We start from the raw sequence: 144,179 nt of genomic DNA, 5'->3' as shown, positions 1-144,179 counted from the left end.
CGTTAGAATCTAGTGTAGTATATAGCAGCCACGCGATATCTAACACCGCCCACGCAGTATACAGCAGTGTGGGCACCATATCCCTGTTAAAAAAATAATTAAAATAAAAAATAGTTATATACTCACCCCCTGGGATCCACCGAAGCTCTGGCGATGCGGCTGCTGCCATCTTCCGTTCCCAGGATGCATTGCGAAATTACCCAGATGACTTGGCGGTCTCACGGAAGATGGCGGGCGGCTCGGCGGACAACGGAGGGTGAGTATAGCAGGTTTTTTGTTTTTTTATTAATTTTTACATTACATTTTTTTTACTATTGATGCCGGATAGGCAGCGTCAATAGTAAAAAGTTGGGGTCACACAGGGTTAATAGCGGTGGTAACGGAGTGAGTTACCCGCGGCATAACGTGGTCCGTTACCGCTGGCATTAACCCTGTGTGAGCGGTGACCGGAGGGGAGTATGCGGGCGCCGGGCAGTGACTGCGGGGAGTAAGGAGCGGCCATTTTCTTCCGGAGTGTGCCCGTCGCTGATTGGTCGTGGCTGTTTTGTGGCGACCAATCAGCGACTTGGATTTCCATGATAGACAGAGGCCGCGACCAATGAATATCCGTGACAGACAGAAGTGACCCTTAGACAATTATATAGTAAATTTGTGCACTGTCGCCTTGTCTGTGCTGCTGCGCTCCGTCTGTGGAGATAAGGACATCTGACGCTTTCCTCCTCCGTCCTGCAGATCCCTCGTTCCTGTCACATATGCTAGCGGCACAATGACCACCCTGGACGACAAGCTGTTGGGGGAGAAGTGTCAGTACTACTACAGCAGCAGCGAGGACGAGGACAGCGAGCAGGAGCGGAAGATACGGCAGAGCGCGGGCGGGGAGTGTGATGGAGGGAAGGAAGGCAGCGCCATCAACACAGGTAACACGGAGGGGCCGGGGGACTACAAGGAATCACCAGTGGGGTCTCCGTGTACAATTCTTCATAGATGATTTCAAAGAAATCTCTAGGAGCTGAAGCCCCCGTACATGATAGGTAGCGGACCGCTCAGTCTGGTGAAACTACCTCATCCCGCTCGTCCGCAGTATCTGCCGTCAGGGCGGCTCCTGCACACATGTGCACCGCACGCTGTCAGGATTCTCCAGTAATGGTGGCGAGACCGGGCGGTCATGGCAGTTTGTGTACTTCAGCCATGTTCCGGCCTCGCTCAGCTCTCGTGATCGTGGTCCTTAGATGATGGGGCACGGTCCCTGCGCCTCACTATTGATGTGAGTGTAATCCACGGGGGACATTTATTAAGACGGCCTTTGTACACGGGAGTACGGAGCATTAATGAATGACTTGGGGGGAGTCGGGGTGTTTCTGGCTGTTGATGCGCCAGGAAATAAAACCTACACTGCTGATGAGCTGGTAAAGATCTCCGTTACTGTAAAGGTACGTCACACATAACGATTTCTTTAACGATATCGTTGCTTTTTGTGACGTAGCAACGATTTAGTTAACGAAATCGTTGTGTGACAGCGACCAATGATCAGGCCCCTGCTGGGAGATCGTTGGTCGCTGGGAATGATCAGGACCTTTTTTTTTTGGTCGCTGGATCACCCGCTGTCATCGCTGGATCGGCGTGTGTGACGCCGATCCAGCGATGTGTTCACTGGTAACCAGGGTAAATATCGGGTTACTAAGTGCAGGGCCGCGCTTAGTAACCCGATATTTACCCTGGTTACCATTGTAAAAGTTAAAAAAAAAAAACAGTACATACTCACATTCCGTTGTCTGTCACGTCCCCCGGCGTCGGCTTCCCGCACTGACTGTCAGCGCCGGCTGGCCGTAAAGCAGACGTCACCGCTGTGCTGTGCTTTACGGCCGGCGCTCACAGTCAGTGCGGGAAGCTCAGTCAGTGCGGCCCTGCGCTTAGTAACCCGATGTTTACCCTGGTTACCCGGGGACTTTGGCATCGTTGGTCGCTGGAGAGAGTTGTCTGTGTGACAGCTCTCCAGCGACCACACAACGACTTACCAACGATCACGGCCAGGTCGTATCACTGGTCGTGATCGTTGGTAAATCGCTAAGTGTAACAGTACCTTTATGAGTCTAATCGTCCAATGATAGGACCCGCATTGATTGGCAGAACAGGGAACTTTTACCCGCGATAGAATGGAGGGGACTGCACATGCTCGACCACCGCTTCATTCATTCCCTATGGAGGTGCCGAGCTCTGCACTCGGGAGAATGATTGGAGCAGCACTGCACATGCTCGACCATCACTTCATTCATTCCCTCTGTAGAATGATTGGAGCAGCAATCAGTCATCCAACTTGATTCTTTATATTGAAACTGGAATAAAAGTGCTCCATTCTGCCAGTCGGTGCAGCCCCCGGCAGTCGGACCACCACTGATCAGCAAGGTTATCACTAGCCAACTTCTTTAATAATATGTACCCAAGCCAACATCCGTATGGAGAGAATATTCACCTTTCATACTCTGTGCTGTACAAATATCTGTGATGGAGTTGTTGCAGGCTCAGGCGCTGAGTCCGTTGCTCACTGCAGGTGGCAGCTGCGTTATGGACGATTCTAGAATGTCGCTGTTCTATCGATTATCACCCAGAATTTTGTGTTCCCGTCTCACGAAACTGAATTTGCTCAGGTCCAAAAGGCGTGATCAACGACTGGAGGCGCTACAAGCAGCTGGAGACGGAGCAAAGCGAGGAGCAGAAGAGGGAGCTGGAGCAGCTGGTCAAGAGGTTGTCCATGACCTGCAAATCTCACCTGGACGAGGAGAAGGAGAAACAGAAACAAAAAGAACTTGACGAAAAGTTACACGGGAAGGTAAAACCGCCGTATGGATTTTTCTTTACATAGAATGAAGGAAAGACTCCAGACATTTCCTCCATTCCCCAAACCCATGCCCCCTGCCTGACTGATGTCTAGGCTGATCTAATGGCAAATTATGATCACACAAGTCATGAAATAACTTTGTAGGTTGTTGTTGGTAAATCTGTCTCCGGGGACCTGCACCCAAAGCTTTCAACCCCTGAACAACCTGGGCGGAACCTTGTTGTCAAAGATCACATGTGGGTGCATGGAGCGGACTCTGCAGGCGATGCTGGCTGTGTTACACAGCTGACATTTTGCTGGAGCTGAGCTCCGATCGCTGCTGCTGAGCCATTTTGATAATATGGTCGTGTGAATGAGGCCTTGCAGCAATGATTTACTCTTCTTCCTCCATGTATAAAGGAGGCACCACGTCCTCTGTCCAGGTGTGTGATGCAGTGAGGTAATGCAGTGGTTGCAGAGGCTTCCTTTACTACGGCCAGATTCAGCCCGGTAATAATTTACAGACTAAGAATGATGGTTAATGCGATGTTCCCATACAACACCATGTAGTCGGCACGGTGATGTGCTGCTGATGACCATGATCCTTGTGTCGGCATAAACCATCCAATTTCCTGACAAATGCAGATGTTGCTCAGGTGACCGCTGTCTTCACGGGCTGGGAATGATCATTCTTAAGAATTAATGGACTTTGCACATTGAGGCCGGGATCAGACGGCTGTATGTCATGAGACCCCGACCGCAGTGCGCGGACTGCCCGTAAGGCTGCTGATTCCAACTATGTCGGGAGACCAGCGGCCAGTCTGTGAAGTACGACAGTCTGATCCCTCGCCCTAGTCAGGACTCTCATCAAGTAAATGGAGCAGGAATCTGCAACAAAGGGTCTCTCTCCTCATTTTTTTTCTTCACTCCCCTTTTTCTTCCCTTCCCGCCCCCCCTTCTATCTTCTTTATCTCCTTTTCCTCCTCCCTCTTCTTCCATGCCCGATCTTTCCGCCCCCTGCCATCTGTTGAAGTGTCAGGTGGCCCCCCATATACATCAGACAGTTGGCCGATCTACTCAGTCTGATGGATCCTCCTTCTTTCCTCTTGCTTTCCTCCTGTTTCTTCTTTCCTCCTCCTTTCCTCATCTATCCTCCTCCTCCTTTCCTCCTGCTTCTATCTGTCCTCCTCCTTCTATCTGTCCTTCTATCTATCCTCCTTCTATCTGTCCTCCTATCTATCCTATCTATCCTCCTCCAGCTATCCTCCTCCTTTCCTCCTCCATCTAACCTCCTTCTCTCCTCCGTCTATCCTCCCTCTATCCTTCCATCAGTTGGGAAGTGTCGGGAGGCCCCGTACCCATTAGACCAGCGGTCCCCAACCTTTTTGACCTTGAGAGCCACATTTAGCACTGAGAGAGGGTCGCGAGCCACATTCAGCTCCTGAGAGGTGGTCACGAGCAACATTCTTCTTCTGTTCCCCTCAAAGCTGTGTCAACCAAAGCCACCATTATGGGTATAATGATAACCGAAGCTTTTCCACAGAAATCACTCCAAAGCAGTACACTGAGATCCAGGGGTTCCCACAATGCCCCAATTCAGTATTATCCCATCAAGGACTTCCAACACACTGTTGCATCCAGCTTTAAGAACCTCCTCTAATAGGTAGTATCATCCTCTAGCATACCATACCTAAAACATCTCTAAACCCCTAAGACCAGTATATGTGCATCTAGATCTGATCTTCTGTGCTGGGCTACTCAAAAATTCACAATTTTGAGATGTGCTCTTCATACCTGTTTGCTAGACCTGGAGCTAATGCACCAAGCTGACAGACAGTCGCGAGCCACAATTCCTGGGACCGCGAGCCACATGTGGCTCCCAAGCTACAGGTTGTGGATCCCTGGATTAGACGGTGGGCCGATCTACTCCAAGTCTGATGGATCCGCCTTCTGCTTTCCTCCTTTCCCCCTTCTTTCCTCCGCCTTCAATCCTTTCCTCCCCCTTCTATCCTCCTTTCTGCCTTCTATCCCCCTTTCTGCCTTCTATCCTCCTCCTTCCTCGATCCTTCCATCAGTTGGGAAGTGTCGGGAGGCCCCCATACCCATTAGACGGTGGGCCGATCTACTCCAAGTCTGATGGATCCGCCTTCTGCTTTCCTCCTTTCCCCCTACTTTCCTCCCCCTTCTATCCTCCTTTCTGCCTTCTATCCCCCTTTCTGCCTTCTATCCTCCTCCTTCCTCGATCCTTCCATCAGTTGGGAAGTGTCGGGAGGCCCCCATACCCATTAGACGGTGGGCCGATCTACTCCAAGTCTGATGGATCTGCTTTCCTCCTTTCCCCCTACTTTCCTCCCCCTTCTATCCCCCTTTCCGCCTTCTATCCCCCTCCTTTCCTTCTATCCTCCTCCTTCCTCGATCCTTCCATCAGTTGGGGGTGTCGGGAGGCCCCCATACCCATCAGACGGTGGGCCGCTCTACTCTTGGTCTGATGGATGTTCCTTCTTTTGCAGATGACGATGCAGGAGTACAACCAGCTGAACAAGGAGGATGATGAAGACTTCTTGGAGCAATACAGAAAGCAGAGAATCGAGGAAATGAAGCAGCAGCTCTGCCACTCGCAGGTCTACCAGAAGGTGTTTGACATCCGCAGCGGGGAGGAGTTCCTGGACACTGTAGATAAAGAGCACAAGAGCACCGTGGTGGTCATACTCATCTATGAAGACGAGGTGGCGGGCGGGGAAGCTGCCAGTGGTAGCATCATCTGCCTGGCAGCGGAGTACCCAGGGGTGAAGTTCTGCAGAGTGAAAAGTTCCCTTCTAGGCACCAGCAGTAAATTCAGCGAGAACGCTCTGCCCGCGCTGCTGGTCTACAAGGCCGGGGAGCTGGTGGGGAATTTTGTCCGGATAACTGATCAGCTCGGGGAAGATTTCTTTGCCGTCGATCTGGAAGCGTTTTTGCACGAGTGCAGCTTGTTACCAGAGAAAGATCTGCTGCGCACGGCGATCTGTAATCCGTCCGTCCAGTGCTATAGTGACGACAGCGACCTGGACATAGACTGAGCCACGAATCCCGCCATCCCCTGTATATAGAAACGGCAACCTTTATATGTTCATTTATATTAGTTTATACGATAGTGGGCAAAAAAAAGCATTTCATGTTTTAGCAAAATAGTCTTAATTTTTTCTTGTTCAAATACATCATTACATTCTCGACATTTTCAGGATTGTCGAATAAAAAAAAGTGAAGAGTAGTGGAAGACATACTCCAGATTTAGGATGTCTGCCGCAGAACTTCCAGACCTAACTGCTGCTTTCCCACTCAGTACTTCCTGCAGGAGCCATGATGGCTCAATATAGCCAGCGATTGGCTGCAGTGGTCACATCATTGCTGCAGCAAACGGGTAACTATAGGACAGGGCTTCAGTGAGGTGAGGATTGCTGCTTTAACTTTATTTTTTTTCCCGATTCTGGGCTAAAAAGACTTGTCTGACAACTTTTAAGGCTTGGAGCCTTCATGGTGACACTTGGCTGCCTGCTTGTCGAGAGGGGGCTTGTGTGGGTTTTTTTATTATTATTATTTTTTTTTTTTTAGAAAAGCTTGTAAAAATGTGCATTTTATGAAAAAAAGTTGGAAAAATGCATGAAAATCCGGCATGTTTGTTTTTTTTTTCTTTTTTTACAAGCAAGAATTCTAGGAAGCCTAAAAGACACACTTTAAGCTTTTCGGAACACAGACAAGGTGAAGAGGAGCTGCGTGATCATTGCGCCGACTGTTCCAGCAATCATTGTGACCTCTCAGGAATATAATTTTCCATTACTGGATGCAAACTATTTTCTGACTGTGGAACATTATGCGACCTGCGCTGATCATTATGACTGAGGAAGATGCATTGATGGCACATAGTAAGTCTCCACGGCCTTAGTTAGGTAATGAATCACTTGAGACTCGTTTCCTAAGATTCCTAAGGCTGAGAAGTTATGGTCTTGTTACTTTACTATATTAAAGTCTCTTATTTTTTTCAGACCAGATAAAATGATCGGTTCAGAATCTCGCACTGATTTTCATGGCGCTATTTAAATAAGTGACTATTAATATGGTTCAGGAAGGGTCCGGTCTTTACCGTGAGTTTCCACTTTGCCTTATAGATGGGGTCTTGAGCAAGCGTTACAGATCACTTCCCCAGGACAGCCTATGGTTTGGTTCCTGCATGTTATGAACGGGTAATTCAGAACCACAATGGACATTGAAGTTCAGAGCACACAAAGTGACCTGACAATTATCAAAAACAAAGGACGAGCTCTGAGACGTGGGAACTCTGCTGACCGCAATCCCTAATCCTAACACACCACACTAGAGGTAGCCGTGGATTGCGCCTAACGCTCCCTATGCAACTCGGCACAGCCTGAGAAACTAACTAGCCCTGAAGATAGAAAAATAAGCCTACCTTGCCTCAGAGAAATTCCCCAAAGGAAAAGGCAGCCCCCACATATAATGACTGTGAGTAAGATGAAAATACAAACACAGAGATGAAATAGATTTAGCAAAGTGAGGCCCGACTTACTGAATAGACCGAGGATAGGAAAGATAGCTTTGCGGTCAACACAAAAACCTACAAACAACCACGCAGAGGGGCAAAAAGACCCTCCGCACCGACTAACGGTACGGAGGTGCTCCCTCTGCGTCTCAGAGCTTCCAGCAAGCAAGAAAAACCAATATAGCAAGCTGGACAGAAAAAATAGCAAACAAAAATAACACAAGCAAAACTTAGCTTATGCAGGATAGACAGGCCACAGGAACGATCCAGGAGGAAGCAAGACCAATACTAGAACATTGACTGGAGGCCAGGATCAAAGCACCAGGTGGAGTTAAATAGAGCAGCACCTAACGACTTAACCTCATCACCTGAGGAAGGAAACTCAGAAGCCGCAGTACCACTCTCATCCACCAAAGGAAGCTCATAGACAGAACCAGCCGAAGTACCACTCTCGACCACAGGAGGGAGCTTGGCCACAGAATTCACAACACCTGCAGCCTTACAGAATGTATATACTGATAGATGCCACTTTTACTGACTAATCCAGTCTAAGAAATACTCACACACTTCATGACAAGCGGCTTTAGTACTTATTAGAGCAACTCCGGCTGTTATGACCTGCTGCAGCCAATGCATAGCCAGACAGCAGCTTGTGCCATTGTTCTTGAGGAATTTTAGCCCAGTCCTCATGGCCATGGACTTGGGCCTCCAGTTCATTAATATTCTTGGATTGGTGTGCTGCACCCCACCAAAGATTTTTCCTAGGGTTCAAGTCGGCTACTATGACATTCACTGCAAAATCTACAGGACCTGGATGTGGCAGTAAAAGGAAGTGATCACCAGCCGACAACAGATTCCTGAGGAGGCAGGTAGAGAAAAATGCTTTCTTTGGTGACTGTGTATAGGAGGGGGTGCCAAAATGATATTTCCATCTCCAAAAAGCTTGTCGGCAGAAGGAAGCATGAAGTGCTGTAAAATTTCCTGGTAGACGGCTGCGCATAAAACAAGCCCTTCTACAGCAAAGGGGAAGGAAAATGTAAAAAAAAAGTTATGACCCTTGAAAGCAGGGGCGGGAACTTCGCTTTTTTTCTCCTCCTGGACGGATCATTTATTCTCAATTCACAGGTAATATTCGTCTTCAGTGAATACAGACTTTCCCATTGCTGAGATAGGAGATGACACTTGGTGCTCATGAAGTTCTATGGAGAACTGTAACTGTCGTTTCAGGAGAACTTATCGCAGAATGGCTTTTACTGCAGCCAGTTATGGAGGAGTTAAAAAACAAAAAGGTCTGCACACATATGTCTTTCCATGCTAACTAGCGCTCAGCTCTCGCCCTAAGCTTTGTTCCTTCCATATCCTTTATTCTGACTGTGAAAAAAAGACATAAATCATCTTGTCCTGAATGCAAATGAGTGTGACAGCACCTTGTACCCTCTGCTTAGGCAGAGTTGCGCCAAACAGTTATTGGCTGTGGCTCAGACTCAACCCTGGACCCAGGGAGGGTGAGTAAAGCACAGCTTGTTTTTAAAACTGCAGCTGCGGTACAGGGGTTTTCCAGAACCAGAAAACCCCTTTATTTAGTTTATTTTAAAAGGATATTCCGGTCTAACAAAAAATAAAAATCACTGAATGGGTGATAATTAGGGATGAGCAAACGTGTTCGGTGATGCTGTGTTATTATTCGAACTTGTTACCTGACGAGTAATGGGCAGTGCTCTATGTAAAAGTCGAATCCCCGCCCCGCATCTTTGGCGCCTGTTACACAGCCAATAAGCAGGCGGTTATTCCCTGTGCGTCACTGTAATGCCGTAGCCATCTTGGTTGTGGCATTACTGTGATTGGCTGGCCGTGTGACATCATCAGGGGTTATAAAAGAACAGGTGCCGCTCGGCACACTAACGCCATTGCACAGCTCTGTGACACTTTGTATTGGATGGGCAGTGTCCTTGTCCAGGTCTGTGTGTGCACAGTATAACGAATCAGAGGTCTGTAGTGTAGATACTGGTGCAGAAGCTGAGCCGTCATACTAAAGGTACCGTCACACATAACGATATCGTTAACGATATCGTTGCTTTTTGTGACGTAGCAACGATATCGTTAAGGAAATCGTTATGTGTGACAGCGACCAACGATCAGGCCCCTGCTGGGAGATCTTTGGTCGCTGAGGAAAGTCCAGAACTTTATTTCGTTGCTGGATCTCCCGCTGACATCGCTGGATCGGCGTGTGTGACGCCGATCCAGCGATGTCTTCACTGGTAACCAGGGTAAACATTGGGTTATTTAGCCTAGGGAGGGAGAGTTGCAGGAGCAGGGAGAGTGACAGAATCCAGTCTGTAGACAGAGATTAGGGCTGTGCAGTCCATTGGCAATATATAGCTACAGCTTCTATTGGGGGACGCTTAGAAAATTGAACATATTTTGATCCATCAAGTATAACAATTTCTGTTATACAACACAAAAAGTAACACTCCACAGAATCAGTACAAAATTTCCCTGGGTTAAATACATTCTTCTGTATTTTTAGAGAGAGATAGATAGAGATCTGACTAAAGCATTTTAAAATTTTTCAGGGTTAAATATCTCAGCCATACAGTTTCACATGTTCTGTGATATTGAACACTCCAAAGAAGCGTTAAAAAATTAACTGGACTACAGTTATCATACACTATTCTGTGGTTTTAGGTACATTTCTTGTGATCGATAAAACAAAAAAAAGCGCTAAAAGAAATGTGTTACATTATGGTGGTATTAAACTCACCAAAAAACGCTTTGACTGCTGCAGGAGACCAATTTTTTTTTTTTTTTTTAAGTAAAAATAAACTTGGTTTCAAGAGACGTAGCAATTACAAAATGCCTAAGCTGTGCGTTAAGGGACGGAGAAGTGGAAATGCTCATGACGCACGCAGATGTCGAGGATGTTCAAAACAGCTGACACGTCGCGGCTTTGATTGTGCGCTCACCACTGGAGCCCACATCACAGCAGGGGATTCAACCTTGGACATACTATTCCATCCGAGTTCAGAAAGGGGTTAAAGATCCCAAAATCTTGTGACGTTTTGGTCTTTAACATAGACCTTACTCATAGTGGGATGAGAACAAAACAATATACAAAAGTAAAACCCAATTAGTTTTAACATTACAAATACAAAGAAGATTACAAAAGGTTCAGAAGCAGCAGCAATGTTAGTTAAAGAAACCATATGGATAAAACGTATGATAAAGCAATATATTTCGATAAATATGTTTATAGTCACAGCGATTGAAGAAAATGTAGTAGTATCACTTCATGCCAATATAAAAAGCAAAGGGGTATTTTAAAAATTGGTATAGAATGACAAAGCATCTAGAGGTATAGAAATATGTTCACATCAAGTAAATATTCCATATAGAATGTTATATATAGAGAATAAGAATTAAAAAAAAATGATAATAATAATTAACGATGGAAAATAATGAAGTTAAAAAAATAAAGATTAAAATAGGTAAGAGTCAAAATAAGGAACTGGTTTAATGCTTACCATATGATGTAAGTTATAATGAGATCAACCATATGAAGGGAAGTATCCCTGTGAAAATGCCCAATGGTAAAAGTGAGTGCCGTGTTGGTGGCAAAGGACAGGTATTGGTTTAAGCAGACGGTACACTTACCAATAAGAAGTCCAAAAAGTCACGCAGAGAAAAGGGTGTATGGCCTCAAGGAAAGCGCCATGTGGAGCATAAGGAGCGCGCTTATATATGATTTGTGCTGCGGTGCCGGAAATCCAGTACTGGAAGTGACGCAGCCGTGGAACGCAAGCCAGTGTATAGAGAGCGTGGTGCTGGAAATAAAAGACCAGAAGGGACGTGACCCTTGGAGCACACTAGTGGAACGCAAATCAAAAAGAAACACCGGAAATGGCATGATTGTGAGCCTGTGTGTAGAATATATGAAGAAATGAAAGAATAAAGCTGTCCCTAAGGGTATGTGTCCACGTTCAGGATTTGGTCAGGATTTTATGCAGGTAAAATCCTGATCAAATCTGCACCTGAGGTCACTGGCAGGTCACCTGCGCTGTCCTTGCGTTGTTTCTGCAATGTAAGGACATGCTGCGTTCTTAAAAGACGCGCTGCATGTGCATTTCGCGGGTCTGCCGCATGCGTCTTTTAATGCATAGTGGAGACGGGATTTCATGAAATCCCCTCCACTATGCTGTAACATCTGGATGCTGTGTGTTTGACGCTGCGGCTCAATGCAGCGTAAAAAACAGCGTTTCCTGAACGTGGAAACATACCATAATAGTGATGAGCGAACGTGCTTGGATAACGTCATCTCCGAGGATCTGGGTGTGCTCATATATTATGTTCGAGTCCCCGCGGCTGCATGATTTGCGGCTGTTCGGCAGTCCCCCAGATGTGATGAAGCAGTCTAACACGCAAATCATGCAGTTACAGGGACTCGAACATAATATACGAGCACTCCCAGATGCTCAGACACCCGAGCATGGTCAGATGAGATGTTATCCGAGCACATTCACTCATCACTAGTCCCTACTTCAAGCCTTGGAACGAGAGAAAACGTTTGTAACCAACCACCCACAGACAAACCCAAAGGCTAAACGAACACATTTCCAGGCTACTTGCCATGGAAATGTTGCCATTTCAACCTGCTGACAAGGAGGATTTCTGCCGACTCATGGGGGCAGCCATCACTCGGTACTCTGTCCTCACCCACCACTTTTGCTTCGGTGTGACATCCCCACCTAGTACTAGCACGTGTCCAAGAACATCACCCGTGCCCTTACCAATATACTTACTGGGATTGTCCACTTAATGACCAACACGTGGACAAGCGCTTGTGGCCAGGGATACTACTTTTTCCTCATGGCACACTGGGTGAATATTGTGGAGGCTGGGGCCAAGTCACACCCTGGCATGGTACATGTGCTCCCAGTGCCAATGATTGCTGGTCCGATTTCGATCAGGGTTTCCTCCACCTCCTACAACAGTTCATGCACCCCCTCCTCATTCTCTGTCTCCTATGTGCGCTCTCAGAGCACGTTGTCCATATCAGCTGGAAGCTCTGCAGCACGGCCTCAGTGAAGCAGCAACAGGGTCTGCTGAAGCTACTTTGTCTAGCAGACAAACCACCCACTGCGGCAGTTACTTAAAGGAATAACAGACCAGACCTATGATTTGTGCTGCTGCACCTCCAACCGGGCACGGTCGTGTGTGTGATAATGACCATAACCTGGTGGCAGCTGTGAAGCTTGGCAAACTCACACATGTACCATGCTTGGCACACGTGCTCAACTTGGTAGTTCAGTGGCTTCTTAAAAACATACCCAGATTTGCCAGAGTCTCTGGTCAAGGTCATCAGTCTCCATTTTTGCAAGCGGTCTACAGCTGCCGCCATTCTGGCAGTGCTGCAGCAGCAAATGCAAGTGCCAGCTCACCGACTGTTGTGCAACATCACCACACACAAACTCCACCTTGCACATGCTGGCAAGGCTTTGTGAGCAGCAGAGGCCAGTGGTTGAGTCCCAGCTCCAACACGCCCATCTGTATTTTGGTCAGCCTCCGCACATAGCTGAAGAATGGGCATGGATGTCTGACATTTGTTTGGTTCTCTAAGACTTTGAGAACTCCACAAAGATGGTGAGAAGCGATGACACCATAGTCAGAGCAACTATACCGCTTTGCATGCGGACCAGGTGGGAATGGAGGAAGACAAAACACAGAGATTGTAGCCAGCACAGCCTCATCTCATCTGGTCAGCGCGGATTGGGTAACAATGTGGAGGAGGTGGATGCTGAGGAAGAGGAAGAACAGGGATTGAAGTCTAGTAGCCACACAACCTTCATCCCTCCTCATTCCCATTCATGTAGAAGAGATGGAAGCGAGGGAGATGGAGAGTCATCATCATGATGGAAACAGGAAAGTGTTGGCTGTAGGGAGCTTTGCACATATGGCTGACTTTATGTACCGCTGCCTTTCCTGTGACACTCGCGTTACATTTATCTTGTCCCCCCAAAAAAAAGAGAACTAGTTCACCTTGCTAGACCCAAGACCCACGCTGCAAGAACTTTTGCATCTCTTCTTCCTGAGGTGGAGAGGTCTTCTAAAATGGTGCTATACCAGGCGGACCATTGAGGGGAATTTTTTCATCATATTTTCCTCAGACAAGGCTAGCAGTAGGGGGCAAGCTTCCTTGCCCAACCAAGTAGAAGAGGCCAGGGAGAAACAACTGAGGCAAGGGTACACTGTGAAAGGCGTGGGACAATTTCATAACACCATCCCTGCATCCAGGAACTGATGACTGGATATTTTTGACAAGGAGGGAAAAGTTTGTAAAGATGGTCAAGCAATACCTGGCCGACCAAATCAACATACTCCCTACCTCCTCTGTGACTTTCAACTATTTGGTCTCAAAGCTGGAAATCTGACATGAGCTGTCCGTGCATGCCTTGGAGGTGTTGTGCTGCCCTGCTGCTAGTGACTTGTTTGAGTGGGTTTTTAGTGCCACTGGGTGTGGGGGGGGGACATAACTGACAGATGCTTTTGCCTGTCAACTGAGAATGCCGACAGACTCGCTCTCATAAAATTGAACAACGCCTGAACTAGCCCACACTTTTCCACACCACCAGATGACAGCAGCACATGAAGCTTTTAATATTCAATATTTGAATGAGGCCCACTAGTTGTTGCCTTTCAGGGGTCTATGAATAACCCTCCTTATAATTTTTGCCTGGCTTTGCACTTTCTGCAAAGCCTTTATGATTGTATAAGTACATCATCTACACTTTCAAAATATTCTACATTTTTTTATGGATGCAATAAGTCATCCATACAGTTCAACACTTATTATTGCATTACGGTAGTATGTAAAACTCACAAAATGCATTGAAAAATATTATTTTTAGATTAGATTATTGATCCATACATAATTACGTATATACTCGAGTATAAACCGACCCGAGTATAAGCCGACCCCCCTAATTTTGCCACAAAAAACTGGGAAAACTTATTGACTCGAGTATAAGCCTAGGGTGGAAATGCAGCATTTACCGGTGAATTTCAAAAATAAAAATAGATCATTATTTCCCCCTAGCTGTGCCATATAGTGCTCTGCACCGTTCATATTTCCCCATAGCTGTGCCATATAGTGCTCTGCACCGTTCATATTTCCCCATAGCTGTGCCCCATATAGTGCTCTGCACCGTTCATTGTGCCCCATATACAGTGCTCTGCACCGTTCATTGTGCCCCATAGCTGTGCCCCATATAGTGCTCTGCACCGTTCATTGTGCCCCATAGCTGTGCCCATATACGGTGCTCTGCACCGTTCATTGTGCCCCATAGCTGTGCCCATATACGGTGCTCTGCACCGTTCATTGTGCCCATATACGGTGCTCTGCACCGTTCATTGTGCCCCATAGATGCTCCACATAAATCTCTGCCGCCGCTGCTGCTGCTGCAATAAAAAAATAAAAAAACACATACTCACCTCCCTTGATTGCAGCTCCCAGCGTCTCGTTCCGGCGCCTCCATCTTCCCGGCGTCTCTGCTCTGACTGATCAGGCAGAGGGCGCCGCGCACACTATATGCGTCATCGCGCCCTCTGACCTGAACAGTCAGAGCGCAGACGCCGGGAAGATGGAGGCGCCGGCCGGGAAGATGGAGCGACGCCCGGCAGCTGGAACGCGGACAGGTGAATATGCTATACTTACCTAGTCCTGGCGATCCTCGCGCTGTCCCTCTGCCTGGTCTTCGGTGCCGCAGCTTCTTTCTCTATCAGCGGTCACCGGCACCGCTGATTAGAGGAATGAATAGGCGGCTCCGCCCCTATGGGAGGTGGAGCCGCCTATTCATTTTTTTAATGAGCGGTCCCACGTGACCGCTGAAGAGGGGAAGACACTGCAGCACAGAAGCCCGTGGGACGGCAGGGACAGCGCGAGGATCGCTGGGGCTAGGTAAGTATACCTCAGCGCCCTCACCCGCCGACCCTGCCACCCACCTTGACTCGAGTATAAGCCGAGAGGGGCACTTTCAGCCCAAAAATTTGGGCTGAAAATCTCGGCTTATACTCGAGTATATACGGTATGTGCTTTCTGTCATACAGCCAAAATGTAACAGTCCAAAAAAAAACTTTTAAAATATTTTGATGGGTTACATTTCTTATTCATACACTTTTCTGTGGTTTGAGGTACATTTTTGTCATAAATAACACTGGGGAAAAAAAAAAAACTTTTGTGATGTTAAATTTCACAGACATAGAGAATTACATGGTCTTGGGTACATTTCTAATGATTTATGAACACTCCCAAAAAGTGTTAAAATGTTTTGCAGTGTTAAATTTCTCACCAAAACACTATGTGAAAATTTGAACAGACTGTATGAGGCCGCCTTTATGTTTGATACAGGGTGTATCTGAGTCCCTAATTTTTGACAGTTCTCGTTTCTTTCATAAATGAAAGTCAAATTTCCTTTTTTTTTTAATTAAAACATTTTTAGATTACTTATTTTTTTCGAAATCCTCCAAGGTGTAATTTCTCGTCGGTTTGGAATGTTTTATTGCCAGTCCTTAATGTGGAGTAAAAGTGTCACCCCATTGTTCTCAGCAGGGATCTGGGAGTCAGAGATGCTTCCAGGGGTCTTCCCCATACTGTTCTTCTGCCATTCAGCACTTTTCCATCCATTTGAACATTTTCACTGCCCCCCAGGCCTTTTTGTAGGGTCTGCCGGAAAAAATGCTCGGCTTTCCCACTGACTCCCTTTATACTCGTTACTCGAAACAAGCAGGATAGTAGTAGGAATTGCTCTGTTCGCGTAACGAGCATTTGAGCATATTAGTGCTCGCTCATTTCTAGAGATAGTTTTTTGCCTCTATATAAAGGCATATGTTAGAGGTATAGTCAGCTGGAAAACCCAAGAATTAATGTGAACGGAGCATGAAAAGGAACCTAGAAGCCTCATCCTTAGGACAGGTCAATGGGGAGAGCAGGCTTCATCCTAGGTCTTCTCTGCACCTAATAAACATGAAGTTTTGGGTTTGCTGGAAGGACCGAGGGTGGCAGGGAATGAGGCCCATTCTGTGACGTCACCATTGTAAAGAGATGAAGAATGCTAAACATTTAATAAGATATATTCTATGGATGTCTCTTCTTGGAGTCGTCATATTCATGTAATCTACAAAGTATCTTCGGAACTCTAAAAACAACTTCAGGAAACATTATCTTGGTTATTGTGTAACATTTGCATAATCGTTTCCAGCTTATTAAAGAACCATGAAAAGAGCCATTATAATTATCCCTGGAAAAGGGAAGTGGAGGTCTTTTGTAAGGACGCAAAGCGTTATTGATAGCTGGCAAGCGTCACAGGCTGGCAGAATATATAACACAACTGTCCAGACTTTCTACTGCGCACCCCGCCCTAAAGGGATTGTCCAAGCATTAATATCGATGACCCATCTGTAGGATCTAATGAGGTGGTCCGACACTTCACAGGAGCCAGATGTGAATAGGTCCAGTGGCCACTACCAAAAATTGTACATCTGATCTCATTTAGGAGAGCAAATAGCTGATCCATAGGGAATATCAGTTATCAGACCTTCACCGACATGCTATTGACTAGATAGTGGCCTGATTCTAACGCATCGAGTATTCTAGAATATGCATGTCCACGTAGTATATTGCCCAGCCACGTAGTATATTGCCCAACCACTTAGTATATTGCCCAGTCACGTAGTATATTGCCCAGCCACGTAGTATATTGCCCAGCCACGTAGTATATTGCCCAGCGACGTAATATATTGCACAGTGACATAGTATATTGCCAAGCCACCTTGTATATTGCCCAGCCACGTAGTATATTGCACAGTGACGTAGTATATTGCACAGCCACGTTGTATATTGCACAGCCACGTAGTATATTGCCCAACCACGCAGTATATTGCCCAACCACGTAGTATATTGCCCAGCCACGTAGTATATTGCCCAGCCACGTTGTATATTGCCCAGCCACGTTGTATATTGCCCAGCCACGTTGTATATTGCCCAGCCACGTAGTATATTGCCCAACCATGCAGTATATTGCCCAGCCACGTAGTATATTGCCCAGTCACGTAGTATATTCCCCAGCCACGTAGTATATTGCACAGCGACAGAGTATACAGCACAGAGCCATGTAGTATACAGACAAAATAAAAAATAACCATATACTCACCCTCCGTTGAAGTCCTGGCGCCTGTGTGTGGTGCACGCGGAAGCTTCCGGTCCCAGGGTTGGTATGGGTGCAGGACCTGTGATGATGTTGCGGTCACATGACCGTGACGTCATGGCAGGTCCTTGTCGCATACCATGCTTGCTACCGGAACCTGCCGCTTGGATGGAGCAGTCACCGCAGCGTCGCGAGCAGCGGGAAAGGCGCCGGAATGTGAGTATATAATGATTTTCTATTTTTTTATTATTTTTAACATTAGATCTTGTTACTATTGAGGCTGCATAGGCAGCCTCAATAGTAAAAAAGTTGGTCACACAGGGTTAATAGCAGCGTTAATGGAGTGCGTTACACCGCGGCATAACGCGGTCTGTTAGCACTGCCATTAGCCCTGTGTGAGCGCTGACTGGAGGGGAGTACGGAGCGGGCACTGACTGCGAGAAGGCAGGAGCGGCCATGTTGCCGCCGGACTGCGCTCATCGCTGATTGGTCGTGGCAATGGTCGTGGGCGTTTTGCCACGACCAATGAATATCTGTGACAGACAGAAAGACAGACAGACAAAGACGGAAGTGACCCTTAGACAATTATATAGTAGATGTCCTATCCTTCTGATACGTCATGAATAGTGGATCCCCCGAAAACCCCATTTAATATGGATACACAGATACATGGTTTGTGAAATATTGGATATTATACCCAAGACTGATTAACGCGTTCCTCAGTGGGCATCTGGAAGACCAAACCAGTCCTTAGTGGAGTGGGTGTAATGGTATCCAAAGCAGATTTTACATTTGCAGAAGTTTACAGAGTTCTAAAAAATTAAGTTCCCATATATCTATCAGTTGGGTCCTGACAGTATTTTACGCAGGAGCCGGATGACAAAGTTGTACACTTTGCACTAGACCAATGCATAGGGAATAATTTCTAAATGTGAGAATATCCCTTCAAAATAATCTTGTGTTTGACTTGATGAATATTTACATAGCTCATCTGTCAGTAAGTCTTACGCTATATCACCCAAGAAACATTGGATGTAGATTACTTTTATTATAAATGGGTAAAATAAGTATCATTTTATAACAATTGGGCATTTATTTGTGGTCTCAGATCAACCTAATGTAAAAATTGTCTTTCGTTTTTTACAGGTGTCCACTGGCATAACTAGAGGCCCAAGGGCCCCCACCAACATGTCGGTCAGACGTACAGGCCCTTGTAATAGTGTCCTCCAGTCTGGCCTCTTTCCTATAATATCCTCCTTCCTAGGCCACAATTCTGTATTAATGACCCCAGTCCTGGTGGTCTTCTCCAATACATTAAATAAAATAAAATGGGTGGGGAAGAAGTTGCACACCAAACATCAGAAACCGATCCTTAAATTGTTTGGTGGCATATGTGAGCTATCGCAGTGCAGGGAGCCAGCGGCAACTGATCTAGTCAGGTGCTCCCCCACCAGCGGCCATTGTGTGGACAGGAGAACCGTGCCATCTGTGAGGAAAGCTGCAGTAACAAGAGCAGAAGGAAAACATGTCATACCTGTATCAGTAGCATAGATACCGGGGGGGCAGAGGGTGCGGGCGCCCCGGGCCCGATGCTGAGGGGGCCCACCCGGAGCTACGCTACTGTAACTGTATCGGCGCGCGCAGAGCGCCAAAACAGTTACATTCTGCTGCAGAGCAGGGAGAATCGATCTCTCTGCTCTGCCGCCGGCCGCTATGGGGCCCCTGAGCAGGCTGGGGGGCCCGGTGCCAGCAGTGGCCACCCCACCATCATCGGAAGATCAGCTGTACCAACATTTAGCTGATCGCAATGATGGGAGAAGGAGCGCTGCACTCCTCCCATCATCCCCCTGTCAGTGTCAGCGTCTGAGGTCGCCGACACTGACAGCGGGCGCGATTACGTCACTGCTCGGCGCCCGCTGTCAGGAGATCTGCGGGAGCAGCGCAGGAACCAGGATGAAGAGGTGAGTAATTATTTATTTTTTAAATGGGTGCTTCTGCCTTATTACAGGGTCTGCCTATGGGGGGGCCGCCTTATTACAGGGTCTGACTATGGGGGTGCTGCCTTATTACAGTGTCTGCCTATGAGGGCTGCCTTATGCTATAGCGTCTGCCTATGGGGAGTGCATTATACTATATTGTGGACTATTTGGTGCATTATGCTACTGTATATGGAGGCTTTCTAGAGGGCCATCATACAGTATGGAGATTACAGTGTGGGGGTCATTATACAGTGTTGTAGCCATCAAACAGTTTGGGGGCTACTAAGGAGTCAGTATACTGTGTATAAGAGAGCATCATACTGTGTATAGGGGAGCTGTACAGGGGGAGACTCGGGACTTTATAAAATGTAAAGTGGTCACTTATTGTTATAGGGGAACTCAGGTTACTGTGTCTATCAAAGGGGCACACAGGGCATTATTACTTTATAGGGGCAAAATATGGGCACTGTTTTCTAGGGCACTTGCACCCGGCATTACTATATTATAGAGGGGTGCTTTAGAATTTAGAGGGCACAGAGAACCACACAGCAGGGGCTGTAATATGGACACATACGGCAGCAGCGGCTCAGTATTGGGGTATCAGGTGCAGTAATAGGGACACATACGGCAGCAGCGGCTCAGTATTGAGGTATCAGGTGCAGTAATAGGGACACATACCCCAATACTGAGCCGCTGCTGCTGTATCAGGTGCAGTAATAGGAACACACACGGCAGCAGCAGCTCAGTATTGGGGTATCAGGGGCAGTAATAGGGACACATACGGCAGCAGCAGCAGCTCAGTATTGGGATATCAGGTGCAGTAATAGGAACACACACGGCAGCAGCGGCTCAGAATTGGGGTATCTGGGGCAGTAATAGGGACACATACGGCAGCAGCGGCTCAGTATTGGGGGATCAGGTGCAGTAATAGGAACACACGGCAGCAGCGGCTCAGAATTAGGGTATCTGGGGCAGTAATAGGGACACATATGGCAGCAGCGGCTCAGAATTGGGGTATCTGGGGCAGTAATAGGGACACATACGGCAGCAGCGGCTCAGTATTGGGGTATCAGGGGCAGTAATAGGGACACACGGCAGCAGCGGCTCAGAATTAGGGTATCTGGGGCAGTAATAGGGACACATATGGCAGCAGCGGCTCAGTATTGGGGTATCTGGGGCAGTAATAGGGACACATACGGCAGCAGCGGCTCAGTATTGGGGGATCAGGTGCAGTATTAGGGACACGGCAGCAGCAGCTCAGTATTGGGGTATCAGGGGCAGTAATAGGGACACATACGGCAGCAGCGGCTCAGTATTGGGGTATCAGGTGCAGTAATAAGGACACATACGGCAGCAGCGGCTCAGTATTTGTTTAGCCACATAGGAAAAACCCAATGTGGCTAAACAAAGAAGTAAGACAGGCAATTAACAGTAAAAAGAAAGCATTTGCACTACTAAAGCAGGATGGCACCATTGAAGCTCTAAAAAACTATAGGGAGAAAAATACTTTATCTAAAAAACTAATTAAAGCTGCCAAAAAGGAAACAGAGAAGCACATTGCTAAGGAGAGTAAAACTAATCCCAAACTGTTCTTCAACTATATCAATAGTAAAAGAATAAAAACTGAAAATGTAGGCCCCTTAAAAAATAGTGAGGAAAGAATGGTTGTAGATGACGAGGAAAAAGCTAACATATTAAACACCTTCTTCTCCACGGTATTCACGGTGGAAAATGAAATGCTAGGTGAAATCCCAAGAAACAATGAAAACCCTATATTAAGGGTCACCAATCTAACCCAAGAAGAGGTGCGAAACCGGCTAAATAAGATTAAAATAGATAAATCTCCGGGTCCGGATGGCATACACCCACGAGTACTAAGAGAACTAAGTAATGTAATAGATAAACCATTATTTCTTATTTTTAGGGACTCTATAGCGACGGGGTCTGTTCCGCAGGACTGGCGCATAGCAAATGTGGTGCCAATATTCAAAAAGGGCTCTAAAAGTGAACCTGGAAATTATAGGCCAGTAAGTCTAACCTCTATTGTTGGTAAAATATTTGAAGGGTTTCTGAAGGATGTTATTCTGGATTATCTCAATGAGAATAACTGTTTAACTCCATATCAGCATGGGTTTATGAGAAATCGCTCCTGTCAAACCAATCTAATCAGTTTTTATGACGAGGTAAGCTATAGGCTGGACCACAGTGAGTCATTGGACGTGGTATATCTCGATTTTTCCAAAGCGTTTGATACCGTGCCGCACAAGAGGTTGGTACACAAAATGAGAATGCTTGGTCTGGGGGAAAATGTGTGTAAATGGGTTAGTAACTGGCTTAGTGATAGAAAGCAGAGGGTGGTTATAAATGGTATAGTCTCTAACTGGGTCGCTGTGACCAGTGGGGTACCGCAAGGGTCGGTATTGGGACCTGTTCTCTTCAACATATTCATTAATGATCTGGTAGAAGGTTTACACAGTAAAATATCGATATTTGCAGATGATACAAAACTATGTAAAGCAGTTAATACAAGAGAAGATAGTATTCTGCTACAGATGGATCTGGATAGGTTGGAAACTTGGTCTGAAAGGTGGCAGATGAGGTTTAACAATGATAAATGTAAGGTTATACACATGGGAAGAAGGAATCAATATCACCATTACACACTGAACGGGAAACCACTGAGTAAATCTGACAGGGAGAAGGACTTGGGGATCCTAGTTAATGATAAACTTACCTGGAGCAGCCAGTGCCAGGCAGCAGCTGCCAAGGCAAACAGGATCATGGGGTGCATTAAAAGAGGTCTGGATACACATGATGAGAGCATTATACTGCCTCTGTACAAATCCCTAGTTAGACCGCAGATGGAGTACTGTGTCCAGTTTTGGGCACCGGTGCTCAGGAAGGATATAATGGAACTAGAGAGAGTACAAAGGAGGGCAACAAAATTAATAAAGGGGATGGGAGAACTACAATACCCAGATAGATTAGCGAAATTAGGATTATTTAGTCTAGAAAAAAGACGACTGAGGGGCGATCTAATAACCATGTATAAGTATATAAGGGGACAATACAAATATCTCGCTGGGGATCTGTTTATACCAAGGAAGGTGACGGGCACAAGGGGGCATTCTTTGCGTCTGGAGGAGAGAAGGTTTTTCCACCAACATAGAAGAGGATTCTTTACTGTTAGGGCAGTGAGAATCTGGAATTGCTTGCCTGAGGAGGTGGTGATGGCGAACTCAGTCGAGGGGTTCAAGAGAGGCCTGGATGTCTTCCTGGAGCAGAACAATATTGTATCATACAATTATTAGGTTCTGTAGAAGGAAGTAGATCTGAGGATTTATTATGATGGAATATAGGCTGAACTGGATGGACAAATGTCTTTTTTCGGCCTTACTAACTATGTTACTATGTTACTATTGGGGTATCAGGTGCAGTAATAGGGACACATACGGCAGCAGCGGCTCAGGATTGGGGTATCAGGGGCAGTAATAGGGACACATACGACAGCAGCGGCTCAGTATTGGGGTATCAGGTGCAGTAATAGGGACACATACGGTAGCAGAGGCTCAGTATTGGGGTATCAGGTGCAGTAATAGGGACACATACGGCAGCAGCGGCTCAGTATTGGGGTATCAGGGGCAGTAATAGGGACACATACGGCAGCAGCGGCTCAGTATTGGGGTATCAGGTGCAGTAATAGGGACACATACGGTAGCAGAGGCTCAGTATTGGGGTATCAGGTGCAGTAATAGGGCCACATACCCCAATACTGATTCGCTGCTGCCGTATGTGTCCCTATTACTGCACCTGATACCCCAATACTGATCCGCTGCTGCCGTATCAGGTGCAGTAATAGGGACACATACAGTAGCAGAGGCTCAGTATTGGGGTATCAGGTGCAGTAATAGGGCCACATACCCCAATACTGATTCGCTGCTGCCGTATGTGTCCCTATTACTGCACCTGATACCCCAATACTGATCCGCTGCTGCCGTATCAGGTGCAGTAATAGGGACACACACGGCAGCAGCGGATCAGTCTTGGGGTATCAGGGGCAGTAATAGGGTCACATACGGCAGAGGTTCAGTATTGGGGTATAAGCAGGATGAGGAGTTTGTGCAGGTTGGGAACAGATGGTGATGGGGCTGGAATATGAGAAATTAAATATGTCTGTTGTATTCTCTGCAGGTGAGTCGTTGCTGGAAGCAGTTGTCATGTCGTTCTGGGCCAGATGGAAAAGACAGGAAAAATGAACGATTCCATCAGAAAGGACGTCAGCGGTAAGACATTATCTGTAACTGTGCTGTGATCTCTTATATGTTCTGTAGGACTGGTATCTACCACTGACCATATGGCGGTAATATCCATGTTGGTCATTATACACTGTGTGCAGAATTATTAGGCAAGTTGTATTTTGATCACATAATACTTTTTATACATGTTGTCCTACAAGCTGTTCAGGCTTGAGAGCCAACTACCAATTAAGTAAATCAGGTGATGTGCATCTCTGTAATGAGGAGGGGTGTTGTCTAATGACATCAAAACCCTATATAAGGTGTGCTTAATAATTAGGCAACTTCCTTTCCTTTGGCAAAATGGGTCAGAAGAGAGATTTGACGGGCTCTGAAAAGTCCAAAATTGTGAGATGTCTTGCAGAGGGATGCAGCAGTCTTGAAATTGCCAAATTTTTCAAGCATGATCGCCGAACAATCAAGCATTTCAAGGCAAATAGCCAAAAGGGTCGAAAAAAGCGTGTTGGGCAAAAAAGGCGCAAAATAACTGCCCATGAATTGAGGAAAATCAAGCGTGAAGCTGCCAAGATGCCATTTGCCACCAGTTTTGCCATATTTCAAAGCTGCAACGTTACTGGAGTAACAACAAGCACAAGGTGTGCGATACTCAGGGACATGGCCAAGGTAAGGAAGGCTGAAAAACGATCACCTTTGCACAAGAAACATAAGATAAGATATTTCTTGGCCCAGTCTTAATGTTTTAAGACTGACTTTTCAAAGGTTTCATGGACTGATTAAATGAGAGTGACTCTTGATGGGCCAGATGGATGGGCCAGAGACTGGATCAGTAAAGGGCAGAGAGCTCCACTCCGACTCAGACGCCAGCAAGGTGGAGGTGGGGTACTGGTATGGGCTGGTATCATCAAAGATGAACTTGTGGGACCTTTTCGGGTTGAGGATGGAGTGAAGCTCAACTCCCAGACCTACTGCTAGTTTCTGGAAGACAACTTCTTCAAGCAGTGGTACAGGAAGCAGTCGGTATCATTCAAGAAAAACATGATTTTCATGCAGGACAATGCTCCATCACATGCCTCCAACTACTCCACAGCGTGGCTGGCCAGTAAAGATCTCAAAGAAGAAAAAATAATGACATGGCCCCCTTGTTCACCTGATCTGAACCCCATAGAGAACCTGTGGTCCCTCATAAAATGTGAGATCTACAGGGAGGGAAAACAGTCCACCTCTCAGAACAGTGTCTGGAGGCTGTGGTGGCCGCTGCATGCAATGTTGGTCGTAAAAAGATTAAGCAACTGACAGAATCTATGGATGGAGGCTGGTGCGTGTCATCATAAAGAAAGGTGGCTATATTGGTCACTCAGTTTTGGGGGTTTGTTTTTGCATGTCAGGAAGGTTTATTTCTAAATTTTGTGCAGTTATATTGGTTTATCTGGTGAAAATAAACAAGTGAGATGGGCATATATTTTGGTTTTTATTAAGTTGCCTAATAATTCTGCACAGTAATAGTTACCTGCACACACAGATATCCTCCTAAGATAGCCAAATCTAAAAAAAAAAACACTCCAACTACCAAACATATTAAGCTCTGATATTTATGAGTCTTTTGGATTGATTGAGAACATAGTTGTTGATCAATAATAAAAATAATCCTCTAAAATACAACTTTCCTAATAATTCTGCACACAGTGTATAGAGATTATCTTCAGTAACAGCGCGGTCATCTGCTGAGGTTCTCCTCCACTATTAGGTTAGGGCGCATCACCGAGTTGTAATCAAGGTTACCTGGTTAGGGACCACGCAGAAGCTTCGCCCCCCCTGGACCAAAACCCTAGCTACGCCTCTGACCTGTACAATATGTAGTGACACAAAGCATGTCACCATTTGATAAAGATAATGTGATGGACCCTGCAGAATGAGGTAACAGCGGCTAAAGGAGGTAAACCGCAAAGTTGGAATGAAACCCAATTGCAAACATGTTTTTTTGTTTTATCCCCAATTGCATACATTTACACAAGTGCCCAAACCCAGTGAAGTTCATCCCAGCATTTGCCCCTTGTCTGCTCCATCACATTTCTAGATTTTTGCTCCATCCCTGTAGCTGGATCTATAGACAGATTTGAGCATGAGCAATCAATGGAGGAAAGATGTGATGATGCCAAGTAGGGAAAGGCAATTTTGTCCCTTTAATAAGATATTTATAAAGGTTTGTGGGTAGTGGATGGAGAGCAGGGGAAGACACTCCTGTCCTACAAGAAAGCTTGATGTTGAATAGGTACACCATAACATTTATGTGGAAAAAAAAATTCTACCCAGTTATGCATGCATGCCCACCCAAAGAGCAAGATGGGGAAAAAAATAAAATAAATCATTTTAAGAGGAAGAAGCTTTGTCACAATACAGGAGACTCCATCTGTTCCTTGGAAAGACATACACACCAAGATGATTGTTCATATTCTTCCAGGACCTGGGCTCAAGTCCAAGATATCAATGTGCATTTGAATCCAGTCCTCCAGCAGGGACTAGAGTCCCTTCACTGGTTACATGACTCATCCACATCTGGTATTGACCTGGTCTGGTATTACAGTACTTACCGGTAATGTGTTTTTTCGTAACCCATGATGGCACCACGAGAGAAGGGATCCGCCCTTCAAGGACAGGAAACCTTCAAGATAAAAAGGGCGGCTCCTCTCTCCACAGTAGTTGGTTTACAGAGCACGAGAGAAGACTCCTAGGTTAGTGTACACCAGTGGTCCCCAACTCCAGGCCTCGAGGGCCGCCAACAGTGCAGGTTTTCAGGATTTCCTTAGTATTGCACAGGGGTTAGAATCATCACCTGTGCAGATGATCACATTACCACCGATGCAATACTAAGGAAATCCTGAAAACCTGCACTGTTGGCGGCCCTCGAGGCCTGGAGTTGGGGACCACTGGTGTACACACTTAAATCATACATCTGCTATTCATCCTTAACATCCACCAACACCAAAAAAGGTTATATGAATAAAACATAGATCCACCGATCAAAAAGAGTGATTGAACAGGTAAGGAATATAAGGGTGTTGCCATGGGTTACAGAAGAAAAAAAAAAAAAAACATTACCGCTAAGTAATATCCATGTTTCAGTCACCCAAAGAGAGTTACATATAAATACCATATTTTCCAGCGTATAAGACGACTTTTTAACCCCTGAAAATCATCTCAAAAGTCGGGGTCGTCTTATATGCCGGGTACAGCGTGTGCATGGAGCGATCCTGGATGGTTCCCAGGGTCTGGAGGAGAGGAGACTCTCCTTCAGGCCCTTGGATCCATATTCATGTAAAAAAAGAATAAAATTTAAAAAATATGGGATACTTACCCTCCGACGGCCCACGGCTCTCAGCGGTGCAAGCGGCGGCCTCCGTTCCCAAGGATGCATTGAGCGAAGGACCTTTGATGATGTCGCATGACCGTGAAGTCATCGAAGGTCGTTCGCTCAATGCATCCTTAGGAACGGAGGCCGCCGCTTGCACCGCACCGCTGAGAGCCGCGGGCCATCGGAGGGTAAGTATCCCATATTTTTTATTTTTACATAAATATGGATCCCAAGGCCTGAAGGAGAGTCTCATCTCCTCCAGACCCTGGGAACCATCTGCACCGCACACGCCGTATAAGATGACTGGGCTTATAAGATGACCCCCGTCTTATACGGCGAGTATATCCCAAACTCCATATTTTATATGGAAAAGTTGGGGGTCGTCTTATACACCAGAAAATACGGTAATTCTATATTAGGGAGTGACCACATCTTGTAAAACCCTTCTCCCAAACGGGAGGTCAGAGGAAGCAGACAGATCCAATCTATAGTGTTTATAGAAGGTGGACGGAGAGGACCATGTGGCCGCTTTACAAAATGGGTATATGGAGACATCTGCCCAGGATGCCGCCACGGCTCTTGTGGAATGTGCCTTCAGACCTTCTGGGACGGACCTACCTGCATTGACATAAGCTAGCTAATTGTTATGACCTGGTGGTTAGGAGCACCCGACCGGATAGTTAAACTCATACAGGACGAGCTCTGGGATGTGGGAGCTCTGCTGACCGCAAGCCCTAATCCTATCGCACACACTATGGTATGATGGACTCCTCGCCAGAGACGGACTACACCTCAACAAACCTGGGAAACACACATTCGCCAGAAGACTCGCTACACTCATCAGGAGGGCGTTAAACTAGAAGAAGAGGGGACGGGAAGAAAAACATTAGACTCGAACAAAGACGACCCAGGAAAACATACTCAGAAGGGAGGTAAGAACATTTCTAAAACAATCCACAGTGAGGAGATTGGAACAAAACAAAATCCTCTAAACTGCATGCTCGCAAACGCCAGAAGCCTGACAAACAAGATGGAAGAACTAGAAGCAGAAATATCTACAGGTAACTTTGACATAGTGGGAATAACCGAGACATGGTTAGATGAAAGCTATGACTGGGCAGTTAACTTACAGGGTTACAGTCTGTTTAGAAAGGATCGTAAAAATCGGAGAGGAGGAGGGGTTTGTCTCTATGTAAAGTCTTGTCTAAAGTCCACTTTAAGGGAGGATATTAGCGAAGGAAATGAGGATGTCGAGTCCATATGGGTTGAAATTCATGGAGGGAAAAATGGTAACAAAATTCTCATTGGGGTCTGTTACAAACCCCCAAATATAACAGAAAGCATGGAAAGTCTACTTCTAAAGCAGATAGATGAAGCTGCAACCCATAATGAGGTCCTGGTTATGGGGGACTTTAACTACCCGGATATTAACTGGGAAACAGAAACCTGTGAAACCCATAAAGGCAACAGGTTTCTGCTAATAACCAAGAAAAATTATCTTTCACAATTGGTGCAGAATCCAACCAGAGGAGCAGCACTTTTAGACCTAATACTATCTAATAGACCTGACAGAATAACAAATCTGCAGGTGGTTGGGCATTTAGGAAATAGCGACCACAATATTGTGCAGTTTCACCTGTCTTTCACTAGGGGGACTTGTCAGGGAGTCACAAAAACATTGAACTTTAGGAAGGCAAAGTTTGAACAGCTTAGAGATGCCCTTAATCTGGTAGACTGGGACAATATCCTCAGAAATGAGAATACAGATAATAAATGGGAAATGTTTAAGAACATCCTAAATAGGCACTGTAAGCGGTTTATACCTTGTGGGAATAAAAGGACTAGAAATAGGAAAAACCCAATGTGGCTAAACAAAGAAGTAAGACAGGCAATTAACAGTAAAAAGAAAGCATTTGCACTACTAAAGCAGGATGGCACCATTGAAGCTCTAAAAAACTATAGGGAGAAAAATACTTTATCTAAAAAACTAATTAAAGCTGCCAAAAAGGAAACAGAGAAGCACATTGCTAAGGAGAGTAAAACTAATCCCAAACTGTTCTTCAACTATATCAATAGTAAAAGAATAAAAACTGAAAATGTAGGCCCCTTAAAAAATAGTGAGGAAAGAATGGTTGTAGATGACGAGGAAAAAGCTAACATATTAAACACCTTCTTCTCCACGGTATTCACGGTGGAAAATGAAATGCTAGGTGAAATCCCAAGAAACAATGAAAACCCTATATTAAGGGTCACCAATCTAACCCAAGAAGAGGTGCGAAACCGGCTAAATAAGATTAAAATAGATAAATCTCCGGGTCCGGATGGCATACACCCACGAGTACTAAGAGAACTAAGTAATGTAATAGATAAACCATTATTTCTTATTTTTAGGGACTCTATAGCGACAGGGTCTGTTCCGCAGGATTGGCGCATAGCAAATGTGGTGCCAATATTCAAAAAGGGCTCTAAAAGTGAACCTGGAAATTATAGGCCAGTAAGTCTAACCTCTATTGTTGGTAAAATATTTGAAGGGTTTCTGAGGGATGTTATTCTGGATTATCTCAATGAGAATAACTGTTTAACTCCATATCAGCATGGGTTTATGAGAAATCGCTCCTGTCAAACCAATCTAATCAGTTTTTATGAAGAGGTAAGCTATAGACTGGACCACGGTGAGTCATTGGACGTGGTATATCTCGATTTTTCCAAAGCGTTTGATACCGTGCCGCACAAGAGGTTGGTACACAAAATGAGAATGCTTGGTCTGGGGGAAAATGTGTGTAAATGGGTTAGTAACTGGCTTAGTGATAGAAAGCAGAGGGTGGTTATAAATGGTATAGTCTCTAACTGGGTCGCTGTGACCAGTGGGGTACCGCAGGGGTCGGTATTGGGACCTGTTCTCTTCAACATATTCATTAATGATCTGGTAGAAGGTTTACACAGTAAAATATCGATATTTGCAGATGATACAAAACTATGTAAAGCAGTTAATACAAGAGAAGATAGTATTCTGCTACAGATGGATCTGGATAAGTTGGAAACTTGGGCTGAAAGGTGGCAGATGAGGTTTAACAATGATAAATGTAAGGTTATACACATGGGAAGAGGGAATCAATATCACCATTACACACTGAACGGGAAACCACTGGGTAAATCTGACAGGGAGAAGGACTTGGGGATCCTAGTTAATGATAAACTTACCTGGAGCAGCCAGTGCCAGGCAGCAGCTGCCAAGGCAAACAGGATCATGGGGTGCATTAAAAGAGGTCTGGATACACATGATGAGAGCATTATACTGCCTCTGTACAAATCCCTAGTTAGACCGCACATGGAGTACTGTGTCCAGTTTTGGGCACCGGTGCTCAGGAAGGATATAATGGAACTAGAGAGAGTACAAAGGAGGGCAACAAAATTAATAAAGGGGATGGGAGAACTACAATACCCAGATAGATTAGCGAAATTAGGATTATTTAGTCTAGAAAAAAGACGACTGAGGGGCGATCTAATAACCATGTATAAGTATATAAGGGGACAATACAAATATCTCGCTGAGGATCTGTTTATACCAAGGAAGGTGACGGGCACAAGGGGGCATTCTTTGCGTCTGGAGGAGAGAAGGTTTTTCCACCAACATAGAAGAGGATTCTTTACTGTTAGGGCAGTGAGAATCTGGAATTGCTTGCCTGAGGAGGTGGTGATGGCGAACTCAGTCGAGGGGTTCAAGAGAGGCCTGGATGTCTTCCTGGAGCAGAACAATATTGTATCATACAATTATTAGGTTCTGTAGAAGGACGTAGATCTGGGTATTTATTATGATGGAATATAGGCTGAACTGGATGGACAAATGTCTTTTTTCAGCCTTACTAACTATGTTACTATGTTACTATGTTACACTAAAAATAGCCGTGGAGCGCTCCTGACGCTCCCTAGGCGCCTTGTCACAGCCTCAGAGCTAGCTAGCCCTAGAGAAGAAAATAAAGCCTACCTTGCCTCAGAGAAATTCCCCAAAGGAATAAGGCAGCCCCCCACATATAATGACTGAGTAAAGATGAAAGTCACAAACGCAGAAATGAAATAGGTTTCAGCAAAGGGAGGCCTGACTAACTAAATAGACAGAGGATAGGAAAAGAATCTTTGCGGTCAGCACAAAAACCTACAAAAGACCACGCAGAGTGTGCAAAAGGGTCCTCCGCACCGACTCACGGTGCGGGGGGTGCCACTCTGCATCCCAGAGCTTCCAGCTAGCAAGACAAAATCAGGATAACCAGCTGGACAAAGAAACAATGAGCAAAAATAACAATAAGGAACTTAGCTTCTGCAGGAGAAGACAGGTCACCAGGCAGATCCAGGAGCGAACTGAACCAATGCTAAAACATTGACAGCTGGCATGGAGTAACGATCTGAGTGGAGTTAAATAGAGAAGCCAACCAAAGGATAAACCACGTCACCTGTGTAAGGAACCTCAGAAGCAGCAGCTTCACTAATAGCCACCAGAGGGAGCCCATAGATAGAACTCGCCGAAGTACCATTCACGACCACAGGAGGGAGTTCGACAACAGAATTCACAACAGTACCCCCCCTTGAGGAGGGGTCACCGAACCCTCACCAGAGCCCCCAGGCCGATCAGGATGAGCCAAATGAAAGGCACGAACAAGATCGGCAGCATGAACATCAGAGGCAAAAACCCAGGAATTATCTTCTTGACCATAACCCTTCCACTTGACCAGGTACTGGAGTTTCCTTTTCGAAACACGAGAATCCAAAATCTTCTCCACCACATACTCCAACTCCCCCTCGACCAACACCGGGGCAGGAGGATCAACGGAGGGAACCATAGGCGCCACGTATCTCCGCAACAACGACCTATGTAACACATTATGGATGGCAAAAGAAGCTGGAAGGTCCAAACGAAATGACACAGGATTAAGAACCTCAGAAATCTTATATGGTCCAATGAAACGAGGCTTAAACTTAGGAGAGGAAACCTTCATAGGAACAAGACGAGATGACAACCAAACCAAATCCCCAACACAAAGTCGGGGACCAACACAACGCCGGCGGTTAGCGAAACGTTGAGCCTTCTACTGGGACAATGTCAAATTGTCCACCACATGAGTCCAAATCTGCTGCAACCTGTCCACCACCGCATCCACACCAGGACAGTCCGAAGGCTCAACCTGCCCTGAAGAGAAACGAAGATGGAAACCAGAATTGCAGAAAAAAAAGGAGAAACTAGCTGAGCTGAGTAGCTGAGCTGGCCCGATTATTAAGGGCGAACTCAGCCAAAGGCAAGAAGGACACCCAAATATCCTGATCAGCAGAAACAAAGCATCTCAGATATGTCTTCAAATTCTGATTAGTTCGTTCGGTTTGGCCGTTAGTCTGAGGATGGAAAGCCGAAGAAAAAGACAAATCAATGCCCATCTTAGCGCAAAAGGACCGCCAAAACCTCGACACAAACTGGGAACCTCTGTCCGAGACGATGTTCTCCGGAATGCCATGCAAACGAACCACATGCTGGAAAAATAATGGCACCAAATCAGAGGAGGAAGGCAGTTTAGATAAGGGTACCAAACCGACCATCTTAGAGAAGCGATCACAAACCACCCAAATGACCGACATCCTTTGAGAAACAGGGAGATCAGAAATAAAATCCATGGAAATATGCGTCCAGGGCCTCTTCGGAAGAGGCAAGGGCAAAAGCAACCCACTGGCACGAGAACAGCAGGGCTTAGCCCGAGCACAAATCCCACAGGACTGCACAAAAGAACGCACATCCCATGACAAAGAAGGCCACCAAAAAGATCTAGCCACCAAATCTCTAGTACCAAAGATTCCAGGATGACCAGCCAATACTGAACAATGAATCTCCGAGATAACTCTACCAGTCCATCTATCAGGGACAAACAGTTTCTCCGTAGGACAACGGTCAGGTCTATCAGCCTGAAACTTTTGCAGCACACGCCGCAAATCAGGGGAAATGGCAGACAAAATTACCCCTTCTTTAAGAATACCCGCCGGCTCCGGAACACCCGGAGAGTCAGGCACAAAACTCCTTGACAGGGCATCAGCCTTCACATTCTTAGATCCCGGAAGGTATGAAACCACAAAATCAAAACGGGAGAAAAAGAGCGACCATCGAGCCTGTCTAGGATTCAACCGTTTGGCAGACTCGAGATAAGTCAAATTCTTGTGATCCGTCAAGACCACCACGCGATGTTTAGCTCCTTCAAGCCAATGTCGCCACTCCTCGAATGCCCACTTCATGGCTAACGACTCCCGATTGCCCACATCATAATTGCACTCAGCAGGCGAGAATTTTCTAGAAAAGAAGGCACAGGGTTTCATCACCGAGCCATCAGAACTTCTTTGCGACAAAACAGCCCCTGCTCCAATTTCAGAAGCATCAACCTCCACCTGAAAAGGGAGCGAAACATCTGGCTGGCACAACACAAGGGCAGAAGCAAAACGACGCTTCAACTCTTGAAAAGCCGCTACAGCCGCAGAGGACCAATTGACCACATCAGCACCTTTCTTGGTCAAATCAGTCAACGGTTTAGCAATACTGGAAAAGTTAGCGATGAAGCGACGATAAAAATTAGCAAAGCCCAGGAACTTCTGCAAGCTCTTCACAGATGTCGGCTGCGTCCAATCGTAAATGGCCTGAACTTTAACAGGGTCCATCTCGATAGTAGAAGGGGAAAAAATGAAACCCAAAAATGAAACCTTCTGAACTCCAAAGAGACACTTTGACCCCTTCACAAACAAGGAATTCGCACGAAGGACCTGGAACACCATTCTGACCTGCTTCACATGAGACTCCCAATCATCCGAAAAGACCAAAATGTCATCCAAATATACAATCATAAATCTATCCAGGTACTCTCGGAAGATGTCATGCATAAAGGACTGAAACACAGATGGAGCATTAGAAAGCCCGAATGGCATAACCAGGTACTCAAAATGGCCCTCAGGCATATTAAATGCTGTTTTCCATTCATGACCCTGTTTAATTCGCACAAGATTATACGCCCCTCGAAGATCTATCTTGGTGAACCAACTAGCCCCCTTAATCCGAGCAAACAAATCAGACAGCAGCGGCAAAGGATACTGAAATTTGACTGTGATCTTATTAAGATGGCGGTAATCAATACAAGGTCTCAAAGAACCATCCTTCTTGGCCACAAAAAAGAACCCTGCTCCCAATGGTGACGACGACGGACGAATATGACCCTTCTCCAAGGATTCCTTTATATAACTCCGCATAGCGGCGTGCTCTGGCACAGATAAATTAAACAGACGGCCCTTAGGAAACTTACTACCAGGAATCAAATTAATAGCACAGTCGCAATCCCTATGAGGAGGTAGGGCACCAGATTTGGGCTCTTCAAATACATCCCGGTAATCTGATAAAAACTCAGGGACTTCAGAAGGAGTAGAAGGCGAAATTGACAGCAATGGAACATCACCATGTACCCCCTGACAACCCCAGCTGGACACAGACATAGATTTCCAATCCAACACTGGATTATGGACCTGTAGCCATGGCAACCCCAAAACGACCACATCATGCAGATTATGCAACACCAAAAAGCGAATATCCTCCTGATGTGCAGGAGCCATGCACATGGTCAATTGAGTCCAGTACTGAGGCTTATTCTTGGCCAAAGGCGTAGCATCAATTCCTCTCAATGGAATAGGATACTGCAAGGGCTCCAAGAAAAAAACCACAGCGCCTGGCAAACTCCAAGTCCATCAAATTCAGGGCAGCGCCTGAATCCACAAATGCCATTACAGAATAGGATGACAGAGCAAATCAGAGTAACGGACAAAAGAAATTTAGACTGTACCGTACCAATGGTGGCAGACCTAGCGAACCGCTTAGTGCGCTTAGGACAATCGGAGATAGCATGAGGATTCACCACAGTAAAAACACAGCCCATTCCGACGTCTGTGTTCTTGCCGGTCAGCTCTGGTCAAAGTTCTATCACACTGCATAGGCTCAGGCCTATGCTCAGAGAATACCGCCATATGGTGCACAGCTTTGCGCTCACGCATGCGCCGATCGATCTGAATGGCCAAAGACAGACTCATTCAGACCAGCAGGTGTGGGAAATCCCACCAGGACATCCTTAAGGGCTTCAGAAAGACCCTTTCTGAAAATTGCCGCCAGGGCACATTCATTCCGCTGAGTAAGCACAGAACACTTTCTAAACTTCTGACAGTACACCTCCGCTTCATCCTGACCCTGACACAAAGCCAGCAAGATTTTCTCTGCCTGATCCACTGAATTTGGTTCATCATAAAGCAATCCAAGCGCCAGAAAAAACGCATCAACATCACGCAATGCAGGATCTCCTGGCGCAAGGGAAAATGCCCAGTCTTGAGGGTCACCACGCAACAAAGAAATAATGATTTTTACCTGTTGAACGGGGTCACCAGAGGAGCGGGGTTTCAAAGCTAGAAAGTTTACAATTATTTTTGAAATTCAAGAATCTAGATCTATCCCCAGAAAATAAGTCAGGAATAGGAATTCTAGGCTCTAACATAGGATTCTGAACCACAAAATCTTGAATGTTTTGTACCCTTGCAGTGAGATGATCCACACAAGAGGATAGACCCTGAATGTCCATCTCTACACCTGTGTCCTAAACCACCCAAAGGTCTAGGGGAAAAGAAAGACAAAACACAGTGCAAAGAAAAAAAAATGGTCTCAGAAGTCCTCTTATCCCTCTATTGAGATGCATTAATACTTTGGGCCAGCTGTACTGTTATGACCTGGTGGTTAGGAGCACCCGACCTGATAGTTAAACTCATACAGGATGAGCTCTGGGATGTGGGAGCTCTGCTGACCGCAAGCCCTAATCCTATCGCACACACTAAAAATAGCCGTGGAGCGCTCCTGACGCTCCCTAGGCGCCTCGTCACAGCCTCAGAGCTAGCTAGCCCTAGAGAAGAAAATAAAGCCTACCTTGCCTCAGAGAAATTCCCCAAAGGAATAGGCAGTCCCCCACATATAATGACTGAGTAAAGATGAAAGTCACAAATGCAGAAATGAAACAGGTTTCAGCAAAGGGAGGCCAGACTAACTAAATAGACAGAGGATAGGAAAAGAATCTTTGCAGTCAGCACAAAAACCTACAAAAGACCACGCAGAGTGTGCAAAAGGGTCCTCTGCACCGACTCACGGTGCGGGGGGTGCCACTCTGCATCCCAGAGCTTCCAGCTAGCAAGACAAAATCAGGATAACCAGCTGGACAAAGAAACAATGAGCAAAAATAACAATAAGGAACTTAGCTTCTGCAGGAGAAGACAGGTCACCAGGCAGATCCAGGAGCGAACTGTTGTGAATTCTGTGGTCAAGCTCCCTCCTGTGGTCATGAGTGGTACTTCGGCTGGTTCTGTCCATAAGCTTCCTCTGGTGGATGTGAGTGGGGCTGCGGCTTCTGAGTTTCCTTCCTCAGGTGACGAGGTTAAGTCGTTAGGTGCTGCTCTATTTAACTCCACCTAGTTCTTTGTTCCTGGCCTCCAGTCAATGTTCCAGTATTGGTCTTGCTCTCTCCTGGATCGTCCTTGTGGCCTGCATAAGCTAAGTTCTGCTTGTGTTTCTTGGTTTGCTATTTTTTCTGTCCAGCTTGCTATTTTGGTTTGTCTTGCTTGCTGGAAGCTCTGGGACGCAGAGGAAGCACCTCCGTACCGTTAGTCGGTGCGGAGGGTCTTTTTGCGCCCTCTGCGTGGTTGTTTGTAGGTTTTTGTGCTGACTGCAAAGCTATCTTTCCTACCCTCGGTCTATTCAGTAAGTCGGGCCTCACTTTGCTAAAATCTATTTCATCCCTGTGTTTGTATTTTCATCTTTACTCACAGTCATTATATGTGGGGGGCTGCCTTTTCCTTTGGGGAATTTCTGAGGCAAGGTAGGCTTATTTTTCTATCTTCAGGGCTAGCTAGTTTCTCAGGCTGTGCCCGAGGCGCCTAGGTCTGGTCAGGAGTGCTCCACGGCTACCTCTAGTGTGGTGTGATAGGATTAGGGATTGCGGTCAGCAGAGTTCCCACGTCTCAGAGCTCGTCCTATGTTATTAGTAACCATCAGGTCACTTTGTGTGCTCTTAACCACCAGGTCCATTGTGGTTCTGAATCACCAGTTCATAACAGCGAACTGAACCAATGCTAAAACATTGACAAAAAAGTGGAAAATAAAACAACTTTTAATACACTAAAGTCATTAAAACCACGTCACCCAAGCGAATATAAAAAACATAAGGGCCAAGTCTCAACCATATATAATGGATTTAAGATGCAGATGAGCCCAAAATAGGATTAATAAAATTCCGACCGTAATTACGGAACTACTATTACTGAGACAGGGTTCAAAAGAGGCTGTACCCAAATAAATAAAAGACAGCAACAATCCCTATATCCTCAGGCGCATATATAGACAAACAATTGCTTAGCATGTACTGTAAGAGATGCTTATTGTAACTTTTAAACAGACAAAGGAACAGTCTCACCAATTCCATCAGGCAGGTATAGGAGCACCAAATGTTCCCCCCCCCCCAAAAAAAAAGGGCACGTAAGAACATATCACACTTCCTATAGGGCGCTTATAACACATGGCAGCTGTGGATGATTGAGATGCGGTAAGAGCTGGTATCGGCGCTCATCCTGCGCGCTGTATACTACATAATACATGCATATCTAGCATAGACAAAACATGGAAATGCCGGATAGCAGAGAAACGCACGGGTTGAATGATGTCACACGCCGGGTTCCATGTGGAGTAAACACCTCCATGAATAATGAAGGAACTTCCTGTCATGCGTCCCATGAAAACAGGAAGTTACCGCTACCTGGCAACCTAGGCAGAACGCCGCTCACTGTGATGAGCATACAGGTTACTAAAAACGGCACGGTAAATCCCGGGGAGGGAGGAGGAAAAGGAAGAGCGTCCTTTATGCAAAATAATATAACATAGGTTCGCCGTGTAATAAAGGGGAATTAATGCGGCATCAAACCCCTAACCGGAAGTAACGGTAACTAGGCAACGTTAGAGTAACAATACACAGAGCAGAGCGGTAAGCCCTGCAGAGCCACATACACAACAAGAAAAGGGGCCCTGTGCGAGTGGATATGGGTAAGGTAATACGCGGTATGGAACGGTAAATCACTGCAGGGCAAAAATATATATATATCTACTAGGTTTAATATACATAGAATCGCTGACCAGAAGTGCAAGTAACCCGGTAACCAAGCGGAACAAAAAACCACGCAGCACCATCTGAAAAAAATATATGAAAGTAAACTGAGATGGCAAGCTAACAGTAGCCAGGAAGCCAAGGTGAAGCTATATATGATGAGGAGAAATAAATACTACAGCACCAGATAATATTATATGGTGGGTGCCGAAAAGAAGGAACAAGTCCAAGCGTATAGCTTCACACATATGAAATAGAACCCCCTTGGAGGAAGAGGTTCGCATAGGCCAGGGCGCAGGGGCTGCCCATAGCCGTCCCCCTCAGCTGGTGGTAGATCCTGCGGTTGAACGCAAAGGAGTTGTGTGTAAGACAAAACCGGAGAAGTTTCAAAACAAAATGTTTATGTTCCCGGAATTGGCAACCTCTAATGACTCCTTTGTGTTCAACTGCAGGATCTACCACCAGCTGAGGGGGACGGCCATGGGCAGCCCCTGCGCCCCGGCCTATGCGAACCACTTCCTCGGCTGGTGGGAAGAGACTGTGGTCTGGAGAGAGGAACCTCAAGATGGGGATTTCTCTATGTACCGTGTCTCAAAAATTTGGACACGGTACATAGATGTTTTTATGATTTGGTCTGGCTCAATAAGTGATTTCGAGAGCTTTGTGGACAAACTCAACCATAATAACATTGGCCTGTTTTTTACATCACTAATCGATTTTTCCGCCCTGCCATTCCTAGATATACTAATAACGAAGGGAGCCAATGGCAATTTGGTCACTTCTAATTATAAAAAGCCTACAGCTACAAATGCCCTCCTTCACTGGAGTAGCCACCACCCGGAACATTTAAAGAGGGGGATTCCTAAGGGTTAGTACCTTAGGATCCGCAGGAATTGCTCGGAGGACGCAACTTTTGAACTCCAGGCCAAGGAATTGAGGAAAAATTTTCAGGACAGGGGATATCCCTCCAAAATTCTTAAAAAAGCCCATCAGGAGGCTAAGAGCAGAGACAGAACCAATTTATTGAATCCCACCGTTAAGACACAAGACCAAGATACGGTGCGTTTCATCACCACTTTTGACAACGGCGCTAATCATGTAAAGCGGATCATTCAAAAACATTGGTCTGTCTTACAGATGGACCGTGACATTTCACAGTACCTCAGTGACACTCCTGCAATTACTTACAAAAAAGCTCGCTCCCTTAATGACAGACTTGTTCACAGCCATTTTTCTAACCCTGTAAGGGAGACCTGACTTAGAAGCAACGTGACAGGATGTTATAAATGCGGGCACTGTACAGTCTGCCAGTATATCGAGACGGGGAACACCTACATAAGTAATGTCACAGGAAAAAGCTACACCAAACAATTTATTAATTGTAGTACCAAGGGGGTGGTCTATAAGGCCTCCTGTTCCTGTAGCATCGAATATATTGGAAAGACTATCAGGGAATTCAAGCATCGTGTTGGAGAACACATCGGGGATGTAGAGCACGGGAGAGATACCCCCATCTCTCGGCATGTTAACCATCTGCATAATGGCCAACCTAGTCACCTTAAATTTATGGCCATCGAGAAAGTGACCAAACCTATACGTGGGGGGGGGGGGGATTGGGACAGATTGCTGTTACAGCAGGAGGCGAAGTGGACCTTTTATTTAAACACTGAGTCCATATGGCCTTAATGACCAAATCAATTATAGTTGCTTTGTCTGATTAGTCTTCTGGTGCCTCTTATTTTAGTCAACTTTAGTTATCACACAGTCATCAGTTATTTCATTATGCCTAAATCCTTATAATGGTCACCCAATATTTGTTATGGGATTCGCTATATTAACAACTAGCTGAAGAGCCCGGCGTTGCCTGGGCATAGTAAATATCTGTGGTTAGTTATAGCACCTCACTTCTCTTATTTTCCCATCACGCCTCTCATTTTCCCAATCACATCTTTCATTTTCCCCCTCACATCTCTCATTTTCTCCCTCACACCTCTCATTTTCTCCCTCACTCCTCTCATTCCCCCCTAACACTTGTCATTTCAACCTCACATCTGTCATTTTCTGATCACTCCACTATTTTTCCTCACTCCTCTCATTTTGCACTCACACCTTTTCATTTTCACCTCACACCCCTCATTTTCACCTCAGTATATACATGTTTGTCATCTCCCTTATATATATAGTATACATCTGTATGTCATCTCCTGTATATAGTATATACCTGTATGTCATCTCCCCTGTATATAGTATATACCTGCTGTGTGTCATCTCCCCTATATATAGTATATACCTGAATGTCATCTCCTTCTATATATAGTATATACACCTGTATGTCATCTCCTCCTGTATATAGTATATACCTGTGTGTCATCTCCCCTGTATATAGTATATATCTGAGTGTCATCTCCTCCTGCATATAGTATATACCTGTATGTCATCTCCTCTTGTATATATATGTACCTATATGTCATCTCCTCCTCTATATAGTATATACCTGTGTGTCATCTCTCCTGTATATAGTATATATCTGTGTGTCATCTCCCCTGTATATAGTATATACCTGTGTGTCATCTCCTCCTGTATTAGACCTCGTTCACACGTTATTTGCTCAGTATTTTTACCTCAGTATTTGTAAGCTAAATTGGCAGCCTGATAAATCCCCAGCCAACAGGTATATACTCTTTGGTGCCATCGCTCTCATTCTTTAAGTCCCCCTTGTTCACATCTGGCAGCTGTCAATTTGCCTCCAACACTTTTCCTTTCACTTTTTTCCCCATTATGTAGATAGGGGCAAAATGGTTTGGTGAATTGGAACGCGCGGGGTTAAAATTTCGCCTCACAATATAGCCTATGACGCTCTCGGGGTCCAGACGTGTGACTGTGCAAAATTTTGTGGCTGTAGCTGCGACGGTGCAGATGCCAATCCCGGACATACACACACACATACACACATTCAGCTTTATATAGTAGATATAATATGTTACTCACCATGGCATTTATTGCTTTAGGGCTCCTCTCTATACCATGGCTATTCTACTACATGTGGTGTTTTGGTTATACTACTTTTTTTTGCATATACGGTCCTTTGTTACCTAGGACCATTAACCCTTTAACCCCTTCACGACATGCGCCGTACTAGTACTGCGCATGCCGTGAATCCCCCTTTGATGTGGGCTCCGGCGGTGAGCCCACATCAAAGTCACAACATGTCAGCTGTTTTGTAGAGCTGACATGTGCGCGCAATAGCGGCGGGTGAAATTGCTATTCACCCGCCGCTATTAACCTGTTAAATGCCGCTGTCAAACACAGACAGCGGCATTTAACTACCTCATCTGGCCGGGCGGCCGGATATGACGTCATCGCCGACCCCCGTCACATGATCGGGGGTCGGCGATGCATCAGGAAGGTAACCATAGAGGTCCTTGAGACCTCTATGGTTACTGATGCAGGCCTGCTGTGAGCGCCCCCCTGTGGTCGGCGCTCACAGCACACCTGCATTTCAGCTACATAGCAGCGATCTGATGATCGCTGCTATGTAGCAGAGCCGATCAGGCTATGCCAGCTTCTAGCCTCCCATGGAGGCTATTGAAGCATGGCACAAGTAAAAAAAAAAAATGTTTTTAAAAATATGAAAAAAATATAAAAAATATAAAAGTTTAAATCACCCCCCTTTCGCCCCATCCTAAATAAAACAATAAAAAAGAAAAAATCAAACATACACATATTTGGTATCGCCGTGTTCAGAATCGCCCGATCTATCAATTAAACAAAAGCATTAACCTGATCGCTAAACGGCATAGCGAGAAAAAAATCCGAAACGCCAGAATTACTTTTTTTGGTCGCCACGACATTGCATTAAAATGCAATAACGGGCGATCAAAAGAACGCATCTGCGCAAAAATGGTATCATTAAAAACAACAGCTCGGCACGCAAAAAATAAGCCCTCACCCGACCCCAGATCACGAAAAATGGAGACACTACGGGTATCGGAAAATGGCACTTTTTTTTTTTTTTAGCAAAGTTTGGAATTTTTTATCACCACTTAGATAAAAAATAACCTAGCCATGTTAGGTGTCTATGAACTCGTAATGACCTAGAGAATCATAATGGCAGGTTAGTTTTAGCATTTAGTGAACCTAGCAAAAAAGCCAAACAAAAAACAAGTGTGGGATTGCACTTTTTTTGCAATTTCACCGCACTTGGAATTTTTTTCCCGTTTTCTAGTAAAAAACATGGCAAAACCAATGGTGTCGTTCAAAAGTACAACTTGTCCCGCAAAAAATAAGCCCTCACATGGCCAAATTGACGGAAAAATAAAAAAGTTATGGCTCAGGGAAGGAGGGAAGTGAAAAACGAAAACGCAAAAATGAAAAAGGGCCGCGACTTGAAGGGGTTAATAGTACTCACGGTTTGCTGTTTATTTTTATTATCGCCTTTTGGTTGTTCTGGTATGGGGTACCATTTTTTTGATGGAGTATTACAGCAATATAGATTTGTCCTTATATAGTATTTCAGTATCCAGGTTACGCCATGTTAGCATTACTTTTGTTTTGTGCAGTGGACGACAGCGTCTTTTTTGGGCTTCTGGTTATGGTTGGGTTCGGTTATTGTGTCACCTTCTGTTTTTACTCCAAGGGGGTTCTATTGCTTATGTGTGAAGCTATACGCTTGGACTTGTTCCCTCTTTTCGGCACCCACCATATAATATTATCTGGTGCTGTAGTATTTATTTCTCCTCATCGTATATAATAATAATAATAATTTTATCGTATATAGCTTCACCTTGGCTTCCTGACTACTGTTAGCTTGCCATCTCAGTTTACTTTCATATATTTTTTTCAGATGGTGCTGCGTGGTTTTTTTGTTCCGCTTGGTTACCGGGTTACTTGCACTTCTGGTCAGCGATTCTATGTATATTAAACCTAGTAGATATATATATATATATATTTTTTTGCCCTGCAGTGATTTACCGTTCCATACCGCGTATTACCTTACCCATATCCACTCGCACAGGGCCCCTTTTTTTGTTGTGTATGTGGCTCTGCAGGGCTTACCGCTCTGCTCTGTGTATTGTTTCTCTAACGTTGCCTAGTTACCGTTACTTCCGGTTAGGGGTTTGATGCCGCATTAATTCCCCTTATTACACGGCGAACCTATGTTATATTATTTTGCATAAAGGACGCTCTTCCTTTTCCTCCTCCCTCCAGTTTTTAGTAACCTGTGTGCTCATCACAGTGAGCGGCGTTCTGCCTAGGTTGCCAGGTAGCGGTAACTTCCTATTTTCATGGGACGCATGACAGGAAGTTCCTTCATTATTCACGGAGGTGTTTACTCCACATGGAACCCGGCGTGTGACATCATTCAACCCGTGAGTTTCTCTGCTATCCGGCATTTCCATGTTTTGTCTATGCTAGATATGCATGTATTATGTAGTATACAGCGCGCAGGATGAGCGCCGATACCAGCTCTCTTACCGCATCTCAATCATCCACAGCTGCCATGTGTTATAAGCGCCCTATAGGAAGTGTGATATGTTCTTACGTGCCCCTTTTTTCACACTTTGGCCCTGGCCGCAACTACTCCCTGCAGGACAGCATAGAGGGTGGCAGGACTTTTTGTCCCTCCTTTACCAGCACTTAGCAACATCTCCTTATACAAGCAAGTTCCCTGATGACTTGAGCTTGGAAGAAACGCGTTGGGACGACAAGAAAGGGAGAGTGCAGGGAATGTGCATACAGGAGTAGCTGTGGACTGCCCTTGTAAGGGCAGGAGCTTTGGGGATAGCCGTTAGCCTCATAGGGATTGACATCTTTGCTTTACCCGGTTGTTCATCAGGCGTGGGAACATCTGGTGCTCCTATACCTGCCTGATGGAATTGGTGAGACCGTTCCTTTTAGTCTGTTTAAAAGTTACAATAAGCATCTCTTACAGTACATGCTAAACAATTGTTTATTGTCTATGTATGCGCCTGAGGATATAGGGATTGTTGCTGTCTTTTATTTATTTGGGTACAGCCTCTTTTGAACCCTGTCTCAGTAATAGTAGTTCCGTAATTACGGTCGAAATTTTATTAATCCTATTTTGGGCTCATCTGGATCTTAAATCCATTATATATGGTTGAGACTTGGCCCTTATGTTTTTTTATATTCACTTGGGTGACGTGGTTTTAATGACTTTAGTGTATTAAAAGTTGTGTTTTATTTTCCACCTTTTTGCTTTGTTATGATTAATTAGTGGGATCATCTGTATGACTCACACTCTATATACAGATTTTTTGCTTTGTTACAATCCATTGATTACCCACCATGTCACAACTATATAGCGCTCCTAGGGCTGGGACCTGCACCTTACGGGTGCTTACTGAATGACCGAGCCCTAGCCCCTTCTGAAGGAACAAGGATAGATGTTAAAAGGGATCTCCCTCAACTCCCCACCGAATCCACTTTCACTGCCAATTTAATGAGGGTTCCCCATCAAGGACAGGAAACCAACTGATGCGGAAAGAGGAGCCATCTTTTATGTTTCTTGTCCTTGAAGGGCGGATCCTCTGTCTCATGGTGCCATCATTGGCGGCTTAAAAAAAAAAAAAAAAAAAAAAAAAACTTAAAAAAAAAACTTAAAAAAAAGTTTTAAACTTTCCCAATCCTCAGGATGGGGGAGAGTGGGATTAAGTTATAAGAGATTCTTTAAATGGAGGTGGAGAATAGGGTAAAAAGACAAATTGCAGTTAAAATATCTTGTTTTAATCCCAGAGCTCTGATTTTGCTTTTGTTCCATTTCACTTTTTTTTTCAAGCACAATATGGTTGTAGGCCAACTTTTATTTGGCATTCTCTGGGGGTCATGCACCTTCACTCCTCCCTGATACTACAGAACCAATCAATCTCAGATGCTGCAGTGATTGACAGTGTCTGGTAGAGAAGGGTGAAACACCCACACTCCCCAGGAAAAACAGATTGTTGACCACCAGGACATTTTGTATAGAAAAGGTCTTACATACTGTGCTCCAAAAAGGCAGCAACTGAATATCGCTGCATTGATGTAACCGTGCAGTACTGAAAAGAGCAGCATAATCAGGAGCTCATGGATTTTTATAAGGTTTTTAAACGCCATTGTTTGAATAGGTGACAGGTCTCCTTTATTTAAAAAAAAAAAAAAAAAAAAAAAAAAAAAACACAGACCGATAACCTCTAAATACACCCAGTGTAAATTGTACAACTGGAGAATTGACCGATTTAGTGTTTGACAAAAGAGGCAGAATTATTCCATATGGTCTCATTTTTAAAAGACATACTGTATTTCTCACAAAGTCACTGACAAGTTTGTATGAAAATATAGATTTCTATCCTTTTTACAATATAACATTGACTAAAGCTCATCGCTGGTCTTTGCTGAAGATATAGGGCTTCCTTCTCCATCCTGTAATACATGAAAGGCGACCAGAGGACATTTCTTGACATTGAGACACACCAGCTTCTCAATTGAAGCTGTCTTCACGATATTGAATCCCTCTTCTCCGCCAAATGTGCTGGGTTTCCAGTATTCTGGAGAACATATAGGATTCCCCATAAGTCCTTTGAGTGAGAACGGTGCTCCAATTTCTATCATACTTTCCCCAAAAATAGAATTTGGATGAGTTTTTTCCAACATGAGGCCGGGGTAAAACTCCACTGCATCTATATCACCGTACAAGGATTCAAGTTGTGATGCAATTTCTGTTTCTCCTGTGTTAAAAAAAAAAAATAGAGAGTGTTTTAGACCCAAATAAGACCATTACGGATTTTCACATGGTCATGGATTCTCCAAATTGCTAAAATGCCCCATCCACAATATCTTGTCCCAAAGTCAAGTTCTCATTTAGACTCCCCAGCTTTAGGAAAACAGTCAAGAGATCGGTCTCTGGTGGTCCCATTAAGAATGAATGGCGCGGAGGTGCACATGACCACGCAATGATCAAGAGTGACTGCAGAATCCAAGCAATAAGAGGTAGCTCAACCCATCACCATCCCTAGAAGTCATCCCCCAGATCTGCCATGTTCGGCTGACTGTTGGATCTGCCGCTACATTCATTCTTCATCTGGATGTAAAGGGTGTACATGGCTCTCCATTAGACATTGACGCACGCAAACAAGTTTGCTTGATTTTTAGAAACATCATTAAGAAGGCCCAAACGAGCATGATCACCAACTTAATTTTTTTGCTGGAAATGCAACATTAACCCCTAATCCCTTGTGTCCAATTAGTGTAGGGGCATTAAAATACTTGCTGGAACCTTGGGGGAAGATGGGACCAAGTGACTTTGCCGGCTCATGTAGGGATCGCTGTGCTACTTCCATGCATAAAAGCCTGCGGAGCCTCAGAATGAGGCCTTATAGACTAACATTGTGATGGCAGCTTCCAGTGCACATAAATCAGTGTCATCCGACTAGTCTGATAAGAGGTTAAGCGATCCAGAAGAGGAAAGTAGCAATGCTGAGAAATGGGCAAGATTGCGATTAGGAGTTTGATGCAGATAGACTATTTAGGCATAAGGGATTTGGGACTAAGACCTTTGCTGGGAGTGCTTCTTTAAGAGATGGGGGGGGGGGTTAAGGCTAAAATAAGCCATCATTCACTGTAGAATTTGAACTGCCATTTGTGATCACCTGCCAACTAGACTCTCCGGGATTCTTTCAATTGAAGAGCACTGCAGTCTAGTTGGTATGTGACTGCAAGTATAAATTACATCACCACCAACCCGCACGGGGAAAGTGCTGAATTCAGGTTATGTCAGATGTGCACAGTCTGTAGTCACAAAGAACAGCTGCTTTTTATTTCAGTGTAGACAAACACTTTAAAAACATTTTTTATTTACATTTATATAGATCACATTGATAATGTGTCCTTTGACAATGATTTATCCTAAACATCTTTTTAGTGTTTTTTTTTTGTTTGTTTTTTAATGGATTTTGCATTATGTGATTCTTTATCTTCCCAAACTATTCCATACCAATGTGCCCATTTATACTGGCAGACTGAAGGCCAAAATGGCATTAATTTGGGCTCAGTCTGGAAATACAGAGCCAATACCGGAGGGGTAAAATAATATCAGCTTTAGGGATTAGGAATGGGTTGTTTGCATAGCAACTCGGCCTTTAATCACATCATGATCTGTCTCAAAGTAAAACTTATAACAGTTTCCTTTCTCCTTAATCACATTATTTTGAACTCTTAAGTTGGTGTCCTAAAGATATTTTCACACACCAAATTCACCATAATTTCTGCCACCAAGGTGACGAATTCTGGCAAATGACTGGCAAACATTTCTTTTGCAGGATGATACAAGCCGAAAGGTGTGCTACATTCCTCAGAAGGCACATGCCCTTTAGTGTGGTGCATTTTACACCAGTGCACACTTAAGTCTTGATGAATCAGGGTTAAAATTATTAGAAAATAGACACTTATTAAAAGGGATTTTACCACTGAACAGAACCCATCCAGATCCCCGTCCCTCTGCAATGCACCACTGCGGCAAGTGGCCGTGGTTGAGCATTGGTACAGTAGAGTCCCCAAGAGTCATGATGTACAGAGACACCAGATCTTTTCTAATCCTTGTACCTGTTAAATCCTGGAAAGAGTTGTACGCTTTCAAGCCAAATCTTTTACGATATTCATTGAAAGGTTGTAGTCTAAGTTTTCGGGATTCGTCAATAATTCCAATAGCGATGTGCAAGAGACGAGGGTGCAAGTTCTTTCCGCCACCAATCTGTTCAAGAAAAAAAAATAATAATTTACTATCCATCCATCTTATCCATTTCAAATCATAGTATGTGCATAAGATTGCACAAGTTTGCATGTTTGGTGTTTCTGTAATCACACTGACCTGGGCAACCATGTTTCCAGTTCATTTTTACTACATAAAAGCTAAACATCATGTTCCTTTTAAATCTCAGACTCTGTACACCATTGTTACTCCCTTATGAAATCATAGTAAGTCGGATCCAAATTAAACTTACGATTACATTACGGCATTGAAAATCTTTACCGCCCATGTAATATATATCCAGATGTCGCAAGATCTGCATCCGCGGGCGACACATCTCATACTGGGGTTGGATGATGAAATAAGTCTCCACCCGAGCAGCGTACAAACTATAAATAGCATGGCACGTGTATGTACTCGCTGCTGAGAAAAGCCCACAGGGAATAAAAAAGCAGCTCGGAGCATAGAAGACTAATCCTTAATGTACTGGACAGGGAAGGGGGAGAGCAAGAACGATCCACGTCAGGGTAGGTTTTAAAGGGTTTTCCCCGTAAATACAAGAATGTTCTAGCCACATGACCAGTGGACATCCCAATCTGGTCAGATCCTCTAGTCTGGAGAACGGTGTCCCCCCTGTGAATAGAGCCATGATGAGTATGCTCAACAACTGGGACTTGCTTACATTCACCTCTTTGCTCTTGGTATGACATGTTCAAGCATCCGCACCACCATTCACACAGTGGACTCTTGTTTTCTCGACATCAAACCCTCAGTGATCATACATCCCTGTGGATAGCTGGAAAACCTCTTTAAAAAGGTGAATGATGTTGAAAAGGCAATGCCGAGTGGGAGAATTAGTAATTTAAATTTCTCTGCCCTAGAGGAACACTAATTTCTATAGTGTAGGATCACTGGTGATGGCAAATTTGTCCACTAGTTACAAGTTGGTGAAGAGAAGGTCGTAGACCTTGGCCAAGAGTCGTTAATTTCTACCACCCATTACACATGCATGCTCAGCTTAGTTGAGCACATTCATGTTCTTAATAAGGCCGGACCCCTCAGTCAGTAGGACAGTCTGATGAAACGCCATTCCTAACTGGGCAAATTACCCATCCAGAACCTCAATCGATCCCAGTTACAGGGCTGTGAAGTACCCCATGACAAGAAGCCAAGACATATGCACCCTACCGCTACATTAACTGAAAGAATTAAAGATATTTTTTTAGTTCCATAGGTCAACCCCCCCCCCAGCAATCAGCAAGGTATGAGTCAACTTGTAGTTGGAAATGACCATTGTGTATCTGCCGATTGGTGCAGTCATCGGATAAGTAGTGTAGTCACAGTTTACCTTTCCTGCTATCTGCTTTGTGAAGGACTCCACCAGAGCTTCCACCCCGTAATCTGTGAGCATTGTTGTGTTATAGATGAAGCTGCTATAGCTGTAATCCTGTCCGGAAATGTTAAAGCTGTCCGGCATGAGGGGATGCCAATGGTACAACTGGTTAAACTCCACAGCAATTCTGTTGCGGTACTGGAACTGGACGCCAAAGAGCAATTCTGGATCAAATTTCAGCTTTAAGTAATACCCGCTGAGGTGTTGAACATAGTCTTCTATTACTATCTTAATGGTCTCTCCTACAAAAGAAAAAACAAAAAGTTTAGTCCTACAGACCCCAAAATTGTTTAAGGTCTTTCTAGTCTAGTTTAGCAGTTGTGATACACTTTGTGTTCTAGACTGGACATTCCCTTTTATCTAGATGGGTCCAAATTGTTGAGATTTCCTTCTTAATTATACTTCCCCCCCCCCCCCTGCATGGCTCTTCCCAGTTAATCTCCTCAGTCATTTGGCTTCCCTTGAACCAGTTTTGAGAGTTTTCTGGCGCGTTGGCACTATAACTGGTAAACACATTAAAAACCATTTACCAAGACAGAGCTCCAAAATGCCCTGCCTTGAGGGATTACCCACCTTAAGTCATCATTTCTGATGTGTTATCACATACTCTTGCAAAGTTTTTTACAGCATTAAAAAAAAAAAAAAAAACCTTATCCATTGCAGTCTTAATCTGTTAGAAAAATAAATTTCTGTCTGTGGAAGTGTGTGCAGTCTGCAAAGTGGAATGATGTCCCCAGATGAAGCTGACCTAGGCGAACAAAGTGGAATTAAGGGAACCAAACACTTAATATTGAAAAAAGGAGAGTGGCTATCCCAACTGGTAAGATCCAGAGTAAATGTTGCAGTACATAAATCCTTCATTGTTGCTATAGGACATGTTATACAGTAAGCATATATACATACACGATGTATCAGCACACTGCAACTAATACATGAACTCCAATATTGCTGTAAACATTTAAAAATGTAAGGTACATGGATTAAGAAAAAAAAATTATATCTAAGAGTGCAAAAGCCTTCAACCATGTCAAGGTGTACCTAAATATGGATGGTCCCCAACCACTGTATGTCATCTCTTCATGTATTCATTAGCTGGAGTGTGTATGCATGCATGCATGCATGCATATTGGCCACCTAGTACTTAATGTACAGGTGCACAAACCCTAAATGTGTGTGAGCCCCATTTTTGCTGTTTTCCCCCCTCAGTACATCTGGATGGGGTGGGGGGGGGGTGGCCCCCTATAGTGCTCAGCACTCTTACCTACCCATCTTTCCCATACAAACTTTTAATTAATTGTGAGCTACGTCTGGCTTACATTTCCCTCCCCATTCAGGGGGCACATGGGGAGGTTGGACTTAATGGTTTGATACCGTCCTTATTAAAAAGGTACACCTTGACGTGGTTGCACTTTATCTAAAAAAAAAAAAAAAAAAAAACATTTTTCATCCTAAATAACCACTTTAGATGTGCATGATGCTGATGCGTGGCGACAATTTAGACTATTGACAGGATGGTTTTCTTGCTTACCTATTAGGATAAGTCTTGCAGTCTGAAACAACTGTTCATCACCCCACACGGGATGCTCCTTTTTTAGGACCTCACACACCCGATTGTGCTCACGAAGCCAAATGGTTGCGTACATCATTAGTCCGGGGAGAAGACCAAAGACCTCCTGTCCCATAGCCAACCTCTTCTCATTGGGAATAGTGTCCGGGTAGATCATGTGAACCGGAGCATCAACCACTGTTGGTGGATACATATCTCCATTTATTATCTGAAGTACAAAGACCCATGAAGAAAAAGGGTTTTTTTTAGCTCAAATGTTACAAGTAAATGTTCAAACCATTTTCCTCTAGTTTTTTTTTTGTGTGCAAACACCGCAATACGTATGCATAAAAACAAGCGCCATCATGACGGCACTTAGCCCAGGGCTTGTAAGTCTATTGCATTAAGGGGGGAGAACTTTTCAATCTGACTTGAAAAGATTAGTGTGTAACAGTTTTTTTGAAGCATGGGGGAATTTATAATTAAACTGGACACCTTAAAATATAAAATTCTTTTAATTCTGAAATTCATGTACCTTGTATATACCAAGTTCACCCAACTCCCAAGTTCACCCAACTCCCACCACCACCACCAAGTTCACCAAACTCCCACCACCACCAAGTTCACCAAACTCCCCCATTGTGTACATTCTACATAAAGCACACATTACTTGAGATCAGTTTTAAAACTAGAAGTGTTAGACAGAACCTGGGATAAAATCTATTATATAATTGTCTAAGGGTCACTTCCGTCTGTCCTGTCTGTCTGTCATGGATATTCATTGGTCGCGGCCTCTGTGTCATGGAAACCAAGTCGCTGATTGGGCGTTTTGCCACAACCAATCAGCGACGGCCACAGCCCGGCGGCAATATGGCTGCTCTTTCCTCCCCGCAGTCAGTGCCCGCTCCATACTCCCCTCCAGTCATCCAGTCAGTCCTCACATAGGGTTAATGCCAGCGTTACCGGAGCGCGGTGTAACGCACCCCAGTTACTCAGCTATTAACCCTGTGTGACCAACTTTTTACTATTGATGCTGCATATGCAGTATCAATAGTAAAAAGATCTAATGTTACAAATAATTAAAAAAAAACAAACAAAAAAAAAAGAACAAAAACAAAACTTTATTCTCCCCCTTCGACGTGGCGCTGTCTTCAGCAGTGCAAGTGGTAGGTTCCGGTGCTAAGGATGCTATGCGAGAAGGACCTGCCATGACGTCACGGCGACATCACAGGTCCTGTGCTCATACTAACCCTGGGACCGGAAGCAGCCGCATGCACCGCACACAGGCGCCAGGACTACAAGGGGCCCCTCGGAAGGTGAGTATAGGTTTCTTTTTTATTTTTTAACCTGTTACATATGTGGCTGGGCAATATACTACGTGGCTGGGCAATATACTACGTGGGCATGCATATTCTAGAATATCCGATGCGTTACAATCGGGCCACCATCTAGTAAATAAATAAATAAAATGTGCAGAAACCCCGCAGTAAGTAAATTTAAAGGGATAATTAGTTGACCCTATTTTGATAGGAGGAATAATAAAAAAAATAAAATAAATTTAAGTATAAAAGCCATCTCACTGCAACCAGGTGTACCCTACTCTAGTATTTCACCTTACCATGTGCCTGCAGGCCTCACTAGATTGGGGCAGAGCAGGACCCAGGCCTGACTTTGCATCTAGTCTTTCCATGGGAAGCTATATCCACGTATTGAGAGGTGGGTCGGGGTGGAACATGCCTCGATATGCATTTAGAACAAGGAACTAAGGCAAAACAAAACCCCTCAATTCTTTTAGATATACTTGTAGTTTGTGAAGGCACTCTGCCTCTTTCTTTGAGATGTTTTGAACCTTCTCTATACAGAACAAGATCTGCGATTGGTCCTCCAAACGCATCTAGAGGAATCGGTGCAGTATTGCATAAAGAGAGGTCAAATCAAAACATTAATGACATGCAGTTAAGTGGCCAACAGATCAACTGATAAAAGCCAACACTCCTATTTTTAAAACTGTACTTTGCAGCATTTTTTCCCACACTTTAATATTGTCAGGTACTGTAAACCTGTACATTAGGTCATAAATCCAGAATCCCCTCCAGTAACCAGCAGAGAGTTATTATACGGACCTGATACTTTAATTTGCCGTCTTTGAAGAGTCGCAGAGTATGTTGCCGATCCAAAGTATCTCCATATACGTGGCTGAGGTCAACCTAGAAGAGATGAGCAAGCGATTCATCATACTGATGCCACCAATTAGGAGAAGCACCATATTATGCTCCATCAGATTGTGAAACTGCAGTGTTAACAGGAGGATAAAATGGCCAGATAAAGCAAGCTAATAGATCTGTGTCAAAGCAGACCGCCTACACAGAAGAGTGATCACAAATACCAGATGAACTTTCAGCATCACCGACTATGAAACATTTATCCATAAAAAAAAAAAAAAAAAAAAAAAAAAAGTGTGTGTGGTCCCGATAACTGTTGGAATAATGCTTATTTGAAATATTGCAAAAACTATTTACTACGGTTTAGTAGTGCATGAGTTTTTGCCTCCAACAATAGTGTTCTGTTGCTTGTAAAGAGCAAAAAAAAAAGGAAAATGCACATCTCCCTCAGATAGATGAACATATTTTGCCGTTTCACATTTAAATAAGGGCCAAGATATGCAGGATTCCATAAATACTCTAGAAATTGTGGAGAGCCTTAGGGACCTTGGGGAATAGCTAAAGGATTTCTATGTTGCTGTACTACCAAGTCTATCAGAACGCTATGACACTTATAATCTAGGCGTGCATTTAGTGTAGTTACGAGTTACATTGGAGTATGTCGAAGGAAAGCTGAGATGAGTATAAGCAGCAGTGGGAAGAAAGAAGAAAGAAGAAAGAAGAAGATTAAAAGTATTTTGAAGGAAATACGTGAGCATTTTGTCTGCAATCAGGGCACCTAGAGACTGCCTGCAGAGTCTGGAAAGCTATAATGAACCAAATGAAGAAGCAAAATCAAAGGGGTAAAAGTGCCATTACTGAATAATATGACACTTCAAGTACTGAAGCTGCGTGTACTGTTAACACAAGTACATCAGAGCATGCATGATGTATAGACTCTGAGGCAACTAGTCATATGACTAATGACAGAAACTTCTCTAACCTTGAGCAAAGTAACTCAGAAAAAGTGATATTGGCCATTTGTCAGTATATGAATTCAGAAGGAAAAAGAAAAAAAAAATCAAAGAGGAGTTGTACCAGCTAAAATTCAAGGAAAGTGTATACACTGCCAAGCATGAACACCACAAGAATTGTATCCATGTATGACACATGCATGGTGCACAGAGACCCAGAAGCGATACGATAGTTTGTTGAAAAATAACTTGCTGATGGTATTAGTTGATTTGTGTTATCAGACAATGAAATGTACTACAACTAGTGCTTCTCACTAAATTAGAATATCAAAAAGTTAATTTCAATTCTTCAATACAAAAAGTGTATTATCTCATTATCTCAGTAAATTAGAATACTTTATAATAAGAGCTTGAAAAATTACTTTAAAAATGTTGGCCTACTGAAATGTATGTTCAGTAAATGTACTCAAAACTTGGTTGGGGTTCCTTTGGAATCAATTTCTGCATCAATACAGTGTGGCATGGAGGAGATCAGCCTGTGGCACTGCTGAGATGTTATGGAAGTCCAGGTTGCTTTGATAGCTACCTTCAACCCGTCTGCATTGTTGGGTCTGGTGTCATCTTCTTGACAATATCCATAGATTCTCTGAGGTAAGGTCAGGCGAGTTTGCTGGCCAATCAAGCACAGTGATACTGTTGTTTTTAAACCAAGTATTGCCACCTGTCCACACTGCCAAAAGTACCAAGTCCTGCTGGAGAATGAAATTTACATCTCCAAAAAGCTTGTCGGCAGAGGGAAGCATGAAGTGCTCTAAAATTTCCTGGCTGACTTTGGACTTGATAAAAAACACAATGGACCTACAGCAGCAGATGACATGGCTCCCCAAACCATCACCGATTGTGGAGACTTCACACTAGAACTCAAGCAGCTTGGATTGTGGCCTCTCCACTCTTCCTCCAGACTGGGGCCTTGATTTCCAAACGAAACGCAAAATTTACTTTGATCTGAAAACACCACCTTTGACCACTGAGCAACAGTAATTCTTTTTCTCCTTGGCCCAGGCAAGATGCTTCTGGCATGGTTTATTGGTCATGAGTGGCTTGACACAAGGAATGTGACACTTGTAGCCCATGTCCGGGATACCTCTGTGTGTGGTGGCTCTAGAAGCAGTGACTCCAGCAGCAGAGTCCACTCCTCGTGAATCTCCCAAATTTTTGAATGGCCTTTTCTGAACAATCCTGCCAAGGCTGCAGTTATACCAGTTGCTTGTGCAACTTTTTCTGCCACACTTTTTCCTTCCACTCAACTTCCCATTAATATGCTTGGATACAGCACTCTGAACAGCCAGCTGCTTTAGCAATGACCTTTTGTGGCTTCCCCTCCTTGTGGAGTGGGTCAGTGACTGCCTCTTGGACATCTGTAAAGTCAGTATCTTCCCCATGATTGTGGAGCTACTGAAACAGACTAAGGGACCTTTTAAAATGATTCGGAAGCCTTTGTACGTGTTTTTTGATCATTCTAATTGACTGAGATAATGACTTTTGGATTTTCATTGGCTGTAAGCCATAATCATGAACATTATCAGAAATAAACACTTGAAATAGATCACTCTGTAATGACTATATAATGTAGGAGTTTCACTTTTTGTATTGAAGAACTGAAATAAATTAACGTTTTGATGATATTCTAATTTTGTGAGAAGCACTTGAAGTGGTCTTAAAGGGAACCTGTCACCCCGTTTTTTCAGATTGAGCTATAAATACTGTTAAATAGGGCCTGCGCTGTGCGTTACTATAGTGTATGTAGTGTACCCCGAATCCCCACCTATGCTGAGAAATACATTACCAAAGTCGCCGTTTTCGCCTGTCAATCAGGCTGGTCAGGTCGGGTGGGCGTGTTCACAGCGCGCTTTTCTTCCCCAGCTTTCCATTGGTGGCGTAGTGGTGTGCGCATGTCCAAGTTCCGAATTCCCTGCGCGCACGTGAAGACACAGCGCGCGATCTGCGCTGTCATCCCTTTCATCGGTGGGGGCGGCCATCTTCCTGGGGCCGCGCATGCGCAGATAGAGTGCTCTGCTGCACGGGGCTTCAGGAAAATGGCCGCGGGATGCCGCGCGTGCGCAGAAGAGATCGCGGCGGCCATTTTCCCAAAGCCGAGATGCAAACTTGGCTTTGGGAAAATGGCCGCCGCGATCTCTTGTGCGCACGCGCGGCATCCCGCGGCCATTTTCCTGAAGCCCCGTGCAGCAGAGCACCATCTGCGCACGCGCAGCCCCAGGAAGATGGCCGCCCCCACCGATGAAAGGGATGACAGCGCAGATCGCGCGCTGTGTCTTCACGTGCGCGCAGGGAATTCGGAACTTGGACATGCGCACACCACTACGCCACCAACGGAAAGCTGGGGAAGAAAAGAGCGCTGTGAACACGCCCACCCGACCTGACCAGCCTGATTGACAGGCGAAAATGGCGACTTTGGTAATGTATTTCTCAGCATAGGTGGGGAATCAGGGTACACTACATACACTATAGTAACGCACAGCGCAGGCCCTATTTAACAGTATTTATAGCTCAATCTGAAAAAACGGGGTGACAGGTTCCCTTTAAATGGAAAAAAATGTCAAGAAAATCCTTAAACTAAGAATAGTACTACAATATCAGGACAAGTTCTGGACTTAATACACGTTTGTGGTCCAAGGAGTACTCAAACTCCTGGAAAGAAGGTATATTGTCTCACATTTAGAAATTATGCAATATATATACAGTTGTCGGCTTCACAGAATAAATTAAAGATATCTCACTGGAGTATATAACAAATTTGGGAGAATGCCAAAAATTCTGCAGATAAAGGAGCTGAACATACAAGCAATGAGACAAAGCATTAAGGAAAAAAAAATTTAATAGTGTTTCAGACCACTGTATCATACAACCAGGAACAAAATGGTGTAGTGAAAAGGACAGACACTTCCTTAAAGTATGAAAAATGAAGAAAAGATAACACGGCACCACTGCTGTTTGAAAACCCAAAATCTCCACAGCTACTTGCCGCTGCTGTGCCGTATATGCCTGGTATAAGGACACTCGGGTGCACTGTTTCAGTAATGTATTATTTATTTATATAGCACCATTAATTCCATGGTGCTGTACATGAGAAAAGGGTTACATACAGAATTATAGATCTTGTTTACAGTAAACAGGTTTACAGTGACAGACTGGTACAGAGGGGAGAGGAACCTGTCCTTGCGGACTTACATTCTATGGGATAGTGGGGAAGAGACAAGGTAGGGGAGAGGCGGCGGCTCTGGCGATGGCGAGGCGGCTCAGTTATTGCAGGCTGTAGGCTCTCTTGAAGAGACGAATTTTCAGGTTCCGTCTGAAGGATCCGAGGGTGGTGGATAATCGGACGTGTTGAGGCGTGGAATTCCAGAGGATGGGGGATATTCGGGAGAAATCTTGGAGGCGGTTGTGTGAGGAACGAATATGTGTGGAGGAGAGTAGGAGGTCTTAGGAGGATCGGAGATTACAAGAGGGAAGCTATTGGAAGATTAGTTCAGAGATATAGGGGAGGGGACAGGTTGTGGATGGCTTTGTAGATCATGGATTCGTTGGGGAATTGGGAGCCAGTGGAGGGATTTGCAGAGGGGAGAAGCAGGGGAGTAGCGAGGAGAGAGGTGGGCTAGCCGGGCAGCAGAGTTGAGGACAGACTGGAGTGGTGCAAGAGAGTTAGCAGGGAGGCCACAGAAGAGGGTGTCGCAGTAATCGAGGTGGGAGATGAGGGCATGCACAAGAGTTTTGGTATATTGTGGGCTGAGGAAGGAACGGATTCTGGCAATATTTTTGAGTTTGAGGCGACAGGAGGTGGCAAGAGTTTGGATGTGCGGTTTGAAGGACAGGGCAGAGTTCATAGTTACCCCGAGGCAGCGAACTTCAGGTATGGGAGAGAGCGTGATTCAGTTTACCATAATAGATAGGTCGGGTAGGGGGGATACGTGAGATGGGGGAAAGATGAGGAGTTCGGTTTTGTCTACACTGAGTTTTAGGAAGCGAGAGGTGAAGGAGGATATGGCTGACAGACACTTCAGGATTCTGGACAGCAGAGAGGTGACATCTGGGCCAGAGAGTAGATCTGAGTGTCTTTCGCATACAGGTGGTACTGGAAGCCGTGGGACTTTATGAGTTGTCCTAGGCCAAGGGTATAGATGGAAAAAAGTAGGGGCCCTAGGACAGAGCCTTGAGGAACTCCAACAGAGAGAGGGCGGGATGAGGAGGTAGTGTGGGAGTGGGAAACGCTAAATGTGCGGTCGGAAAGGTATGAGTCAATCCAGGACAGGGCAAGGTCTTTGATGCCAAGAAAAGAAAGAATCTGTAGCAGTAGGCAGTGATCGACTGTCGAAAGCAGAGGACAGGTCAAGAAGGAGGAGGATGGAGAACTGTCTGTTAGCTTTGGCTGTGCGTAAGTCATTAGTAATTTTTGAACCCTGAGGAAGGAATCCGTAGTAATTCCGAAATGCGTTGGTTAAAGATTATTGGCTCCCACCACGATCCGTACGCTCCAAGAGCAGCACCACGTGATCCAAAAGGTCCTTCTCTACCTCCAGCACAGATCTTCTACTAGGCGCACGCCCGTCACCGGCCGGGACGGCGTGCGCAGAAGATTCCACCACACAGCTACCAGGATCATAACAGAAATTGGATAGCTAAGTAGCCTTTCTTTACAAACTATATTATTATATTCCACCGTGACTTGTGACTCCTGGACTCTGCTTTAATTGATTCAGCCGCAATATATAGCTGTATAAGCAGCTCATCATATTGGGGAATCCATGTATATGTTTGTCTCTTAAAACAGGTAAAAAGCAGCCGATAGCCTAGTCACCCGCAGGGGCTTTTGTAACTAGTAACCACTATTTTATGCGCACATATATTTATTAAATATACATAGATCCCTTATCTTTTCAGGTATATACCCAGACTACTTATCTCCACGCCAAAGACATCTTGGAACAGTCTATTCAGCCTTTCATCATATGACAACACTATTAATGTGTGTACAGTAAAAAAAAATAAAATATAAATATAAATTATATATATATATATATATATATATATATATATATATATATATATATATATATATATATATATATATATATACATATATACATATACACACACACGTTCTCCCTGTTGTCACCTGCACATGTTCTAAATAAAGGATTGGTGTTTTTCAGGACCGGTGAGTGCACTTCTGTTTTTTTCTTCATTTTGGACTTCCTTAAAGTATGCCATTTGACTCAGTTTTTCCAACATATTGGGGCAAAGCAATCATGACAGTGTGCCATCTTCAAAAGCTGACTACCAGGTAAAGCTACTGAGAAAACGCCATATGAGCAATGTAACAGTGCAAGGAGGTCAACGAGATCATGGGTACCTGTGTGCCGGGTCCAGAACTAAAAGGGCTGCATCCTCTGTTTACGGGGGGAGGGGGGGGGGAGCTTGAAAGAGCCGCACCTTCCCCTGCAGTCTGGGGGAAGCCTTAGTGAGAGACAGAGCTTCCTGCTGTCCCAGGGGGGCGGGGAGAACCTGAAAAGGGCGCACAGCGTCAGAAGCATAATAAGAGAAAGTGCGTGAAGCAGGGGAGTCTGGTGCTGGCGGAGTGCAGTGCAGAGAGTAGAGTGGTGAGCGGCATGCACTGCTTCCCCCACCAGAGGGTACCGATGTGGTGACAGGCCATATAGAAGGAGCCCCGGTCACAAGCAGAGAGCCGTGCCACTGGAGCAGAGCCATGCCAGAAGAGAGTCGTGCCAGCAGAGAGTCGTGCCGAACAGTAGAGTCGAGCTGGGAGTTTTGCATCCAAAGAGAGAAGTGCTCCGTCCCGGGAGTACCAGCGGCACGCAGACCAACCTCCGCCATCAACATCTGGGACCAGAGAGAGCGGGACGTGCAGCATGTGTCCAGTGATGACCAGGGAACCCGGTGACGTATACGCGCTGCCCAGGAAGGACCGCATATGAGACCGACACTTTCACCCTGACGTTGCCAGCTGTTAGTTGCCCTGACCCTTTTGAACTGATTGCACCAGCTAAGATAATTAAGGAGCCACGTTGGGCTCGTACAGGACTGTTGCCCTCACCGTTGTTTGGCCACTATAGTATATGGACTAGGGGCAGTGGAAGGTACCGGAGACTGACCACTGTCCACGGAAGATGGACCAACGACTACAGTACCATCCTGGAGAAAGCGCTGCACCCGCCATTGCTGGTGCTATTGAGTTCACAGCAGGATCTGCAGAGTTAGGACTTCCTGACACACTTGCTACCAAACTGTCATTTTGCCATTTATATGGCAACTTCATTTTGCCATTTATACTGTTTGACCCTTTTCCTCTCTGCGTGGAGTATTCCTCTGTAAATAAACCTGTTAATGCTTGCTCTGCCTCTTCTGCATCACTGCATCCCACATTCCTGCAATTTCTACAACAGCAAGAAGCCTGAACTACAACACATCAGAATACTCAGAAGTAAAGTATTTGTACATTTTCTTTAAGAAAAAAACATACCAAGTGAAAAACTCATGCAAAAGCTTTCCTGGTGGGCTTCATTGAAACCCAGAAATGGACAAGGTCAGAATAAGCAGAGATGTAATGATTGATGAGAACTTTGTGTAGCTCAAGTTTGACATCATACGATTAGTCTAGCTGAAGTAATCGCAGTCTCAAAATAGGAAAAAATATGTAAATGTTTGGTAAGCTGAAGTCAGATCGTGAAGATCAAACAAGGGTATACCAGCTGGGTGTCTACCCTACTTTCTCAAAACACCACCTGACCCAGAGATGCAGTCATGCGATGAGATTCAACAACTACCTGACCATGAAATACTGAAGTGGATTAATGCTGCTAATGATGAAATGTTAAGTCCCTACAACTTTAACCCCTTTCAGACATCGGGTGTAAATGTACGCCGATGTCGGACTCCCTCCCTCTGATGTGGGCTCTAGCACTGAGCCCACATCTTTCCCAGAATACATCAGCTGTTTTAAACAGCTAACATGTGACTAACAGCCGCGGGTGGAATCAAGATCCATCTGCGGCTGTTAACCTGTTAAATGCTGCCGCCAAACTATGACAGCGACAAACTCGCACTTCCGGCAAGTGTTCCAGAAATCCCGCCCATCGGTCACATGATGACAGGTTAACAATGGGTTGGCATGACAAGCAGAGGTCTCCAGCAGACTTGCATGGTTGTCACTGCCGGATAGCTATGAGCACCGCCCGGTGGTTGGCACTCATAGCAAGTGAGCAATTCTGCTACATACAAGCGATCTGATCAACGCCTGCATGTAGCAGAGCCGATTGGATTATGGCAGCTTCTAGTCTCCCATGGAGACTATTGCAGGATGCCAAAAGTAAAAAAAATAAATAAAAATGCCGTATTTTTTTTTTTTTTTTTACGTTCACCCCCGTTTTGCCCCATTCAAAATAAAAACCCAGACATACATATGTTTGGTATTGCCGAGTTCAGATTCGTCTGATCAATATAAAAAAAATAAATAAAAAAAATAAACAGATCACTAAATGGCGTAATGAGAAAAGAAAATTGTTTTTTTGGTCACCGCAACATTGCATTAAAATGTAATAATGGGCGATCATAAGATCATATCTGCACCAAAACGGTATAATTAAGAAGGCCAGCTCGGCACACACAAAAAAAAAAAATTTATATATATATATAAATGTATATAAATGTATATATATATATATATATACATACATATATATATATATATATATATACATATATACATATATACATATATACATATATACATATATACATATATACATATATACATATATACATATATACATATATACATATATACATATATACATATATATATATATATATATATATATATATATATATATATATATACATACACACACACTAGCTATTGAACCCGCATTTATATTGGTATATTGTCTCCATCATGGTATGTGCTGCTCCATCCTGCGTCCCCATCCTGTCATGCGCTGCTCCATCCTGCGTCCCTATCCTGTGATGCGCTGCTTCCATCCTGTGATGCGCTGCTCCCATCCTGCGTCCCCATCCTGTCATGCGCTGCTCCATCCTGCGTCCCCATCCTATCATGCGCTGCTCCATCATGCGTCCCCATCCTTATGTGCTGCTGCATCCTGCGTCCCCATCCTTATGTTCATGCTGCATCCTGCGTCCCCATCCTTATGTTCATGCTGCATCCTGCGTCCCCATCCTTATGTTCATGCTGCATCCTGCGTCCCCATCCTTATGTTCATGCTGCATCCTGCGTCCCCATCCTTATGTTCATGCTGCATCCTGCGTCCCCATCCTTATGTGCTGCTCCATCCTGCGTCCCCATCCTATCATGCGCTGCTCCATCATGCGTCCCCATCCTTATGTGCTGCTGCATCCTGCGTCCCCATCCTTATGTTCATGCTGCATCCTGCGTCCCCATCCTTATGTTCATGCTGCATCCTGCGTCCCCATCCTTATGTTCATGCTGCATCCTGCGTCCCCATCCTTATGTTCATGCTGCATCCTGCGTCCCCATCCTTATGTGCTGCTCCATCCTGCGTCCCCATACTGTTATGTGCTGCTCCATCCTGCGTCCCCATCCTTATGTGCTGCTGCATCCTGCGTCCCCATACTGTTATGTGCTGCTCCATCCTGCGTCCCCATCCTTATGTGCTGCTGCATCCTGCGTCCCCATACTGTTATGTGCTGCTCCATCCTGCGTCCCCATACTGTTATGTGCTGCTCCATCCTGCGTCCCCATACTGCCTCTGACCCGCTCGGCGCCGAGTGCTGGGGGGGCCTGAGCAGGCGGGGACACCGGCGCGCTGTGGGGGTCAGGTGCCGGTATCACCGCCAGCTCAGGCCCCCCCAGCACTTACTATACTCACCTGTCCGGCGTTCCATCGCTGAGCGCCGCCATCTTCCCGGTCTCCTGGCTGTGACTGTTCAGTCAGAGGGCGGCGCCGGCGCGCATTAAGCGCGTCATCGTGCCCTCTGAACTGAAGGCCACAGACCGAAGACCGGGAAGATGGCGCCACTCAGCAATGGAACGGGGACAGGTGAATATAGGCCGATACTCACCCTCCTGGCGGTCCCTGCTTCTGCGGTGGAGATCGCGGTGTGCGTTCAGTGTGACACCCCCTGACGAAGGATCGTGCGTCCGAAACGCGCGTCGGGGTGCCCTGGACAGTGACTGGTAGTCCTTGGAATTGGAGTTATACACCATTAGTAAGTGTCCCCTTATATTTCATATTGGCTCATTCACTTTATTGTGTGTCGCCGCTAAAGCGGTATCATCTTGTTGCACATGTATGCACTGTTTGCACATTTATATTGAGTGATATTTACACTCCCATTTTTTTGCAGATTTCTGCTTTTACTTGACACATTTGTTTTTTAGTAGTTGCGATTTTTACCCCCTAATTTTGTTTTTATGGGCCATATGGTATGATATGACTGACACAAGATTTACATAAATGACACCAGTTTAACTACAGGCACTATTATATATACTAATATACATTATATACATTTTTTATATATATGCATTGTTTTGCTATTGTATGGTATAGTCTAAATTTTAATTAATAAAGCAATTTTTTATAACTATATCCTTGCTTTGATTGGTTTTATGGGATTTCTTTTTATGCTGAGTGCTTGATTTTTTCCTCTTCAGTATATGTAGTGTATCACTACATGACCGCGTATGGCCAATAAAGGATCCTTTCCGTAAAGCATCCCCCACCCCCAACTACCTTGCCCCTCTTAACCCCTCCATCTATTACCCAGGAAAACACACCACCACGTTAATTTCTTTTTGGATAATTTGGCCACAGCGGCCATTTTATTAACAAACAAATACATAAATAACAACATGTAAACAGTAAATATATAAAACCTCGAGGGGGGGGCTCTTGGAGCTAAAAAATCTGGCTCATAATAGGCAGAGAGCCTACCCAAAATTTTTACAAAAAACACGTATTTACCCTCAGCCGTAACCACCAGCTCGAGGGCACCATGTAACCCATTTCGGGCATACCAACCACAAAGCTCCCGAGGTAAACACCCCGTCCAGAGCCCGTACCAAAAGCCAGATCAACCCTATCAGCATCATCACCAACTCCAAGAACCCCACCCCCCGCCAACGCCACTGTGACAATAATACAGAATGCTTGCCTTCAATAAATCAACAGAAAAGAAATATAATTCAAAAGACCCCTTTTTTTTTTTTTTTTTTTTTACCTTAAGAATTGACGAACTCGCCGATCTTGCCTAAAGCTACGTTGCCTCATAGAACCGCTAAAACAGGGAGGGTGGGAGGGACTCACTTCGCCCGTCTAAGGTAACTGATCTCCCCTTTTCCCGCACTTTCCCAAGCCCCCACCTCCCTTTTTGCATAAATCCCCACCCCAAATCCTACTCTTCCAATCCCCGGGCTCCTTTACTCAATAACACCTTTATTTTTTAAAAGAAAACCTACTGCACTGCTCCCATGGCAACGCAGTCATGTGGGGGCCTCCTTTTAGCTGCGCCCCATACAGCCCCCCCTCTTGACCGCGTATGGCCAATAAAGGATCCTTTCCGTAAAGCATCCCCCACCCCCAACTACCTTGCCCCTCTTAACCCCTCCATCTATTACCCAGGAAAACACACCACCACGTTAATTTCTTTTTGGATAATTTGGCCACAGCGGCCATTTTATTAACAAACAAATACATAAATAACAACATGTAAACAGTAAATATATAAAACCTCGAGGGGGGGGCTCTTGGAGCTAAAAAATCTGGCTCATAATAGGCAGAGAGCCTACCCAAAATTTTTACAAAAAACACGTATTTACCTTCAGCCGTAACCACCAGCTCGAGGGCACCATGTAACCCATTTCGGGCAAACCAACCACAAAGCTCCCGAGGTAAACACCCCATCCAGAGCCCGTACCAAAAGCCAGATCAACCCTATCAGCATCATCACCAACTCCAAGAACCCCACCCCCCGCCACACACGAACAGCCCTGACCACCTCAGGCTCGTGAGTGCCCCACCACCGCCAAAGCGCTTTCAACTCCTTCCTGTAGACCGAGCGCCCATAAATCCATCCCGATCTCGTTAAGATGCACTCCATCATCCCTCCAAAAATTACCGACCCCGGCCTCCAGCTCGAAATGCCTCACGGCAATACCCCCATTCCGGGACACAAAACTCGCCACCATCCTGTTCAATTTTACCCTGGCTCTGTTAATCCCTTTATGGGAACGGGCCTCCCGCCACGTCTTCCGCGGCACAATGTCTGACCACACAGTCAGCATACCGGGAAAAGATACCCACAGCCTCAACAAGTCATAACGGATATCCCGAATGAGTTCCCTCACGGGTTTTGCCCCCAAATCATTACCCCCCAAGTGAACCACTAAAATATCCGGAGGGCGATCCAGACGGGCGGCGCGGGAGAATTCCGGCAAAAAACTACGCCACGACATACCACGAGTCCCCATCCAACGGATGATCACTGCCTCTCGGCCGAAACCCATTTGCCTACCATTCGCGCATCGGCCCGGAGGGCGCCCCAATAAACGAAAGAGTGTCCGACAATCCACGCCAAAAGAGGGGTATGACCTGAAAAACACAACCATAATTAACAATCCGCAAAGACGTCCCTCTTCACCCCGCATTGTTGATTTAATGCCGCACATAAGACAGGTAACGATTAGAACTCCATCTGCCTATTTTCTTGATCACCTCCGGCCCAAGGCCCAAACCATCGGCCTCAGATGCGGCCCCAATCCTAAAAGAATGCGAGCCGAAATTTTCCGGGTTAACACCCAGCAAACCCAAGCCCTTCTTCAAAATGGCTACAAACTGGAAACGTGACAAGAAATCCCCCTCTTGGTGTTGCAACAGAGGGCCTGACCTGACTGATGACAAATTCCAATATGCCTCTAAGCAGCGTTGCGGACACATCCCGCTACCCGCCACCCTTCCTAGCACTACTTTCTTTCCCCTACCTAGCTGATCCGTCTTTGAACGCCTTATCCAAAAGGCAACTCCCCCTTCCCAAAAAACCACATCTTCCGCCAAAAGACCACCTGACCTGTCCTTGCTCGGGGAAACCAATTCACCCAGACGCAAAGCACCAAAAAACGCTAGAGAAAAGGCCAATTGAAACAGTACCACCTCAAACTGAGATGAACAAATTACGCCCAAGGCCTCCCCTAACCGCTGCAACAACCCAAAAGAAATGGGCCTGCGCTTATCAAAAGTCGAATTACCCTTACGAAAACCTTTCAACGCCTGCCGTATAACAAAGTCCTTTGTGACGTCCCTCAATCCTTGCAACTGAAAACCAAAAGCCAAACCTGCTATAAACTTGTTTAACCTAGACACGGACCAACCCCACTCCACGACCTTACCTACCAGTGCCAATAACGCCATTGCCCTGTCGCTATCTGACTCAGCCGAGCCGCATTGAAACAACCAACTTTCCCACATGGCCCATGACGCCGCATAATCTGACCATGTCCTGTTTGACACCGAGGCTTGGATCAATCGGCCTCCCCTTCCGTAACCACCTGCCACAGATGCAAAGGACATGCTGCTCCTGCCGCCTCCGAATCTGGAGCCAAATCCCGGAATCGGTCCCACTGCAAACGAGACAAAGCATCAGCTATATTGTTCTGAACTCCTGGCACGTGCACCGCCGTAATCCATGCATTCAACTCCAAGCATCTCAGTACCAACTCCCTGACCAACCTAATTACTGGAGGGGAAGAAGAAGATAAGCTGTTAATCACGGCCACCACGCTCGAGTTATCGCAATGGAAACGTACTCGCCGATCACGAAAGCTGTCACCCCAAACAAACACTGACACCACAATCGGGAACAACTCCAACAATGCCAAATTCTTGGTGAGCCCCTTCTTTCGCCAATCCTCTGGCCACACCCCGACGCTCCATTTTCCTCCACAGTAGGCCCCATAACCAACTCCACCTGCTGCGTCTGTGTAGATCTCGCAATCAAAAGCATTCAGATCCTCCTGCTGAATAAGCGACCTGCCATTATAGCCTTCCAAAAAACGTTGCCAAACAAGAAGGTCCTCCTTATGCTCTCTACCCAAACGAATAAAATGATGAGCCGACCGAACTCCAGCCGTCGCCCTGGACAATCTGCGGCAAAATATCCTGCCCATTGGCATAATACGACAAGCAAAATTCAGGCGGCCCAGCAGCGACTGCAACTCCTTCAATGAAGTCTTCCGCAATTTTCCAATCCGACTCACCTCTCGCTTAAGCAACTCCAACTTATCATCAGGCAACCTACACTCCATTTTCTCAGAATCAATGAGAATCCCTAAGAAACTCAAGACCGTGCAGGGGCCCTCCGTTTTTCCCTGTGCCAAAGGAACACCAAACTGTCCGGCCACCCATTCCATGGTCCCAAGTAAATGACAGCACACTGCTGAATCCGGTGGACCAACAAACAAAAAATCATCCAAATAGTGAATGACAGAAGGAACGGCCGATACATCTCTCACTACCCACTCTAAAAAGGTACTGAAAGTCTCAAACAATGCACAGGAAATAGAACATCCCATAGGCAAACACCTATCCAAGTAAAAACCACCCTCCCACCAACAACCTAACAAAGGAATGCTCTGCGGGTGCACCGGCAAGAGCCTAAATGCCGACTCGATGTCCGTTTTTGCCAGCAATGCTCCAGGCCCGTACATTCGCACCCACCGAACAGCCGCATCAAACGATGTGTAAACAACGGAGCACAACTCCTCCGCAATCCCGTCATTAACCGAGGATCCTTTGGGATATGAAAGATGCTAAATTAGCCGGAACTTGTTCGGCTCCTTCTTGGGCACCACCCCAAGCGGGGAAACAATTACACCCGCCATGGGCAACGAACTAAAAGGCCCCGCCATTCTTCCCAGCTCAACCTCTTTTGCCAATTTAGCCGAAACCACCTCCGCATGCAAGCCAGCTGATCTCAAATTTTTTGTAGAAAAAGGAACAACATGCATCGGGTGAGGGATCTTAAACCCCTCAAGAAAACCGTCCCTAATAACCTCCGCCTTTTTAACATCCGGGTATCTACTTAGATAGGGGGCCATCTTTTGAACCCTCACCGGAGTCACCCCCTTGACCGCCACCCACTGATGGCTTACCACGTGATTTCTTGAAACACTTAGCGGCTCCGTGAGAGGCCCCGTTGCAATGGGAGCACACGTGTTTAAATTTACAAGTGGTGCCATACTTGCACTGGCCCTCATTAAACTGCCAGCATGTCCCAGATTTTTCCTTTGAACCCTGAGACCCGTGTCCTCCACTTTGTCCTGACTGCTGACTGCTACCCCCCCCTCCCCCCTGAAAGGACTGCCCATAACGCACCGGAGCCATCACCTTCAGCCACAACCCGATGTCTTTTTGGTCCCACCTTATCTCCGGCCTCACTGCTTTTCGCTGCCTGAACTGTTCATCGTATCTCAGCCAAGCCTGGCCCCCGTAGGTACGATGCGCTTCACCAATAGCATCCAAATAACAAAACAGGCCCGAGCAATTCTCGGGGAATTTCTCCCCTATAACACTCGCTAGAATGGCAAAGGCCTGCTGCCAGTTAACGAACGTCTGAGGAATAAGGCGCCAACGCCTCTTTTCTTCCTCTTCCTTTTTGCTGTCGTCTTTCTTTCCTTTATCCAAGTTAAATTTTTCTAAAGGAAGGAGAGAGAAAATCTCTACGTATTCATCTTTCCAAATCTTTTCCTTGACTTCTTTCTTCAAATGGGCCCCCAGCGGACCCTCAAAACACACATATACCTCGCCTTTTGCCCTGTCGTCTAACTTAACGGTATCACCTTTTCCCGTTTCCGTTTGTACCGACACCGACACCCCCGCCACAGAAACAGGTGTCCCGCTACCCGAGCTCGCAATCTCGTTCGAACCCCCTGCTACGCCCCCGGCAACTGACACCCAGGCACCAGCGGGCGACGATCCCACACTGTTAGCAACTGAGCTACCCCCGCCCCCATCCAATCTACGCAAAATCTGCGACATACCCGCTAGAAGTTCTCTGACCCCCGGGACCTCATTACAGCCCCCACCCCGCTCCACCACACCCGAAACACCCGGCACTGGGGAAAGACTGGACATGTACTCACGTGGCTGCGCAGGTGCTGTGTCCCCACCAGCCGTGCTTCCTGAATCCTGCTGGTCCATTTCGTCGCGATGTTCGTTCCCGGAATCATCGCTGCCGCTCATCTGCCCCAGGCCCGCGCCCCTGGCCTCCACGTCACCAGGGGGGACCGAGACTGGCGAAGGCGACCGGTCCCTCGACCTCCTGCTGGATCTGGATCTGTCCGGCTCCGTGATTCCTCTGCCTCCAGCCGCTGGACTGTCTCCTCTGGACGCCGCTCCTGCGGCCCGACCGCGACCCGCTCCTTGCCGTGATGCCGCCGCTGTCCTGCCCGATAGTCTGCTCTGCCGTCCTGTCGCAGAGCCAGGTGCACTGGGGGGATGGGATCCGGGTGCCCCCGCCGCAATTGCGCCCGCCGCGATACTCCCCGGCTCCTGCCTGGTGGATGCTGCCGCCGCCGCTGGGCTCCTTCCCCGTCCCCCTGCTCGTGTTGCCGCCACCGCGGGAGGTGCTCCCCGGCGGGTAGAAGCTGCTGCTATCGGTGCTGCGGCGCCGCCGCGCCCTCTGCTAGGCCGCACCGGAAGTGCGGCCCTGACATCCTGTGCAGCGCCGGCGTCCTGCCGCGTCTGCACCGCTCGCCCAGCACCGCGCCGCCTCGCGCCGGCAGGGCCGCCAGGTGGATTCCTGCCGGGGGAGGGGGCGGGCAAGGTGGATCGGCCGCGTCCCCCAGCCCCCGCAGGGTCCCTGGAGGGGCTCCGCGGCCTGCGCCTGCCGCGCGGTGTAGTGTCGGGGGACAGCCTGTCTGGCGGCCTAGACCGCCTGGTTCTGCTGCCCCGGCTCCCGCTGTCCTGGCTCCCACTGCCTCCGAGCAGCCCTGTGAGCTGCTCCTCCAGCCATCCGGCCCTCCTGGAACTGGCCTCCCGACGAAGCTGAGCTACCAGGCTGTCCACAGAAGACATGGTGAGAGGGATGTGGCAGCAGGTCCACTCACTTCGCCCGTCTAAGGTAACTGATCTCCCCTTTTCCCGCACTTTCCCAAGCCCCCACCTCCCTTTTTGCATAAATCCCCACCCCAAATCCTACTCTTCCAATCCCCGGGCTCCTTTACTCAATAACACCTTTATTTTTTAAAAGAAAACCTACTGCACTGCTCCCATGGCAACGCAGTCATGTGGGGGCCTCCTTTTAGCTGCGCCCCATACAGCCCCCCCTCTATACTTGCACACTGGGTATTTTTCAGGGGCTTTATTTATTAACTTATATAGTAATATTGATATATATATAGATATTTTGTTTTTTGTTTTCCCTGTGTACATTAGTGTGTTTTTTAACAACAATGTACAGATGGAAAATTGATGTAAATTCTCTTCTTTGTGGATGATGTGATTATGGATCATCAAGAGGAAACAAATTGCAAAAATGACATACTTAAATCAGCGTTTTGAAACTAAAGATTTTGGAAGTGTAACCTAGTAATCCAGGTCCAAAAGAGAAGATTGAAGCTTTCTTCTAAGCCAAAAGTGCAAAAATCAACCAAATTCTGAGTCAGTGAGGAACATCAGAAGCCAAAAAAAAAAAAAAAAAAAAAATGTATATTATCCCCAATGGAACCATCCTACTTAAGGTTGGACGGAGAAGATTATCGATTACCCAATGAGAAATACAGACAGCTTCTATACATAGCAACTATGACTAAACCGGATATTGCAGCAACAATTTGAATTCTCTGCAGATTTACAGTATGTGGAAAAAACATGCCAAAAAGACATGCCATTGAGAGATTTTTTAGTTAGGTATAGAGTCTTACAAATATCTGCAACAGGAAATATAAAACGCAGACTATGTGGATGCAGTCTGTGCTGGTGACTCAAGTGATCATAAGAGACAAGTGGCCATTTGTTCAAGCTTGGAGAAAGTTAATTTTTTTTTTTTTTTTACTAGCAGAAGACTGGTGTCTGTAGCCTTGTTATCTATAGAAGCAGAGTATGTGTCTGAAGCTCACGCAACTCAAGAGGTCATTTGGTTAAATCAATCGTTTGGCGATCTTGGTAAGCCACCAACTCAACTGATGGCGATTTATGAAGACAGCCAAGGATGCATAAGACTTGCATGTGAGAACCAAACACTGACATTAAAAATCACCACCTGCATGATTTAGTAGAACGTGGCATAATTGAGTTCATTGCGAGACTGAACCCAGATAACAAATTTTATGAAACCAATTCCAAGAGCCATGTTTGAAGAATTCAGAACCATTATGGGACTAACAAGATAAGTAGTTGTAGAGTGCAGGTTGTAAGATTGCAGTAGCATCGTACGCAGTGAAGAGGCAGTGACCCACAAAGTTCAAGCACAAAAGTCTCTTTAAATGTGTTTCCTCACAGCATTAAAGTCCAATTCACATAAATGCATATAACTTCAGTGTATATCATCAGTGATCAGTTTACACCATTTCATAGCAATATGGATCACCTAGCCAGGGCCGCCGGGTACTCTGTACCAGGTCCTGCAGTTCACAGGGGGGGGTGTCACGGTGACTGCGACCTGGTCCGTGGCCCTGGGCGTCCATGTAAAAGGGGAAAGGTCTTTAAAGGGAATAAAGTTTATGTTCATGACGCCACCTGTTGTATTCAGTCAGTGGGGACCGACGTTGCTTTAAGGAGTCCTATGGGGTGATGTTATGGCAGCTAGATGGTATAACTACCCACAGGTGAAGTATATCCCAAGGGCTCCTGGTGTGTAGATGGAAGATGATGAATGGTGCAGTAAAGAACGAGGACACAGGGTTGTAGTCTCTTTGCCTGAAGTCGATAGTAAACAAGGTAGCCACAGTCCAGGGCACCAGATCACAGGGCAGGCAGGGTCCAGCCGGCTTGGAGGCAAGTTATGAGTCCCCTTATCCAGGTGGAAATCAAAGCCTTCCTCTAGTGCCGTGTTGTTGTAGTCCCTTACTGCCTATGGCTTCAGATAAGGTCCTCACAGATGTTCTCTCTCTCTGTCCCCCGTATAGGATAGGACATAAGTCACCAGTCATACGGGTTGAGTCTATAGGTACTCTAGCACACCCGGGGCTCTAAAGGTCTCACCGTGTCTCCTGGGTATTAAGGTGGACAGGTAACGTGAAGTTAAGCTGTCCTGCCAGTCTCTGCTGTAAGTCGTGGAGGGCCTTACAACCTCGGTGTTCTGGCTACTGTTATCTGCGCCTCAGAAGGAGGCAGTCTGCTCGTGGCTGGTCTCCCCCTGGTATCCTCTCCTGTGCTTTGCTCTCCTTCATGCTCACTGCAAGATATTCGGCTTTCTGTGTGTCTCTTTCCAGGAACTGCGGCTACACAGCTCCGTAAACCCTCTTCTGCCTCAGACAGATCCAGTCTGTTTCCTGGCAAGAACTGTTCTGACCTTTCCCTCCAAAACTACCTTATATATGGGGAGTCACCTAGTAAATAGGATCAAAAGCTCCCCCTGGTGGCCTGGAGTGTGAATATGTTGCATGCTTGTGTTACCTGGTTACAGTTATCCCTTCTTGCCTCCAAATGTAACATCACTCTCCCCATGAGGAAAGCAATGCTACGGTGACGACCAGGACACTGGGGCACCACAAATACATATCACGTGGCTTTAGATTTGCGGTCCTGGGCGACCGCACGCCATATTACAGTCTCCATACACACAGCCTCATATGTTGCAGACACTACACATGCCAGCCCTCCTCTGACTAGTTCTCGTGGGTGTTCTGCATCGCTGTATCAGTCTCTTTACTCACACAGCCGTACACAAGCCATGATATCCTCCGGATAGCAGCCAGGCACCATATCCACCTGTTTGCAATTGTTACACATGCCAGTCCTCTTTAAGGCACAGGACATCCACCTCCGGGCACAGGACTTGTCCACATCTGAGACCTGTACCATGGACTACTTGCATCTCTGTATACTCTGCGGATGCCAGGCTATTCAGCTGCCCTGGGTGCTGGCTCCACTGGCCTGTGCCTCCATGGACTCAGCCAGTGCTCTGCACAGCAGCACACACCAGACTGACACGGACTAGCACCTCACACACCTGACACACCCACACCCCTTAGGCCGGGATCACACAGCGAGATACGGCCGAGTCTCGCAGGTTAAAACCCAGCTCTGGCACCGGCACTCCAGAGTGGAGCATGTGGCCACATAGCAATAAATGGAGCTGCACGCTCCACTCCGGAGTGCCGGTGCCAGAGCTTGTTTGTAACCTGCGAGACTCGGCTGTATCTTGCTGTAGTGTGACTCCGGCCTTACTGCAGGGCTTTTAATACACACCAACCTGTGGCCTTCAGCCACATGGAAAACCCGGATCGGAAATACGTGACTCATGCACACCTATGTACTTCATCCGTCTGCATGCGTATTCTGGGGAGCACAAACAGTGCCCCTTAGCTGTAACAGAGGCCACAGCCTCACAGGGTGTTGAAATATTGCCTATTGTACACTGCTCAAAAAAATAAAAAAAGGGAACACTTAAATACAATGTAACTCCAAATCCATCACACTTCTGTGAAATCAACACTGACAGAAATTATAGACAATCTGTTGTCAACAGCAGGATAAATTGATTAACAATTAGCAAGCCAACCCCTATAAAAGGAATGTTTCTGCAGGTGAGAACCACAGACTATTTCTTGGTTCTCATCCTTTTAGGCGGTTTGTCACTTTTGCATTTTGTCATTAGCTCTTACCCCTAGAGGTCCAGTGGCACAGCATGAGGCTGTGTCTACAACCCACAGAAGTTGCTCAGGTAGTGCAGCTCATCCAGGATGGCACATCAACGCGAGCTGTGGCAAGAAAGGTAGCTGTGTGTCAGCACAGTATCCAGAACATGGAGCAGATACCAGGAGACAGGCTAGTGCACCAGATGTGTAGGAGGTCTCAGCGGTTCTGCTACTGGGTTTTTGCCCTCCTACCGCCTCCATTATGCAAGGAGTAACCGTGTCAGAGCCCTGCAAAATGACCTCCAGCAGGCCACTAACATTGAGGTGGCTGCTAAAACTATCAGAAACAGACTCCATGAGGGTGGTATGAGAGCCAGACGTGCACAAGTGGGTGTTGTGCTTGCAGCCAAACAGGCAATTGGCAAATTTGACAATGGTGCCCTGTGCTCTTCCCAGATGAGAGCAGGTTCACACTGATCGCATAACAGTCTGGAAATGCCATGGAAAACGTTCTGCTGCCTGCAACATCCTCCAGCATGACCGGTTTGACCGTGGGTCAGTAATGGTCTGGGGAGTCATTTCTTTGAAGGGCCACACAGCTCTCCATGTGCAAGCCAGAGGTAGCCTGACTGCCATTAGGTTTCCGGAATGAGATCCTCAGACTCTTTGTGAGACCATATGCAGGTGCTCTGGGTTGCTTCTGATGCTTGAGAATGTTAGACCTCATGTGGCTGAAGTGTGTCAGCATCAAGGCCTTCATTATGCCGGAACTGCTATGGACTGGCCTCTCTGTTCCACAGACCTGAATCCAATTGATCACATCATGTCTTGTTGCATCCACCAATGCCACGTTGCACCACAGACAGTCCAGGAGTTGACGGATGTTTTAATCCAGGTCTGGGAGGAGATACCTCAGGAGAACATCCGCCTCCTCATCAGGAGCATGCCCAGGCATTGTAGCGAGGTCATACAGGCACATGGAGGCCACACACACTACTGAGCATCATTTCCATTGAAGCTGGATCAGCCTGTAATTTGATTTTCCACTTTGATTTTGAGTATCATTCCAACTCCAGACATCCATGGGATTTTAATTTTGATTTACATTGATCATTTTTATGTTTTATTGTTCTTAACGCATTCCGCTATGTAATGAAGAAAGATTTGCAACTGAAATATTTTAGTGATAGCTGGAATGCGGTATTTTAGTGTTCCCTTTATTTCATGAGCAGTGTTTATTTCAACAACTACTATTTATTGCTAAAGACAGACTATTGCCAGTAAAGCTGTGAAGAAGAAAAAAAAAAAAAAAATCTGAAAGTTCTTGTTCAATGTGTGTGTAGCTGGAGCACAATTTACTTTCACTTTGCAAGCCGACAGACAAGATCCTAAGCTATAAGAAATACCAGTTGTAAGCTGCGTTATCCTTGTTCCTGAATAAACAGTCACTATTTAACGGCTGGACAGTACAGAGATTAATCTGCTGCCAGCAATAACACAATATTGTGCTATTGTTGATCCTTCAGATGGAACCTGAAAACCCATCTCTTAAGGAAAGCCTACAATAACCATTCTGCCGCCTCACCATCACCAGAGCTGCTGCCTCACCACTACCAAAGCTGCCGCACCCCCGACCTTCTGTCTTCTTCATTATCCCATAGAATCTAAGTCGGCAAGGACAGAGAATAACTCTGTACGTAACCACTCATGTACAGCACTATGGAATTAATGGTGCTATATAAATAATAATAATAATAATAATAATAATAATGTCAACAACCAGAACATTTGAACTATAGCAATTATTGAAGTTGTGCTAGGTGCATTTTTTTTCCCCCCGTAATAGTCAGGTTTGGAGGACTGTTTGGGCACCTTAGTTTTTCATCTGGTAGAACTGTACTTATGCCAGAACGGTCAATGAACTGGTTGTTTGCTCACGCCAATTTGCAGCCAGAGTACACGAGACGTGGCTCAAGTGGCAAAGGCAAGTTTTCAATATGAGGCTAGATTAGTGTGCAGACTGAAGCGCTGAGGTCCTTGGTCTGATAGGACTTCCCAGACATTACTAAATTTAGAGTACTGGGTCTCCAATTCAAAAGTGAGACCAATAGGCTGAGTAAAGTTTATCTGAAAGGGGTATTTTAGATAATGCAGTCTTGTGGACCGGCTCCGAATGGCAGGATGGGGACCGTCATTTTTGTTAAAATGTAGAGGCTTTGCGAAATTTGCAAATACGGCTTCATTCATAATCTATGGGGCTGCCGAGTGCTGTGCGTATCTTTATCCCCCCAGAAGAGACATTCAGGCATCCAATCTTCCACTTTATTTTAATGGTGATAAAATAGTCTCCTTCTGCTGATTGGTGCGTGTCCCAGGAGCCGGACACCCACTTAGTCATCACTTATCGTAGGGATGGGTAATAAGAAGACTGTTTAGTGGGAACCAAATTCATAAATTACTAATGGAACCATATGAGCCAATTTTAACAGTTTACACCACCTATTGGCTTTTGTTGTGCGCCACAGCTTAGGGTCATGGCGTAGCAGGTAAATGATGCAGTTCCCCAATAAGTCACAGCCCCTAGTCAGACAAGTCGTAAAAAGGGGCTAAAAACAAGTTAGTGCCAATCATGAAAGTTGGTTTCAGTTTATGGCAGAATTCTGAAGCATTTAGGTTGATCAGTATGCCTCGATGTAATAAGAAATATCGTTTCTCCTTGCGGAGATTGACATGCTAAGCATGCCGAGATGAGGAGACTTAAAGCCACAATGCTCCTCTGGGAAATATTATTATTATTATTTATTATTATAGCGCCATTTATTCCATGGCGCTTTACATGTGAGGAGGGGTATGTATAATAAAACAAGTACAATAATCTTTAACAATACAAGTCACAACTGGTACAGGAGGAGAGAGAACCCTGCCCGTGAGGGCTCACAATCTACAAGGGATGGGTGAGGATACAGTAGGTGAGGGTAGAGCTGGCTGTGCAGCGGTTTGGTCAATCGGTGGTTACTGCAGGTTGTAGGCTTGTCGGAAGAGGTGGGTCTTCAGGTTCTTTTTGAAGGTTTCGATGGTAGGCGAGAGTCTGATATGTTGTGGTAGAGCATTCCAGAGTAGGGGGGATGCACGAGAGAAATCTTGTATGCGATTGTGGGAAGAGGAGATAATAGGGGAGTAGAGAAGGAGATCTTGTGAGGATCGGAGGTTGCGTGCAGGAAAGTACCGGGAGACGAGGTCGCAGATGTATGGAGGAGACAGGTTGTGGATGGCTTTGTATGTCATGGTTAGGTTTTTGTACTGGAGTCTCTGGGTGATGGGGAGCCAGTGCAGGGATTGACAGAGGGGAGAGGCCGGGGAATAGCGGGGGGACAGGTGGATTAGTCGGGCAGCAGAGTTTAGAATAGATTGGAGGGGTGCAAGAGTGTTAGAGGGGAGGCCACAGAGCAGGAGGTTACAGTAGTCAAGGCGGGAGATGATGAGGGCATGGACTAGGGTCTTTGCAGATTCTTGGTTTAGGAATGTGCGGATCCGTGAAATATTTTTGAGTTGGAGGCGGCAGGAAGTGGAAAGGGTTTGGATATGTGGTTTAAAGGAGAGATCAGTGTCAAGGATTACCCCAAGACAGCGGGCTTGTGGGACTGGGGAGAGTGCTAATTATGTAAGATTTGCATAATTATCGATGTAACAAGACACATTGTTATATAGGTAAAAGATCAGGAAAAGGAGTAAAGAACTCAGGGCATATCCACTGTTGCAACACCACCCGAGAAGGACGTTTAGGCAACGAGGAGTCATGAATCCAGTGAACGTTGGCTCAAACTAGAGATAGAAGGAGAATGACTGACATGGTTGGATTCTCACCTTTAGCCCAGGATATTGTGGCAAGGCTGAAAACACAAGAATAAAATTCCTGTAGGACAACTTTGATGAAGTTGGACAGCAGCTCTACATTTCTGGGTCAGGTATCTCCATCTTATCTGATGGTAACCCAAGAGCAGCATGTCAGACGTAGCAGGACATCACTGGACCGAGGCGCACGGGGTACTCCGGTCTGGTGGCCAATTACTGTAAAGTATTTCCCCTCATTTTACAGTTCGAGGAACGTTAGACTAGAGAGAGTCATCACTTACCCCATGACCAAATCCCTTAATGAAACCTCGTCCCATCCTCCCGAATGTCTTGAAAAACTGATGGGTAAAATGTTGAGCGAAGAAGGCGAACATCAAATTAGTGTTCTGTGGGTCGGGAATAAACTTCTGTCTTTTCAGGAACGTCTCGACCAGCAGAGTGGGGTTTGGCAGCTCCAGTTTTCCTGCACAAATAACGGAAGATACAAGGGTTACGTTGTTGCAGTGGTCTGACTTAAGTCTGAAGCATGAAGCCCAACACAAATTTGCTCTATTTAAGAAAGACGCTTAAGTAAATCATCGCCTTCATTCTGCTGCTCTCAGAAGACCCGGATTCCAGCAATGTATCACTTACTGGGCTTCTTCTTACAATTTTTATAGTGTCCCGGCGCTCCATTAGTCATCTAAAGGGTTGGTGATGGGTCCATTCTCTGCTCCATTTAGTAACAATAAAATATCCGGGACAAGCAGCAATATGAAAGTAATCCCCTACCCCATGCATGGAAGATAATACCCATTTTAGAAAAATATTGTGCACATGGCGATTTAGTGCAGACGTTGGCAAAGCCGGGTGCCAACATACCATGAAGCCATGCATCCATGTGAACGGAGAATGGGTGGATTGCATAAACAAGTCACACTGCAGGCAGGAACATTGACTGAGGCTGGAATGGGGAGCACAAAAGAAAACGGCCAGGAGGGTCCAGAAATTCCTGGATGATCCAGAACTAAAATTTTGTCCGTGATTTTTTTTTTTTTTTTGAAGCTGAAGAAACGTACAAATTATGGCCATATCATTTTACCGTGAGTGCAGCCGAAATCTTCATATCAGAATTATGGGCTGCAGATATGGATCGCATTATAATATGCAGTATCTGTAACTGGCCATAATCCGCAGTAGTGTACATAGGTTTTACTGATCTGAATTGTTAAGGTTCCGCTAAATATCTGAAAATTGGAACAAAATATTCTGCATCTTTCTATTTGCAAAACTAATGTTTTAATGTACTGAAACTTTTATGCATTAAAATTCTATGTAGCAGCAAAAGGAAAATGGATGCCAGAAAGAAGCAGCAACTAAAAAATTGTCAGATAAGAATCCAGGAGGCCAGCATTAAGAAATGGCTCATTACATAACCGAATCAGACAGCTTCTGAAAATATGTAGATCAGGGAAATAAATGATAAAAAAAATATATATAATATAATATATATTCCTTTTTTTAGACAAATGTCAAGGACAGCCAAGTTGCCATCCCCGTATATCTGGGTATGGGAATATATTTAAAAAATATCAGACATTTTACAGTGAGTGTATAGATCAATACATCAACTATAGACTTACAATTCAGCTAAAAAGCTGAGAAAAAAAAAAAAAATAGATATGATGTAGAGCCCCTAATCCAAGTGAAGTGTCAATGTATTGGTAAACACTGGCTCAGCAGCTTCGTGTAGAATCAGCTCATTACTGCAGGAATAATGTGGTGTGTAGAGCAGTCCAGCTGTGTAACCACGCCCCCACAACCGATTGGCAGTTCACTGTGTACACTGCATAGGCAGGAAGCTGCCAGTCAGAAGTAGGGGTGGGGGATATACACTGCTGCAGCTCTGGCAGTGCTCACAAATGCTTTTGGATCGCCCCCACGTTAGGGCAATGGGGTACTCTGAGCCGGGCCCTTCGGTTCTCGTCAGGGATGTCACGGTGGCCTGACCCGTTCTGTGGCCCTTTTAGGTGCGTCCAATAAAAGGACGAAAGTTAATAGGATAATGTTCGTGACGCCACCTGTGGTATTCGGTCAAGATGACCGACGCTGCTTAGGGGTCCGCTGGGGTGATGTTATGGCAGCTAGATGGTATACCTTCCCACAGGTGAAGTATGTCCCCAGGGCTTCCCAGAGTGTAGATGGTGGATGGTGTAAGGCGCAGTGAAGAACGAGGACACAAGGGTGCAGTCTCTTTACCTTTACTGAAGGCTTCAGCATCCAGTCCAGAGAACAGACCACAGGGCAGGCAGAGTCCGGCCGATCTGAAGGCAATTCTAGACTCCCCCTTATCCAGGTGGAAATCAGTAGCCTTCCTCTAGCGCCTGAGTGTTGTAGTTCCTGCTGAGCTTCTCGGTGAGGTCCTCACAACTATCGTAGATGTAATGCCTCTTTCTCTCTGTCCCCCTGACGGATAGGACAAAACCCCGTATGACTGATGGCCTGAGGCTTTTTACAGGGACCTTACGACGCCCCAGCCCCCACAAGTTGCCACCGTGCCTCCTGGGTATAAGGTCTGGCAGCCAACGTGGAATCAACTGTCCTGCCAGTCTCTGAAGTAAAGCATAGAGAGCCTTACTCCCTCGGTGTTCTGGCTACCGGTTACTGCGCTTCAGAAGGAAGCAGCCTGCTTCTAGCTGGTCTCCCTCTGATATTCCTCTCCTTTGCTATGACTTCGTTTCTCACTCTCAGCAATGCAATTCCTTTCGTGTCCTTTCCTAGTATGCTGCCGCACGTGGGGCAGGCGCAGCTCCGTAAACCCTTGTTCTCCGCAGACCTCAGTCTGCATCTGGCTCCCTCTTACTCCAGCCAGCTTCAGTCTGCATCTCCTCTGCCTAACTTTCTGTCCAGACTACCAGTTTTACCCAATTGTGAGGAGTGTCCTAATAAATAGGAGCAGAGCTCCCCCTGGTGGACTGGAGTGTGAAGTGTGTTGTGTGGTTTGTGATACCTGGTAAGGTGATCTCCTTTATTGGCTTCAGACGTAACATCACTCCCCCTGGTGGAAGAACGACACTACTTCAACGACTAGGACTCTGGGGCGCTGCACTTTTAATCAGCATTCAAATCAAAAAGTGAAGTCAGTGACATTACTGGAATCAGGGTCTCCGCCCCACATCATGCTGCTCTCAGATTACATAGTAAAGACAGATTCCCTTTAGACCATTCAAAGGATTTAGAATTTTGTATAAGAAAGATTCAACGTAAATCAATGCCAAGATGCACCCACTGGGTCAAGGCCGTACATTTATTTTAACCCCTTATTGCACCACAGATTTACATTGGAACCGCTAAACCAGTCTGAAAAGGGAAAGGCATTGTTCTCCTGCTATGCATTTGCGAAGGCAGCCAGAGGCCCAACTGTGGCCTCCAGATCTGGCCAAAGCAGGTGGTTAGCAGCAATAATAATGTATAATGTGGGCTGTGAAAGCATAAAGTCCACTTGTGGGATTAACATTGCAAACATTTGTTATTTGTGTTTTATTCCCTTCATCACCACTGATATTTTTTTTTTATTTGATTTTTTATTATTTTTTAAATAGAGGGATAAAAAAGGTCATTATAAAAGCAGGAAAAGAACGCTGTTGTATAATTTCCCTTTAATATGTTAGATTTGGCCTTTAGGTGACTGTGCTTTATTCTTGGGTACCACAAATACAGAATCCCTATAACAATTCATTGAGTGCAAGCCCTGAATGACATCTTGCTTCCTCTAACCCAATACTCTGCATCAAAATGGCTCAATCCCTTTATCTCATCCATGAATCAGAAGGCTCAGGATGAACAGACCGGTAAGCCCTTCCTTGGCAATACTACACAATTGTGGTAGCACACCGGAGTACGGTTGTAGATGAAATCCATCCAATGCTTTATCTGTGACCATTTGACCTTCTGTGAACATTCCGTAAAAATTTTGTTTTACTTGTTTGACTGCCCGATAATTTATTTTCCAGATATTTGCACATGAGAATGCTTGTAAAAAAATCTGAAGTCATCTCCTTGTGGAACACAAAGCTCCCACACCTTACAGAGTCAGGGGGAAGAGCAAGTATCTGCACATTCCTGGGCCAACCTTGATGTAGAAACACCAGTGGGCGTCATCTCCGGCTTCTGTGTCACCCAGAGCACAAAAATTAGTTACCGCAGGACTATGAGGTCTATGACTCACTATTAAAAAAAAAAAAAGTATATATGCAGAAGAATCCCACCTTCATACATACCAATGTGGAAATTCTGTTTCCATATTTAAAAAACTTTCCTAGAACAAAGGCTGATCAATAATCAGATTTAGGTAATGTTACTTTGTCTTCTTCAGCCATCTTTATGCTGAAGGTGCTGGTTTATCTGCCAAGCTCATGCCGTTTTAGTAGCTGATTTGAACTGCAAGTTTAGCCAAATCTGTTCTTGCGTTCCTCTTTCCCCCATGCTCACACCGTTTATAAATTGCTCTCCTGTCTGAGCATGGGGAGGAGAACCGAGGAGCAAAAACTAGAGGACAGATTATGGCAGACTTAGTTCAAATCAGCTACCAAGACAGCATGAACTAGGCAGATGAGACAGCACACTATTAAATTAGCAAATTCATTGACAAATTCCCCTAGCAGCTTTCCCAGGGAGCTGAACAGCAACCGCTTACGGTAATTCCAGAGAACCATTCAGCACAATGAATATACAGTGGGTACGGAAAGTATTCAGATCCCGTTAAATGTTTCACTCTGTTTCATTGCAGCCATTTGGTAAATTCAAAAAAGTTCATTTTTTTCTCATTAATGTACACTCTGCACCCCATCTTGACTGAAAAGAAACTATTAAATTTGTAAAAATTACTGCATTTGTTTAAGAAAAACTAAAATATCACATGGTCATAAGTATTCAGACCCTTTGCTCAGACATTCATATTTAAGTCACATGCTGTCCATTTCCTTGTGATCCTCCTTGAGGTGGTTCTCCTCCATTGGAGTCCAGCAGTGTTTAATTAAACTGATAGGACTTGATTTGGAAAGGTGCACACCTGTCTATATAAGACCTCACAGCGCATGTCAGACCAAATGAGAATTTCTGCAGTACTCAAGGTTTTTAAGAGCACAGTGGCCTCCATAATCCTTAAATGGAAGAAGTTTGGGACCACGAGAAGTCTTCCTAGACCTGGCCGTGTAGCCAAACTGAGCAATCATGGGAGAAGAGCCTTGGTGAGAGGTAAAGAAGAACCTGTGGCTGAGCTCCAGAGATGCAGAAGGAAGATGGGAGAAAGTTCCACAAAGCAAACTATCACTGTAGCCCTCCACCAGTCAGGCTTTTATGGCAGAGTGGCCCGACAGAAGCCTCTCCTCAGTGCAAGACATATGAAAGCCGCATAGAGTTTGCTAAAAAAAACACATGAAGGACTCCCAGACTATGAGAAATAAGATTCCCTGGTCTGATGATATGAAGATAGACCTTTTTGGTGATAATTCTAAGTGGCATGTGTGGAGAAAACCAGGCACTGCTCATCAACTGCCCAATACAATCCCAACAGTGAAACATGGTGGTGGCAGCATCATGCTATGGGGGTGTTTTTCAGCTGCAGGGACAGGATGACTGGTTGTCACTGAAGGAAACATGAATGTGGCCAAGTACAGAGATATCCTGGATGTAAACCACTTCGAGTGCTCTGGACCTCAGACTTGGCCGAAGGTTCACCTTCCAACAAGACAATGACCCTAAGCACACAGCTAAAATAACAAAGGAGTGGCTTCAGAACAACTCTGTGACCATTCTTGACTGGCCCAGCCAGAGCCCTGACCTAAACCCAATTGAGCATCTCTAGAGAGACATGATAATGGCTGTCAACCAACGTTCACCATCCAACCTGACGGAACTGGAGAGGATCTGCATGAAAAAATGGCCGAGGATCCCCAAATCCAGGGGTGAAAAACTTGTTGCATCATTCCCAAGAAGAATCATGGCTGTACTAGATCAAAAGGTGCTTCTACTCAATACTGAGCAAAGGGGCTGAATGCTTCTAACCATGTGATATTTCAGGTTTTCTTTTTTAAATAAAATTTGCAAAAATTTCTACATTTCTGTTTTTTTTTTTTTTTTTTTTTCAGTCAAGATAGGGTGCAGAGTGCATTAACGAGAAAAAAAAAAATGAACTTTTTGAATTTACCAAATGGCTGCAATGAAACAGTGACAGATGTAAAGGGGTCTGAATATTTTCTGTACCCACTGTACATAATGGAAAAGAAAAAGCAACAAAGATCAGCTCACCTCCTCTCAGTCCCAGCGCGCTGATCACGCAGTGCTGCAAGTAGTACGAAGGTGAAGCAGAAGTCCAGTGTGGGGGAGGTCCATAAAAAATATCTTTTATTCTATTTTCATTAAAAGCACAAATCCAAAATCCATCTTTATATCCAAAGACACAAAAACTGGTGATTCATACCAGTGACAGTCACAGGCTTAAAGTGCATTAAAATCAAACGCGTTTCAACGGTCGTGCCGCCTTAGTGACAATGGGAGCAGCCATGTTCGTACAGGCACGCACACCTCACTTCTTTGTGAAAGTTAGATATAAAAATGGCCGCGAGTCGCGACGCGAGGTACGTTAGCTAATCTTAAAGGTGACAGTATAAAAATGCCCCAAGAAAATACAAAAAAATAAAATAAAATGCAAAGCGGGAGAGGACCATTTGGAATGAACCCAGTGGATATATATGGAGCGCATCGCAGAATGGCTTTTGAGCATCTTACCTTTGGTGCCCATCGGAGTAGGGCAGCCGTCCGGCACAGGAGGGAGCACCCTTGTGAAATAGCTGACGTTGGCATAGGCTTCCCAGCTGATGTAGCCATACGCTGAATTATACGTCGGGGGACTTGGGATCAAGTTGGATCGAACTGAAAAAAAATATATTTATAAATAATTTTTTTATTTTAAGAGCTGGAATATGGAAAAATCATTATGGAGCAGGCTTGAGCCTGAGTCATCTGCAAACACAACAGAATCCTAGTATGAAACCGTACTGGTTGGAGAGATGTAAATCGTCAGGTTTCACGCCTTAAATGCCTTGAGGAAAAGAAGATGCCGCATTTGAACAGTTTAAAATAGAAGTTGAGGGGCTCTGTCGCCCCATTAGCCTCTACAAAAGGTTTTAGGAAATAGGCCTAATGATCACATCATGGTGAACGCTTCCAAGAACTGACCGCAGAGAATGACTGGTCAATCCAAGTACAGACGCCCGCTGCACCATGGCGACCCCAAATATACCTCCCCATCTATCTTCACCCTTCTCGGGCCTTATCAATCCAGAGCTGACAGACTGAGGACGGGAAGAAAGCCAAGCAGGTGGGAAGGTGGAAGCAGACGGGCCCCGCCATGAGTGGTGGGACATCGTCAGCACGAAACGGCTGTTCAAACAGAGTCCCTTCACTACATTACTTGTGGATTGCAATGTAATGTCTTTAGCCATTAAAGAAGTTAAAAAAAGGGCATAATGTAGGAATGATAGATATCCAGCATCTATGACAGAGGGAATATAAGGTGTATTAAAATATATTCTATGTATTTCCACGAGCATCTGCCCATGACGACGAAGGAGCCCTTACCTGTTAGAACAAGTCTCACAATCGTATCTCGGATAAAAGTGTTATTTATAATATTCCAAAACCATTTATACCGGGTGAGGATGTAGTGGTAGAAGGACGGACTTGGACGCACAATATCTCGGATTCTTGTCAATAATTCAGCTGCAAACCAAACAAAATGGTGTTACTGCCACCAAAATACAGGACAGACACCGGCATACAGGTACATTCAGGTGTGGGGCAGATACAAGGGTGACAGATTGGGGTGATCCCCCCCCCCCACATGGGAGTAGTCACCAGTGGGGTTCACTGTGGAGAAGCTTCTCTAGTGAAGGCATAAGGGTACTAGTGGAGCTAATAAAACCTCACATTAACCACTGCAAGTACTAGTTTAGAAGAAAACCTAAAAATTGTATATAGAGAGCGGGGGTAGGGTATGTAGCCCTATTCCTGGCAGGTGATTGTTAAAGGCATTTCCTGGCTGTGACATGGCACTCGTGGGTGGAGCGGAGCGCCGCCTGCGATTGTTAACCTGTTAAATGCTGCTGTGTACTGGGGGCCTATCATTCCATGCACTTATGAGTCCCTGATGGGATGGGTTACCATGCCAGCCAGAGGTCTGGATACATGGGGTCTGGTGGAAACAAGTTTAGTACTGAAAAAAAAAATAAAAAAATAAAAAAATATAATAATAATAATAATAATAATAATAATAATAAAATATGAGACTCATGAGACATGAGTTACTCACTTATATTCTCCCCCCTCATACAACCTTGCCACCCCCAGTGCACACTACTTAAGGCCAATATATTGGCCATCTGGGCACATTAACGTGTGAAAATTACATTTCTCATCTACCGCGTCTGAGGAACTCCGATATTCAATATTTAACCCATCACTTAAGATATTATACTGCATCTTTACAAGATTTGAAAAAGTTTATTCAGAATAAGTCAGAAAGTTAAACAGACTCAAAATCAAGTTTTCAGACTCCTCAGGAAGGTGTTTGATGGTTGCGGTGTGAAACTGTAAGGCAGTGTTCCCCAAGTCCGGTCCTCAAGAGCCACCAACAGGTCATGTTTTCAGGATTTCCTTAGTATTGTACAGGTGATGGAATTATTGCCTGTGCAGGTGATGCAATTATCACCTGTGCAATACTAAGGAAATACTGAAAACATGACCTGTTGGTGGCTCTTGAGGACCGGACTTGGGGAACACTGCTGTAAGGAATGTGTTTGGGGGCTAAGTTATGCCTGCATCTCTTCACTTTCCGTCCTAATAAAGCGGGTATGTTTTATGTGTAAAATCGCGGGTTATGTGGTACTGTTTTATTGTGTATTAATATGTTAAACAATGCAATGATGTTGGTGTACTGTGCAAGTTATATATCTCTATGGGCTAGGGTTAGAGATAGGAAGATACCGTGTTAGAGTAAAGGTACCTTCACACTGAGCAACTTTAGAACGATAGCGATCCGTGAAGTTGCAGCGTCCTGGATAGCGATATCGTTGTGTTTGACACGCAGCAGCGATCTGGATCCTGCTGTGACATCGCTGGTCGGAGCTAGAAGGCGAGAACTTTATTTCGTCGCTGGATCACCCGCTGACATCGCTGGATAGGCGTGTGTGATGCCGATCCAGCGATGTGTTCACTGGTAACCAGGGTAAATATCGGGTTACTAAGCGCAGGGCCGCGCTTAGTAACCAGATATTTACCCTGGTTACCATTGTAAATGTAAAAAAAAAAAAAAAAAAAACCACTACATACTCACATTCCGGTGTCTGTCATGTCCCTCGCCGTCAGCTTCCCTGCACTGACCGAGTGCCGGCCGTAAAGCACAGTGGTGATGTCACCGCTGTGCTCTGCTTTACGGCCGGCCGGCGCTCACAGTCAGTGCGGGAAGCTGACGGTGAGGGACGTGACAGACACCGGAATGTGAGTATGTAGTGTTTTTTTTTTTTTTACATTTACAATGGTAACCAGGGTAAACATCGGGTTACTAAGCGCGGCCCTGCGCTTAGTAACCCGATGTTTACCCTGGTTACCCGGGGACTTCGGCATCGTTGGACGCTGGAGAGCTGTCTATGTGACAGCTCTCCAGCGACCACACAAGGACTTTCCAACGATCACGGCAAGGTCGTATCGCTGGTCGTGATCGTTGGAAAGTTGCTGAGTGTGATAGTACCTTAAGGTTTAGCAATAGTAATGGGTAATATATGGTTTAGTACAGTGGGGGGGCACTGTAGATTAGAAGATAAGGTAAAATGAGGATAAGAACTGGTTTTAACCAGAGTCATGGCAGTTGAGACACCGGGCGGGGCCAGAGTCGTGGCAGTTGAGACACTCCCTGTTTTCAGTCAGTCTAGTGTGGCATGAGGTGAAGTGAGGCTGCTGAGGTAAATAGTGCAAGAGAAGTCCAGTGGTCCAGAGTTCTGGGGGGCTGGAAGTTATTTGGACATGAAGAGAAAAGTACAGCAAGGAAGGTATAGAAACTAGGTTCAGCGTAAAATCCCAAAATGTCCGAGACCTACAGTCTGGAAAAGGTTGGAGAGCGCCATCTTTGATTTTGCCCTCACAGGGAAAAATGGGCTGCTGCGCAACGGGAGGATACTGTACGGGAATGAAGAATGAGAGGAGAGCAAGGGACAGCACAGAGGAAAGGAAATAGGATCGTTGAGTATCACTGTTAAATGCCTGTCACTAGACTGAATGTGTTAAGTAAAGTTATTTTGTTAAAAAAGAACTTGGACTGTCAATCACTGTGTGATGTCTGGAAACGAGACCCTGCACCCTGAGGATTCTAACCTACGTGTGAGTGAATTGCACTGTAAACACATCACACAGCAGTTGGAACTTTTTAATTTCTTTGCGGGGTGCCAGGGTGTGCCGCAACAGCAGCCCGTCACTATGACTATCACTCTGACCACCTCACAAAACCATGTTATTGCGAGATCCAGCAGGGCCTCATTGTTCTAGCTGGAAAGGAAACAACGCTTTATATACCCGCGTTCTGGAGTTTGTTTAAACTCTGCGATATCCAAAAATGCAGCATTTCTCAGCAGCTTCTGTTCCTTCACAGGAAACAAGTGTTAGCTATGATAAAGACTTTTGGTTCATAACTTACGGATTGTGCAGTTTCTCCCATAATATCCAGTGCGAGTGCAGTCACATTCATATTGGTCCAGGGCATACGTCACGCACACGCCTCGGTGCTGGCATGGGAAGTAGCAGCATGGGTTCACTAAAATTTAGAAAGGATAGGACACAAATACAACTGGTTATAGGCTAAGAAGGTTTATGGCGTCATGTCAAAGTACAGGACAACTTTACCAGCCGTGCAAATATAAGGCCAGTGTATTCTCCCCCATGAAATACATATAGATATGTATAGGTGCGTTGACACCTGAACCATAGGCAAGGCCTCAAGGGATATTTGACAACTAACTTTTCCAGAGGTTATCAGGCTTTGCCCTTCCATGCCCCAAAAGGAAAAAAAAAAAAAAAAAAAAAAAAAAACACATCTAGTGGTCAAGCACCACTTTCCAGAAGGTTACGGCAGTACCTGGGAGTTTTGACAACTCTTCCTGGAGGCCTAATGGTACAACTCCAAGAACCAGAGATAGTTATCAAGTATGTCTTAAGGTCAGATGATTTTCCCATTATGCATGTATAGGTGTCCCTACTCTCTCCCCCACATCTTGCATTGGGAAACATGTATTTTAACATGCAATATCCATTGCTTCCATGGGCAAAAAGCAGACAGCAGCTTATTAACCTCTCCACTTCGATAAATTCAACAGTTGGATGTTGAGCAAACAAGCGATCAGCTGAAGACCACCGAACATCTTTAGACCAGTAAGCAAGGATCGTCAAAAAAGTTGGATACTTAATCACTTATAATGAAATACAAAGCAATTTCTTGCATTAATACAAAGCTGATGTCAGAAATTATAAGTTAATAAAGCTAAAGTAGTCATGTAACGTAGAAGAGCGTGTTTGCACTGTGGCCATTTAACAGACAATCCAAGATACATACAAAAGTGAATAAATACCCTGCAGTAAGTAAAAAGGTGGAGATAAAAAAAAAAAAAAAAAAACAGGGGACTTGGCAAACTTAATTATGTTTTTTTAAAATCACAAACAAAAAGCATAAAAGAGATTTTCCAACACAACAAGGTATACCCAGTTGGGACAGTTCTACCTCCTAGTCTAAACATCCTCACCTTGTGTCAGACATCCTCAGTGTAGGTGGGGCAGAGCTTGACTGGTGGGCTGGCTTTAACACTTTTTGATCAAAAAGGGTTTTTAAAAAGTACCCCATTATTTACAGTAGTTAGAATTCCTACTATCTGCTACTCCTCATTGCTGGCAAAGTATCCCCAAATCCTGGCCCTCCTCAACACGTCCCCACTCATTTCTTACCCCCTGCCACGATCTTCTACATGTTTTCACAATGACGATAACCTCATACCCATTCATCCAGCCCCCACTCCTTTTACCTGGAGCTCTATGGGACGCACGCTCTGTCTGCAAAAAAAAAAACTGTCGTATATCCATTACCCATTTATCACCAACAAACTCTCCTTCCTTGGCATCACTGAAACCTGGCTCACCCCCTCTGACTCAGCCTCTGCAGCTGCACTTTCCTATGGCGGATTCCAAGTCTCTCACACCACTCACCCCAGCAACAAGCGTGGTGGAGGAGATGGCTTGCTCCTGTCCGACACCTGCTCCTTTAATCCAATTCCGCTACCAGTCTGCTACTCTTCCCTCGTTTGAGGTGCACTCCATCCGCATCTACAGTGCCTTGCGAAAGTGTTCGGCCCCCTGGCACTTTTCAACCTTTTCCCCACATATCATGCTTCAAACAAAGATACCAAATGTAAATTTTTGGTGAAGAAACAACAACAAGTGGAACACAATTGTGAAGTTGAATTAAATTTATTGGTTATTTAACATTTTTGTGGAAATTCAAAAACTGAAAAGTGGGGCGTGCAATATTATTCGGCCCCTTTAACTTAATACTTTGTTGTACCACCTTTTGCTGCGCTTAAAGCTGCAAGTCACTTGGGGTATGTATCAGTTTTGTGCATCGAGAGACTGAAATTCTTGCCCATTCTTCCTTGGCAAACCGCTCGAGCTCCGTGAGGTTTGATGGAGATCGTTTGTGAACAGCAGTTTTCAGCTCTTTCCACAGATTCTCGATTGGATTGAGGTCTGGACTTTGACTTGGCCATTCTAACACCTGGATATGTTTGTGAACCATTCCATTGTAGATTTTTCTTTATGCTTGGGATCATTGTCTTGGTGGAGGACAAATCTCAGTCCCAGTCTTCGGTCTTTTGCAGACTCCAACAGGTTTTCTTCAAGAATGGTCCTGTATTTGGCTCCATCCATCTTCCCATCAATTTTAACCATCTTCCCGGTGCCTGCTGAAGATAAGCAGGCCCAAACATGATGATGCCACCACCATGTTTGATAGTGGGGATGGTGTGTTCAGGGTGATGAGCTGTGTTGCCTTTACGCCAAACATATCGTATGGCATTGTTGCCAAAAAGTTTGATTTTGGTTTCATCTGACCAGAGCATCTTCTTCCACATTTCAATATGATGGCTTGCACAGTGCTCCTTGGGATGTTTAAAGTTTAGGAAATCATTTTGTATCCAAATCCAGCTTTAAACCTCTTCACAACAGTATCACGGACCTGCCTGTTGTGTTCCTTGGTCTTCATGATGCTCTGTGCTTCAAACAGAACTCGGCAACTATCACAGAGCAGGAGAATTTATACGGAGATCATTAGGCATTTAGGACAACATTGGATCATTCAGAGATCCACAATGAACTTCTGGAGTGAGTTTGCTGCACTGAAAGTAAAGGGGCCGAATAATATTGCACGCCCCACTTTTAAATTTTTGTGGAAATTCAAAAACTGAAAATAACCGATAAATTTCGTTCAACTTCACAATTGTGTTCCACTTGTTGATTCTTCATCAAAAATTTACATTTGGTATCTTTAGGTTTGAAGCATGATACGTGGGAAAAGGTTGAAAAGTTCCAGGGGGCCTACTACTTTCGCAAGGCACTGTACTCCCCCTCCAACCTACAGCTGGCTGTCATCTTCGCCCCCCGAACTAGCCATCTCCACCTTTCCTCGACCACTTCACCACGTGGCTGCTTCATTTCTGCTCTGATGACATCCCCACTAATCATTATGGGTGACTTCAACATCCCCATTGACACTTCCACCCCAGCTGCCTCTAAACTTTTATTGCTCACTGCTTCCTTTGGCCTCACTCAGTGATCCTCCGCGGCCACTCACAAAGATGGCCACATGCTGGACCTCATCTTCACCTGTCTCTATTCCCTTACTAATCTCACCCCTCCTTGTCTGACCACAACCTACTGACATTCTCTTCCCTCTTCTCTCCTAGTGCGCAACTCCCAATCCACAAACTCACTCAACCTCGCAGAAATCTCAAACACCTCAATTTACAATCACTCTGAGTCCCTTTTCCCTCTTACAGACATAGCTTCCTTACATGACACAGATGCTGCTGCCACTTTATACAACACCACAATAACAGCAGCACTTGATTTGGCCGCCCCCCTCACACATGGCTAAACTTGTACAGTTAACAGGCAGCCCTGGCTGACCAAAGAACTGAGACAGGCTTCCAGGGTCGCTGAGGGGAGATGGAAGAGATCCCGCTCTGCCGAACACTTTATTGCATACAGTCCCTCACCAGCTTCAAGTCCATGCTCACTTCCACAAAACAAACTTACTTCTCACCTCTTATAACCTCCCCGTCTCACACCCCTAAACAGTTTTTCAACACGTTCAATTCTCTACTCTGTCCCCCAGCACCTCCTCCCTCTCATTTCTGCTGAAGACTTTGCCTCTTTTCTTAAGCAGAAGATTGATACGATGAGAGAAAGCTTTGTCCCGCAGCCCCAAATGCCCCTCTTAGCTGCTCAGCCCTGTTCCTCTAAAACCAGCTTCTCTACCATGACAGATGATCAGATCTCCACCCTCCTGTCAAGATCATATCTCACCACTTGCACGCTTTACCCGCTCCTGTCCCATCTAATCCCTAACCTCGCCACAGTCTTCATCCCATCCCCAACACACCTCTTCAACCTCATTTACAAATGGAGTCTTCCCCTCATCCTTAAAACAAACAAACATCCTGAAAAAGCCCTCCCTCGACCCATCCTCTGTGTCCAGCTATTGACCGATATCCCTTCTCCCTTATGCCTCAAAAAAACCAGAACAGCATTACCATCTTGAACTGTCCTCCTACCTTTCCTCCTGCTACCTCTTTGACCGGTTACAATCTGGCTTCCGACCGCATCACTCAACTGAAACTGCCCTAACTAAAAAGTCACCAATGACCTAACCGCCAATAGAAAGTGACACTACTCTGTTCTCCTTCTCCTGGACCTGTCCTCTGCCTTCAACACTGTCGACCATTCCTTGCTGCTACAGATTCTCTCAACTCTTGGCATCACAGACTTGGCCCTATCCTGGATCTTGTCATATCTAATAGACCGAACATTCAGTGTCTCCCTCTCTCACACCACTTCCTCACCTAGCCCCCTGTCTGTCGGTGTTCCCCAAGGCTCAGTCCTAGGGCCCCTGCTCTTCTCCATCTACACCTTCAGCCTGGAACAACTCCCATGGTTTACATTATCATCTCTATGTTGATGATACGGAGATCTACCCACCTCACCTCCTTACTGACCAAAATCCCACAATGTTTGTCTGCTATTTCAGCTTTTTCTGCTCGCTTTCTAAAACTGAACATGGGAAACAAACAGAATTCATCATCTTTCCCCCCCCCCCCCCCCCCATCTCACTCTACCCGTCCACGAGACCTATCCAATGTCAATGGCTGCTCACTTTCCCCAGTCCCCCACGCCCTGTGCCTTGGGGTGATCCTTGACTCTGCCCTCCCTTTCAAGCCACATATCCAAGCCCTGGCCTCCTCCTGCCGGCTCAAACTCAAAAATATCTCCCGGATCCGTGCATGCCTTGACAAATGAAACCACAAAAACACTAGTGCATGCCCTTATCTCCCGCCTTGACTACTGCAACCTCCTACTCTCTGGCCTCCCCTCCATCACCACTCCAATCCATCCTACACTCTGCTGACCGACTAATCCACCTGTCTTCCCATTTTTCCCCTGCCTCTCCTCTATGCCAAGCTGTTCACTGGATTTCTATTGTCCAGAGGCCCCAGTTCAATTCCCTAACTATGACATACAAAGCCATCCACAACCTGTCTCCTCCATACATCTGTGACATGGTCTCCCGGTACTTACCCACACGAAACCTTCGATCCTCTCAAGATATACTTCTTATCTCTTCTTCTCACAACCACATACCAGACTTCTCCTTTGCTTCCCCCATACTCTGGAACTCTACCCCAACACAGACTCTCACCTACCATGGAAACCTTCAAAGAGAACCTGAAGACCCACCTCTTCTGATAAGCCTACAATCTGCAGTGATCCTTTGTCTGCTGAACCACCGCACGACCAGCTCTACCCTCTCCTACTGTATCCTCACCCATCCCTTGTAGACTGAGCCCTCGCGGGGAGGGTCATCTCTCCTTCTATACTTGCGTGTGCCTTGTTTTGCTCATGTCTATATTTGCCCCTTTCATGTTTAAAGCGCCATGAAATGGTGCTATAAAAATGTATAACAACAACAACACAAGAAAATAATGGAGTTTGTATCAGAAAAAAAAAAAAAAAAAAAAAAAAAAAACCACACGACACCAACAGCACACTCTTCTCCATAGTCCACTACTAAAATGAGATTCACCTAGATACAGTGGTTCTGATAGACAGCACAAATATTTGCACATGTATTACAGTGGATCCCACTGCAATACAAATTGCTGTAATGAGCAGAAATCCCATCTCCAGAAGTGTTGGAGTACCACCCTTTCCCCAGAGACCTGGAACTTGCAGAGTAACATTTCACATAGCAATATTATCCACAGTAGAGATAGGCATGGGCATCCTGACTTTCATAGATCTCAATAGTGTTGCAATTGCTAACTGCAGAGACAATCAGTGGATGCTCTCCTCCGCTGACCCGAGATGGCCTGGACCAAAGCTCATCCCATTGAACGCCTGCTTTCCTTTTCCTGTGGGCAGAATAATACTCACTCAGTGTCTGGTGGCGTAAAGTGTTGCCACACTGTTTTACCCGCACCCTGTGTCTAACATAGCACACAGTCCGAGCAAAATACCCAAAATGATGCAAATTCAGAAGTGTCACTCTTCTACTGACTTGCCAGGATTAGATCTACCGTGACTTCCAGGGCTGACTATCCCCACCTGTGGCATCCTGCCAGAGGAGGTAAAAACAAGCTTAGGAAGACAACAGTCCACTGAGGCACATGGCCAGGTGACTGAAGGGTCACAACCTGGCTTCCCCAAATGTATCCATGGGTTCAGTGAGTTATTGGAGAAGATCTGTATTCTTCCAGCTAGGACTGTGGTCCTGAAGCTGGCATCCTTTAGAATGTCTAATTAAAAAAAAAATGTGTCCCTCTTGATGGAGCCACAGTGCCCTGCCAGCCATCCTGTAGAGAGACCCCCCCCCCCCCCACCCGAAGGATCAACATCTTTTATACCCATATTTGTGGCTCAGGTCATCATCCAAAGGTCATGGGATGTAGGGAGTGCAAGGAGTTTAACTTATTGAGTATTTAAAATCAATCTGCATAGTTTGGCCTTCTGTTTAGCAGTTTAACAAGCTACATGGCCTGGAACAACGGGTAAATCAACCGATTAGCAAAGACTGGTTGTTCAATGCCCATGACCTTTAAAAACAACAATACAATAAACTGTAGGAACATATATAAGAGGTAAATAGCAGCCAGTCATCAATTTCAATAGTTAATTAAGTCTCATGACAAGTATATGGCTCTTGTTGCCCTGAAGAAAAAAAACCAAAAAAAAAAAAAAAAAAAAACACAAAACACACATGCAATTGTCTGAACATTGACTATGTGTCCTGGGCTACTGAAAATAGATATCTGGTATAATTAAGATTAAGTGCTGTGTTGTCACACTAACCATAGTGAGATTAGATACTCTGACTATGTACCAGTGTACACAGTAAAATAGAAACAGCATAGAAAAATAAATAAATAAAAAACACAGTAATTGACAGCCTATTGTGTTTCTACCAGTTTCCAACTGGAGTAGTTTCTCAACTGGTTAAAAATGCAATAACAAAAAAAAAAAAAAAAAAAAGAAAAAACACCATACACATTGTAGAGAAAAAAAAACCTTTAGGTTCTGCTTGAAAGTCAAGGATTATGGGTTTTTTTGCCATTTTTTTAGTCTATATAAAAGGCCACTTTTAATGACTTTCCTTTGGTGATGAGAACATCTCTTTTGGACCATTGAGAGTTCTGAAAATCTGCAGTTTCATTCATAGTGTGAAAAAGCTCAATCCCCAAGGAAGTGTGGATTATGTACTGGGAGGAGGATCAGGCCCACAGTAATTACAAGACGCACTTGTCTGCGGACGCCCTGTTATTGTAGAAACACAGACATCACGTGCAACATCGTAATTCATCGCACACAGTAATGTGACACTGTAGAAATGTGGATTGTGAGAGAAGCAATTTGTCAGGGTGGTAACATTTCCTCGTTCTACAGCTGTTGAAGCAGCTGGAAAGTGAAAAGTCCTAACCAAAATGTACAATTCAGACCTAATCCATTGCAAAGCCTTGTGTGTACGAGTTCCAATAACATTAAAATATATTCTCGGAAGGATTATGCCGCATCATTAATGATCTGTCACACTTGGGCCCTTGATGTCACATTTCAATCATTATGCACCTTGTGGTGGAAGGGGAATTTTCGCAGATTTTTATTAAAATCCACAATATGGACTTGAACCCATCTGCAGCACTAGTATGGGGGACCACAGTGTCGGGGTGGTCTACTCTTCTAGCAGAACAGGAAGGAAGTAGGTATCCATTGAAAGAAGGCAGGGGGCAGAAGTTTAGGACAGTGATGAGAGCCAGTGTGTTGGCTGAAGAAACAGCGTTTATCCTGTAGCTAAAGGAGAATCTTTGGGGAATGGTCTGGAAAGACACGGTCAGAAGAGATTTCAAAGCGGAAAACAGATGTAATTTTGTTCAAGAGTTGTCATTTCCAGTATAAAAAAAAATAAAAAAATGAATGTTTGTTAATGACGGTCTGTGCCCCCCAGGATTGTTTTAAGGAGGTGTCAGACGGATGAGAGTCAGCCAAGAACTATGGGAGCTGGATGAGCACTCCTAGACAAGGTAGACCTATTCTACCCCAAGATCAGTACTGAGGTGTTCCCATTTCTTGGTAAAGAGGTTAGTAGGGTTAGTTCAGTTGCGTGATTGTCCAGTAATTTTCTGAACATGCAAGAAGGAGACGCAAGTTCAAAGTTAAATGCAAGTTCTGAGAGGTGGGACCCACATCTGACATCTAGGTCACGTTCACATGCTCAACATTTGCAATCCAAAACCAGGAGTGGGTGATAGAAACATCAGCAGCACTTCTGCATTTTTATGGAAAACTAAAGTACAGAGTAGGTTCTTCAGGTTGTAGCCTTCTTAAATGGATCTCTATAGGCTTTAATGACAGATACTAGGACATGTGTAGAGTCTCATGGATCACAGAAGTAGCAGTTTTTAATAATTGTGTACAGGGATCAAGTGATCATCTTAGGGACGTGTGAGGATTTTCTGAAAAGTGACAAATTCATCCAAAACCAATCCTTTATCAAGACCAGATTGCTTTGACAGTGCCTATTCCATTAGTTCTTCTCGCTGTCCACTGACTGGACAACCCCTCTAGAAAGGCTTCTCAAGATCCAGTTAAAGATTTTATTGATCCAATCCACCAGCTAGATCAGAGAAGGCAGGTGGACATTGGAGCGTCCATGTGTAGCCGAAAAGCCTCCTAACATACAGTACGTGTTACATCCTCGGATATTTACCTGCCTTCTCTCATCCCTCAGCGCGCTCCCGGCTCGGTCCCTCACCGCTCCTCCTCTGTCTTTTCCGGGTCTTGGCGCGTCGTATCCTCACGCATGCGGTCACACCTCCTCCACTGCTGGGTTTCCTGGGAGGTCGCGACCTGGTGGCTCCTCCCCAATATGGTGGTGCCCATAGAGTATATCTTCCCGGCGTCTTCCTAGGTAAGACGCCTGTGCTTCTTAGGCCATTTCTTTGCATTATCCCCAGGCCCCTCCTTCTCTTCTGTTCCAGCCCTGTGCCCAGCCATTCCAGTCATGTGTCTCTGCCGTGCCTGCTCAGAGTCTCTGTGTGTCTGCCCTGTGTCCCAGCCGTTCCTGTCCTGTGTCGTGCCTGCCCGGAGTCTAAGCCGTGCCTGCCTTGTGTCCCTGCCGTTCCAGTCCTGTGTCTCTCGTGCCAGCCCAGAGTCTCCGCTGTGCCTGTCTTGTGTCTCTGCCGTGCCAGCCCAGAGTCTCTGCCGTACTTGCCTCGTGTCACTACTGTGCCTGCCTTGGGCTACTGCCGCTCTCGCCCTGTGTCACTGCTGTGCCACAACCGTACCAGTCAGGCTTCAAGTCTTGTCTCCAATACCTTTGGTCCTCTGTCTCTTTTCCTCTCCTCCTTGTAGCCGCCCTTTTGGCTCTAGCAGTTGTAGCTCCATCCACCTTGGGCCTGCTCCTAACGCTCCCTGTATAGGGGGTTGTTCCATCTGGTCCGCTCGCCCTCGGGGGCTCTAGAGCCATGACCCAGAGGCAGGGTCATATTTAGAGTTTCTGCTGCCCTAGGCACTTTTAGTGCTGCCTCCCCCATTGGTGAATATGACACTATTGGCATAGACTGACTAGAATCACTGATGTGAAAGTCGCCTTTTGCAGCAGATTGGGCAGTTTTTCTGCATCTGCCATGTAACAGAACACTTGCGGCAACACTGCGTTTGGCCTCATTCATTCCCCATGGGATTTGTGGCACTTGCCGTGATCTGGCAAATGTGGTACCATACCTCCCAACTTTTGAAGAAGGGAAAGAGGTCTAAAGTTTGCGGCGCACTAGGTGCGCCGTGGCAAATTTTAGGCCACGCCTCTGACCACACCCATTTCACAACTAGTCACACCCATATCGACGTCCCAACCACACCCATTTAGCACTGCTGATCACACTGTTTCATATACAATTATAAACAAAAATAAATATGGCCACACAGTGCTCCATACTGTATAATGACCACACATGATGCTCCATACTGTATAATGGCCACACATGATGCTCTATACTGTATAATGGCCACACATGATGCTCCATACTGTATAATGACCCCACATGATGCTCCATACTGTATAATAATGACCCCACATGATGCTCAATACTGTATAATGCCCCCCTCCCATCTTGTATGCGTGGCTCCTCTCCCTCCCATCCCATATGCATGGCTCATATTCCCCTCCCCCTGTATGCATGGCTCATATTCCCCCCTCCTGTATGATCACTCATATCCCCCCTCCTGTATGCATGGCTCATAATCCCCCCTCCTTGTATGCATGGCTCATAATTCCCCCCCCCCCCGTATGCATGGCTCATATTCCACCACCACCCCCTCCTATGTGCATGGCTCATATTCCACCACCGTTCCCCTACTGTACGCATGGCTCAAAATTCCCCCCCTCCCCTGTATGCATGGCCCATATCCCCCCCCCCGTATGCATGGCTCATAATTCCGCCCCCCCTGTATGCATGGCTCATCTCTCTACCCCCTCGCTCCTTCTCCCATGGCTCTGCTCCCCGTCCTCTTTCTCCCCCCCCTGTCCCTCATACTCACCTGTCCCACACCGCGCGGCCGCGCCGACATCCCTCTGGTTCTGTCCCGACTCCCGACGTAGCACCTTCTTCCTGAGTGAGCGGTCATGTGGTACCGCTCATTAAGGTAATGAATATGTGCATATTCATTACCTTAATGAGCGGTACCACGTGACTGCTCACTCAGGACGCACTACAGACGCTGAGACCAGGCATCGCTGGAGCAGGGTGAGTATTGTCTTCAAGGAGGGTGGGAGGCAGGCAGGCGGTCGGTCGGTGACCCAGGACTTTAAAAAAAAAAAAAAACCTTGCTCAGGTGCCGCCCCCCCGCATTGTCCCCGCACTAGGCACGTGCCCTCAAGTGCCTAGTTGCAAATACGGCCCTGCCCAGGAGGGTCCACTCAGGTTCTTCCAGAATCCTAATAATATGGACAAGATTGGTAAGCGATTCAGCCCTTTTATAGAGCAAATTTATAGCGACTCTTATTTAACCTGCTCAGAACAAATAGATTTCTGCCATGTTCCTGGAATTTCAAAATTCACTAAATATCGCAGGAGACGGCAGCAGGAAATGAACGTGATGTCAGAAAAACACATCACTAGAGTCACCCACTCATGAGAATTTCCACTGCCAAGAAGTTACTCAACGAGCTCTCGATGATTCGTTTGAAATGTTTTGAAAAAGAATACTGCACAACTCTAAAGAGACGTGTAACACTCCACAGAATCGCAATGCCATATTATCACTTTAAGAAAAATTATATTAAATGGCAGTCTGCATTAACATTCTGGCAGCACTATAGGTACGGAAATTCTCCCCTGCTGCATTGGTCAAGTCAGTGTTCAGTCCTATGTGTCCCCCATCTGATTGAGCGCAAGAGGCGGGCTTACAGCTTTACAGACAGGAGAGGAGGAGCAGAAAGTCAGAGACCCATCTCCACTTTGTGACAGCCATTATCTCTGCCTCAGGCATTGTATTGGCCATCAGATGAGATTAATGAGGCTCTTCTGCATTTGCACTAGGGAGTCTGAGCAAGCCACTGCCAGATGCTTTTGGCGGCAGCTTTCCTTCAGACAGAAGAATTGGGCATTGATGTACAATTTACAGTGATGAGCGAGTATACTGTACTTATTGCTCGGGTTATCCCGAGCATGCTTGGGTGGTCTCCAAGTATTTGTTAGTGTTCGGGGATTTAGTTTTCATTGCCGCAGTTGCATGATTTACGGCTGCTAGACAGGCTGAATACATGCGAGGAATGTCTGTTAGGGAATTCCCATATGTTTTCAGGCTGATTTACGGCTGTTGGACAGCCTGAAATCATATGGGAATTCCCTAACAGACATTCCTCACATGTATTCAGCCTGTCTAGCAGCCGTAAATCATGCAGCTGAGGCAATGAAAACTAAATCTCCGAACACTAACAAATACTTGAAGATCACCCGAGCATGCTCAGGAAAACCCGAGCAACGAGTATACTTGCTCATCACTAATCAGGACACCTCCAGAAGGTTTTGACCAATTAAAGGTCCATGTTAGCCATAGCCCCATATCAGTTTTGGTAGAGACACTTTTTGACGAACACATTGGGCCTGGTTCATCAAGACTGGCATAGGTCATGCCAGTCTAGAGGGGGTCGTGCTGAAGTGGTTCATAAAGTGGTGCAGGCCTCTCCATGAATCTGGAGCATTTGACAAGTGGCGGTGGCTGCACAAGGTTTCTGGAATATTGTACACCACAGCTGGTCCCACTTATTTTGCCAAAACTGGTGTGAAATACACCAAGTCACAAAATTTAGCAGCACCACTGACTTCTGCCTAAATATTGCAACTTTTCAAAACCTTTTACACCAGAATTCTGGTGCAAAATACTTGGTAAATGGGGACATAGAATTTAACACTGGAGAATTCACCCTCAAAATTGGTTGGCCACTACTTTAATGTCGATCTATCCTACAGATAGGCCATCAATATCGGATCGGTGGGAGTGCGACAACTGGCACAGCCGTTGGCCAGCTATTACCCGAGCCGGACAGAAGTGCTCAGATGCAGTTATCCTCAGAGTCAAGAATATGGAGGAGTTTGACAGATTTTCATTCCCTCGTGTTCTTTGCTGTCCTATACCAGTGCCCCCCACCCAAAAAAAAAAAAAAATTCTGGTGCAGGCAAAAAAAATAAATAAATAAATTAGATGTAAACAAGGGCAGACATATAATTGATGAAAACTCTTAAATTAAGTAGAAGGAATACAGACTTCATTTTATATAAATAAGATTATTCTCTTTCCTAGATGAACAATTAAGACAAAACATTTTTGGCATGTGCTTAGAATTTCTGAAAACTGGGATTTCTGCCCAAGATAGCATTATACATCTGACTTACTGTGGTGATCTTTACCAGATGAGATTTGGCATTTTCATTTCAAAATTTGTTGCTAATCCTATGATCAGAGGAAACACAAGCCCCAGTCTGGATGACTAATTTAGATAATTCAGTTTATTAATTTCACAACAGTTTAGGAAATGTAGGGATGAACACAAAGTACAGGAGCGAGCATTGGAAAACTTTCCCAAAATTAAAGTGAGTTATTGAGAAAATGTGCCGTTTGGCAAGACTGAAGAGACTTTGCAAAACTACGGTGATTGGAAGGTAGACCAACAGTATATAGAAATAATTACTACCCTTTAACCCATGAACTAAACATATGGTGGGTGGGTTATAATAAACAGCCAAGTATACAAAATAATCAGGTATTGTAAGACAATTTTGGAGTAACCACCACTCACCAGATCTGCCACAGCCAATAGTTTGGACATGACCTTCAGGCAAAAGCATTAAGCTACTTACTGGTAGCGGCATTTCTCGGAGGCCCATGACAGCACGACGAGCACGACGAGAGAGGGGATCCGCCCATTAGGAACAGGAAACCTACAGATACAAAAGGGCGGTACCTCTCCCTTGCCTCAGTTGTATTTCAGAGTCTTGAGAGGACTACCGCGGTTAGTGGTACACAAAAATATACACTATATACAGATTATATACAAAAATAGCAGACATCTATTGGGACTGGTATCATATTGTGAAATATCTACATTTATATGGAGTGCAACCCCCACGTGAATAGGGAGGGAACTAAGGGTGCTGTCATGGGCCTCCGAGAAATGCCGCTACCAGTAAGTAGCTTAATGCTTTACTCGGACTCCCATGACAGCACAACGAGAGAATTACAGAGATGTAAGCTTCCTTAGGGAGGGACTATGGCCTGTAGCACCCTTAACCCGAATGTGAGATCAGAGGAAGCCCCCAAATCCAACCTATAGTGCTTAAAGAAGGTGGACGGGGATGACCATGTGGCCGCCTTACATATCTGGTCGATTGATACTCCAGACTTTTCCGCCCAGGATGTAGCCATGGCCCTGGTGGAATGCGCCCTCAGATTCTGCGGAGCCGGACCCCCACCTGCAGTGTAAGCCAAAGAGATAGCCTCCCTAATCCACTTTGCTAGTGTGTACTTTGATACCCTAAGTCCCTTTCTAGGGTTTTGGAAAGATAAAAACAACGCATTATCTTTCTTCCAAGTGTCAGTAATAGAGATGTATTCTAGCAGGCATCTCCTAACATCTAATGTATGGAGTAGTTCTTCTTTAGGGTTGGAGGGATTGGGAAGGAAGGATGGTAAAACTATCTCCTGTGTCCTGTGAAACCGTGATGACACTTTCGGTAAATAGGCTGGGTCCGGTCTGAGGATTACTCTGTCTGGTAGAAACTCTGTATAAGGGGATACCCTGGAGAGCGCTTGTATGTCTCCAACTCTACGAGCAGATGTAATTGCCACAAGAAAGGCTGTCTTAAGAGATAGGGCCTTAATTGAAGCTGAATGTAATGGTTCAAACGGCTCTCTAGTCAATGCTGACAGGACTAGGTTGAGATCCCAAGGCATAGATCTATCTTTATGTATGGGTCTAGATCTAATAGAAGCTTTAATGAACCTTGAGATCCAATAATTATTGGCGATGTTACATGAAAATAGAGCCCCTAGGGTCGAGACCTGTACTCTTAGAGTACTAGTGGATAGATCTAGCTCTAGGCCTTTTTGCAGAAATTCTAAGATTTGTTTAATAGGTAATCCCTCTTCTAAATTAAAATCAGAAGAGGCCAGAAATTTCCGCCAGGTCCTAGCGTAGATTGTTGTGGTTATTTGCTTTCTACTTTTCATAAGGGTCTCAATTAGACTCGGGGAGAACCCTTTGCTTTTTAGTAACGCCCTTTCAAAATCCATGCCGTTAAATGGAGATTCTTTACTTGAGGATGGCTGATCGGCCCCTGGTAGAGCAGATCTGGAATGTCCGGAAGTACCCAGGGGTCCTCCACTGACATGATCCTGAGCCAAGTGAACCAGGCCCTTCTGGGCCAGAATGGGGCAATCAATATAACTCTGGCTCGATCTTCTCTTATCTTCCTGACTACTAAGGGTATCAGGCCTAGTGGAGGAAATGCATATGCCAGTTGAAAATCCCATCTGATCAGAAAAGCGTCTACCGACAGAGGATTTTCTCTGGGATTTAGGGAACAAAATTTTGTTGTCTTCCGGTTGTCCCTGGTAGCAAATAAGTCTACTTCTGGATGTCCCCATTTGTGGACGATCTGATCGAACACGTAATTGTTTAGGGACCATTCCCCTTGTCTGAAGGTGTTGCGGCTTAGAAAGTCCGCTTTGATGTTTTCTTTTCCTCTTATGTGTAGAGCAGTTAGGGATAAGAAGTGAATTTCTGCTGTCTGGAACAGACGATCCGCCACTCTCATCAGTGACTCGGAATGAGTTCCACCCTGATGATTTATGTATGCGACCGCCACCTGGTTGTCCGATAGGATCTTGACATGATGACCCTGTAGATATATGAGGAATTTTTTCACTGAAAGCTCTACTGCCATTAACTCTTTCTGGTTGGAGGAGGCTGATGTTAGGGGAGGGGACCATAGACCCTGAACCATCATGTCATCCATGTGTGCTCCCCAACCCGTAGGGCTAGCGTCTGTAGTTACCACACGTGTTACCTGTGACACCCAGGGAACTCCCGCCGATAAGTTTTTACTGTCTAGCCACCACCTAAGAGAAGCGAGTGCTTTTGGACCTAAGGTAATCTGATCCTGCAGGGACCCCTGTAAGATTCTATCATTAACCAGCACCTCGGATTGTAATGGTCTGGTGTGGAACTGGGCCCAACGGACAGCGGGAATGCAAGAGGTTAAAGAACCCAATAGTGACATACCCTGTCTAAGGGTCATGGATGGCTTATCAATTGCCCTAGACACCTGTTGTTGGATATGTAACAACTTGTCGGGTGGAAGACAACACTGTTGGGATTCTGAGTTTAACAATAGTCCCAAAAATCTTTGTATTTTCTGGGGCTGTAAACGAGATTTTTCGTAATTTACGATCCACCCCAGATGCTCAAGTTCGGATGTGGCTGTCTCTAGCTGAGAACGGCAATGGTCTTCAGAGCTCCCTACTATAAGAAAGTCATCCAAGTAGGGAATAATTAGGATGTCAGACTCTCGTAAGTGTGCCATGACTTCGGCCACTAACTTTGTAAACACCCTAGGAGCTGCTGATAAGCCGAAGGGAAGAGCTCTGAACTGGAAATGGCGAATCTGGCCCCCCATTGACACAGCTACCCTCAGGAATCTCTGGAAGTGTTCATGTATTGGAACATGATAGTATGCATCTTTTAGATCTACCACTACCATGAAACAGTGATTAAACAACATTTTTATTGCTGAATTGATTGTTTCCATTTTAAATGATTCATTGACCAGGAACTCATTAAGACATCTGAGATTAATGATCGTTCTAAAAGATCCGTCTGGTTTCTTAATCAGAAAAAGAGGAGAATAAAATCCCCTTCCTCTTTCTGATTCCGGAATTTCAATCAGCACGTTCTTGGAACATAAGTTGATAACCTCTGCTTCCAGGGCTGCTTGCTCAAGGGGGGAGGAACGCAAAGGGGTTAATTTAAATTTTTCACGAGGCCAGTGATTGAAGTCCAGTTTTAGACCTTCAGTAATGATGCCTCTGACCCATTTACTGTTTGTAATGTCAAGCCAAGCTGAAGAGAATGCTGACAGTCTACCCCCCACAGGGATCGCTAGTCATTGGTCCGGTTTTTTCTGATCCTTTGAGGAACGGCGAAACATATAGCCCGTACCTCTACCGCGTCTGTCTTCCCATCTGAAACTTTCTCTAGTGGGAGAGGACCCGCGACCAAATCTCCTTCGATTGAAGGGCCGGCGGTAAGATGAATATAGACTGGGGAATTTCTTTTTGTCATCCCCTGCTTTTTCCAACAACTCGTCCAGAGTTGAACCGAAGAGATATTGTCCTTCGCACGGAATGGCGCAGAGCTTGGTTCTAGACTGAATGTCACCTGACCAGCATTTCAGCCACAAGGCCCTGCGAGCCGCGTTGGATAGTCCTGCCGCTCTGGCCGCCATTCTGACAGAGTCCACCGATGCGTCCGATAGGAAGGCTGCAGCATTCTGGATGGTCGGTAGAGCCTTCAGAATAGTATCCCTGGATGCACCGTCCTTAAGCTGAGACTCTAACTGATCTAGCCAGACCATTAAAGATCTGGCCGTACATGTTGCCGCTACGGCTGGTCTGAGAGATCCAGCCGCCATCTCCCAGGTACCTTTAAGGAATATATCTGCCTTTCTGTCCAGAGGATCCTTGAGGTTTCCCATATCCTCAAAGGGTAATGAGGCCTTTTTTGACGCCTTTGCAACAGCCGCGTCCAGTTTAGGAGCTTTATCCCATGTATCCACAACCGGATCGTCAAAGGGATACCTGCGTTTTAACGCTGGTGGTAAGGCCCCCTTTTTTTCTGGTTTCTTCCATTCTCTAAGGATTAAGTCCTGAATCTTTTCGTTTACCGGGAAAGATCTATGTTTTTTACGATCAAGTCCGCTAAACATCATCTCCTGTTTCGAGGGCTGTGATTTAGGTTCCTCTATACCCATGGTGCCTCTGACTGATTTGACGACTTTGTCGATTCTATCCAAGGGTAGACAGAATCGTCCTGACTCCTCATCTGATGAAGAGGAGAGAGGACTGGAGAGATAGGAATTCTCCTCTCTTTCTTCCTCTGAAGAATTAGAGTCCAAGAGAGTCCTATGCTTTGAGCCTTCCGCTTGGGATAGGGACCGTAGTGATTCCCTTACTTCCAGCCGGATCATTTCCCTCAGATTTGCCGGAGTTACGGACTCTTCTGCTACCTAGGGGAGGACAATATAGGAGATAACTAATATCTGACCTAAAGTCACTACCACCAACCCGCTCCTGTAGACCTCACCGTCTGCTGTATACAGGGGGCACATAATTTTTTTGAACAAGAGTCAGGTAGAGGGACTCCACAGAGGGCACATTCCTTATGTTTAGACTTCCCCGTACTCTTCTTCCCCTGGAATGATAAAGTATAAAGGGGCCCGCGTCACAGAGTGAACTTTCACGTAGATCACTTACCCGTGCGCCAAAGTACAATACCGGAATCCGAGGGGTCTCTTTAGTCGAAGCTCTGGATCCTTATTCGGAAGAGCTCTTACGACTGGGCTGGTCGCCTCTATCCTTCTGTTTGGGCTTCTGACGTACCTCGTCTGGCAGCTGCTGCTGCTCACCACCACTCTCCATGACGAAATGCGACCAAAAGCAGGGATCTGACATCTCCACCTGCATAAATACCCCTTGGATCCGGTCAGCAGATGGGCCAGCGCTGTCCCTATTGGCCCAGGATACAGCAGAGGGCAGGAGATCTTGCGATCAAAAACCGGCACACAGACGCGATGGGCGCCGCCATATTGGAACGACTGCGCATGCGCAGACGTCCGGCGACCCGGAAGCGGCCGCTAACTCCGCCCCCCCACGTCACTGCACCCGGAAATGCTCCAGCACGCGCTGAGAGCTGTGCAGGACGCCGGGGAATGGAGCGCAGCGCTCCGGGAGCTCACACACACGCCTGAGCCCGGCACCCGCAGCCCTCACCATACCGCTGCACCACCAATGGGAATACTTACCTGCGCTGACGCTGATGGAGGCAGGAAATCCTCCGGACTCCGCTCCCTGCTGCGAACGCCACTGCCGTGAAGTCCAGCAAGGACCACCGTGGCGTCTCCAGGGATCTCCGCACCGGCCGAGGTAGGAGACCCCCCCCGCTACCGTAATCGGCCGGCCGGCCTGGGCCTTCTGTCTGTAGGCACCCGTCCCCTCAGGAACAGGAAACCAACTGAGGCAAGGGAGAGGTACCGCCCTTTTGTATCTGTAGGTTTCCTGTTCCTAATGGGCGGATCCCCTCTCTCTTCGTGCTGTCATGGGAGTCCGAGTAAAGGAGCGGTATCTTAAACACCAAATTTAATAGAGAGTTGGCCCACACAACATCGCAGAGATGCCCGATTGAGGTGTTTAATCCCCCATCCTACCCGAAACAGGTGTCCCAGTCCCCAACTCAAATCAGAACAGTACAGACTTTCCCTTTTACACTTCAAGCTGGTTCCCAGTCACGCAAACGATGAACATCCCAAAACTTCCATGGACATTAGCTTTTCCGATGCTCAGTACGTGTTGCTTTTTCTGTCCTTTGAGCAGACTCAAGAGTTTTGCCTTACAGTGTGAAAGTGTCTGCTGAATATTTATAACAGACCATGTAATAACTGCAGTAACAAATTAGTGCCATACTGGACAGGAAAACACAAATCACACACCATGTTATTTGGTGCTGTGGAATTACAACATAATGGCATGTAAATGTTTGTGCACCCTTGGCCAGAGTTACTGTTATTGTCAACAGTTAACCAACTTGAAGATTATTGATCTCCAAAGGCCTTAAGATTACACCTTCTGCTAAAAAAAAAAAAAAAAAAAGCAGCCATGGGTTCTTCTAAAGGTACCTTCACACATAACGATATTGTTAACGATATCGTTGCTATTTGTGACGTAGCAACGATATCGTTAATGAAATCGTTATGTGTGACAGCGACCAACGATCAGGCCCCTGCTGGGAGATCGTTGGTCGCTGAATAAAGTCCAGAACTTTATTTCGTCGCTGGACTCCCTGGAGACATCGCTGGATCGGCGTGTGTGACACCGATCCAGCGATGTCTTCACTGGTAACCAGGGTAAACATCGGGTAACTAAGCGCAGGGCCGCGCTTAGTAACCCGATGTTTACCCTGGTTACCATGCTAAAAGTAAAAAAAAAAACAAACACTACATACTTACCTACCGCTGCCTGTCCTCCAGCGCTGTGCTCTGCACTCCTCCTGTACTGGCTGTGAGCCGGAAAGCAGAGCGGTGACGTCACCGCTCTGCTTTCCGGCTCCCAGACAGTACAACAGGAGAGCAGAGAAGCAGAGCGCAGCGCTGGAGGACAGACGGCTGTAGGTAAGTATGTAGTGTTTGTTTTTTTTTACTTTTAGCATGGTAACCAGGGTAAACATCGGGTTACTAAGCGCGGCCCTGCGCTTAGTTACCCGATGTTTACCCTGGTTACCGGCATCGTTGGTCGCTGGAGAGCGGTCTGTGTGACAGCTCTCCAGCGACCAAACAGCGACGCTGCAGCGATCCGGATCGTTGTCGGTATCGCTGCAGCGTCGCTAAATGTGAAGGGGCCTTAAGCAGCTGCCTAGCACTCTGAAAATGAAAATGGTGGAGGCCCACAAAGCAGGAGAAGGCTAGAAGATGGCGACTTGAAAATGCTAGGCAAATAAGAACCTCCGCTTGATTGTAAAAGACCTTTAGAAAAGATTTATCAGACTCTAGAGTTGTGGTACATTGTTCTACTGTTCAGAGACACCTGCACAAATATGGCCTTCATGGAAGAGTCATCAGAAGAAAACCTCTCCTTCCTCACCATAAAATTCAGTGTCAGAAGTATGCAAACGAACATCTAAACAAGCCGGATACATTTTGGAAACAAGCCCTGTGGACTAATGTGGTTAAAATAGAACTTCCTTTCCACAATGATAAAAGGTATGTGTGGAGAAAAAAAAAAAGGCACAGAATTTCAGGAAAAGAACATCTCGCCAACCATTAAGCATGGGGGTGGATCAATCATGCTTTGGGGTTGTGTTTCATCCAATGGCACAGGGAACATTTCACGGGGAGAGGGAAGAATGGATTCAATGAAATTTCAACAAATTCTTGATGCAATCATAACATCATCTGTAAAAAAGCTGAAGATGAAAAGAGGATGGCTTCCATGGGTTATGATTAGAGAGGAGCAAACATGCTCAGATAAGGAGTCATTTGAGCATGCTCAAAATAATGTCTCATGGCTGTTTGACAGCTGTAATGCATGCAGGGATTGCCCAACAGTGGCGAGACACGCAGCCGTGGGGATTCTAACATTTTTTGAGCACGGTGAAGACACTGCACAACAGCATTCTCGGTTAACACCTTATCCAAGCACGTTCACACATCGCTATAAGGAGTCCGTAACATATCAAAATCCACAATAGATGACCTCAAAAGGCGCAAGATGAAGATTTTACAATGTCCCTCGCAGTCCCCTGATCTGATCATTGAAAATCTGTGGCTAGATGACCCAGAAATCTCACAGAGCAGATGAAAATCCCTCAATCAAGAATTAAAAGACTCTTGTCCGACTAGAAAAAGTGTTTACAAGCTGAGATTTGTAAAGTGGGGGGATGCTACTAGGTACTAACATTGCAGTGTGTTTAAGCTTTTGCATAGGCCATTTTCCAGTTTGCAGTGTACTTTTTTTCCTAAAATACAAGTAACTTTAAGCCTTTTAGAGACAATTTCAACTCACTTAACCATTTACAATAACTAATTTTGACTAGGGGTGCCCCAACTTTACATGCCGCTGTGTAGGGTCTTGTCCAGACCTGTAATCCTCATTGCACGCGGTCTGGATTCTCCGGTGCAGAGAGCTTTTGGGTGCACGATTGCAAGTATGTGATTTGCGTACATGTGATCACATGCCAACTAGAAGTGTGCGGTCTTACTCCATACAAGTAAATTAAGGGAGGCTGGAGAAGTCTAGTTGTAACGTGGTGGATGTTTGGCAATTGCAGAAGTGACCGCCTGCCCTTAGCGCCAGAGAATCTTGCAGCATGCAGCTAGGATTTGTGGGTCTCAAGTCTGCAGTCACCAAGACCTATTGTACATGCTTTGCCTTAATGAAGTGGTGTGGTTAGGGCAAGATGCATGGAATTCATAGAGTGGCAACATGCCTCCCTGCCCCCCCCATCAGAAATGGAGGAACATTTCTAGTGAAATTGATAGCACTCTAGTAATACAACTTATGAATTTGAAGGGCACCACAACACCAGTCCATGCGCCTTCCACTTTGGCTGATCTAGTGTAAAAGTGTATAAAATTACATACATACATACACTGAACAGTATGAATTCCTTAGGGCAAAACGAGCTGATATTTTAACTTCATTTTTTAGGCTGCTGCGGTTCTTTGCCTTAAAGGGGTTTTCCCCATAAACAAAAGTTACATGTTAATCAATAGATCTTGGAATAATAATTTTAACAATTGGATGTTTTTAAATAAAATGTTCCTGTGCTGAGATAATCTTATAAATGTTCCCCTGCTGTGTACTGGGTAATGGCTGTGTCTGACCGCACAGGAACATGGTCTGATCATACCACATCTCCTGGGCAGGAGGGAAAGCAAAAGGGTATACAGACACCATGGGATCACAGCTGATTCTGTCTCTGAAAAAGGCAGTTCTGTTTTTAAACAATATTTGACCTCAAATAGTTATTTGTGATCCCCCGCTGTAATGTCTGCATAGTTTTTTGCTTCCTCCCCTGCCCAGGAGACATGGTATGATCAGACCACGTTCCTGCATGGTCAGACACAGCCATTACACAGCAGGTGACACATTTATAAGATTATCTCGGCACAAGAACATTTTAATTTAAAAACACATCCAATTGTGTAAATTATTATTATTCCAAGATCTACTGATTACAAAATACCCCTTTAATGCTTACATGTCCATCTGTAGCCCATCTTGGTGTTGCTACTATTATTCAGTGAAAGCGGATTTTAGCACACACCCTGGCAACTAGCGAGATTACAGCAACTAACTGAAGGGAGACTTCGACCACATTCACACGTTCATTTGTAAGGCAAAGAGAGAGGGAGAGGAAAAGTATAATAGAAACCGGTCGTCACTTCCGTGTCATCACCCACTCCTGGTTTTGGCTACAAATACTGAACACGTCTTTAGATGCAGCACGTGAGTGATTTTTCAAGCGTATACTTTTTAAAGATTAGTCTGAAAAATTCTAGGTACAAATTTAAGGAATCTCAGTTGTCAGACAGCACGGGCCATGACCGATACGTTACATGAGCGTCCTGCATTCCATACATTGCCCAGCAGGACGAGCTAGTCACAGCCTGGTACTGCACACATTCTCATCGGCTCTGGTGATCCTCTACCTCCAGAGAGACATCAAGTGGGATCAAAGACAGATTAGTGGAAGTTTAAAATTAGTCTCATCTTTGTCAAATTATACTGGACTTTAAAAACTAAATCTATAAATTCAATAGACACCCCCCCACACCCACCTCTTAAATGTCCACCATCACTTGACCCCATCTTATCTCATTAGTTGAAACTGAGAAGTGTATAAAAGTCTCAGGAGCTCAGCCCTGCTCCTTTCCTCCTGCCCACTGTCTTGTGTGGCTAGAAGAACCGACTGCAGCAGGAACCTCCCCCCTTTGCCCCATCTTCAACAGGACTACAGACTGCTCGGCTTCACCCAACTTCCAGTTGAAGACAAAACTGATTTGCAGGATTTCAAGATCATCTGGTTCCTAAAAAGACACTAAGATAAGGCACCAAAACCCAACGTGCCTGACCCATTATTCCTGCCGCAGCCTTCATAGATGGAGAGCCAACACAATGTCTATTCCCAGCTTGCAATGGATTGCCTGCAGGGAAAAAGGTGCGAGTTTACACATATGGCTGGGATCACATATACGCGAGATATGGCCGAGTCTCGCAGGTGAAAACCAAGCTCTGGCGCCGGCACTCCGGAGTGGAGCGTGCAGCAATACATGGAGCCGCACGCTCCGCTCCCAAGTGCCGGCCCAAGAGCTGGGTTTTCACCTGCGAGACTCGGCCGTATCTCGCGTATGTGTGATCCCGGCCTAAATGTAGGAATGGATTATATATTTCTTAAATCTATGTTTTTCCTGGGTTTGGTTGGAATTCGGGTGCATCAGTGGGGTTGTTATAGGTCATGCTTTAGACTGGATCAAATTTAATTAATATTTAAATTTTTTATTTTTTAGAAGATTACTAATTTTTTCATCACAGCTTTATTGCAAGAGAACGGAGATTTAATGAGCATTTCCTACCTAGAAGCGCTTTTACACAACTACGCCTCTGCACATCCCCCATTTCCAGCCTCTTCATTTGCATCTGTACATTGGGGTTCATGTGGATGATTGAGCATCATGATGACAAAGCCCTCAGGGCTGCTTGCTGTGATGCTTTTGCAGTGCCTGGGAGACGTGCCAGCTCTTCTGGAAGTCTAGGCAGAGGCGCAGGGTAACAGGAGCCCACCCAGACCCAAGAGTAGGCAGTGCTTTACCACCATCATGGAACTGTAGATCCAGTGTGACACTGGTGGAGCAGAGAGCCTTTGGCTCTCGCCTTTGTCACTAGCCGATTACAGCCTGTGGCCTACAAGAGCTCAGATGACATCACATCGTGTCGCCTGCAGGGAGAAGGAGCTCACCAACCATCCTGGGGGCTGGTGAGACCAATGTTAAAATTGTAGAAATGGCAGGAACACAGGATGCAGTGATGAGCAGGAGGCAGAACAAGAGTTAAGGGGTTTATTACAAGGGATTCTCCACGCAGGGAGAGTATTCGTAGTGTAGAGAGGGTAAAAGTGAAACGCATAAACAAGGATAACGAAACAGTTGGCTAAACAACAGGCAAACTTATAAGTCTGAAGTTTTCGGGGCATTGAAGGCTTGAACTCCCAAGGTGGCGCCGTAGAAAGCGCGTGAAGTGCCCAACTTGGTCCTGAAGGAAACAGACACTCTCTCCTGAAGGAAGCGGTGTGTCCGGGTTCTCTTGAGCGAGGTCCTGAGGGGACGGTGCGATGTGTGTAGTGACAGTCTCTGGTTCCGCCACGCGCCTGCGTTAGACCGAGGCAATGGAGTATGGACTCATTAACTTTGCGCTGCAGCCCATTTTAGTTTTTGCGTTTGTTTTTCGCTCCCCATCTTCCCAGAGCCATAACTTTTTTATTTTTCCATCAATATGGCCATGTGAGGGCTTTTTTTTTTTGTGGGACGAGTTGTACTTTTGAACGACACCATTAGATTTACCATATCCTGTACTCAAAAACGGGAACAAAATTCCAAGTGCGGTGAAATTGCAAAAAAAGTGCAATTCCACAACTTTTGGGGTTTTTTTTTTTTTTTGTTTTTTAACATGTTCACTAAATGCTAAAACTGACCTGCCATTATGATTCTCCAGGTCATTACAAGTTCATTGACACCAAACATGTCTAGGTTCTTTTTTATTTAAGTGGTGGGAAAAAAAAACAAACAAAAAAAAAAAACCCAAACAACAAAAGTTTGTTTAAATAAACTAAAAAAAAAAAAAATTGCGTCATTTTCCGAGACCTGTATCGTCTCCATATTTTGTGATCTCTGGTTGGGTGAGGGCTTATTTTTTGCGTGCCGAGCTGTCGTTTTTATTGATACTGTTTAGGTGCAGATACAATCTTTTGATTGCCCATTTTTGCATTTTAATGCGGCACCCCTCCCCCCCCAAAAAAAAGCAATTGCTTTAATTTTTTTTTATATTGAATTGATAGATATCACTGCATTCAGAATTGCCCTACCAAATATGTGTGTGTGTTTTTTTGTTTTTTTATATTTTGAATGAGGCGAAATGGGAGTGATTTCAACTTTTATATTATTTTTATATTTTTTAAAAACTTTTTTTTTATCAACTTTTGGCATTTTTCAATAGTCTTCATGGGAGGCTAGAAGCTGCCATAACCCGATCGCCTCTGCTACATACAGGCGATGATCAGATCACCTCTATATAGCAGAAGTACTCACTTGCTATGAGCGCCAATCACCAGGCGACGCTCATAGCTATCCGGCAGTGACAACCATAGAGGTCTGCTGGAGACCTCTGGTTGTCATGCCAACCCATCGGTGACCCACGATCATGTGACAGGGTTTTTTATTATTTTTTTTAATATAAAATCATGGCAGCATTATTGGGTTGCCATGTGGTGGTATGTATTCCGATTACATGTTATAAGTTAGTAGATTGGGTTTTGTTTATTAACAGTATGGCGGGACTGTCCTGCCGGGACATTTACTTTTTATAGTGTTCGTTTCTTCCAGACTCTCGCTTATAGATGTTCTTGTTTATCCTGTGTTTGAGGGGTGGGAACGTAGATCCTAATAGATTTTAGTACTCGGGGGGCCCCATGCACTAAAGCTAACAGCCTGGTAGTTATGGGGGCTGTGGTCCAAAACTAGCCACCATGACAACAGGACTCTAGTTACACCCAAGTCTGGGAGGTCACCCAAACATCTTCAAAGAGCTGGAAAACATTTCATGATTTTTTTTTTTTTTTTGTTTTATAACTAATCTATTAGAATACAGATGTTTCTCTGGTTCAAGAACATTTTTGGATGGGAACAACAAAGCTCCAGTAAAAATATCATACTGTGACAAATATGGCGCCATTTCCAGCTTGCGGCACATTGACGAGGTAAGAGATTTTAACCACTTTTTTTGTCCTCATGAGAATGGAGCGCCCCCAGACGCAGGGCCGCGGGTTACTCGGTATCGGTCCTCTGCTGGCTCAGTTCTGGGGATGTCACGGTAGCTGGACCCGGTCCGTGACCCTGCTAAGGGGCGCCCATTGAAAGGTGATACGAGTGTGTCAAGGGTTCGTGATGCCACCTGTGGTGTTCGGTCAGGGTGACCGACGCTGCTTGGGGTCCACTGGGGTGATGTGATGGCAGCTAGATGGTATACCTTCCCACAGGTGAAGTATGTCCCCAGGGCTTCCCAGTAAGGTGGATGGTGATGGTGTGAGGTGCAGACAATAACGAGGACACTAGGTTGCAGTCTCTTTACCTCTTTACTGAAGACTTCAGGATCCGCAATCCAGAGCATAGTTAACAGGGCTGTCTGAGACCAGCCGGTCCGAAGGCACATCCAGAGTTCCCTTTGCAGGTGGAAATCGTGGCCTACCACTAGCGCCTGTGTGTTGTAGTGCTACCCTGCTGAGCATTCGGGACAGTCCTCACAACTTCTATTCTCATTCGTTCCAGTTCTTTCTAGTTCTCTGTCCCCCAGTATGTTATGACTAGGACCCACCCGTTTGACGGGTAGGCTCGGAGCTCTTCCGGGACCCTAGAGATGCCCCTCTCCACGTGTTGCCCCCTATGTCTGCTTAGGTGATGTAAGGTAGACAGCCAACCTATAATTAACTGTCCTGCGGTATTTGAAGTAAGGCATAAAGTCAGTTACTTCCTCGGTGTTCCGGGCACCGGCTACGCGCCTCAGTAGGATGTTGCTGTTCTCCGGGCACGACTCCTACTGGCTCTCCTTTGTGCTTGATCTCGTTTCTCACTGTCCACAATATCCTTCGCTTCGTGTCTCTTTCTTAGGATACCGCCGCGGGGTGTGCAGGCGCAGTTCCGTAACATTCCGCCATGTCGCTAGGTACCTGCCAGGTTCCCACGCCTGACAGGGACCCCCCCCTGAATCTTCCCCCTGCCATGGGATGTTGCCTGAATCAAACCCAGTCAGCTTCTGTCTAACTTCCTATCCAACCACTAGTTTTACCAGTGTGAGGAGTGGCCTAAAAAATAAAACCTTTTGCTCCCCCTAGTGGCCGGAGTGTGAAGTGTAATGTGTGCTGGTGATACCTGGTCAGATGAACTCCTTTAGTGCCATCAGACGTACCATCACTCCCCTTAGTGGCAGAGCGAAGTTACAGCAACGACCAGGTCTCTGGGGCGCTGCAAGAACATCTCCTTGTGGAAGGGTTTTATAAGTAGAGTATGGCGACTCGAGACATTGCGGCCACTTGTGCATTGATATCTTGTTCTCTTGTTGTGTTTGACGTCTTACACTTTCCTCTTCCATTACACGGCCTTCGTGTTTATAGCCGTTTATGCTGCTCCCTTGAAAACCATAAAACGTTATGGATAGTAATTTCTACAATAGGAACAGATGTGTCTGGTATCTGACCCCACACTTTTGCAAATGTTCAGTTAAAACATTAATATTGGAGCAATAAAATCTAGAGAGCGTGCAGATGGAAGTCATGGAGGAGCAAACAAATATTTTGCCGTTACTTATCTGCATTTAGAGAAAAAAACAAAAATAAAATAAAGAGTCCATGGATGAAGAAATAGAAAAGTTACTAAAAAGCTTCCTCAGTACCAGACATTATCAGCTGATTTGTAGGAGTTTACTTCCCTATAAAGCTAGAGGCTAGGGCATGAGGGGGGGGGGGGGGAGGAGGCTGTCTCAGAAAGGCGACCCCTGAGGCCGCTTCATGCGGACTGAAGGCACTGTAGACCCCTTGACGTCCCTGCCCGGTTCAGGAGGGCAGAATTTTATTTCAGCTGAATGTGCGTCCTTAGACGCACAGTCAATTGAAATGATGTATTTGCTGTTGTGGCTGGGGAAGCTGCGGGTTTCCAGGGGCAGGAGCCGGCTGCCGTGGCTAACCTCTGTGCCTGCAGCTAAAGAGAAATGAATATTCACTGCTCCCCATGCCCATGGGAGTGGAGAGCAGCGAATATTCATTTATTTTTAAATAGCAGGCGCAGCAAGATCAGCCGCTGACTTCTTGCAGTGGCCGGGCGATCACATGTGCCCGCTGCTAGAGGGAATGAATATTCACTCCCCTAATGAGAGTGGACAGCAGTGAATATTCATTCCCTTAAGTAGCGGGTATGTAAGAAGAGGGACTGTGCCGCAGGTGCCTTTTTTGTGCCAGCTCCAGAACTGTCTCCTCTATTTTCCAGGGGAAAGCTTAAGAGACCGGACCAATCATTACAGGCGGAAACAGGGGGTGTGGCTAAGTGCTTAGAGACTCAGCGCGCAAGGAAATGGGCAGACTTGGCAGGAAGACACAGCGCGCAGTAGGGGGACGTGAGTGCTCCAGCCCTTGAGCATCAGTATAGTGCAGACCCGTGCTCAAGCTTCCCCACCACTTCTGAAAGACTGAGGAGGGACGTGCAGTGTGCCCGTTGGTGACCACAAAGCATGGAATTGAACGTTCCTGGCTAGCGAGTACTGTACGCATGCTGACAGAGACCGGGTGCAGGACTGTCATCTGCGCCCCGATTCACCAGTGTATGTCTGCCAGGTCCCATCAGGCTCCGACAGTGCCGTGGCCTACGCTCCTCCGGCCACATCAGTACATGGACTAGGGGTTCAGCGGAAGGTACCGGAGACCAAACGCTGCCACCAGAAGACGGATCATCTCCACCTACAGGACCATATTGGACATGTGCTGTGTCAGCCCCAAGAACTGTTAAAACCTTTTCCACTGTTCCTCAACTCCTGCATCTTATCTATATATTTTTTTTTTTTAACTGCCTACCCAAACACCCCCCCCCCCCATCCCGAATTACGCTATAACCTCCCTGCATGGAGTATCTCAGTGTGAATTAATATTGTTAACCCTTGCTCTGTCTCCTGTCCATCACTGCATGACGCAACCTACTCAAAGGTACACATGATCGCCCGGCTGCAGGAGGCCGGCTACTGTGCCCGCTATTAAAAAGCAATGAACATTCACTGCTCTTCACTCAGATATTCCCGGTGTGGAGAGCATTAAGTATTCTAGCAGCTGTCTTCTGCTTGTAAACAGTGCATGACGTCCCAGCCATGCACTGCTTAGAAACATAAATCAGCTGTGGTTATCAAAACAAGATGCGAAGGAGTGCAGGAAGTAAGAAGGATGATTTATGTTTTTTTAATTTAAAGGTCCTTCTCTAAAAACTATGGATATAACTACAATATGAGTGCACATTTGTTATAACCACATTCGTAATGACTCAAGCTTAAAAAAAAAAAAAAAAAAAACACACACACAGTTCCTCAAATTCAAATTTTTTCCTTATCCAGCCTATATACCAAGCCGAGTTTGAGACCCTGGGCTAGAGAATACTTCAGTGTTCCTAGATTTATGACCCTGCCATCTGTAATAAAATGTAAGTCTTTACATGCTGATGTTGCCCCTGGCTGGTTTGGGCTTCCTGGAATCTTATGGTCAGACGACTGTTACAGCTCTGGAGAGACTTTTAAAAAAAATAAATTGTGTTTTCCCCATATACCGTACACTGTAGATTGAATCAGGCTGGTAACTGTACAGGTGAACTGACAACTAATCAATGATGCCAAATACTAGAATTGGTGATTTTCGAACTCAGTCTTTACTACATTCATGGCAATTTGTCCTAGCTGCAATTTTATCCACTAAGTTAGTCCAGATAAGCCCATTTTATGGACCGCACTCCCTTAGGCCGGTTTCACACGTCAGTGGCTCCGGTACGTGAGACACTGATACACGTAGACACACAAATCAATGCATCTGTTCAGATGTCATTGATTTTTTGCAGACCGTGTCTCCGTGTGCCAAGCACGGAGACATGTCAGTGTTCGTGGGAGCGCACATATTACACGGACCTATTAAAGTCAATGGGTCCGTGTAAAACATGTACCGCACACGGACGTTGTCCGTGTGCCGTGCAGGAGACAGCGCTACATTCTCACCCAGCTTGCTCCCTCGCCGGCGCCGCTTCCTGTCCTGGCTGCATCTTCTCCTGTATGCGGTCACGTGGGGCCACTCATTTACAGTAATGAATATGCGGCTCCACCTCCCATAGGGGTGGAGCCACATATTCATGACTAATCGGCGGCCCCACGTGACCGCATACAGGAGAAGATGCGGCCAGAACAGGAAGAAGCGACAGCCAACGAGGGGGCCGGGTGAGTATTTTCAGAACAGCGGGGAGGGTGGGGTCTAGATAGATCTTTATTTTAAACACTTTTATTCATATCTTCTCTGCAGCAAACGCTGCTGCAGGGAAGATATGAATCGCGGCTTCAGCGCCAGATGCTGGTACGTGTGGTACCCAGCACGGTGCGTGTGGTACCCAGTGGGCACACGGGCGGCAAACATGTGCCACACTGATGTGCCACAGAAACGTAGGGGCACACGGACATAGATAATTCCGGTACCGATTTTTTCCGGTAATGGAATTATTTGGACGTGTGAAACCGGCCTTAAGGGAGGTCAGTGGCATAATCCCAGGCATTCTATTCCTGCCATACATATTTAGAGCGTTTTCTAACCAATATGTACATTTTTTTTTTTTTTACTTGCAACCAAGGATTGGGAGACCATATTGAACTGAGTGAATAAAATAAGGACAGCCAAGAGGCAGCACCTATCGACTCTCAGAGCGCTTTCCCTCTCGATTCGTAATCTCTAGCAAGTGGACAAACATCCTGCATAATTGTGTGAATTTATAAAATGGTTTCTCATAGGCAGCTTCTATAGCCAAACTGTTTTCTAACGAGTTAGTCCATCAAACAACTGCTCAGACAAAGCTTGGGTTTTCATAGAGTTTCTACAGAATGTCCTGACCAGAAGAGTCGGCGCACCAGGGCTTTGGAGTGGGTAAGGCTACTTTCACACTAGCGTTTTTTGCAATACGTCGCAATGCGTCGTTTATGGCAAAAAAACGCATCCTGCAAAGTTGTTTGCAGGATGCGTTTTTGCCCCATAGATTAACATTAGCGACGCATTGCCACACGTCGCAACTGTCGTGCGATAGTTGCACCGTGTTTTGGCGGACCGCTGGGAGCAAAAAAACGTTAAATGTAACGTTTTTTGCTGCCGACGGACCGCTTTTTCCAACCGCGCATGCGCGGCCGGAACTCTGCCCCCACCTCCCCGCACCTCACAATGGGGCAGCGGATGCGCCGGAGAAACGCACCCGTTGTGCGGCACATCAAACGCTAGCGTCGAATCTTGGCCCGACGCATTGCGACGGGGAGATTCCGACGCTAGTGTGAAAGTAGCCCAAGCCAAACCTCCAACTCCTCAATTTCCCTGACTCCGACTCCGCAGCACTGGTGGTCACTACTGAGCATGTACACAAAGTGCAGCACAGATTCGTCTCCACTACGTTCCACAGCACTGGTCACTACTGAGCATGTGCATGAAGTGCAGCACAGACTCAACTAAAAGCAGAGCTCCTTAGATCAGGAACAGAGCATTTCATAACTTTCCCAAATTATGAAAGGGAAAAAAAAAAAAAAAAAAAAAATAGAAAGTAATGGATTTGGACAATATATATAAAAAAAAAAAATTGGGGCATTTCATCAACACGGTGCTTTGTATTTGTCTGCTGGATAAACAAGTGATCCAAGCAGCGAACCGTCTACCTTCCCATTACCTTCAGCTTGAGGTCTCCTTTACAGGGCATGCCATTTGTCAGGTACCATACAATGGGTCCAAGCACAGATCCCCAGATCTGGACATTCATAATACTCAGAGGCAGAATGTGGCGACATTTGCAATCTGCTTGTTTAAACAAATTACATTTTCCCTTAGCAGAAAGGTTTTAAATAAAGTGTGGTGCACCACGATTTTCCATCTGCTACCCCTCTTTAGATACCGGTGTCCTCATGAGCAACCTCAGCATCCCTGTAGTTATACCTTACAACTATAGGACTAGCGTCTATAGTCTCGGGTTATTATAGAGCCACTACATTTCACCAGTAAGGTGTCCTTCCTTCAATGAATGAAGAGCTCTTCTGTGACACTATCTACACGATTTGTGGATATTGCAAATGGAGCGCCCCGCCTGCGCCGTGGGGTACTCGGTACCGGGTCCAGTCTTAAAGGGGATGTCACGGTGACTGCGACCGGGTCCGTGGCCCCGGGTGTCCAAATAAAGGGGAACGGTCTTTAAAGAGATATTGTAAATGAGTCTGTCAGGATGCCACCTGTGGTGTTCGATCAATAGCGGGACCGATGCTGCGTTAAAGGGGTCCTCTGGAGGGGGGGGGTTGCAGCAATGATGCTATTCCCACAGGTGAAGCGGGGTCCCCAGAGGTCCTGAAGTGTATGGCGATAATGGTGTAGGCCAGTAAAATGAGTAAAGGACACAAGTTGTAAGTCTTTGCATGGTTTACTGTAGATAGCAGGTCACAGTCCAGGGTACCAGGCACGGGTGATTGTATGGCCCGGCCTGCTCGGAGGCAATGGAAGATTCCCTTTTTCCAGTTGAGGTCCGTGAGCCTTTCCAACTAGTGCATGCTGTATATGAAGTCCCTGCTGCCTAAGACTTTCTGCATAGTCTTCTATTCCCCCCTGTCCTGAGGCAGGTACCTGCATGACGGACAGCTTGAGACTTTTTATAGGGACTCTATCATGCCCCAGGCTCCTGAGATGCTGCTGCATCTCAGGTTTGGGGTGGGCCAATCCCATAAAGTTCTCAGCCCTCCAGTTCTGCCAAGTGTCCTACAACTCCACTAAGGCCTCGGCCTCCCGGTACTGCACTTCAGCTCTGAGGGTGCCCAGTCACAGTTCCCCTCTGAGCCCTGTTCCTCTCCTTTGCTCCTTTCCTCTGAAGCTCCACTACATACAACCCCTCGGGTTATCTGTCCATTTGAAGGCTGCAGCTCCCTCATGGCTGCCAGGCGTCTGTCTGCTCTCTCAGACTTCCTTCTCCTTCAGTGTCTATCAGACTGGCTAACTCCTCCCCCAGACCAGGACATATAGCCATATTTGAGGGAAGCTCCCCTGAATCCGGGTCCTGAGCTCCCCCTCCTGGTCTGGATTTGGAATATGCTGCATGTGAGTGCCTTACAAAGAAAATTCCATTGCCTCTGAGCTTGATATCACCCTCCCCAAAAGGAAGGCAACATCAGTGCAACAACCGGTTACCTGGGGTGTTGCATAAAACCTTTTAGATCTGGAGTTTACAAGAGCTTGCATGTACAATAACAGGAATCACTCCATGTAAAACATTTTTTTGGGGTAGGGAATGGGGTAAAGTGTGGAAGGAACCTGTACAAAACATTACTCAAAGGTAGTCGTTAAACAGAATCTTACAGAGATATGCATCTGGAACTCATTGTTTTTTTGAGGCAAGAAAGTAAACTACTATTCTTTACTCAATTCTTAAATGACTTAACCCAATTCCAAAAAAAAAAAAAAAAAAAAAAAATCATCCTCATCTCTGATGAGCCCCTGGAGAGCCATCAAATCCATCAACAAATGGAAGGAACATGATACCACAAACCTGCCAGGAGAGGGCGCCCACCAAAATTTTCAGCCTGAGCAAGGAGGGCATTAATCAAAGAGGCAGAACAGAGACGAAAGGTAACCCTGAAGGAGCTGCAGCATTCCCCAGCAGAGGCTGGAGCATCTGTCCATAGAACCACAAGCCGTACACTCCATAGAGGTGGTAAAAGCCTTTACTTACACAAATTGTAAGGCTCATTTTGAGTTTGCTGAAAGACATGTGGGAGACTTTAGAAATGTATACAGGAAGGTGCTGTGGTCAGAGGAGACAAAAATTGAACTTTTTGGTCACCAAGGTACACGCCATGTCTGGCGCCAAACCATCGCAGCTCATCACCCCAAGAATTCCATCCTCACAGTGGAACATGGTGGTGGCAGCATTATGCTGTGGGAATGTTTTTTAGCAGCAGGGACAGGGAAAATGGTCAGAGTCAAGGAGAAGCTGGATGGTGCAAAATACAGCGATATTCTTGAGTAAAATCTGTTCAGTCTGTCAGCGATTTGAGATTGCTTGTTGGATTGTGAACATCTGTCCCATACTGCTAAAGCAACATTCGAGTGGTTCAAGGGAAATGTGGAAAGGTTTTGGAGTGGCCTAGTCAAAAGGTACTGTTACACTAAACGACTTACCAACATTCACGACCAGCGATACGACCTGGCCGTGATCGTTGGCAAGTCGTTGTGTGGTCGCTGGGGAGCTGTCACAAACAGCTCTCCAGCGACCAACGATGCCGAAGTCCCCGGGTAACCAGGGTAAACATCGGGTTACTAAGCGCAGGGCCGCGCTTAGTAACCCGATATTTACCCTTGTTACCATTGTAAAAGTTACAAAAAAAAAAAAAAACAGTACATACTCACCCGCTGTCATCGCTAAATCGGCGTGTGTGACGCCGATCCAGCAATGTGTTCACTGGTAACCAGGGTAAATATCGGGTTACTAAGCGCAGGGCCGCGCTTAGTAATCCGATATTTACCCTTGTTACCATTGTAAAAGTTACAAAAAAAAAAAAAAAACAGTACATACTCACATTCCGATGTCTGTCACGTCCCCCGGCGTCAGCTTCCCGCACTGACGCCTGACGCCGGGGGACGTGACAGACATCGGAATGTGAGTATGTACTGTTTTTTTTTTTTTTTGTAACTTTTACAATGGTAACAAGGGTCACACACGCCGATTTAGCGATGACAGCGGGTGATCAGCGACCAAAAAAAAAAAAGGTCCTGATCACTTCCAGCGACCAACGATCTCCCAGCAGGGGCCTGATTGTTGGTCGCTGTCACGCATATCGATTTCGTTAACGATATCGTTGCTACATCACAAAAAGCAATGATATCGTTAACGAAATCATTATGTGTGAAGGTACCTAAAGCCCAGACCTTAATCCAATTGAGAATCTGTGGTCAGATGTGAAGATCGCTGTTCAGAGGAAACCATCTAACTTGTAGGAGCTGGAGCAGTTTTGCCTTGAGGAATGGGCAAAAATCCCAGTGGCCAGATGTGGAATGCTCATAGAGACTTATCCAAAGCGACTTAAAGTGGTCATTGCCACAAAAGGAGGCTCTACAGAGTACAAATGTTGAGATGTAGGCATGTTCTTTACATGATCTGATGCAAACCCACAAAAAAAAAAAAAGTTAAATTCCAGATTGTGAGGTAGCAAAACATGAACAATGGAATAGGGTGTGTGTGTGTAAATACTTTCAAGCCACTGTATTTTCCATTAGATGCAATCCATCCCTTCTCTATAGCCGATTGTCTCCATCGTGTGTTATAGGTCCAATTAGAAGAAATTGATCCATACCACATTGGATCTGTGACAGGTAGGGTTGAGCGAAACGGGTCGGCCATTTTCAGAAGTCGCTGACTTTTGGCAAAGTCGGGTTTCATGAAACCCGACCCCTGTGTGGGGTCGGCCATGAGGTCGGCGATCTTCTGAATCTGGTATCGGAATTCCGATACAGAGTTCCGATATGTTTGCAATATCGGAAATCGGTATCGGAATCCATATTTAAGTGTAAAATAAAGAATTAAAATAAAAAATATTGCTATACTCACCCTCGGACGCGCCCTGGTTGTAACCGGCAGCCTTCCTTCCTTCGAATCAGCGCGTGAAGGGCCTTAGATGACGTCGCGGCTTGTGATTTGTGATTGGTCGCGTGACCAATCACAAGCCGCGACGTCACCGAAGGTCCTTCGAGTGCTGATTCTTAGGAAGGAAGGCTGCCGGAAAGAAGCAGGGCGCGTCCGAGGGTGAGTATATACCTAATAGGAATATACTCACCCTCGGACGCGCCCTGCTTCTTTCCGGCAGCCTTCCTTCCTAAGAATCAGCGCTTGAAGGACCTTCTGTGACGTCACGGCTTGTGATTGGTCGCGTGAGCGGTCACATGGGCAGTCGCGCGACCAATCACAAGCCGCGACGTCATCTAAGGCCCTTCACGCGCTGATTCTAAGGAAGGAAGGCTGCCGGTTAGTACCAGGGCGCATCAGAGGGTAAGTATAGCAATATTTTTTATTTTACACTTAAATATGGATCCCAGGGCCTGAAGGAGAGTTTCCTCTCCTTCATACCCAGGGAACCATTGGAAACCCAATGCACTGCATTAACATAGTAACATAGTAACATAGTTAGTAAGGCCGAAAAAAGACATTTGTCCATCCAGTTCAGCCTATATTCCATCATAATAAATACCCAGATATACCCAGATGGGTTTCATGTTTCGGCCGACCCCGACTTTTTTATAGGATCGGCCGATTTCACTCGACCCGACTTTTGAAAAAGTCGGGTTTCGTGAAACCCGACCCTATAAAAGTAAAAGTCGCTCAACCCTAGTGACAGGCTATGAGCACAAGTCTCAGTTGGCGAGATTTTTTTTATTTGGTGGTGTCCTTTTGATCGCTGGTAGGCACTCCTGTTCTTTTTTATCCCCCCTCCCTCTGCAAATTCAGTCCAAATGCAGAAGGAATAGCCTTTTTTTTTTTTTTTTTTTTAGCCTAGAGCTTTTCTAAACAGAAGTTTAAGTGCAGATAAACAGACACGCTCCATCCTGCCCCCACCTGAAAACTAAGAATAACTTAGCCAAGTTTTCATCCACACAAGAACTTTTGCTAAAAGCATCCAAAAGTAGTTGATGTATCCACCCCTCTGCAGCTAATGGATTTGCACTAAAATTGTTCCCCATTCATATGTATAGAAAAGTGAAGTGGGTGGGGTGTTGGGGGCAGGGGGAAGACAATTTTTACCTAACAAATGTAGTCATTTTGTTTACTGTTGGGGGGCTAAATAAGTCTACCCTAAGATTGCTCAATCTAATAAGATAAACGGGTAAATATTGTACAACAGTATGAAAAATTTGGTGCAATGCAGCAAAGCTAGCTTCAAAAATTGCCCTTATGACAAGTTACCTAAAAATATAGCTAAAATAAGGGGGAGGGGTATCAGCCCTGTAGTTTTTATTCACCGAGCAGCAAAAGTCAGAACTGGCGTATAAACAACGCACAAAGTGCGCCATATAATCATTGTACAATGCATCTCGTTAAACTAAGCGCTTTGTCACCTTAGTTGCTCGCTGCCTGTGTAGAGTATAACGAATGACCTAAATCACTTCTACACTAGGTGCTGCATTACATTCCATGTGTCCGATTTTTTAGTTCTTGAGCAACACCGACTCCTGGTATTTCTTGGCTCTATACACACACGTTCATGACTAATGAAGGACCCAATTCAGACATCCGCGAGCCTGAGCGTGTCCTATTGTGATCAGAGTTTCCAGATAAGACTCGGCCATACGATCTGAGAGATGCCAATCAGAAGGCTTTCGATTTGCTTCCGAATCTCCTAGATCTGTGGCCTAGTGATACATTTAAACACAAACCTGTGGCCCATTAGGAGGACTTTTTACTGGCTTGGAAACAAAACACTCCTTTAGTGAAAAGAATTGGAAAAAAAAAAAATTAACTTAAACTCTAATGTTGACTTTCTCTTTGCGCTGTTTGCCAATTGGATTAATTATTCTTATATATTGATTGATTAATCTGGCAATTCTGAACACGGAGATACCAAATATGTGCATATTTGATTTTTTTTTTTTGTTTGGTTTTATTTTGAATGGGGTGATTTGAACTTTTATGCTTAATTTTTTTTCCCCCCCTTTACTTTTCACTTGCTACAAAAGCTGCAGTACTTTGATCTCCTCTGCTACACACAGGTGATGATCAGATTGCCTGTACTTAGCAGAAATGCTCACTTGCTATGAGTGCCGACCACAAGGCGGCGCTCATAGAAGTCTGGCTTTGACAGCCATGGAGGTCTGCTTCAGACCTCTGGTTGTCATGTCAACCCATATGTGACCCGCGATCAGGGGTTACCAGTGAGCGTGAAAATGGACGTGTTTCCGGTAAGCACAAGTTAAATGCCGTTGTCAGAGTGACAGCGGCATTTAACTGGTTAACAGCCATGGGTGGATCACAATTGCACCAGCGGCAGTTGCAGGCACATGTCAGCTGTATAGACCAGCTGACATGTGCCTGGTAAGGTGCGTGCTCAGCTCCAGAGCCCACACCGAACAGTGGGAGTCCGATGTGGGCGTACTATTACGCCCAACGTCAGAAAGGGGTTAACATGGTGTTCATACTGTGTGTTTTTTGGGGGGGTAGAATCTGAAGGGCAAAGAAAAAAAAAAAAAAGAAAAAAAAAAAAAAAGTACATTACAGGCAGCAAACATTACAGGAATGTCATGATAAAAAAAAAGTTTGCATTTCAACTAGAAAAGTTCTTTCTATAGGCGTCTCATGATATTATGTAACATGCGCAAAGTAGGGGAAAGATCTGCAGCCTTCAGGAAGACAGAGGGACAGACCTCAGAGCAAAACTGTGCAAGTCCTAACACTTCTCCGGTGAGGAATGCCGCGCCAACATAGACCACAGCAGCGTACAGAGACTCCACTATGTCTTATTGTCCTAAGCACTTGTGCGACCTAGAAGGAAAGTCACAAGAAGCCCAATAACTGAAGAAAGCTGTAGAGTGCAGAAGGGATATATATATCTTGGTAGTCTCGAAAGGTTGCAGTTTATTACCATCTTTTCAGTTAGCCATTAAAAGGTATCAACCACTGAGGACTCTCAACTCTAAATATAAAGTGCAGAAGGTGTCACTGACCTGTGCTCGGAGTCTGGAATGAAGAGGAGACATTCAGGATGATGATTAAGAGCAGGAACAAGTGTCCTCCTGGAAGACAGAAAGAGTCCATGAAGCAGGGAGGTAACAGTCCAGGAGAAGCCCCATGGAGGAGCTAAGGAGCCTTACCAGCCCCATAGAGGACCTGAGGAGCCTTGCTTGCCCCATAGAGGAGCCTTACCAGCCATCTCCGCAGTCCTGTTAGATCCTTCATAAAGAACCCTTCACAAGTCAGGTCGCAGCTCTCTGCTTATAACCCCTCCTCTGCTCCCAGAGCTTCCTCCTCACCGTGTAGGATTGGCAGCGGAGAGTCCAGTCCTTCCGATTAACTCCCCACCTGCTCGGCTCTCCCCCACAGCTGGCCCTATGGTTCTAGGCTGCGTTCACACTGCTGATGAGCGTTTTTTTCTTACTATGGGGTTAAGGGATGGACGCTGCGTGTGAACGAAGCCTGAAAATTACTGAGGCGGCGGGTAGTCTCATTGTGTTTGTTAAGGCTACTTTCACACATCAGGTTTTCTGTTTCAGGCTAAATCCGGCGAATGTTGGAAAAACTGGATCTGGCGCAGATTGTGAAAAACTGATGCGACAGATCCGTTTTTTTTTTTTACGGATCTGGCTAGCCTATCTAGATTACTGGATAAAAAAAAAATTGGAGCATGCTCAGTTTAAAAAAACGGATCAGACCGCCGGATCTGCCATTTTCTGCATCCGGAACCTTTCGGCTCCCATAGGCTTCCATTCTAGCAATCCAGCTTCAGGCTTTTTCGCCGGAGACAAAAAACGTTACAGTAGATGTTTTTTCCAGATGCCGGAATCGAGTGTACGCCGGATCCTGTATCAAACCGGAAGGAACGCTGGGCTATCCGGCGCAATCCGGAACCCAATTTACACATCAGTATTTCATCAGGAACATCTCCAAAACACAGGACAGGTCTCAGTCCTTCAATTATAGTTTTTGGGGTTAGTTCACACAGGGTGTTTTTTCAGTTTGTTTTTTTTCTGTAGCAAAACCTGATCTCTTGTCAGAAAAAAAATCATGTTTTCCTTGTTTTTTCTTGCATGTTCATGTGTTTTTTTGCTGTGATTTTGACATGCTAGACTTTCCTCTTGTCCTATCCTATAGAATCAGGTTTTGGCACAAAAATAGCAGCAAAACCTGATAGCTGCATTTTTTTGTTGCGCATTTTCAGCGTTTTTTCACCACCCGTTCATTTCAATGAGTGAAAAACGCTGAAAGAAGTGACATGCTCCATTGCGCAAAAAACCATGCAAAGCACAAAATTCTGATGACAAAGTGTGTGAAAGCAATTTCTGAAATCTCATAGACTTTGCTAGTGCTGTAAAAAGCAGCTGAAAATTCGCATAAAAAAAATCGCAGCAAAAACGCCCTGTGTGACCGTAGCCTTTCTGTGAGTTCCTCTCCTGGTTTTGGCAAACAAATACTGACCTGTGAATGAGTGAATCTGACTCCAGCATGCCCCATCATCAAGGCTGTTGAGAATATCGCCACTCTTCATAAGGCCGGTTTCACACGTCCAGATAATTCCAGTACCGTATAAAAACGGTACTGGAGTTATCCGTGTCCGTGTCCTCACGTGGCACATCAGTGTGGCACACGTGCGGCACACGTGTGCCGCCCGTGTGCCCACTGGGTACCACACGCACCGTGCAGGAGACAGCGCTAAAGTTTAGCGCTGTCCCCTGCATCGTGCTGAATCGGCGATTCATATCTTCCCTGCAGCAGCGTTTGCTGCAGGGAATATATGAATAATACTGTTTAAAATAAAGATGTATCTGCCCCCCGCTGTGCTGAAAATACTCACCCGGCTCGTTCCCTCGCCACCGCTGCTTCTTCTCCTGGCCGCGGCTTCTCCTGTATGCGGTCACGTGGGGCCGCCGATTACAGTAATGAATATGCGGCTCCACCCCTATGGGAGGTGGTGCCGCATATTCATTACTGTAAATGAGCAGCCCCACGTGACCGCATACAGGAGTAGCCGCGGCCAGGAGAAGAAGCAGCGGCGGCGAGGGAACGAGCCGGGTGAGTATTTTCAGCACAGCGGGGGGCAGATACATCTTTATTTTAAACAGTATTATTCATATATTCCCTGCAGCAAACGCTGCTGCAGAGAAGATATGAATCGCTGATTCAGCACCAGTGGGGGGGACAGCGCTTAATGTAGCGCTGTCTCCTGCACGGCACACGGACTGCACACGAACAACATCCGTGTGCGGTACGTGTTTTACACGGACCCATTGACATTAATGGGTCCGTGTAATACGTGCGCTCCCACGAACACTGACATGTCTCCGTGTTTGGCACACGGCCAAACACGGAGACACGGTCCGCAAAAAATCACTGACATCTGAACAGATGCAGTGATTTTTATGTGTCAACGTGTGTCAGTGTCTCGAGTACGTGAGGAAACTGTCACCTCACGTACTGGAGACACTGACGTGTGAAACAGGCCTAAATTGGAGTCTTAAAACTGCAGAATAGCAGCAGAAAAATAAAACGCAGCACATGTGAACACGACCTGAAAGCCCAAATACACATCCAGGATGTCTCATCCTGTGCATATAAACTTTCAACTGTGTCTTTTTTGTGCAAAATTGCTGCATTTCTGCACTAAAAGGGCATCAAAAATGCACATGCTAAATAAAATAATAAATAAAATACTAAATAAAATTAAAAATGTAATAAACAGTGTTGTGTATCTGGCCACAGGTTTTGAAAATTTTGCAGCAGAAAGAAATGATTTATTATTATTATTTATTTATATAGCACCATTAATTCTATGGTGCTGTACATGAGAAAGGGTTACATCAAAATACAAATATCACTTACAGTAAACAAAACTAACAATGACCGACTGGTACAGAGGGAAGAGGACCCTACATTCTACAGGATTATGGGGAAGGAGACAGTACGTCGAGGGTTGCAGTAGCTCCGATGGTGTTGAGGTGGCCGTGTGGTCTTTACAGGCTGTAAGCTTCCTTGAAGAGGTGGGTTTTCAGGTTTCTTTTGAAGGATCCAAAAGTAGTGGATAACCGGATGTGTTGGGGCACTGAATTCCAGAGGATGGGGGATATTCGGGAGAAGTCTTGGAGGCGATTGGGTGAGGAGCGAATAAGCGTGGAGGAGAGGAGGAGGTGTTGGGAGGACTGGAGATTACGTGAGGGAAGATATTAAGAGATTAGTGTGGAAATATACGGAGGAGAAAGGTTGTGGATGGCTTTGTAGGTCAGTGTTAGTAGTTTAAACTGGATACGCTGGGAAATTGGGAGAAAGAGGTGAAGCATGAGTGTAGCGAGGAGAGAGATTAATTAGTCGGGCAGCAGAGTTAAGGATGGACTGGAGGGGTGCGAGAGTGTTAGGCTGTGTGCACACGTTGCGGTTTTTTCACGGTTTTTTCGCGTTTTTCCCAATAAAACCGCAAAAAAAAAACCGCATACAATAAGCATCCCATCATTTAGAATGAATTCCGCATGTTTTGTGCACATGATGCGTTTTTTTCCGCGAAAAAAACACATCGCGGTAAAAAACGCAGCATGTTCATTAATTTTGCGTTTTTTTTGCGGATTTCCCACTACAAAATGCATTGGGAAGTGTCCGGAAAAACCGCGTCAAAACCGCGGCAAAACCGTGGCAAAAACGCATGCGTTTTTTTTTGCGGATTTCTTGCAGAAATCGGTTTTTCACAGGAATTTTCTGCATGAATTCCTGAACGTGTGCACATAGCCTTAGGCTTCTTTCACACTAGCATCGTTTTGCAGAAAAAACGCATCCTGCAAAGTTGTTTGCAGGATGCGTTTTTTCTCCATAGGCTTGTATTAGCGACACATTGCCACACGTCGCAACCATCGTGCGACGGTTGCGTCGTATTGTGGCGGACCGTCGGCACCAAAAAAATGTTGCTTGTAACGTTTTTTGGTGCGTTGTGTCCGCCATTTCCGACCGCGCATGCGCGGCCGAAACTCCGCCCCTTTCTCCCCGCAGCTCACAATGGGGCAGCGGATGCGTTGTAATAATGGAACTCAATCCAAACCTGGCAAAGTCAAGTGAAAAGACTGGGAAAAAAAAGTGTGGGGGAGGGGGGTGATTCAAAAATTGCATCAGATCAGAAAAACTCGTATAAAAACAGCAATGGATTCCTGATCAATGAGCTCTTGAAAACCACATTGAACCTCGGTGCAATTAAAAGCTTTCTAGTTGTTATCGGGGACGCTCGCTGCCTTCATCTGTTAGGGTACGTGCCCACGATCAGGGATAGAAGTGTTTTGGATACAGCGTATTTTCTCTGTTTTCAAAACTCTGCGCTCTACATTACAGGCACAGTTGATGGATTCATAGAAGCCCCATGACCACTGTGCTTCTTCTTCCTTTTTTTTTTTTCTTTTCTTTTTTAACGCTTCTAAGGGTATGTGCACACGTTGCGGATTTCCTGCAGATCCGCAGCGTTTTTTGCAGTGCAGAAACGCTGCAGATCCGCAACTGATTAACAGTACAACGTAAATCAATGAGAAAAAAAAATGTACACACTTTGCGGAAAATCCGCTGTGGAAACGCTGCGGTTTAAAAGAAGTAGCATGTCACTTCTTTTTTGTGAATCTGCAGCGTTTTTGTACCCATTCCATTATAGAAAACCGCAGGGGTAAAAAACGCAGCAAATCCGCAAGAAAACCGCAGCAAAAACACACAAAAAACGCGACAAATCCGCAGGTGCATTTTCTGCCAGGAGAGGCAGAATCCGCACCAGAAATTCCTAAGCCTAAGCCTTAAGCTCCCCTGCGGTGCAGGTTCCGAGCCGCACCTTGTGAATTTCTGTAGTGGAGATGCTGAGCCTTCTCTCGTGCTTTCCTGTATACACTGTCATTAGATGCGGTAAATCCGCACAGGTCCATAAGACGGTGCGTAATGTAGAGCGCAGCGACAATACTCATCCAAAGCCCTACTATCCCTGATGGTGGGGATGTCCCCAACAGCCAAATATATCACTGCACTGGGAATGTCAGACCCTCATTTACTGCCAGCATGCCGGCACAGGGGCGGCTTTTCTCTTTCCCTTTCTCTCATCTCTTTCCTTCGCTCACTTTCTCTTTTGCACTCTCCTCTCTCTTTTGCTTTTTTCACTCTCTTTCCTGCTCTCTACTTTCTCTCTTTCCCATTATCTCTCGTGTTTTTTCTCTCTTGCTTTCCCCTTCTTTTCTCTTTCTCCCACTTGCTCTCTCTTCTTTCTTCTATTATTTCTCTCCTGTTCTCTCTTTTCTTCTTTCCCTCGCTCCTGGTTTCTCTCACTATTCTTTCTTTTTCTTTCATTCATTCTTTCTTTTTTCTGTTTTCTTTTTTCTCTCTTCTTCTTTTCTTTCTTTTTCTCTCTCTCTGTCACTCTGCCTTTCTTTTTGTCACTCACTATTTCTAAATCTCCTTCTATTGCTTTACATTATTTCTCTCCTGTTCTCTAATTTCTTCTTTCCCTCGCTCCCCGTTTCTCTCACTTTTCTTTCTTTTCTTTCTTTCTTTCTTTCTCTTTTTTTATTTCTTTTTCTTTCTTTCATTCTTTCTTTTTTCTCAGTTTTTTTCTCTCTTCTTCTTTTCTTTCTTTCTTTCTTTTTCTCTCTCTGTTACTCTGCCTTTCTTTTTGTCGCTCACTATTTGTAAATCTCCTTCTATTGCTTTCCATTTTGCTCTCTTTTCCGTCACGTCCCTGGCATACACCGCTGGTATCGATGTGTGTAACACTTATTAATATAACCATGACTGCAGTATTGTGGAGGCTTCCCCTTTATCTACCTGTTTTGCATTCCTCCTTTTCCACAACCCCTTCTCCCCAAATCCCTCCCAAATATACAAGTCATTTTGGAATAAATTGGCCAAATCGGCTTTTATTATAACAAAACATCACAAGTAATAAATAACTTGAGGCAAGGAGGTTCTTGGAGCTCCAAACGTTGGCGGAATCCAGCCTCACCCCCAGTCGTGAGCACAGGCTCGGGGGCAGCTCTGTTGCCGTAAAAGCCATTTCCATATCACCGACTCCCAGGGACCCCACCCTGAAGAGCCTCAAAATCCACCAGGCAATTATCAAAATTAGGGCTCATACTCATCAATCATCAGCATTAATAAAATCGATCCGATTTTATTCCTGAAAAGTCGGACGTGTGTCATGCAAAAGTCATGTGAGAGTCATGCAAGTACAATGCAATTTTTCTCACCTATCATCTGTATGCAATCCGCATGACATGCAATTTTAACATTAGCAGTGACATCATTGAGATGAGCGGAGTTCATCGGCTATTTACTCCGCTCCCTTTATTCACGTCACAGTGACTTCATGATGCTGTCACACACAGATCAGTGTCTCTACTGGCTGGCAGGTTGAACACTCGCATCTTGCCAACATTGCATGCCATCTAGATGTAGCAGAACTAGACTCGTCAAGGGACAAATGAATTATCTTCTCATCAGACAGGTGAGGAATACGATGATTTTTTATCTTGTCTTTTACAGGAGACATGGTCTTCAGTGAATTAGGTGGAAAGGTGAGCATAACTTTACTTTTTTATTTTTATTTCAAATAAAGGTTGTCAGTGCCTTTATTTCAATTAAAAGACTTTACTCTGGCTGTGGGTTAGTAATAGGGGCATCTTATAAACACCTCTGTATTACAAACCCCATGGCTTGATATCAGCTGTCAATACAAAACTGACATCAACCGCAACACTATCACCCAACTTGCCACCGCAATGGATGCGCCATTTCTGGGGCAGCTGATAGCTGATGTCTTTAGTCTGGGAGGGGGCCAATATCCATGGCTCCATATTGTTTATCCCTCAGTTCCCAGCCTATAAACATCTGCCCTCAGCTGTCGGCTTTCTCTATGCTGGCTAATTCCCTCTGCTGGTTAATAAAATTTCGGGGTTACCCAATTGCATTTTTTTTCTATAGGTTATTTAAGTATTAGCTAAATACATGAATATTAACCCCTTTACCCCCAAGGGTGGTTTGCACGTTAATGACCGGGCCAATTTTTACAATTCTGACCACTGTCCCTTTATGAGGTTATAACTCTGGAACGCTTCAACGGATCCCAGTGATTCTGACAATGTTTTCTCGTGACATATTGTACTTTATTATAGTGGTAAAAATTCTTTGATAGTACCTGCTTTTATTTGTGAAAAAAATGGAAATTTGGCGAAAATTTTGAAAATTTTGCAACTTTCCAACTTTGAATTTTTATGCAATTAAATCACAGAGATATGTCACACAAAATACTTATTAAGTAACATTTCCCACATGTCTACTTTACATCAGCACAATTTTGGAACCAAAATTTTTTTTTGTTAGGGAGTTATAAGGGTTAAAATTTGACCAGCAATTTCTCATTTTTACAACACCATTTTTTTTTTAGGGACCACATCTCATTTAAAGTCATTTTGAGGGGTCTATATGAGAGAAAATACCCAAGTGTGACATCATTCTAAAAACTGCACCCCTCAAGGTGTTCAAAACCATATTCAAGAAGTTTATTAACCCTTCTGGTGCTTCACAGGAATTTTTGGAATGTTTAAATAAAAATGAACATTTAACTTTTTTTCACAAAAAATTTACTTCAGCTCCAATTTGTTTTATTTTACCAAGGGTAACAGGAGAAAATAGACCCCAAAAGTTGTTTTAAAATTTGTTCTGAGTACACCGATACCCCATATGTGGGGGTAAACCACTGTTTGGGCGCATGACAGAGCTCGGAAGCGAAGGAGCGCCATTTGACTTTTCAATGCAAAATTGACTGGAATCAAGATGGGACACCATGTTGCGTTTGGAAAGCCCCTGATGTGCCTAAACATTGAAACCCCCCACAAGTGGCACCATTTTGGAAAGTAGACCCCCTAAGGAACTTATCTAGAGGTGTGGTGAGCACTTTGATCCACTAAGTGCTTCACAGAAGTTTATAATGCAGAACCATAAAAATAAAAAAATTATATTTTTTCACTCCCAATTTTTTATTTTCCCAAGGGTAAGAGAAGAAATTGGACCCAAAACATTGTAACCCCCCGCAAGTGACACCATTTTGGAAACTAGACCCCCTAAGGAACTTATCGAGATGTGTGGTGAGCGCTTTGACCCACCAAGGGCTTCACAAAAGTTTATAATGCAGAGCCGTAAAAATAAAACAAAAAATTTTTCCCACAAAAATTATTTTTAAGCCCCCAGTTTTGTATTTTCCCGAGGGTAACAGGAGAAATTCGACCCCAAAAGTTGTTGTACAATTTGTCCTGAGTACGCTGATACCTCATATGTGGGGAGGAACCACCGTTTGGGCGCATGGGAGGGCTCGGAAGGGAAGGAGCGCCATTTGGAATGCAGACTTAGATGGAATGGTCTGCAGGCGTCACATTGCGTTTGCAGAGCCCCTAATGTACCTAAACAGTAGAAACCCCCCACAAGTGACCCCATATTGGAAACTAGACCCCCAAGGAACTAATCTAGATGTGTTGTGAGAACTTTGAACCCCCAAGTGTTTCACTACAGTTTATAACGCAGAGCCGTGAAAATTAAAAATCTTTTTTTTCCCACAAAAAAAAATTTTTAGCCCCCAGTTTTGTATTTTCCCAAGGGTAACAGGAGAAAATGGATCCCAAAAGTTGTTGTCCTATTTGTCCTGAGTACGCTGATACCCCATATTTTGGGGTAAACCCCTGTTTGGGCACACGGGAGAGCTCGGAAGGGAAGGAGCACTGTTTTACTTTTTCAACGCAGAATTGGCTGGAATTGAGATCGGATGCCATGTCGCGTTTGGAGAGCCCCTGATGTGCCTAAACAGTGGAAACCCCCCAATTATAACTGAAACCCTAATCCAAACACACCCCTAACCCTAATCCCAACGGTAACCCTAACCACACCTCTAACCCTGACACACCCCTAAGCCTAATCCCAACCCTATTCCCAACTGTAAATGTAATCTAAACCCTAACCGTAACTTTAGCCCCAAACCTAACCCTAACTTTAGCCCCAACCCTAACTGTAGCCTTAACCCTAGCCCCAACCCTAACCCTAGCCCTAACCCTAACCCTAGCCCTAACCCTAGCCCTAACCCTAACCTTAGCCCTAACCCTAGCCCTAACCGTAACCCTAACCCTAGCCCTAATGGGAAAATGGAAATAAATACATTTTTCTAATTTTTCCCTTACTAAGGCGGTGATGAAGGGGGGTTTGATTTACTATTTATAGTTGTTTTTTAGCGGATTTTTATGATTGGCAGCCGTCACACACTGAAAGACGCTTTTTATTGCAAAAAATATTTTTTGCGTTACCACATTTTGAGAGCTATAATTTTTCCATATTTTGGTCCACAGAGTCATGTGAGGTCTTGTTTTTTGTGGGACGAGTTGACGTTTTTATTGGTAACATTTTCGGGCACGTGACATTTTTTGTTCACTTTTTATTCCGATTTTTGTGAGACAGAATGACCAAAAACCAGCTATTCATGAGTTTCTTTTGGGGGAGGCGTTTATACTGTTCTGCGTTTGGTAAAATTGATAAAGCAGTTTTATTCTTCGGGTCAGTACGATTACAGCGACACCTCATTTATATCATTTTTTTAATGTTTTGGCGCTTTTATACGATAAAAACTATTTTATAGAAAAAATAGTTATTTTTGCATTGCTTTATTCTCAGGACTATAACTTTTTTATTTTTTTGCTGATGATGCTGTATGGCAGCTCGTTTTTTGCGGAACAAGATGCCGTTTTCAGCGGTACCATGGTTATTTATATCTGTCTTTTTGATCGCGTGTTATTCCACTTTTTGTTTGGCGTTATGATAATAAAGCGTTTTTTGCTTTGTTTTTTATTTTTTCTTCTTACGGTGTTTACTGAAGGCCTTAACTAATGAACCAGTTTTATAGGTCGGGCCGTTACGGATGCAGCGATACTAAATATATGTGTACTTTTATTTTTTTTTTTTATTTAGATAAAGAAATGTATTTATGGGAATAATAGATATATTTTTTTTCATTATTTAGGAATTTTTTTGTATTATTTTTTTTTTACACATTTGGAAAAAAATTTTTTTAGTTTTTTACTTTACCCAAAGGGGGACATCGCAAATCGGTGATCTGACAGTTTGCACAGCACTCTGTCAGATCACCGATCTGTCTGAGAGCACTGCAGGCTTCACAGTGCCTGCTCTGAGCAGGCTCTGTGAATCCACCTCCCTCCCTGCAGGACCCGGATGCCGCGGCCATCTTGGATCCGGGCCTGCTACAGGGAGGGAGGTGAGGAGACCCTCTCAGCAACGCGATCACATCGCGTTGCTGCAGGGGGCTCAGGGAAGCCCGCAGGGAGCCCTCTCCTTGCGCGATGCTTCCCTGTACCGCCGGCACATCGCGATCATGTTTGATCGCGGTGTGCCGGGGGTTAATGTGCCGGGAGCGGTCCGTGACCGCTCCTGGCACATAGTGCCGGATGTCAGCTGCGATAGGCAGCTGACACCCGGCCGCGAACGGCCGCGCTCCCCCCGTGAGCGGGGCCGATTGCGTATGACGTACTATCCCGTTGGTGGGCATACTGGCCCACCCCACCTCGACGGTATAGTACGTCTAATGTCAGAAAGGGGTTAAAGTATAAACTCACTGCACTAACCGGGCGCCGCCTCCGTTTCCTTCCTGAACGACCCCGGCGCCTGCGCTGTAAGTTTTTTTTGTTTGTTTTTTTTTTTTTTTTTCGGGCATGCACAGTTTGCGCTGCCGTTCGAACTTACAGCGCAGGCGCCAGGGACGTTCATGAAGGAAATGGAGGCAGCGCCAGGTGCACGGATGCCCTGAGTGACGGCTGTGAGGCGTTTGTGTCAGGGGGAAAAGACATGCACCCCTGACAAATTCAGGTATAAGGGGCACATTATAAAAGCAATTATTTCAGCGTTGGCAGGGACCCGAACTAAAAGAGCCACCGTGACAGAATGCAGCATTAGTGCTGCACAAGGTGGCTCTTTTAGTTAAAAATGCCTGGGGGGGGTGGTGACAGGTTCCCTTTAATGTCACCTTAAAATACAAAGATGACATTAACCCTTTATTACCCCATATCCCACCACTACATGGGAGTGGGAAGAGAGAGGCTAAGTGCCAGAATTGTCGCATCTCATAGATGCGCCATTTCTGGGGCGGCTGCGGACTGGTATTTGTAGACTGGGGGGGGGAGGGGAATATCCATGGCCCCTCTCTAGGCTATGAATATCAGCCCGCAAGCTGTCTGTGTAGCCTTTCTGGCTATAAAATATAGGGGGAGCCCACGTTATTTTTTCTTGGAGGTCCCCCTATTTTAATAGCCAATAAAGGCTATGCAGACAGCTGCGGGCTGATATTCATAGCCCAGAGAGGGGCCATGGGTATTACCCTATTCCCAGGCTACAAATATAATGCCCCTGGCCGTCAGCTTTCCCCCTCTGGTGCAGAAAATTGCGCGGGAGCCCACGCCATTTATTTTCCCGTTTTTTTTCCCAAAAATTAAACATATTGTTCATTAATAAACATTGGCCTTGCTGTTATATGTCTATGGATAGATCTATAGAGATAGATATGGATATATCTATCTATCTCATTCCTTCTACCTATCTATCTATCTATCTATCTATCTATCTATCTATCTATCTATCTAATATAAAAAACAGGAACAGCATCTAGTACTACCTCAATGGTGTGCAAAGCTCTCCCAACCAGCAGTCCAAACGGCCTCCAGTAATAATATCAAAAAAAGAAAAGCAGCACAAAAAATGATACAAAAAGTGGACTTTATTGCCTGAGCAGGCGTGGCAACGTTTCGGATATAAGAATCCTTTTTCAAGCTTGAAAAAGGATTCTTATATCCGAAACGTTGCCACGCCTGCTCAGGCAATAAAGTCCACTTTTTGTATCATTTTTTGTGCTGCTTTTCTTTTTTTGATATTATCTATCTATCTATCTATCTATCTATCTATCTGTGTGTAATGGAATGTGGGTTGGACAAATGTAAAAGAGGAGGTTGGACAAGAAATTACATCACAAATCTTTTTTTTTTGTTGTTCAATAAGAGATTTTTATTAAGCTTTCAAAAACGCATACAAATCCGCATAAAAAAACGCATCAAAACCGAGCAAAAAACGCACCTAAACTGCATAAAAAACGCACCTGCAACGTGTTCACATAGCCTAAGACCTGGGTGTTTGAGACCAGTCTGGCAATACGAGTGTGTGTGCTGTCCAGCACTAGTAATCAGCTTCCTACCTTGGCCAATTGGAAAACACCAGACCCTATTAAACCTCCCAGTGCTGACAGCTGCCACATATAGTTCTGTCTTCTCTGGTTCAGTCCTTTGGCTCCCTTTTGCTTTGCTGTATCCCTCTTGTTTGCCCATTGCCCATTTCCTGAGAATTCTTTTGCTTGTTGATTTTGTACTGTTCACTCTTGTCAGCCTGCACCACCGGCCAGCACTTTATGGTCCCAGGCTAGGGCTTCTGTGTAAGGAAAAATTCCTATACAAGGAGCACAGGACAACCCCTTGGGATCTGGTAAACAGGGTGTCTTGCACTAAGTTTGTCATTTGTGGCCATTTTTAAAACTGCCAAGCGACCACTGACAAAGCCACGTTATATGTAAGCAGTGACAATCAGAGCAGAAACAGACATTTTATATATAGACATTTACCGAAGCTGTGGATTAGTAATCTTCAGTATTGTATATATATATAGAGAGAGAGAGAGAGAGCATGACGACGTTTCGGCTACAATCCTTTCTCAAGCTATCCGAAACGTCACCACGCCATTTGGGCATTAAACCACTTTTTTGGAAGTCTGCTGTGCTGTTTCCCCTCTTTTTTTCATTATCCTAAGGAGCCTTCTGTGATTGCTGGCTGTGGTGCGTGCACATTGTTATTTTGTCTGGTGCTGTTCCAAACTTATATATATATATATATATATATATATATATATATATATATATATACTATATAATTGTCTAAGGGTCACTTCCGTCTGTCTGTCTGTCCTTCTGTCACGGTTATTCATTCGCTGATTGGTCTCGGCAGCTGCCTGTCATGGCTGACGCGACCAATCAGCGATGGCCACAGTCTGATTAGTCCCTCCCCTGCACTCACTGCCCGACGCCCGCTCCATAATTCCCTCCACTCACCGCTCACACAGGGTTAATGGCAGCGGTAACGGCCCGCGGTGTAACGCCCTCTGTTGCCGCTGCTGTTTACCCTGTGTGTCCCCAACTATTTACTATTGATGCTGCCTATGCAGCATCAATAGTAAAAATATGTCATGTTAAAAATAATTTTAAAAAAGCAAAAAACCTGCTATACTCACCCTCCGCCGCTTTTCCTGCTCCTCGCCACGCTCCCGGGACCGCTCCATTGCAAGTGGCAGCTTCCGTTCCCAGGGCTGGTGTGCGACAAGTGTTATGATCAGGCGGCCTTGGAGCAGCATGAAAAAACCTTCGCTGGAGTAGTGGTAACTATACAGGCCACAAACCCTGATCTTATCACAGATACTAGAAGTAGCCGTAGGGTGTGCCTAACCAGACCTAGACACCTAGACAAAGCCAGAGGACTAAATATCCCTAAAGATGGAAAATAGGAAAACTGACTTGCCTCAGAGTAGACCCCCAAAGGATAGGCAGACCCCCACAAATTATGACTGTGAGTAGGAGAGGAAAAGACACACGCAGGCAGAAAACAGGATTAGCAAAGGAGGCCACTTCTACCTAGATAGGAAAGTATAGTACAGGATACTAAGCGGTCAGCACAAAAAACTACAAAATATCCACAGCAGAAAAATACAAAAACTCCACCACCTAACTAAAGATGTGGAGAGTATATCTGCGACTCCAGCGAATCCAACCAGACTGAGAAAACAACAGGACAGTCTAAGCTGGAACAAAATAGAAACTATGAACAGCACAGAAAATAGACACACAGCCTGTGTGCCTAAGAAAATAAAGCAGACACTTATCTTTTGCTGAAATGGCAGCAAGCAGGAGAGGCCAGGCAGAGAACCAATACTTCCAATAGAACATTGACAACTGGCAAGGACTAATGAGTCCTGCAAAGCTAAATACCCCAGTTAGAATTGCAATTAGCAAAAACACCTGTCCAGGACTGCCGCCCAGGCACAACTGCATTACCATCAACAACCACCGGAGGGAGCCCAAGAGCAGAATTCACAACAGACAAGGACCTGCCGTGACGTCACGGTCATGTGACCGCGACGTCATCATAGGTCCTGCTCACACCAGCCCTGGGACCGGAAGCTGCCGCTTGCAATGGAGCGGTCCCGGGAGCGTGGCGAGGAGCGGGAAAAGGGGCGGAGGGTGAGGGAAAGGCGGCGAGCAGGATTTCAACGGGCCTTCGGAAGGTGAGTATATGTTTATTTTTTTTTAAGTCTCTATGGCTCTGTGCTGTATACTCCATCACTGTGCAATATACTATGTGACTGGGCAATATACTACGTGACTGGGCAATATACTATGTGACTGGGCAATATACTATGTGGCTGGACAATATACTCCGTCGCTGGGCAATATACTACGTGGTTCTGCTATATACTATGTGGCTGGGCAATATACTACGTGGCTGGGCAATGTACCGTACTACGTGGCTCTGCTATATACTATGTGGCTGGGCAATATACTACATCACTGGGCAATATACTACGTGGCTGAGCAATATACTACGTATAGTAGCTGAGCAATATACTACGTGACTGGGCAACATACTACGTGACTGGGCAATATACTACGTCGCTGGGCAATATACTATGTGGCTGGGCAACATACTACGTCGCTGGGCAATATACTACGTCGCTGGGCAATATACTAAGTGACTGGGCAATATACTACGTGGGCTGTGCAATATACTACGTGGACATGCGTATTCTAGAATACCCGATGCGTTAGAATCGGGCCACCATCTAGTATATATATATATATATATATATATATATATATATATATACATATACAGTACAGACCAAAAGTTTGGACACACCTTCTCATTTAAAGATTGTTCTGTATTTTCATGACTATGAAAATTGTAAATTCACACTGAAGGCATCAAAACTATGAAATAACACATGTGGAACTATATACTGAACAAAAAAGTGTGAAAAAAACTGAAATTATGTCTTATATTCTAGGTTCTTCAAAGTAGCCACCTATTGCTTTGATGACTGCTTTGCACACTCTTGGCATTCTCTTGATGAGCTTCAAGAGGTAGTCACCGGAAATGGTCTTCCAACAATCTTGAAGGAGTTCCCAGAGATGCTTAGCACTTGTTGGCCCTTTTGCCTTTACTCTGCGGTCCAGCTCACCTCAAACCATCTCGATTGGGTTCAGGTCTGGTGACTGTGGAGACCAGGTCATCTGGCGTAGCACCCCATCACTCTCCTTCTTGGTCAAATGGCCCTTACACAGCCTGGAGGTGTGTTTGAGGTCATTGTCCTGTTGAAAAATAAATGATGGTCCAACTAAACGCAAACCGGATGGAATAGCATGCTGCTGAATGATGCTGTGGTAGCCCTGCTGGTTCAGTATGCCTTCAATTTTGAATAAATCCCCAACAGTGTCACCAGCAAAGCACCCCCACACCATCACACCTCCTCCTCATGCTTCACGGTGGGAACCAGGCATGTAGAGTCCATCCGTTCACCTTTTCTGCGTCGCACAAAGACACAGTGGTTGGAACCAAAGATCTCAAATTTGGACTCATCAGACCAAAGCACAGATTTCCACTGGTCTAATGTCCATTCCTTGTGTTCTTTAGCCCAAACAAGTCTCTTCTGCTTGTTGCCTGTCCTTAGCAGTGGTTTCCTAGCAGCTATTTTACCATGAAGGCCTGCTGCACAAAGTCTCCTCCAAAGTCACAGTTGTTGTAGAGATGTGTCTGCTGCTAGAACTCTGTGTGGCATTGACCTGGTCTCTAATCTGAGCTGCTGTTAACCTGCGATTTCTGAGGCTGGTGACTCGGATAAACTTATCCTCAGAAGCAGAGGTGACTCTTGGTCTTCCTTTCCTGGGGTGGTCCTCATGTGAGCCAGTTTCTTTGCAGCGCTTCATGGTTTTTGCCACTGCACTTGGAGACACTTTCAAAGTTTTCCAAATTTTTCGGACTGACTGACCTTCATTTCTTAAAGTAATGATGGCCACTCGTTTTTCTTTACTTTGCTGCTTTTTTCTTGCCATATAACAAATTCTAACAATCTATTCAGTAGGACTATGAGCTGTGTATCCACCAGAATTCTGCTCAACACAACTGATGGTTCCAACCCCATTTATAAGGCAAGAAATCCCACTTATTAAACCTGACAGGGCACAACTGTGAAGTGAAAACCATTCCCGGTGACTACCTCTT

At 45.4% G+C, this 144,179-nt stretch overlaps 2 protein-coding genes across 2 annotated transcripts in view; one reads left to right on the top strand and one right to left on the bottom strand.

The window, feature by feature from the left end:
• PDCL (phosducin like) overlaps nucleotides 1–6,065 on the top strand; it is a 9,329-nt gene extending 3,264 nt beyond the window's left edge. Inside the window, exons 2-4 of the mRNA XM_069748546.1 lie at nucleotides 733–917; nucleotides 2,646–2,827; nucleotides 5,326–6,065. Coding sequence (XP_069604647.1) covers nucleotides 767–917; nucleotides 2,646–2,827; nucleotides 5,326–5,874 — 882 coding nt within the window. The 5' untranslated portion in view covers nucleotides 733–766 and the 3' untranslated portion in view covers nucleotides 5,875–6,065. The remainder of the gene's footprint in view (nucleotides 1–732; nucleotides 918–2,645; nucleotides 2,828–5,325) is intronic.
• A 39,529-nt stretch (nucleotides 6,066–45,594) lies between these two features.
• On the bottom strand, nucleotides 45,595–128,104 carry PTGS1 (prostaglandin-endoperoxide synthase 1). Its single transcript, XM_069748545.1, has 11 exons — nucleotides 127,975–128,104; nucleotides 127,776–127,844; nucleotides 88,563–88,679; nucleotides 85,457–85,597; nucleotides 84,605–84,748; nucleotides 78,118–78,299; nucleotides 53,126–53,209; nucleotides 50,985–51,231; nucleotides 49,412–49,698; nucleotides 47,919–48,066; nucleotides 45,595–46,045 (listed from the first exon to the last, which is right to left on the bottom strand). Exons 1-11 carry the CDS (start codon nucleotides 127,979–127,981, stop codon nucleotides 45,690–45,692), a joined length of 1,782 nt encoding a protein of 593 aa, XP_069604646.1. The 5' UTR covers nucleotides 127,982–128,104; the 3' UTR covers nucleotides 45,595–45,689.
• Between the last annotated feature and the right edge of the window lie 16,075 nt (nucleotides 128,105–144,179).

The sequence above is a fragment of the Ranitomeya imitator genome, chromosome 2, assembly GCF_032444005.1.
Source record: "Ranitomeya imitator isolate aRanImi1 chromosome 2, aRanImi1.pri, whole genome shotgun sequence".
Classification (NCBI taxonomy): Eukaryota; Metazoa; Chordata; class Amphibia; order Anura; family Dendrobatidae; genus Ranitomeya; species Ranitomeya imitator.
The sequence above is the reverse complement of the archived record's forward strand: the minus strand, read 5'-3'. Positions and strand labels throughout refer to the sequence as shown.

Bases quoted from the DNA above. Each gene is read 5' to 3' on its own strand.
- PTGS1 (XM_069748545.1), bottom strand. The intron at 85,598-88,562 runs GTAAGTTATGAA...TTTGGTTTGCAG, and splicing joins TGGGAGAAACTGCACAATCC to CTGAATTATTGACAAGAATC. The intron at 78,300-84,604 runs GTAAGATGCTCA...TTATTTGTGCAG, and splicing joins TACTCCGATGGGCACCAAAG to GAAAACTGGAGCTGCCAAAC.